The 144,179-nt window shown below is 43.3% G+C and overlaps 2 protein-coding genes across 3 annotated transcripts in view; one reads left to right on the top strand and one right to left on the bottom strand.

Annotated features, from left to right (window-relative positions):
• Positions 1–39,475, top strand: part of MAPDA (N6-Methyl-AMP deaminase) — an 80,612-nt gene extending 41,137 nt beyond the window's left edge. The window contains exons 10-11 of one of the 2 annotated variants that reach the window (XM_073618839.1): positions 6,058–6,218; positions 39,164–39,475. In XM_073618839.1, the coding sequence (XP_073474940.1) occupies positions 6,058–6,218; positions 39,164–39,257 (255 nt within the window). In that variant the 3' untranslated portion in view covers positions 39,258–39,475. Of the gene's footprint in view, positions 1–6,057; positions 11,723–39,163 lie in introns of those variants that run through there. The other variant, XM_073618840.1, reaches the window with a different exon arrangement.
• A 19,356-nt stretch (positions 39,476–58,831) lies between these two features.
• On the bottom strand, positions 58,832–143,944 carry LARP6 (La ribonucleoprotein 6, translational regulator). Its single transcript, XM_073618838.1, has 3 exons — positions 143,464–143,944; positions 69,087–69,297; positions 58,832–60,397 (listed from the first exon to the last, which is right to left on the bottom strand). Exons 1-3 carry the CDS (start codon positions 143,745–143,747, stop codon positions 59,348–59,350), a joined length of 1,545 nt encoding a protein of 514 aa, XP_073474939.1. The 5' UTR covers positions 143,748–143,944; the 3' UTR covers positions 58,832–59,347.
• Positions 143,945–144,179: the final 235 nt, after the last annotated feature.

The raw sequence follows: 144,179 nt of genomic DNA, 5'->3' as shown, positions 1-144,179 counted from the left end.
TAAAAATATGCATACACCATTATTAGAAGTACAGCTCACCACAGTGCACATTATTGTGTTATTGAGCGTTGTGGTGCACTACGATGCAGGTGTTTTGAGAAATTGCCTCAGAATGCCATTTAGAATAAATGTAATTGTAGCAGGCCAAGATAATAGTGTCAATCCTGCATTAGTTACATAGTTGGTAAGTGATACACATAAAACAAAATCAACAGAAAAAGGCAGCGCTATACAAAAACCAACTGTGATATTAACAGTGTTCTAACTTAAAGTGCATACATATAAACATTTATTTAATCCAATGATATTCCAAATTCAGTGAGCTAAGGCTGCTGTCACCAACACCTCCACACGTGCAGAAAAGTGTGTGGGTGTGTGTGTGTGTGGGGGGGTTGAATACAGACAACAGTCTATGCAGTTCAACCTGTGTACGTGTATGTGTGTAGAACAATCATTTCCACTATTCCTGTATATTGTTTTCACTAAGATGCACGTCCAAGAGTTTTTAAAACTATCCATACTTCCTGCTGACACCACCGATTGTGGAAGAGACGTCCACATCCTTACCGCCCTGACAGTGAAAAACCCCCTACGCAACTTAAAGTGGATGTAAACCCTCTCCTATACCCAGTGAAGTGAACAGCCTCAGATGATACACAGGGATGAAACAAATCACCCTACATAAGTTTTACAGGTATATCTACTGTCTTCAGCTTTATATATTCTTTAGAAAGTTCAGATTGTGTTAGAGATTTTTTCTTCCTGTTCAGCACTGGAAGTGAAGTCTGGGCATATAGCCAAGATAGCTGATTGGAGGAAAGGCACACACCCACTCCACATAGGCAGATAATCCTAAGAGCTGTTCTGTGAATAGTATAGCTCTCTGCTAATCTATTTATAGCAACCTCCCTGGACACAAAATTCAGCCTTGTTTTATCACCTTTGACGGAGAACTTGTCAGACGTTATCAGGCTGATAACAGAACGGAGCAGGAGAAAGCCATGGGACTTAGTGCTTTGAAGAGAGATAAGAAAACACTGCAGATATATGTGCCCAGCTCAAATTTCATGAATCGGGTTTACATTCACTTTAAGGTTAAACGGCTTCTCTTCCAGTCTCATTGTGTGGCCCCGTGTCTTCCTACACTCCCTGGGACTGAAAAGTTTCATACTTAGGCTGGGATCACCGTTGAAATATTTGTAAATTACTATCATATCTTCTTGCAAGCGTCTCTTCTCCAAGGTAAATTAATTTAGCACTTGTAGGCGTTCCTCATAATTGAGGTCCTCCAGTCCCTATATTAATGTAGTTGCCCTTCTCTGGACTCCCTCCAGCTCCAGTACACTCCTCTTTCTGAGGATTGGTGACCAGAACTGGATGGAATACTCCAGATGTGGCCGAAACAGAGTTCTATAAAGTGACAGAATAATCGTTTTATCTCTGGAGTAAATTCCCTTTTTAATGCATGCTTTGGTAGCCGCAGCTTAACACAGCATGCTATTGCTCAGTCTGTCTTCTACTAGATCCTTCTCCGTCCTGGAAGCCCCTAGAGGTTCTCCCCCTATTGATTAACTCGTGTTTATATTTTTACCCCCAAATGCATTACCTTACATTTTCCAATGTTAAACTTTATTTGCCATTTGTTTGCCATGCAATAGCCCACATGGACATTGTGTTTCCGAGTTCTATGTACTGTGGGAGACCAGATATAGTGAATTCAGGGTCCTGGGTTTAGTAACACTTTAAGGGGATAAATCACAGATCTTTGCACACCAGTGGTAAATGGTGCTATTATAAAGGTGCCACTTGGCAAATGGCACAATAAGATTAATACCAGTTGAAGTGGTGGTGGTCTTATCCACATTTTACTATGGAACCCTTTTACTTATAGTTATACCCCCCAAGGTAAACCCATCAAAGGGGCACAAAGTTACAGTGGGCATATACAGTATATGTAGATCCAGGTTTGCAGGACAGAGGAAGACCTTCCTCTACTTTGCTTTGGGGGAAACCGATGCTTGTAATGAATACAGCGGCTGTGGGATGGAATTGGCTCCACCGGTGCTGGTAATGTCACAAGATGTGATGTGAGTGGTGCTGGTGATACCATTGAGGAAACAGCTGAAAACTGAAATATAAAAAGAAGAGGGTGGCAAATGTATCCACTTTAGCTATTCCTAATCTTCATGTGCAGCATACTGACAGGATTGGTACCAGCTGAATGGCGAAAGGCCCACATGGTACCAATATTCAAAAAAGGGCAGAGATCTATTCCTGGGAACTATAGGCCTGTCAGTCTAACGTCAGTAGTTTGTAAACTATTTGAAGGGATGATATCCAAGAATTTGCTGATGAAAATATTATCATTAGCAGAAATCAGCATGGGTTTACAAAAGGTCGCTCTTGCCAAACCAACCTACTAACCTTCTACGAGGAAGTGAGCTGCCATCTGGACAAAGGTAGTCCGGTGGATGTGTTATATGTGGATTTTGCAAAAGCATTTGATACAGTACTCCACGAACGCTTAATTTACAAGCTGAGGTCTGTAGGCATGGACCATAAGGTTTGTTCTTGGATAGAAAACTGGCTACGGGGTCATGTCTGAAGGGTTGTGATAAATAACATATACTCAGAATGGTCTAGAGTGGTTAGTGGGGTACCCCTAGGCTTTGTCCTGAGACCAATTCTGTATAATTAATTTATGAATGACATAGAGGGTGGGATAAATAGCTCGATCTCAGTGTTTGCTGACAACACAAAAATATGCAGAGCAATAACACATCAGGATATCGAATCTTTACAAGAGAATCTGAATAAATTAATGGAGTGGGCTACTGCATGGCAAATTAAGTTTTACATTGAAAAATGTAAGGTAATGCATTTGTGGGGTAAAAATATAAATGCAAGTTACTCACTAGAGGCTTCCAGGATGGAGAAGGATCTAGTGGTCCTAGTTGAAGACAGATGGAGAAATAGCATGCAGTGTCAAGCTGCAGCTACCAAAGCCAGCAGATTATTAGCACACATTAAAAAGGGAATTTATTCTAGAGATAAAACTATAATCCTGCCACTGTATAAGATTGTGGTTTGGCCACATCTGGAATATTGCATCCAGTTCTGGTCCCCAATCCTCAGAAGAGATGTGCTGGAGCTGGAGAGAGTCCAGAGAAGGGCAACGAAAGTAATATGGGGACTGGAGGACCTTAAAGCAGAACTCCGACCAAAAATGTTTTTCCATGTCCTTGTTGCTGATCTCCTACCTTCACCAACTTTGCCATCCATGTTCTTCTGAGCTCTGTAGTTCCTCTGTACTAGGCTGCTGAACTTGCTGAAAAACCATTATTACCTGCTGACATCCTGTTTGTAAGACCGCTGGCTGCTATACCTCTCCTAAGCTCAGCCAGCGATTTGGCACGGCCCGTTGTAGTCCTCTGAAAATGAGCATGGAAGAAGCAGACATTTTGTGGGCGGAAAGAGTCTCACAGCCCCCGATCTGTATCGCCCATGGAGGAGGTGTCCTCCTTCCTCCTCCTCTGCTCCTGACAGTCACCGCCCCTCCACTCCGTCCCTCCGCTGCCCACCTTCTATCTCTGTGCAGAGCTGGGATTATCATCAGTAATCACTTGTATGACACAGCAGGAATCTCCCACTGTGTCAGGTATTGTTATATGAGAACACCGATCGCTGATCTCTCGCCCCCTGCCATTATAGACATGGCGGTCCCTGATATTTGGCACTGGTGGTCCCTGACATGGTGGTCCCTGACATTTGGCACTGGTGGTCCCTGACATTCGGCACTGGTGGTCCCTGACAAGCGGCACTGGTGGTCCATGACTGGTGGTCCCTGAATGGTGATTGCTGACAAGTGGCACTGGTTGTCCCTGACATGGTGGTCCCTGGCAAGTGGCACTGGTGGTCCCTAACATGGTGGTCCCTGACATTTGGCACCGGTTGTCCCTGACAAGCGGCACTGGTGGTCCCTGACTAGTGGTCACTGACAAGCGGCACTGGTGGTCCCTGACAAGCGGCACTGGTGGTCCCTGACATACTGCACTGGTGGCCTTGACATTCGGCACTTGTGGTCCCTGACAGGTGCTCCCTGACATGGTGGTACCTGACATTCGGCACTGGTGGACACTGATAAGCTGCACTGGTTTTCATTTATATGAAATGCATTAAATTTATTAATATAATTTAAATGTATTTATTAAATGCATTACATTTATATTATATTAATATGCATTTATATTAAAATGCTTTGCATTTATAAGGCTGTAACCTATCATACTGTGTGTTATGTATGGCTTGCTGGCTGCAGAATGAGGGGTGTGATTTATGTTGAAGTGGGCGAGTTCACATTTACATGTACAAGCCTCGTGTACCTCCCACATTCACTCCCATCCCAAGGATTCATGGGAAATGTAGGCTGATTACAGTTAGAGAGAGAGAAGAGGATATGATGCAATCCCTGTTCTAACACCTCCTACCTGCCAGGAAAGATGATGCATTTTTTGAATCACAAAGCTGATTTCCTGAAAATAAATTTCACAAATGTAATAACTGTTTAGTGTTTTGTGTGTGGGGGGTGTACTAATGGGGGATTTTTTGAAAATCCCGGAGTTCTGCTTTAATTATGAGAAACGACTACAAGCGCTAAATTTGTTCTCCCTGGAGAAGAGACGATTCAGAGGAGATATGATAGCAATATACAGATATCTCAACGGTGATCCCAGCGTAAGTATGAATCTTTTCAGTCCCAGGGAGTGTAAGAGGACACGGGGCCACACGATGAGACTGGTAGAGAAGCGGTTTAACCTTAAGCTGTGTAGGGGGTTTTTCACTGTGAGGGCAGTACGGATGTGGAACTCCCTTCCACAATTGGTGGTGTCGGGGGAGGGGGGCGGGGGAATATGGATAGTTTTAAAAGACTTTTGGATGAGCATTTTAGCAAAAACAATATACGGGGATATGGGAAATGAAAAAACACACACACCTACACAGGTTGAACTGGATGGACTGTTATCTTTATTCAACCTTGCCAACTATGTAACTATGTAGCTGCAGGCATACTATACAAATTTCTGCAATCAGTAGGTGTTATGGCAAGTTCGCTAGAATATAGCAATGACTACCAAATTAACCTCTACAGTTTGTGTCCGCTACTGCTACTAATAATGATCACACCTACAATATGCCGCTTCATACAGTATATAGAGTCAGCAACAACACTTTACACAGTTACAAATGGCAGTATTCCTTCCACTAGCACCAAGGATGGAGCACTATTTCTCCCATTGACACCAATGATAGGGCACTATACCTTCCATTGACACCAACATTGGGGCATTATTCCTCCAACTGACACCAAAGATGGTGCCCTATTCCTCCTACTAACACCAATGATGGGGCACTATACCTCCCACCTACACCAGTGAGGGGGGCACTATTCCTCCCACTGACACCAGTGATGGGGCAATATTCCTTCCACTCACATCAACATAGGGGCACTATTCTCCCCACTGACACAATGTGGCTACTATTTCTCCTCCTTCTCACCACAGGAGTTCTGTATAATTTTTTTACTCCCACTGACCATCAAGCTTGAGGCATTATCTATTCCCACTGGCCACACTCCGGCCCTACTAAAGTCTGGAGGACAGTCAGTAAAATGGCCCTTTGTTTAGAAAGTTTGGAGACTCCTGTACTAAGGCAATGCATTGCAATGAACCATAGTGCATTGTTGCACAAGATTTGTAACATTTCTGATATTTGATGCATTGGAAGCCTATTGTTTTTAATGGGCTACCTTAACTGAACAACAATAATGCATGGCATATTGCGTGGTATAATGTGCATAATGCACATGCATTATCGCACACAAATGCAAATAAGCCATAAGAAAATGTTGTAACTACAAAAGTTGTGTATTAATACTATTTAAGAAGCCTGAGAAAGCAAAAAATAAAGGAATTAATAAGAAGAATTCATTGTGGATTGGTGAGTTTTGGAACCGATTTACAACTGTAACAGAAACTGTTTTTTTTTTTTATTTAACAGACAGACGACAAAGGTGTCTTTTCCACGGATCTTTCTTTGGAGTATGAGATTGCTGCTAATACATTTAATCTGAGCCCTCATCAAGTATGGGATCTTTCAACTCAAGCGATTGATTACATTTTTGCACCCGACGATATCAAATCGCAATTAAAGGAGAAATGGTCAGTGCTAAGGCCAAGTAAAGTAATATGAAGTAATGGCACCAGCTGACATATATACTCAGGGGTACAGGAGCAATATTGTATGAATTTCAAAGATACTCAGGTTCACACCATCTACTGAATTTTATAAAACTTTAAAGACGTCCATTGAACTAATTTGGTGTGAGGTGAGGATTGTCCCATCATACCGCTGGTCTACCAGTTTAGAGTAGAGAACTTTACATTTCTAGGTCCTGCCTTACTAGAACTACTGTAGTTAAAGCCTGGATTGGGGGCAGGTCTGATAGGTTTAGGCCTAGATTGACATGACTAATGTAGGTGTTTTGTGTATAGCTTTATCACTAAGCTAGTCGTATGTGAGCTCATAACAGGACTTGTTCTTCATTCAAGCGTGGAGCTTTCAGTAATAAGCATTAGTCTGCAGTAATAAGGAATGTTATAATGGTGGAGTAATAAAAATGATGTTTTGTGGGGGAAGGACCCAGTAATCTAGTTCTGGTTTTGTCACTGGAGATCCTCAATCCCCTAGCCATCTAGGGAATATATACGCACAAATAAAGCTGCAGTTTGATGGGACTTGGAAACATTCATCGCCCTCTAAGCTATGTATGGTGCAGTGCCCAAAATATATATCGGTCCCTCAGGGACCTTTGCTTATTAGCCATTTCCAGTCCAAGCCAATTCTGGCACCCCTCTCCTACATGTAAAAAATCATAATTTTAAATTACTCAGAACCCCCAAACATTATATAAGTTTTTTAGCAAAGATCCTAGGGGAAAAAAAAAATATCGGTCATTCATTGCAATTTTCTATGTCACGTGGTATTTGCGCAGCAATTTTTCAAACCTGATTTAAAAAAAAAACACTTTCACGAGATGGCAGGGGGCCATCTGGTCCTTAGTCAGCTCTATAGTAAATGGCATATTATTATGATGAATTCTCCGGCTCCCCAATCGCACAGGCAAACCGGGAGAAGCAGGGTGGCGGGAGGGGGGATGTCCCCTCCCGCTGCCTGTAAAAGCAATTAAGTGGCTAAAAAGCCTCTATGATTGTTTTTCCATTGCACCGTCAGAAAAAAACGATATGTGAATGATGCCGGCAGGACGTCCATCGACTTAAGGTTAAGTGTTAAAGGATAAGTTCACCTTTTTAAAAAAAAATAAATACACATACAAAAATAATTTATTTTTTTTCTCACAGGAGCCTGCAGAGCATTGCACCCACAGTCAGTGGATCACGGGTGATCACGGGTGCAGTGTCAGGCAGACACTACCTGCAGCTATGTTGCCCATACAGTGAGGGCAAAAAAGTATTTGATCCCCTGCTGAATTTGTTTGTTTGCCCACTGACAAAGAATTGATCAGTCTATAATTTTAATGGTAGATTTGTTTTAACAATGAGAGACAGAATAACAACAAAAAAATCCAGAAAAAGTTATAAATTGATTTGTTGCTTATGACCCCGAGAACACCATCCCGACCGTCAAACATGTAGGTGGAAACATTATGCTTTATTTTTATTTATTTATTTATTTCAGGTACTTATATAGCGCCGTCAATTTACGCAGCGCTTTACATACACATTGTACATTCACATCAGTCCCTACCCTCAAGGGGCTTACAATCTAAGGTCCCTAACTCACATTCATATACTAGGGACAATTTAGACAGGATCCAATTAACCTACCAGCATGTCTTTGGAGTGTGGGAGGAAACCGGAGTACCCGGAGGAAACCCACGCAGGCACAGGGAGAACATACAAACTCCAAGCAGGTAGTGTCGTGGTTGGGATTCAAACCAGTGACCCTTCTTACTGCTAGGCGAGAGTGCTACCACTACACCACTGTGCTTTGGGGGTATTTTTCTGCTAAAGGAACAAGACAACTTCACTGCATCAGAGGTACGATGGACGGGGCCATGTACCTTCAAATCTTGGGTAAGACCCTTCTTCCCTCAGCAAGGACATTGAAAATGGGTCTTCTAGCATGACAATGACCCAAAACAAAGCCAAGGTAACAAAGGAGTGGCTCAAGAAGAAGCACATTAAGGTCCTAGAGTAGCCTAACCAGTGTTCAACCCTTAATTCCATAGAAAATATGTGGCTGGAGTTAAAGGTTTGAGTTACCAAATGTCAGGCTCGAAACCTTAATGACTTGGAGAGGATCTGCAAAGAGGAGTGGGAGAAAATCCTTCCTGAGATGTGTGCAAACCTGGTGGCCAACTACAAGAAACGTCTGACCTCTGTGATTGCCAACAAGTTTTTTGCCACCAATTACTAAGTCATGTTTTGCGAAGGAGTCAAATACTTATTTCACTCCTTAACATGCAAATCAATTTATAACTTTTTTGAAACGCGTTTTTTCTGGATTTTTTTTGTTGTTATTCTGTCTCTCGCTGTTAAAATAAACCTACCATTAACCACTAGCTGACCAGCGCACGACGATGTATGTCGGCATAATGGCACGGCTGGGCAAATGGGCGTACAGGTATGTCCCTTTTAAGACGCGCCATTGTGGGCGCGCGTGCACCCCCAGCGTGCTTCGTGACCATGCCCACAGGTCCCATGGACTCGATGTCCACCGGGGGCCCGCTATTGTGTCACGGAGTGGAAGAGTGGGGAGATGCCTTTGTAAACAAAGCATTTCTCCGTTCTGCCTAGTGAAATGACTGGGATCTACTGCTCCCTCTCATCAGGAGCAGTGATCGCTGTCATGTCAGTGGAAGCCCATCAGTTAGAACACCTCCCAGGACACACTTAACCCCTTGATCGCCCCCCTAGTGTTTAACCCCCTTCCCTGCCAGTGTCATTTACACAGTAATCAGTGCATTTTTGATAGCACTGATCGCTGTATAAATGACAATGGTCCCAAAATAAAATAAAAATTGGAGATCGCCGCCATTACTAATAAAAAAACAAAATAATAATAAAAATGACATCTGTCCACTATTTTGTAGACGCTATATTTTGCGCAAACCAATCAATATACGCTTATTTCGATTTTTTTACCAAAAATATGTAGAAGAATACATATCGGCCTAAACTGAGAAAGAAATTATTTTTTTTCATATATTTTTGGGCCATATTTATTATAGCAAAAAGTAAAAAATATTGCTTTTTTTTCAAAATTGACGCTCTTTTTTTGTTTATAGTGCAAAAAATAAAAACCACAGAGGTGATCAAATACCACCAAAAGTAAGTTCTATTTGTGGGAAAAAAAGGACGTCAGTTTTGTTTGGGTGCAATGTGGCACGACCGCGCAATTGTCAGTTAAAGCGACGCAGTGCCGTATCGCAAAAAAGTGCTCTGGTCAGGAAGGGGGTAAATCCTTCTGGGGTTGAAGTGGTTAATATTATAGACTGATCATTTCTTTGTCAGTGGGCAAACGTACAAAATCAGCAGGGGCTCAAATCCTTTTTTTTTTCCCTCACTGTACCCCTCTATGAGCTTCCTGTTATAGCATCACAGGTGGTATGAATGCACTATGAGTGTGCCAATCACCACTCTCACTCCATTGAGAACTACAAGCCATTTTCTGCAGTGGAAGACAGGACTTGTAGTTCTCTCATTTACAGATTCCTGTGAATGAATGACACGGCCATGTGTCAAACTTTGACAGTGGGTGTGGGGAGAGGAACCCAAAGGTGAACTTAGCCTTTAAGAGCATATTGCATAGTGACAGTGCACATCTGGTGCAATGTCACTGTGCATGGAGTGATAGAAGGAGCTATATCCGCTCACGGTATCTCTTTTTTTTCATGATTAGGAAATGGTCATTGAAGAGAGAAGTGCAGGCATGTGAGGAGCACAGATCTGCCCAATACCTCCTCCCTCTGGTGACTGTCTGCCCCGATACTCCTCAGAGGAACCTGATGGCTTCCTCCTCCTTCCTCTGCTCAGCTAGGCATAGAGAAGAGACAGCTTCTCCCGGCTCGGTCTTCCTCTGGTAAACACCTGTACAGTCGCTTATCAGAGGGATCATAGGCATGCGCACAGGGTGTGCAGGATGTGCCTGGGCACACCGTAATCCCCTTGTGTGTATTAGCATTGATCTGTGTGCAGGCAGAGAGATGGGAAAGATCTCCCTCCTACCTGCACACTTCTCTTACACTGTGTCATCAGGGAGATCAATGTGCTGCGGTCATATATCTGTAGACACACACATGCGTGTGTGTTTGAGCTTTGGGGTGCACACCCTAATGCATTAGGCTACGCACACCTATGAGAAGGATTCAGCCCGAAGCGCAGATCTGCAGCTGATACCTTCGTTACATTGTAGTGCAGATATTGGTTTATAGTGTGCAGAAAACTGACATCACATTTTGTCAATTTTTTTGGCACACATCGCAAATCCTTTTCATCATAGGCGCAGTGTTTTGTTTATTTGGCACGTCACCAAAAATGGACAGAAATGCAAACACTGGGAGAGCAGGGACATGGAGGGGTTTGATACATGCACACAAATCGCACCCACATTTCATGGACTTCTCTTTTAAGTGCACAAACGCCATTTTAATCTGGGGAATAATCATGCATAGTAATGTATTGTAAATGTGGTGGTGTTCTCTGTACCAGTTTAATGTCTAACTGCTCTGGAAAATCAGATCAACCTTATTGGTTGCAGAGGTCAGCACCACTGTTATTTAAGTGCACTACTTTCCCGCTAAGTACCCCATAATAGCCGAAGAGCTGTAGATTTTAAAATATTAACTCTGTTAATTTTTTTTCTATAAAAAGGGTGTTTTGTTATTATAAGGAGAAGTATTGTCAAAGGTTTTTTGGCTGTACTTCTGTCGATCACAGGAATTCTGTTCGTTCTGCATCTGCTGTCGGGTGATGTCATAGAGCCGGTCCAGGCTCTGAAAAGATCCCAACCATATGGTCGGTATCCACCCAGATGCCTGGTCCAGCAGCTGGCTAAGTCTCTCAGCAAGCCTCTGAGAGCCTGAGCCAGTTCCTCCAGCCCCCTCCACAGCCCAGCACTCCAGTAAGTGCTGAAGGGGAGAGCAGAGAGCCGGTGACTGATAGTCACCCATTCTCTGAAGATCGAGAGCTGAGCGATCAGCGGTGTTTGATCGCTCAGTTCTCAGTCACATGCAGCATCCACCTAGGTGATTATAATTTTATTTCACAAATCCTATAGTTCCCTTATAAAGAATATACATTTTTTTATTTTCATTGTAGAGCAGGGAAGGGCTACAACTCCTGTCGGCAAAAAAAAAAAAACCTACCCATGTCTCAGGGAAATTTCCTTTTCCTTCCTGTCCTGTAAACTTAAAGTGTTACTAAACCCACAACAGTAAAATCAGTTGGTATATGCAGTCAAACATGCTTGTTATACTCACTGTAGGACCGAAGGGGTTAATCCTCTGCATTGTGTAAAAAGGTTTCCCCACTGTCCCTAATCCATCTGCTGATAGAACAGAGCCATGGGGGCACTCTGCACATGCTCAGTTTGGTGTGTATTGCTAGAGATTTTTTTTTTTTTTTTTTTTGGGGGGGGGGGGGGGGGGTGCATGTGATCAGCACAGGGCCAATCAGCACTGAGGGTCAGTGGTCATGCGGCCTCATAGGACAGTCGGAGAATAATAAAAACTCCTCCTACAAGCTTTAACCTAATAGAAGTCACAAGACTGCTATATACTGCTGATGAAAAAAGATATTTAGCAGTTTAAAATAATTGCATTTTCATGTTCTGTGTACTGTGGGAGAACAGATATAGTGAATGCAGGGTCCTGGCTTTAGTAACGCTGTAACAGGAAGTGAGAGGATATCTTTCCTATTTGAGGGAAATCACCTCTTTGAGATTTGTCACGGGAACATGTGTCCCCCACGGAAGATCTCCCCTCTATTCCTGTTATGGTGGAAACTCTAAATTTTAGATTACCTCTCACTTTGAGTCCTGGTTATGTTGGTGATCAGGACAATAAAAACCTGACAGTGCTTCTAGCCCCACTATCCAAATCTAAAAGAAGTTTTTTTTTTCCTTAAATATAGTTTAATCTTAAGAAAATAGTGTTTTGTAAAGTTATGATGTCACTATCACATTTCATTTCAACTGATTGTGTTTTTATTGTCTCTGTCAAAACACCCCTAAATAAAAGTCCCTTCTTTCCTGCCTGGTTGGTCTGTATATTAGTACAGTAACTGCTTTCTTCTGCTTGCATCATTCTGCTCCAGATGGAAATGTGTTTCATGATAGATTGCTTGGTAAAGGCATGGCAGTGTAAAGTGGAACACAGATGTACTTCTATAGGGTAGCGGCCTCATCTATACAGTCACATGTCACAAGGAAGGCAAAGTGACGAGTGGCTGAATACACAATCCAGTGCTGGATCTCAGTGGTGTTATTTGTCATCTTGACAGGCAGCGAAGAGGCATTGTATCTCCTCCTCAACGCCTGATTTAACCCCTCGATCACCGCACAACCACAGGGGGTATGATTGCCTGTCAAACTTGTTCATTGACGTCAATAGGAGCATGCTGCAGAAAATCCCCCCCCCCATTGGAAAAGAAGCCAGTAGTATTACCTCTTGAATGCCTGGAAGCTGATGTCCTTCACTGCGGATTACTTTTCAGAGGGGCGGTAAAGACTACCACAGTACCAAACGAGGTCTAAAGCAGGACTCCAATGACACTTGCACCATCCCCTGCTGGATTGTCCAGGGAATACACCTCAGATACTATAAACCAAAAGATGTAGCTTATAGCAATGCTCCTCTGTGTATAGCTGGGAGGGGAAATTCAGAACAATCTCATTAGGGACACACGACAACAAAAGCCTTACAAAGGAATTAACCCCATTTTATCCAAAAGTTACAGAAAACCTTTACTAAAAGAAACAGATTACTGACCTGAAAATGCCAGTTGACTGGCTATTATGCTGCTCCTTTGGCATACCTAATTTCTGAGTAGGGCCTCATTTACACTTGTGGTTGGGCGGCAGTAAAAACGTGAGTTTAAGGTGCGTTTTAAAAAAAAAATACGTTATACTTACCTATGTAGATGCAGGATTGATTTGATGCTTCATCTGTCCTCAGCTGCCTCTACATCGGGAACTGAGAGATCAGAGGCCACCGATTGCTCAGTTCTTGGTCTTCAGAGAGACGGGTCACCAGCTCTCTGCTCTGCCCCTCGAGCACTCACCGGAGTGCCAGGCTGTGGATGGGGGCAGGAGCGGCTGGCTCAGGCTCTCAGGTGCACTGAGAGCAGGAGAGGCCCGTCCATTAAGATATACAAAAACATATTTGGGGGGCACACCCTAAGATGCCTTTAAATTCAAGATGGTGCTGCTATAAGACCAACAAACAGTACAAAACAGATTACAGCGCTCACATTCAAGAATGACATTTATCCTGCAAGGCTAGTTAAAACATCTGAACATATTCAAAAAAATACGGGGGTTTGGTCACACTATCTTTCATTCTATTACTAGGGTAGGACCCACTAATTCGGGGTACTTTGTCGCAGTAAGTGGGCTTAGCACTATATGACTATATAGTGTGACCAAACCCCCAGAGGCTCTAATAGGCTTCAAAATAGGGTGGGCTCAGGGCGCAGCTAATGTGAATGGAGCCCAACCAGGTGTGTTACAATAGTGAACAAACATTCGCTATTGAAACACATCCTCCTCCCGACCAATCAGGAAGCGGGTCGTGAGACCAATCACTGGATTGGCTGAAAGGACAGGCGATCCTATTGGACACGTAGGAGGAGACGCATGGCTGAGATTGAGGAGATGCCCGCTGCTGATGCCTGATCCCGCTGCCGATGCCGGAGGGGGAGGGGTGGTTGTTTGCTGCCCCCCCCCCAAAAAAAAAAAAAAAAAACACCAGCCGCCACTGACTGAGAGGCTAAGCAGCTGCTGGTCAGCCATCTGGCGGATCTCAACAATATTGTTGGGATCCCTACAGAACCTGGGCTAACTCTGTGACGTCAGACAACAGCGGACTTTAGCCTGCTGTCAGCTGAATCTGGATCACAGGAGTGCAGAACAAAAATTGCCTACTGTGACCCACGGGATAAGTATAATCAAAAGAGCTTTGGCTCGACTTCTCCTTAAGCTGCAAAGGCAGCAGATGGGAGTGCAGACATGCCGTGGCAGTACCGCCTGCTGAATGCAACCCATTCACCTGAATAGGGCCACGCCGCAGGGCAGTTGTATGGGGTTTTGTGGGTTAAAACAGGTGTTGAGGAGACAACATAACACCTCCTTACCACCTGTCAAATGCCCTTTGAAGAGCGATCTGCTGCGGATCGCTCTTCAGAGAACACAACAAATATGAACGAGCCCTCTGACCTGGAACAAGTATGCAGCTCTGCATTAGTAATTCAAAGTAGTGGAACTGTTGGCATTTTCTTGCAAGGATATAATGGTATAGTGCAGACATTGATTAAAGCTATCTTTATTCATGAGGTATTTTTTACTTTTTCTATTGCCTTTTCTAAGGAGACTCTGCATCTAAAGCAGAAAGCTGACAATTCAGTAAATGACTAAGGCCCAAATAATTGCACCCTAGAATTCTGGTAGGTGTAATGCACATGATATCCAGCAGGGGTCATTCAATCATAAGTCTCTATGCAAAGGCTTGACATGTAGTAATCCTGGCGTTCACTCAATCAACTGCATTTTCTCCTATTATACTATAAAGGCAGCATTATATGATTTTAATGAAGATAATTACTATGTACACTAGTAATCACTGACAAATGATGTCATCATTTTGATCAAGGGGATAAAATCTGTAGGTTTTGTGGATTTCATATATATTTAGAATAATACACAAAATTCTTATAAAATAATTTGAATATTATCTCTTTAGAATAAATTTGAATTCTAAGACTGTTATAGTTGTATGCCGTCGCATGCTATATACTGTGAGTACACATGGACAGAGGCTTTACCTAAACCTATAACCAAAGAAATAAATAAATAAAATGTTTTGACTGGAGTTCCACTCTAATGAAAATCTGTACTAAGACTACATTTAGACGTGCGGCTAAATTGCCATGCCTTTGCAAAGCGATCCACATTCAGGTCACTTATCAGAGATGTTTGGCAGGTGGTGAGAAGATGATATGATGCATTCTCACCGCCTGATTTAACCTCATAAATGCTGGACCAACATACCACGATTGCTGTGAACTGGAGTCATGCAATGCGGACTTGCTGCAATTGTGCAACAAATTGTGAAGCCTGGCAAGTCTAGCAAGAGCTTAGCAAGTCATTTTCAAACTTGCAGCTCAATTGCTTGCTATCTGGGTTCCATCTTCATAGGTCTTCCTTCCGGGTTCGTGGGCTCCGGTTATATGAGTGGCCAGGACCGCGATGGCGTCACTCCGCGCATTTGCTTGGCTCCAGCACAATATGCCGGACCTTCAAAGTGCATAGTGCGGTGATGTCTCCAGCTGCATCTAGTGCAGGGGTCTCAAACTGGCGGCCCTCCAGCTGTTGTGAAACTACAAGTCCCATCATGCATCTGCCTGTGGGAGGCATGCTTGTAACTGTCAGCCTTGCAATGCCTCATGGGACTTGTAGTTTCGCAACAGCTGGAGGGCCACCAGTTTGAGACCCCTGATCTAGTGTGAATATCTCCTAAACATCGCAAGTTTAGGAGATTTTCAGTGTACCTACAGGTAAGCCTTTATATAGGCTTACCTGTAGGTACAAGTTAAAAAAAATTGGTTTACTGTCGCTTTAAGGGGCAGATTGTTGGAGGGCCTTAAAAATGCAGCCCAACCACCTTTAGCTAGAGAGGTAGTGGGTGGGGATGTACACATGCCACGACCGCAATGCTTTGCTTCACAGCAGGAGTTATACCCCATGTTGCTTTGTCTCACATTAGTGCAGTGATCAAGGGGGTCTCTGTCTGAAATGTGAGACAACAGTTGTCTGTATAGACCCCTGCTATTTAATCGAAGCCCCCCAAAAGGGCAGTTAAAAAAATTGTAAAAAAAGAATAAATAAAAATTACAATAAAAAAAAAAAAAATTGAAAAAACAATTAAAAAAATAAAAATAAAGACTTGTTCAAATGTGCTTTGCTTTCTGAAGAGCAGTCAGCATTTGGATCACTCTTCAGAGAACATTTGGCAGGTGGTGAGGAGGCTAATTACCTCCTCATTGCCTGCTTTAACCGTGCACTAGTGCACCGCAACTGCGTGCTTTGCACCCCACCCACACCATCCTCCTGCCATTGTGACAGGAGAGGGGTATCTGCTGCTCCCCACCTGTCCGTCCTGCTGTCCCCCTCATGTCATACTGCTCCCCACCTGTCCTGCTGCCCCCCTCCTGTCATACTGCTCCCCAAATGTCCTGCTGTTCCCACCTGTCCCACTACCTCCCTCCTGTCCCGCTACCCCAAACTTATCCCATTGCCCCCCTCCTGTCCTGCTTCCCCCCACCTCTCCTGCTACCTCCTCCTGTCCCGCTGCCCCCCACTTGTCCCATTGTCCCCCTCCTGTCCCGCTGCCCCCACCTGTCCCACTGCAACAAAGAGCAGGGAGGGGGAGGCTCCTCCACCCTTACCTCATCCTCTTCTTTTTTCTCCTTCATGGGGACCTCCGCTGGCACCTCCTGGCCTCACCCACCCCGCACAGCTGGGCGTACACCACCATTTCTGACAGCACAGGAGCCTGCCTGACAGCAGGCCCCCACCGCTCCCTGGACACACCTGGGATCCGCCCACCACTCTGCCCTCCTCTGCATCCTGGCAGATCTGCTCTGACAGCAGGATATGCAGACCGCCCCGTCTGCCTACTGCTCTCTGCTCGCTCTGACAGGAGAGCCCGGGCAAGCCGCGGAAAGCGGTGGGAGGAGGGACGCCCCCTCCTGCTGCTTGTAATAGCAATCGAGCGGCTGGTTAGCTGCTCCCATTGCTATTACAAAAGAACTAACCATCGGCTCTAAAAAACTGCACCGTCAAATGACATACCAGGTACATGATTTGGCAGCAAGTGGCTAGGGTACCCTTATATGTGTTTATACTTACTAAATCCCTCCCTCCTGCAGGCTTTCTCCTTTCCTTTCCTGCAGGCTTCCTCCTGCAGCCAGTCCCCCAAAGCTTCTCTTTGTCACCCATTGTCCACAAGCATGATCGTGTCATCATGTACAATGCAGGACCAGTAGCCCTGAATTGTAAGTGGGAGCGCAGAGTTCCAGCTCACAAGCCACAAGGTTGGAGGGTAGAAGGGATCACGGGTTGTCGGGGGAGTGAGGTAAGTAAAACTGCTTTTTAATGGTATGCTAGCAGTGGAGGGGGCCTCACTGCTGGTATGTTTACATTTTTTCCCTAGATTTCAGCTTTTTTTTTTTTTTTTAAAGGGTAAATTTTATTGATGTTTCACAAAACAATGATGACAGCATCCACAAGGTACAAAGCACAAAACAGGATACAGGTAGAAGGATATTCGGTTACATATTCATGCAATGTCAAGTTATACATCAGTTTGTACATTATCACATTTTTATAAATTAATAAAAGTAAGCCTGAATATTCCAATGACGTGTCCATCTGGTTAATGTTGGGGCATACAAAACTTAAAATAAAAGAACGAACAACAACAACAGAACTAATAGATATAGCAATTGCTTCCACACCAAGAACATATAGATATAAACTGTACCAACCTCTTATATAATTATCTGTACTCCATCCATCTCCACTTTAAGATATACCACACCCATACATGTCTTAATCAGTAATATCACCAGAGACCAAAGTGATTTTTGGGCATCCCCGAGGCATAAGTTAATTTAAACAACGGTAATGCTTTGTTAACCAATTCCACCCAAAATTGGATGGATGGGGGTAGGGTCTTTCCATTTGAGTGCTAGGGCTTTTTTAGCATAAAAAATACTATTCTCAGTAGGGTCTTTTTAGAACTGGTAAGATCTACCTCTCCAAAGTCCCATAAGAGACATCTAGCTGGGGAGCAGATATTTGGAAGGGCCAACTTATCCTCCAGAAACCCAAGGATTGCAATCCAGAATCTCCCAACACCGGGGCACAGCCAAATCATATGAAAATAGTCACCTACTGCAGCCTGACAGTGGTGGCATTCAGATGACCATCGAAATGTGCTGGAGCAAAATAGATTCTGTGCAAGTAGTTGAATTGTATTAGTTTGTCTCTTGCTGATATCACAGAGGGCAGCGTAGATTCAACTACCTCCGCCCATAATTCTTCAGTTAGAGATGGAATGTCAGATCTCCATTGCCTAGCTATCTTTTCCATCCTAGGAGAGGAGGAGGTCAAAAGAAGTAAATAATATCTAGAAATACGTTTCGAATGATCGTCCTCAAATAAAAGGTTTCTCTATTGTAGCAGGGGAAAGTAAAACCCCTGTCAATCCAAATTGTGCAGCCACTGCATGATGTAGTTGCAGATAGCGAAAAAAAAATTGGCTGGGAATCTTATATTCTAACTGTAGAGCTCTAAATGTTTTAAAGGTGTGGTCAGAGAATAATTGGTGAGCATATTTGAGACCAAAATTAGCCCAGCACGTCCCTTCTGCAATCTTGTGTATTTCGGTCAGGTGGGAATTACGCCAAAGAGGAATATCGGGGGAGTTGCTTAAAGGGGCACCTCCTATTCTGTTATTACAGACATGAAAAATTTTGCGGGAAAGTTTAAGAATATCCACTCCAACTGAGGGGTACGGGCCATTTCTATATAAAACATTAATCAATGCCTCATATGAGTGAACCATGGCAGCTTGAGTAGCTACAGAGGCTCAGGCAACCTCTAGATTTGGAAAGAACCACCAATGTATATTATATGTGTTAGTTGGGATGCTAAATAATAACATTGGAGATTCTGTAAAGCCAAGCCACCAGCTTGAATGGGCAAATGTAACATCTCGAGGGAGATCCTAGGCGGTCTAGAACTCCAAAGAAACGATGAGAGTAGCATATTTATTTCCGTGAACAGTTTTCTGGGGATATAAATCAGGGCATGCCAGAATATATATAAAAAATCTGGGAAGGTATATCATTTTAAATATGTTCATTGGGCCTAGGAGATTGAGAGGCAAGTCTGGAGATTATTTCTCAGTCGTGTTATTAAAGGGGAAAGATTATTGCTAGATTTCAGCTTTAAATGGTAACTCCACTTTCGTGGAGAAAAAAAAATAGAAAACAAAAAACAATACAGTATATACTATGGCTACACAAGTCATATTGTAATTGAATGTTATTAAAAATTACCTTTCCGTCAATGAAATATGGCAGTCTAGAGGCATTCTGTACACAGATGGAGTACAGAAAGCCCCCCAGCTTGTGTGATTGTCTAATTTTTGGTTAGATACTCCCAAAGGGAAATCACGTCTAAGGAGATGCAGACCTTGCCACTTTCATCATTAAATCCCTGCAAGTGCAGCAACTGTTTGAAGATTATAAAATCACTCCTGTAATGCCGTGTGCACACGAGCAGACTTTCGACAGACTGAATCACGTCTGACTTTGACGGAGTTTCGCCGAAATGGACTTGCCTACACACGATCACACCAAAGTCTGACCGTCTAGTACGCGGTGACGTACACCAGGTCCGACGAGACTATAAAAAGGAAGTGTAATAGCTCGTGCGCCACCCTTTGGGCCCCTTCTGCTAATTTCGTGTGTAGCGCTGGTAGATTTTCAATCTACTGTTGATAGGTACATTTAGTGGGTTATCTGTTCATACATAGTCAGATTTGCCTCTGTTCCAGCTTGGCTGAGTCGCATGTAGTTTCACATTTGCCTGTGGGTGTCGCTGTTGCCATGGGTCGGTGTTGGAAAGGCAACGCGCTGAAGCATATGAGTGCTCCTCTGTCCCGGAGATAACTCAGTGGAGGTGGTCCTCCGAGTTGCATTCTGGGAGAGGGTATTTATGGGACAGACGCCATGTTTGGGGGTTCGTTTTCGTTCAACCTGCTGGCCCTCCTGGCCGACAGGTATGTGCTAGGAGTACTACCTCGTGGTCCTCCGTCCGGGAAGCCCACGTAGCTGCAGCGCGTGGGTGGCCCAGAAGCTTGTCTGGGGCCTACCACAGCAGCAGAGGAATGGTCCTGGGCTGTCTGTCCTAGAGGGAAGAAGCTGGACAACTGAGAAGATCCCAGGGGAGGACCCGTCATGGAAGGATCATGCAGAGTGCTGGTCTGGAGAGGGGCCTGGTGACTCAGTTGGAGGACGTATCCTAAAGTAACCCTACCGCATAGTACTGCCGGGACGGCTTAAAGGTTCTAGTGCTGTGTTTGCTATTCATCCTAAACCATTACATCCTGTGGCAGAGGACTGTACAGGTTTCAATCCAATCAAGTCTGTGGCAGAGACTTGTTCGTGTCGCGTACTGGCTGCTAGGTTAGTGAGAGAAACCTATCCAGGCGGGCAAAGATTCAACTCTACAGAGAGAGTATATCCATCTACAAGCTTACAATTTCTAATACTACACTAAGACAAGGTATTTGAACTTCCCTGCAACTTTCCTTCTACCTCTTACCTGCTACTTCCTTTAATTCATGTTTAGTAAAGCATTGGAAAAGATACTCAAGTGTCCGGTGCCTACATTGACTGGTGTTAAACTCAACGGGACCCTAGATCCGGTTCTGGTGAAATAAAGGTAACGAAGGTGACGGTAACAGCCTGCTTAAACCAGCAGCTCCACCGAGAGTTATTGCTACATGTGTTTACCTCGTGTTAGTAGAAGTTTGGTGAGAGACGATTCGCGCTTTTCAGACTAGTGTTTTTCAGATCGTTTAACTGTTGTTCAGTTTGTGCTTGTGAGGTTCGTATCTGCTTTTCAGTGTGTGTAGTGAGTTCACATTGGTTTATTCAGTGCGTTCTTGTCCGCTTGTTGCTGATTTTCAGCTCGCTCTTCACAGGCCTTTCTGTTCTTCAGTGCTTTCTGTTAAGTTCGTTCTGACCAGCTGACCGTTTTGAAGCCATGTTGCGTGTACATACTCGTCGTAGAGTTCGTGCTTTGCTTGGGCTTGGTGTTGGGGTTCATTCTTCAACCCAAGACCAGTCCATGAACAGGGTGGGGAGGAATTCATGGACGAAGAATTGGTTGCTCCAGCGTGACCAGTTCTCTCACATGCCTTTGCTTCGTGAGATCCGTGAGAATAATCCTGATGATTTGAGGAACTTTCTCAGGATAATGGACCCTGTTTTTCACCGTTTGTTGGCTTTGCTGACCCCTTATATCAGCAGGGAGGATACCTGCATGAGGCAAGCCATCACTCCGGAGCAGAGGCTAGTCACTAGGTTGCGGTACTTGGCGACTGGGAGAAGCCTGCAGGACCTCAAGTTCTCGACAGACATCTTCCCCCCAGGCTCTGGTGATCATTATCCCAGAGACCTGTTCTGCTATAATTCAGGTCCTGCAGAAGGACTATATTAAGGTAAGATTTATCCTTTAACATCACATTTTATTGTATTTAATGTTTGCTAATTTCTTTCCTCAATCCCTAATTACCATGATTGCAATATGCTGTGAATGCCCCCTTTGTCCTCATGCATGCTGGAAGCTTTTATTGCTCCTTTTTGTCCTTCATGCATATTTGCCTTCACTAACCTCCCCAGCATGCTATGCTGAGCCCATATCCACCTAGTCTAGTCACTTAACAATGTATTTTGTGAGCTCCATTGTAGTGCTTTAGCCTAAACACCCCCTTAAAATGTGTCCAAATGGTCTGTGTGTCATTAAATTAATTTATAAGCCCCCATCTCCCCCTAAAATGTGTCCAAATGGTCTGTGTGTCGTTAAATTAATTTATAAGCCCCCCCTCCCCCTAAAATGTGTCCAAATGGTCTGTGTGTCGTTAAATTAATTTATAAGCCCCCCCCCCCCCTTAAATTTTATCAATGAGCCATCAGAGGGGGTGAGGAATCTATTAAGTGGGCCTTATATTTTAGTATTTAAATAATACTTAAAATAAATGTTATACTGATGTTGGGCAAGAATGTTTTTTGTGTAATGTGCTTGCAATGTTATGTGCAAAAGTACTTTTTTTTTCTTGTTTGACTCCCCAGTTTCCTTCAATGCCACAGAAATGGCAGACTGTGGCATCCCATTTTGCCACCTGTTGGGACTTTCCCAACTGTGGAGGAGCTTTAGATGGGAAGTACGTCCACATCATGCCACCACCCCATTCGGGGTCATGCTATCTTAACTATAAAGGGTTTCATAGTATTGTGTTAATGGTGGTGGTGTCGGCACAATATGAATTTCTGTATGTGGACGTGGGGAAGAATGGCCGGATGTCGGATGGAGGAGTCTTCGCCCAGACGGAGTTCTACCAGCGCCTCCAGAGTGGTGGCCTGGGATTGCCACCTGATGCGGATAACGTGGAAGGACTCTCCTTTGTCTTCATTGCAGATGAAGCCTTTGGTCTGGGCGAGCACCTGATGAGGCCATTCCCCCAAAGAACCCTCACCCCGGAGAGGAGGGTTTTTAACTACCGGCTGGCCAGAGCGAGAAGAGTTGTGGAGAATGCCTTTGGGATAATGGCCAGCCGGTTCCGCCTGTTTCAGAATGCAATCCACATGGCGGACTACAAACTTAATCACATTGTCATAGCATGCTGCATCCTGCACAATTTTTTACGCAAAAATTCAAGAAATTATCTTGCATCACTTGGGCCTGAGGCCAGACTTACAGAGAATCTTCTGACGGGCCTGGATACGGGCCGTACTGGCTTGACCCCCCAAACCGCCCGTGAAATTCGGGATAAATATGTTAATTTTTTTACGGGTAGGGGGGCCATTGCAATGCCAGACAATGACTATTTTTTATGAATAAAAAATAATGATCAGATAAAATCTAGAAAGGGGGCGGGGAATATGCATGAAAAGGAACGTCAGGGGCGGGCGACGCAGGCGGGGTTTCACGCATGCGCACTGTATATAAAGATGACACGCAATTGCCATACGTACATACATTCTGTGCGTAGAGAAGGGGCGATGAATATTCGTGAAAAAGAACGTCAGGGGCGGTGACGCAGGCGGAGTTTCACGCATGCGCACTGTATATAAAGCTGACACGCAATTGCCATATGTACGTATGTTCTTTGCGTAGAGAAGGGGCGGGGAATATAGTCGTGTAAAAGAACATCAGGGGCGGGCGACGCGGGTGGAGTTTCATGCATGCCTACTGTATATAAAGCTGACGCGCAAGTGCCGTATGTGCGCGGAGGAAATAGAAGGTGATTTTTATACAAATTTTCGAACATCAGTGGCCTATACTGCTTATACATTGAGGCCTATATTGGGACAAGATTATGAGAGTTTAGATTAACATTAGTGTTTTTGTCTTGTGTATTGTCTTTCAGAAAAAATGAATAATAAGTTTAAGGACCCTGAATTCATGTCACAATTTATTGACAAGTACAGGGAGATGAGTAAGGAAGGCAACGCTGGAGAGACTTCTGGCATTTGTACAGACTTTGATCCCAGAAGCAACCTTGGAGATTTTGGAACGTAAAATTGGGATCTTGAGGAATATGTACAGGAGGGAGCATAACAAGATCCAGGCTTCCCTGAGATCAGGAGCATCAGCAGATGATTTGTATGTACCCAAGCTGTGGTACTTTGAAAAACTGCGTTTTCTTGACGACCAGACTGAAGCCAGGGAATCGCTTTCAACCCTTCCCTAAACCCTTTCCTCCACCCCAGTAGAGGCTGATGAGGAACAACCTGGGCCTTCCATCCTGGAAAAACCGGATGGGCCCAGATGGAGCCAGGTATATTATTTTTAGACATATTTAGTGTCCTAATAATAATGTTAACTAGATGTTATAATTTATTAACTATTAAGGATTTTATCCAAAAAATGATGTATACATATCAACTGACAGTAGTGGCCAAAAATGTTTGTCAAGGCTTGAAAAAATGCTGGGGTCAGAATGACACTCTTTTATATGTATTAACATTGAATTTGCAAGTCATGAACTGAAAATTGTGTGTGATTGATGAACCAAAAACTAAAACTATGTCCCTTTTCTATACACAGGATGAGCTCAGCCAGGAGGAAGTTCTGGAAAGTGGCAGGCAGGAGGAGGCCGGGCCCAGTGACAGCCAGGAGGTGGGCGGGCCCAGTGTCAGCCAGGAGGTGGCCGAGCCCAGTAGGGGCCTCACCCAATCGCAGGTGCCTCCCCTCCACATGCAAACAAAAAGGCCCAGGAAGGGGATGCTGACACAGGAGACATCACTGCACCTCATTAGAGAAGCTATAGAGGTCCTGAGGAGCCCACTCGACGCAGAAGAGGCCTATGGATGCTATATAGCGACCAGGTTGTTCGAATGTGAGAGGGGCCAACGCCTCCTCTGTGAACAAATTATTAGTGATGCCCTTCACAAGGCGCTGAAGGGCGAGTTAACTGCCAACAGCAAAATATATGATCTCACCCATCCTCCTCCTCCTTCTCCTCCTCCTCCTCCTCCTCCTCCTGCCACAAGTCCACCACCAGAGCCACAGCCTCCAAGGAAGGCTGCAAGGAAGGGTGCAGGGAAGGCTGCAGGGAAGGGTGCAGGGAAGGCTGCAGGGCAGCGTGGAGGGAAGGCTGCAACGAAGAGAAGAACTTGATGACCTGGGTTTAGTCTGGTCTGACAGAAGATGAAGGCTGGTGTAGTACCACAGCCTGGGGACATATATGTCATCTGCTGCTGGTCTTGATCTCTGGGATTCCTGGACCAGATTGTGCTCCCTATTATATGGACTCCTCAAGATCCCAATTTTCTTTTCCAAAGACTTGATGTGTGCCCTGGAGCCAAAAGGCTTCACAAATTCCAAAAGTTTCTCCAGTGTTGTCTTCTTCTTTATTTTGTTAACCAGAATAAATGGATATTTTATTTTCTGAAAATACTTGCCTATATGTTTTTATTCAAATACATTTCTAAAAGGCAATGCCAAATTAACAAGGGACAACAACCTCCTTGATGTTCCAAAAAAAACAAAAATATAATGTTATTGTGTTAACTTGACACACAAAAAATAAAACATTAATAATGTTATTGTGTTGACTTGACACACAAAAAAATAAAACATTATTAATGTTATTGTGTTAACTTGACACACAAAAAAATAAAACATTAATAATGTTATTGTGTTAACTTGACACACAAAAAATAAAACATTAATAATGTTATTGTGTTAACTTGACACACAAAAAATTAAAACATTAATAATGTTATTATGTTAACTTGACACACAAAAAAATAAAACATTATTCATGTTATTGTGGTAACTTGACACAAAAAAAAAATAAATAAATATGGAGATCACTAGAAAATAAGTTATAAATAATCATAAAAAAAGATCTTGATGAAATAAAAAATAATAAAAGATGACTCAAAAAATAAATTTGTAAACATTATTATGGAGATCAGGCTTTTAAAAAATACAATATCAGTCATGAGATCAGGAGAAATAATCCAGAAATCTGTTTGTGAGAACTCTGTGTGAATATGAGCAGCAAAACAACTTCATTCTTCTAGCATTATAAAGAAGACAATAATGCGCTGCATTAAGCGATCACAGAATTTACAGCGTGAGGAATGTGCTAGCTCCAATACGAACACTAGTTTTACCAGACCGAGCGCTTCCGTCTCGTATTTGCTTCAGAGCATGCATCGTTTTTTGTCCGTTGGACTAGCATACAGACGAGCGGATTTCTCGATAGGAACTGGGTCCGGCGGAGTTCCGGCGGAAAGATTTGAAACATGTTCCAAATCTAAAGTCCGTCTGATTTTCAACCAAAAAAGTCCTTTGCAGGTCCGATGAAGCCCACACACTTCGGATTGTCCGACGGATTTGTCCCGTCGGACCAGTCCGATCGAAAAATCTGCCCATGTGTACACGGCATTAGATTCACTTACCACATGGATACAGACAAACAAACAGCGAATTCTTCAGAATAACAAAAGGTAAAAGTTTGTTAAAATTCCTGCAATGTACATTATTTACCCAGAGAGGAGTGTTTTTTTTTCTCAACAAAAGTGGGAGTGTCACTCTTTAAATACCTCTTTTTTGCCCAGTTCAGTTTCCATGCCCCTATTTATAAATGCACACAGTACATATGTGCATCTGTGTATTAATACTTTATAGTGGTAACTACAGACTCTCTTTGACCTATAATGCCAATAATGGCTGCTTAGGATATTAGAGAACGTCCACAGGATCTCAGGAAAACTGTTGGCTCGGTAGTTCTGGGAATTGGTAGCTTTGTTCTAACCTCAATTAATCGCCAGCAGCTGGGGCTCTTCCCACAGTTTTATTGACTTTTGAATGAAATTAAAAGCTAGAACATAGTGAGAAATCAGCAGCTGCGACGGCGGCATGGCCAAACTTTCTTCTGAAGAAACACTGGATTAGCGGAGCTGAAGGAAAACACGGTTTAGGTAGCATACATGTTTGCCTATTTTTCTATGAGATATAAATTATAGCATTATCTAATCTTTTATGACCTTATGACTCTGTTAACATGCCAGCTGGAACTTAACCTATTGTTTTACTAACTCTAAATACCTGACGTGAATGTACAACATATTTGTAAAGCACTGCGTAAATTGACGGCACTATATAAATACTTATAATAAATATATACATTTACAGTATCTCACAAAAGTGAGTACACCCCTCACATTTTTGTAAATATTTTATTCTATCTTTTCATGTGACAACACTGAAAAAAATGACACTTTGCTACAATGTAAAGTAGTGAGTGTACAGCTTGTATAACAGTGTAAATTTGCTGTCCCTCAAAATAACTCAACACACAGCCATTAATGTCTAAACCGCTGGCAAAAAAAGTGAGTACAAAGTGAAAATGTCCAAATTGGGCCCAAAGTGTAAATATTTTGTGTGGCCACCATTATTTTCCAGCACTGCCTTAACCCTCTTGGGCGTGGAGTTCACCAGAGCTTCACAGGTTGTCACTGGAGTCCTCTTCCATTCCTCCTCGATGACGTCACGGAGCTGGTGGATGTTGGAGACCTTGCGCTCCTCCACCATCCATTTGAGGATGCCCCACAGATGCTTAATAGGGTTTAGGTCTGGAGACATGCTTGGCCAGTCCATCACCTTTACCCCCAGCTTCTTTAGCAAGTCGTCTTGGGGGTGTGTTTGGGGTCGTTATCGTGTTGGAATACTGTCCTGCGGCCCAGTCTCCGAAGGGAGGGGATCATGCTCTGCACAGTACATGTTGGCATTCATGGTTCCCTCAATAAACTATAGCTCCCCAGTGGCGGCAGCACTCATGTAGCCCCAGACCATGACACTCCCACCACCATGCTTCACTGTAGGCAAGACACACTTGTCTTTGTACTCCTCACCTGGTTGCCACCACACACGCTTAACACCATCTGAACCAAATAAGTTTATCTTGGTCTTATCTGACCACAGGACAGTAATTCATGTCCTTAGTCTGTTTATCTTCAGCAAACTGTTTGTGGGCTTTCTTGTGCATCATCTTTAGAAGAGGCTTCCTTCTGGGATGACAGCCATGCAGACAAATTTGATGCAGTGTGTGGCCTATGGTCTGAGCACTGACAGGCTGACCCCCCCCCCCCCTTCAACCTCTACAGCGATGCTGGCAGCACTCATACGTCTATTTGCCAAAGACAACCCCCTGCCCTGCCCGGACGGGCGGGGCCACCTACACATCGGTGCCATGCGACCATGCCTACCAAGCAACATCTGCTGATGCAGCGTCAGCTTGCTATTGCGTGGAATGTCAGCATGTGTGACTTGGGGGCGTCTGTGCAGGAGCGTCCCCATTTGGCGGCAAGCGTCATTCACGTTCGCGTGCCTTGTCACGCACACATGGCATTGGAGGCGGAGCTCACTGGGCTAAATTGAGGGCTAGTTATGGCTGGGATCTGTTTGTCACTTCCTGTTTCCTGTTTCACTCACACGCAGCAGTTTCACTTCATTCAAGGTGAGTCCACACTCCTTGATGGATGCTAATTATCCATTCATTCCCTTCCCATTTGAACACTTAACTTTAGCATGGTGTCTGCCATATTTATTGTCTCACACATTATTATTTTCACTCTCATGGTTCATTCATGCACACACCATTAAACATTCATCTCATTTATTTCACTGTCTCCGAGTTTCAAAGTCCATCTAGCTTTGAACAACTTTGGTTCATATGTGTGTGTGTATATATATATATATATATATATATATATATATATATATATATATATTTTTTTTTTTTTTTTTTTTTTCATTACATTGTATACTTCATGGTTACTCTGTTAGTATAGTACCAACTGATATACATATAATGTTATTGTTTTTGTCATATTTTTTTATTTACATATTTTATTTATTTTTTCTATTGTCCCCTAGATTCTAAGCCCATGCCATTATTGAACCACATTGGTTCATGCATATACATACTTATGTCATATACTACTTTACTTCTATGCTGTTATGACAGCATCTATTGATACTAATGCATTTATGTCTCAGTTGACATTATTAATGGATACTGGGAGATCTTTGGTGACACATTCCCCCATCCCGGCCATGTCTGCCCCCCATTTGTGCTCGGTTGGGTTGGTTTTTCCTCTGCCTCCTCTGCTCCTGAGCCGGACGCTCATTACTGCTGCCTCTGGGTCTTCAGAATTTGGTAGTCTGATCCAGCCTTTGGTGAGTATAGGGCCATGTGTTTCGGACCCTCTTGACTAAATGTCATGATACCATCTCTGTGTTGATACGTATTTGGTTAATTATACCCCCTACAGATGTACTACACATGCATCTACCCCTGATGAAGCGAGCATGGTCTTGCGAAACGCGTTGAAATACTTTTCATGCCTGTGTACTTTGCAATTTACATTTTATACCATGATACGTGTAATGATATTTTTTTACTGTATGTATCATTCCAGTGGCTTGACTATGATTCATGTTGTTTATGTTTGCATGACAATTTTAATACATTTTGAGACTGCATTTACTCTGTCAATTGTTGGCTAACCGCATTGACCTCATTTAAAGTCCCGGGGCGATTTCCTGTTTTTTGAGGCGCCATGTTGAACTTCCAGTGACCAGTATGAGAGAGTGAGAGCGATAACATCAAATTTAACACACCTGCTTCCCATTCACACCTGAGACCTTGTAACACCGAGGCACATGACACCGGGGAGGGAAAATGGCTAATTGGGCCTAATTTGGACATTTTCCCTTAGGGGTGTACTCACTTTTGTTGCCAGCGGGTTAGACATTAATGGCTGTGTGTTGAGTTATTTTGAGGGGACAGCAAATTTACACTGTTATACAAGCTGTACACTCACTACTTTACATTGTAGCAAAGTGTCATTTCTTCAGTGTTGTCACATGAAAAGATATGATAAAATTAGGGTTGTCCCAATACCACTTTTTTAGGACCGAGTACAAGTACCGATACTTTTTTTCAAGTACTCGCCGATACCGATTACCGATACTTTTTTTTTAATGTCACGTGACAGTTTTTTCTTTTTGCTATTTTTTTTGGGGGGGGGGGGGTGAACGTTGTATGTGTTTTTTTTTGTTTTTTTTACAATTTTTATTTTTTACAATAATATTTTTTTATTATTTATTGTTTTTTTTTTTTTGTTGTTTTTTTTAATCAGCCCTTTTGGGGGGCTTTGGTGAGATATCAGGGGTCTTAACAGACCTCTGATATCTCCCCCTTGAGACAGAGAAAGAGACAGAGGATAGAGATTCCCCAGTCCCTTTCTCTGCAGCCTCAGCTGCACTGAGAATGAATGGAGAGAAGACAGCGGCTCCTCTCCATTCATAAACTGACACATCGTAATCACAGGAGATTACAATGTTTCAGTTATGTGAATGGACAGAGTCAGCTGACTCTATCCATACACAAAGGAAGGAGGAGGGGGACGGAGGAATGGAGGGGGAGAACGGAGGGGACAGATAAGGAAAGAGGAACGGAGGGGGAGAACGGAGGGGACAGATAAGGAGAGAGGAACTGAGGGGGAGAACGGAGGGGGACAGATAAGGAGAGAGGAACGGAGGGGACAGATAAGGAAAGAGGAACCGAGGGGGAGAACGGAGGGGGACAGATAAGGAGAGAGGAATGCAGGGAACAGCGGAGAGGCACAGAGGAACGGAGGGGGACAGATAAGGAGAGCAGAACGGAGGGGGACAGCGGAGAGGCACAGAGGAACGGAGGGGGCATGGAGGAGGATGCAGTGACAGTCAGCTGTGAGCGATCACCGCTGTATGTCACCAAAGCTGGTGAAAGCCGCTGGGGGAGAATCTTGTAACTCCCTCACGCGCCGATCACAGCTGTCCTCTAGGTATCGGGGGAAGCATTGGGAGCATTTGCCCGAGTACAAGTACTTTGGCAAATGCTCGGTATCGGTGCCGATACCGATACTAGTATCAGTATCGGGACAACCCTAGATAAAATATTTACAAAAATGTGAGGGGTGTACTCACTTTTCTGAGATACTGTAAGCACAAGGAAATTTGGGAAAATTAGCACATAAAGTGAGCCTATCCCATTAGTGCACCTTAAAATATGTCAGTTCAAACAGAGCATGAGAAGGTCCACTTGCCATAACATTAAAGAGTAACTCCACCTTTGTTGAGAAAAAACCATTCCCCTCTGGGTGATCTATGTACATTGCAAGGATTGTAACAAACTTTGTTGCAGATTCCTACCTTTTATAATTCTAGAGAAATAGCTGTTTGTTTGTCTGTGTCCATGTGCGAAGTGAGTCTGTATGGGAGTGGTTTTGTAATTATCAATCAGCTGCTGCAGGGCTCTAATGAGGAAACTGGCAGGGTTTGCATCACTTTAGATGTGATTTCCTTTGGAAATATCTCACCAAAAATCAAATTTTTGTGATTTTTGCACAAAATCGAATTTGTACCATACTGCAGACTTCTGGGAAAATCAGCAAGCCAATCACACAAGCAGGAAATGACATTCCAGGGTGGCGTTCTGTACACTATCTGTGTATAGAATGCCTCCAGTTAGCCATATTGCATTGAATTTTACAGAGAATTACAGAGCTGTAGTTTGAAAATGTAAGCACATTTTTTAATAATATTCAATTACAATATTATTATTATTATTATACAGGATTTATATAGCGCCAACAGTTTGCGCAGCGCTTTACAACATGGGGGCAGACAGTACAGTTACAATATAAATCAATACAGGAGGGATCAGAGGGCCCTGCTCGTTAAAGCTTACAGTCTAGAAGGGATATGACTTGTGCCGCAATTGTATATGCTATATTATTTATTTATTTTTATGTGCAATTTTTTTTTCCCACGAAAGTGTTTTATATTTATATGCAAACTCAAGTAAGGAGTACAGGTACATATTCACAATACTTGGCCAAGAAATGTCATGAGATTGACTTCCTTGCTGGGATTCCTAGTGATATAAGATTGGAAAGAAACCAATACTATCACTGCACACACAAAACAAAACAAGTGAATCATATTTCCATGATCTAATTGGGATCAGGTAGTAATGTTTTACTGTGCTCTTATCTAATACTTTGCTACCAAGCTATGCCAGTAATGGTTCCAGCTCAGGAAGCTGGAAGGCTTTCTTCTTTACTGGAATTTAGCAGTCACTCTGCTAGGCTCTTGGCTCTGGTCTAGTGGGAAGAAGCTTGCCTTGTGCCCTTTTACACATGATCTCCTGCTCAGTAAACAGGACCAAGGCCTTCAGTAGTCCAGTTCATACTACAGCTTTTCCCCATTCCTTTTGTTGTGGCACATTTATGTGTCCAGTCATCCCCATTAAAGTGGTTGTAAAGTCACTACTGAGAAATCCTGAAAACCCCTTTCTTACAGGAAGATATATTGTGCAGTATCTGTGTTTTTGCAAAACTATTCAGCAAAATACCTTAAATTACAGCACCATTGCACGCTCACGTGACGGGCCGGCGCTCTCCCCTGATTTGAGCACTACAGCGGAAGGGGCTTAAATTCCCTGCTGACGTGAGCTGGGAGGAGAGAAGGAGGGTGATAGGAGGTCACGTGAGTGCCCAGCGGTGTTATAAAATAAGGTATTTTGCTGAATATTTTTTAAAAAACACAGATACTGCACATTATATCTTCCTGTAAGAAAGGGGACTACAGGATTTCTCAGTAGTAATTTTACAGCTATAGCGGCGGGAGGGGAGGGGTGGGGAGGCAATGGATAACACACAGATTCTTGAGCTGACAAGCAGGGAGGGAGGGGGAGAGAGGAGAGACTGCTGTATGATGGAGGCACATAAACTGACCACGGTAATCAGGGATCAGCAGCCATGATTACCGTGGTCAGCACACTAAAGGGGACACAGAAACAGGCAAGATCAACTAGGTTTTTCAGAACAGAGAGAGGGACAAATGACAAAGCACAAGCACTATGCTGTGTATCCTGCTTTAAAGGATCAGGATCATTGTTTTTGTTTTCTAATGCCCCATACACACAGTCGGATTTTCCGCCAGAAAATGTTCGATGGGAGCCTTTTGTCTGAAATTCCGACCGTGTGTAGGCTCCATCGAACAGTTTCCATCGGAATTTCCGCCGCACAAATTTTGAGATCTGGTTCTCAAATTTTCCAACAACAAAATAAATTCTGATCGTGTGTACACAATTCCGAAGCACAAAGTGCCACGCATGCTCGGAATCAAGCAGAAGAGCCGCACTGGCTTTTGAACTTCATTTTTCTCGACTCGTACGTCACAGCGTTGTTGACATTCAGGATTTTCGACCAACTTTGTGTGACCGTGTGTATGCAAGACAAGTTTGAGCCAACATCCGTCGGAAAAAAACATGGATTTTGTTGTCGGAATGTCCGATTGTGTGTACGAGGCATTAGGGTTACAACCACTTTAAAGGGGGAAGAATTATGTTTTGATGATATTTTGGATTGTGATTGCACGAATCCTAATAATGGAGCACTTTATTTGATATCTAAACCCAAAAGCAAAAAGTTATTATATTGCAACTTGCCAATCCTTAAATGCGGTGACTGCAAGTTTTACTAACAGAAGTTTTTTAACCTTAATGCATAGGATGCATTAAGGTCAAAAATGCATCCTTTATTGTAAAGAATGTGACTTTAATAGATGACATAGGATTTCTGGTGCATTATGGGTTAGCTAAAGAGGTAGCACAGTAGTTGGTACTTGCCTTTTTTCTAGCTATGTCTGACTCAAATGTTCAACTGAGTCCACTGATAAGGGATGAGTAGCTTAAGAGAATCATGTGTGTAAATTATAGCTTGAGATCCCGATGATTTTTTTTAATGCTCTATTTCATATTTAATTGACTGATAAAAAAAGATATGTCAAAATGCACTATCCATTCTTCTAGGGAAAAGCTGTGTGAATTTTCAGTTTAACTAGCCCACACAAGACAGCTGTGACCAACGGTATGACCATGCCCTGAAATAGAAATTTGCTTGTAAGGTTTGGCAGGAGTTGTGGGACTTTCTGGCACCCATAGACTGGCTGACCACAGTTCAAGAGGAAGCTGAAGGCTTTATTATCAGCTGCTGAGGAAGTTGTGTAACTAGTTGTGGTTATAGCTGCATGAGCTTAAACTTCTGAGGAAGTCAGAGTACAGACACGCCTGACCCCATGCGTGTGGGTTTTTTTTTTTTTTTTTCGGAATGACCTTCAGGTCTTTGGCTGGCAGTACATACTGAAACTTGTTCTTCCTTCATAACCCAAAGATTGGGGGTTGTAGAAATGTGGCTGATTTTCTCCATACTTGTAGGTCAAAGATTCGGTATAGAAGCAACAGACAGCCAGATCACTAGTGTGTTAGATGAAACAACAATGGCATTGTACAGATTTCTAGGTAGAGGAGGTATAAAAGCATTCTCTACACCTATGGTAACAGATACGCTGATTAAGAGTTCATTGACACCTGTCAGATCCATTGCGGTGCATTTATCACACACGTGTTAGATTGCATGTTGACGTGAGTTGCGAAAGCAGCCTATCAATTTGATTTGGCTGCCTAAAGCACAACAATAGAAAAAAAAAGAAAACTACTGCATTTTTGCTATTGTGGCACACTGCAGCACAGAGACATTACCATGCTATGGTGCACTGCAATGCAGGTTCGTTGGTTGGGGTAATATTCATGAATGGCACACCATCCCATGTAACTTGTGGTACTGCAGTGCAGTAGTGTGAATAGGCCTTTAAAGTGGTAGTTAACCGCAAAAAACTAAAAAAATGTTTGGCCTGCAAATTATAGCGGAGTTCCAGGCAAAATGAGAACTCAAACAATTAAACCTCCCCTCTTTTTTGGATTTTTTTTTTCTTTTTAATACCTTTTGGCATGTTTTCTTCAGTCCCATATTGCTGCGATGAGGTACGTCACTTCCTCAGTTTTATCGGCCCTCCTCCTTCCCCTAATTGCCTTCTGGGACCTGTGTGTGTCCCAGAATACAATGGGACTAAACAGAAACTGCTGCGTGACTCGCACATGCGCAGTAGGAAACTACTATGAAGCCTGAAGGCTGCCGCTTTCCCTTACTTCCAATGCCGGTGCCTGCACCCGAAGCCGATGGAGGGATCAGCGACATTGGGGTGCCGACATCGTGGGTTCCCTGGACAGGTGAGTGTCCTTATATTAAAAGTCAGCAGCTACAGTAAGAGTATAATGTGCTAGTATGCGTTGCATACTAACACATTATGAAAGACTTACCCTAAAACAATGCCCTCCAGTGGTATGCCACCACTGCTGACAGGGCTTCCATCTTTATCCGGTCTTTTTTCTGAGTTTGCGGGCTTCGGCCATTTAATTGGCCAAGCTGTGATGACGACACTCCCACACATGCGTGTAGGAGTCACGGCCACGGCACAGCTCTCTCAATGGAAGGCATGACGCCCATTGAGAGCACAGTGCGCGAATGCGTCGGTGACATCACCTGCTGCTGCTAAAGTAAATATCACCTAAGCGGCACATGTTTAGGAGATCTTTACTGTACCTACAGGTAAGCCTTATTATAGGAAAAGTGGAATGTAGGGGGCTCTGGGTGAAATAGACCATCAAGGGGAAGGGAATTCACAGTATTTGTCCAAATTGGAGACAGGACAAGCGGACAGACATCTTGATGAACACCTCAGCAGTACTTCATAAGAGGGAAGCAAAATTCTGGTAAAGGCAGAACACAAAAGAAGGAGCTTCTAAGTGCAGTAATAACAAGACTTTTATTGCCCAAAGGATAATTAAAACACTTACTACAAACTTACTAAACACTTACTAAAATAAAATGTACACAGGCTCATCGAATCACATAGGATGTCCAGTGGGGAATTACACAAAAGATATGGCAACAATGGTGACAAATCCCATCTGACCAGCGGTGGGGAGCTGCATGTCAATTTTCCAGGAAGGACGGCAGCGCTGCCGGGACCAGCGTGGAACGCCCCTTTGACGTCACATCCGTGTACCTGCCTTTAACGCTCGTCCCGGCAGCGCAGGGCACTTAGAAGCACCTTCTGTTTGTGTTAAGCCTTATTATAGGCTTACCTGTAGGTATATAAATAAACAAGTAGAGTTTACTACCCCTTTAACTACTTGCTTACTGGGCACTTAACCCCCCCTCCTGCCCAGACAAATTTTCAGCTTTCAGCGCTGTCACTCTTTGAATGACATTTGCGCGGTCATGTAACACTGTACCCAAATGAAATTTTTATCATTTTTTCCCCACAAATAGAGCTTTCTTTTGGTGATATTTGATCACTTCTGAGTTTGTAATTTTTTGTTAAAAAGATGAAAATAGACCGAAAATGTTGACAATAAAAACAAATATATTATATTTTGTTATAAAATTTTGCAAACAGGTAATTTTTCTCCTTCATTGATGAGGCTGCACTGATGGGCACTGATAAGGCGGCACTGAGAGGCGGCACTGGTAAGCACTGAGAGGTGGCACTGATGGGCACTGAGAGGTGGCACAGATGGGTGGCACTAATGGGTGGCACTGAAGGGCATTGATAGGTGGCACTGAAGGGCACTGATGGGTGGCACTGAGAGCAGGCACTGATGGGTGGCAGTAATGGGCACTGGTAGGTGACACTGATAAGCAGCACTGCTAGATGGCACTGATGAGGCACTGATTGGCATCACTGGTGGGCATTTATAGGTGGCACTCTTGGGCATTGATAGGTGGCACTGATTGGTGGCACTGATATTCACTGGTGGGCACCGATTGATGGCAATGTGGGCACTGGCAGGCGGTACTGGTTGGCACAGATGAGGCGGCTATGCCTCTTCCACTTCGGGACCGATGTCCCTTCAACGCTGTCAGCGTGAGGAGAAAAAAAAATGAATGGTCATTGGCTGACAGCTGATCACGTGGTAAGGGGCCGGGATCGGCCCCTTACTCCGATCTGTGATCACTCGATGTCTATTGACGGCCTCCCGGCAATGTAGGTCCGCGCTGTAGCCGTCATTCGGCTATAGCACGGACAGGAAAAGGTTAAGCTGAAACTTTAAGAATACAACAGTCCCATGCAGGAGAGCTTTAGTCTGGGTTCACATCTAAGCAGGATGCAGGGGACCGGTGCGTCCCTGTTCTCAGTTTCAGGGACGAATCAGGGACGAATTTTTCCTGAATTCGGCCCTAAAACTGAGCCAAAGACGCACAGGACTCCTGTGCAAGCCACTCCGGAGATGTGTAAACTGGCTCCATAGAGAGCTGGTCACAAACTCTTGTCATGCGAATTGGATCCGGAAAAATCCATATCCAATTCGCACTAGTGTGAACCCAGCCTTATACACGACAAGGACGATACCAATTGTAGGTTGCACTTCTGAATTTCCATTTCTCAAACTGATTTCTGAATGGTAGGGTCAGCCTTCTTTATTGATACTGGGTGCAATCTCAGTTTTATATGAATGAAGCTTCAGCATCTCTTTGGATGAGGGTGAACCTGGAGAGTATGTCACCAAAATGAAGAGAAATTCTATACACATTCTGCACACAGTAAAAAAAAAAAAAAATAGGTGTACATTTGAATTTTTTTTACAGCCCATAATGCAGAGTGCAGGGGTGCCGCTCCCCAATCTATGTGTATAGACCCCTAACCACAGGCTCTAATAGGCTTCAAAAAAGGGTGGGCTCAGGCGCAGAGAACTGCGCCCCAAACCCACCAAGTTGTGTGACAATAGCGAATGAAGATTCGCTATTGTCACACTGATTCTCCTCCTGGCCAATTAGGAAGCAGGTCATGAGACCTGTTTCCCGATTGGCCAAAAAGATAAGCGATCCTATTGGCCTAGGAGGAGGAGGGGGAGACGCACGGCCGCCGTGATGCCGAGGAGGAGACACAGGGGAAGCCGCCACCTGTCGCCTGAAGGGAAGCACTGCCCGCGCCATAGATGGGGTAAGTGCGGGCTGGTAGCCAACCGACCGGGGGTGCTTTGGGGTGCAACTCACTGGGGGGGGTCGGGTGCAGGTGACCCGACCCCAACCGGGGGGGGGGGTGTTTTTGGGTGCATTGTTTGCCACCCCCCCAAAAAAAATATACCACCAGCCGCCACTGTATCTGATTAAAGCCAATGTTTGGTGGTGTGCCCCTGCAGTAATCTGGCTTCAGACTATATTGACATCCACAGCTCAGTTTTGGATGAAATCATACCAACTAAGGCTCAGTTCACACTGGTGCGACATACGCTCCGACTTCGAGAGCACATGAAAGCATCACATGTATAGATCAATGATTCCCTATGAGAGCCTTCTTAACTAGTTCGACTTGTGTCAGTCCGACTTTGGAAAAGGTTCCTACACTACTTTGGTCTGAATTCAGCCCATTGAATATCATTGAAGTCGTATCCAAGTCAGATCAGCATCTTAACTATCCGACTTGTGACATCCAACATAAGATTACAGCAGCAGAAAAAGGAATTTATGTCACACTGGGATTGTTTTGATTGGTCAGAGGACAAGTCGGACTATCTCATAGTTGGATCAAAATTTTATTCCGTTCAATAAAGTCGGATCAATGTCGGACCAAAGTTGCAGGGCAAAGTCGGATCGACAGTGGCACGACTGTCGTGTTGCACCAGTGTGAACCGGGCCTCAAACAGAGACTTCAAACATGAGAGCTTTTCCTGCCAGTAATTACGTACCTGTTGCTGCTGTAGGCTAATACAAACCATTGAACCACAGACACTGATAATTGAATTGAAACCATTGAACTGCACGATTTGGAAACCGCATTTCAGTCCGAATCGGAAGCAATTTCAGAGACATCTGTGTGGTTTCCTGCACAGATGTCTATTGAAATCACCCCCGAAGTTGCCAAAAGTAGTCAGGAACTACTTTTGGGAATCGGTGCGGCAAAGTCGGCGTTGCACCGATTCGGTGCCATCAATTTTACATGCGATTAAAGGATGTTGATGGTAGCAATGATCTGTCATGAATTAATAAAAATGTCCAGCTAATCTACAGCCCTTAGGCATGGATCTGGCTACAAAAGCTCCTGAACACTGGCAGTAAGACTCCCAAAATCAATGAAATGCAATTTTCTCAATAAGAAAACTATTAAATGAGTTAGCACAAACAGATCAACAGTAAGGATGAGGTTCAGGTTCATTGCTAATATGAGCTTGCAACAAATCATGCACGTTCTAGGTTGGAGTTCCCCATAGTAACCATAATGTAACTCCAAGACTTTGAACTTAAGTCTCGTACACACGATTGGATTTTCCGCAGACAAAACCTTGGACTTTGTCTGAAGGCGTGTGCCTGGATTTTGTCTTGCATACAAACAGCAAGGAATTGTCGGCCAACAAACACGAACATACTCACGTACTACGTGGTTTTTCAGCTTTTTATTGCCACCCTTTGGGCTCTTTCTGCTAATTTCCTGTTAGTAGAAGTTTGGTGAGTGTTGATTTGCGCTTTTCATTTCGCACTTTTCATTTAGCGCTTTTCATTTCACGCTTTTCAGTTCACGCTTTTCATTTCGTGCTTTTCAGTTCGTTTCTGAACGGCCGTTCGTCAACCAGACATGTTGTGGAATCGGAGGAGATAACGTGTTATTTATTATTGGCCTTGGAGTTATTGCTTTGACCCAAGTTCAATCCAGGAACAGGAGGAGGATTTCTTGGACCAAAAATTGGTTGCTATATTAATCGTGACCAATTATGTCATATGCTTTGCTGCGGGAGCTCCAGGAGAATAATCCAGATGATTTTCGGAATTATCTCCGGATGACGGACCCCTGCTTTAACCAACTCTTGGCATTGCTAACCCCTTATATTAAGAAGCAGGACACATGCATAAGGCTTTTATTTTATTTTTTGGTTGAATAATGATTTGATTTGTTATATTTTCTATATTTTTGGATGCATAGAATGCACTTTTTGGTTAAGTTCTATTGGCAGATAGCATGTCTAATTTTATTTGTTTTCTTTGTTTAAAGCACAATAAAAAAAATTGTGGAGAATAATACTTGGCAATGTGTTTTACTTCAAATAACAGTTTGGGAGTAGGCAGTTACATTTAAAAAAAAAAATACAATGTAAAATTAACAAGGGACATCAACATAGTTGTATCTTTGATCTTAAAAACTACGGGATAATGGTGTTGTGGTAACTTGCACCAAAAAAAAAAAAAAACAAGCATAATAATATTATTCTTGATATCACTAGGGAAAAAAAAGCCTATGAAAATTAGTTTGCAATAACTCCATCAGTATCACCAGCAAAGCAGCTTCATTATTATCCCATTAAAGAAGAAGAGAATTGTGCGCTGCATTTTGAGATTTCATAATTTGCCACGTCATGAATGTTAATTCTCCATTACAAACGCTAGTTTACAAGAACGACCGCTTCTGGCTCGTCCTTGTTTCCGAGCATGCGTGTCTGTACTTTGGACCTTTGTCCGACGGACTTGTCTACACACGCTCGGAAAATCCGACAACAGACCATTGTCCGCTGAAATTTTTTTTTTTTATATAATCTTTATTTATCAAAACAATTTTACAATTGGTTATTAAACATGTTCCATCCAAGACATTAAATGATCCATATTTCCTTATCAAAACATTATCCAAATTTCTTTTAACTCATTACCACATTAATTCAAGGATGTGAACCCCATACTATTAAACCTTCGCCCTTACCCCCCTACCTCCACCCCATTCACTCAAGAACATTCACAATCACGAACAAAAAGAAAAAAAAAAAAACCAAAAGGGGGAGAAAGTCCCCTCCCATTATGCTCCATTAGGTTTCTAAATCATCCTCAGTAGCCACGAGGAGGCCCTAAATTCTTCCCATCTAGCCCATGTTCTTAATATTTGTTCTTTTAGGCCCATTTCCATCACCATTCTTTCCTCCAGGGCACGCATTTCCGCCATCTCACATTCCCACTCTTCCACCAGGGGCATACTTGTGCTTTTCCATTTTCTTGCTATAATAGTTCGTGCTGCTGTCAAGAAATATTTCAATAGTCCCTTTTTTATGTTTTTCACCGATCCCGGGATCATAGATAGTACTGCGACTTGTATTTCTGGATACAATTCAATCCCGGTCATGGCTCTATAAATCTCAAATATTTTTTGCCAAAAAGGTTGGACTTCTGAGCAGTAATACCAGATATGTGACATTGTACCCTGAGCTTCCTGACACCTCCAACAGACATCCTCATTATCGGGATTTATTTTGTGTAAATCCATGGGACACCTATACCACCTAGCTAAGATTTTATAATTTCTTTCCTGATGTTTGGCAGATATTGAAAGTTTATGGGTTACTATCATTGCCTTTTCCCATGTTTCCCTGGGGATTTCCATGCCTAGCTCTATCTCCCATTTCTTGATATAAGGTACCTCCTGTCCTTTATTTTCTGAAATCAAATATTTATAAACCTTCGATAATGTGTGGATGGGTCTATGTTCCTGTAAGAGAATTTTTTCCAGAGCTGTTAGGGGTCTATCTATTACAGCCCCCTTTATTAGAGATGAAATATATCATTGGAGTAGCCCATATTGCATCAATTTCTTTTTATGTTCCACACCCATAGCCTCTAATGGGAGAAGTCTATTCTCTTCCAATGTTTCCACTATCCTGGTATCTTCACATCTCTTCCATTTAAGAAATGTTTTGGCTTCAAATGCCAGTGGAAATTCTGGGTTACTAAATAGTGGGGTCATGAGACCTCTAAAAGTGGATCCAATCTCCCGCTGAAAATTTTAAAGCCTGCCATCCAACATTTGTCTGCGGAAAATCCGACAACAATTGTCCGATGGAGCGTACAAACGGTCAGATTTTCCGCCAACAGCCTGTTATCACACATTTCCCGTCAGAAAATCTGATCGTGTGTACGAGGCCTCATGCACACTGGACGTTATAATAACATTATTGCATTTTTTAGTGTTTTTTAGCGTCAGCGCTTTTTTTTTCAATGGGATAAAAAACTTTAACAGACGCTGGTGAGCGGCATTTTTCAAAGTTTTTAGGTGTTTTTTTACGTTAGAGCGTTTTTACAGCTGAAAAACTCCTCTCAGAACCCACTAGTTTTGGGTGTTTTTTACAGTTAAAAAACGCCCCAGCCAAAAACAGTTGACAATAGCCTATGTGTGCATGGATACATAGGATAACATGGTGGGGAGTTTATTGACTGTAGAAAAAAAAAGTCTGAAGCCAAAAACAGCTGCTGTAAAAATGTCCAAGAACGTCCAGTGTGCATGAGGCCTAAATGTTATGAGAATTTGTCCCCTTTAGGATGCACACCAGGCGACAATATGGAAAGAACTCCTGGCATGCAGATATCCTTCTGGGACCAAACTGGGCCTCAGGAGTTGTGGGTCACATCCTGTGGGGAATACAAGTCATTGAATGAAGCTGTGCAGAGAGAGGACTCTGTAGAGAAGCAGCAAGGAATGTGCTGCAGGACAGCCTAAGAGGAGGCCGGAATATTATAAATACTGAGACTGCAATCAGTGTGCTGGACTCAATACCACTAAAGTAAGAGGCGGCATCAAATACACCCTTCTGGTGTAGATCTGTCTGCAGCTGTCTTGTGGTGAGAATACAGCTGAAGGCCATCATTCTTCTTTTAGTTGTCAGCCAGTTTTAGAGACTTGGATTTCATGATACAGTTTCAATGATTGTTGTATGGCATAGGGCTTCAATGAAGTTCCTGAAGCTTAGCCTACACCAGTCATTCCAAACTAGGGTTCCTTCAGTAGTTGCTAGGGGTTCCTTGGGCAGTGGCCTACACAGCCTGCACAGCCAAAAACAGACATAGCATGACATGATACCAACACATTTTTTTAGCTGACTATAAGGGCTCATTCTTCCCACTGATCACCACTGAAGCAAACATTATTCCCATTGACCCCCAATAAAAATGATGCATTCTTTCGATAGATGTAAGAGGACACCTCTGTCACTGACCATAATATAAGGGGTCGCTTCTCTACTTGGCACCAATGTAAGAAGACACCTTTCCCACTGACAACAATTTAAGGGGACCCTTCAGCAAACATCAATACAAGGAGGCATTTCTCCAATGACCACCAATATAACGAAGTCTGTCTGCATTTGTTTTTGAACCATTGTTATTATTATGAATTGTCCATTTAGTAGTCATCACTGCACAAAATTGTTATCATGTAGATCAAGGAGGGTTAAAAATGATGGGGGAGGGAAGGATTTTTAGGAAGGAGAGGAAAATATTTAGAATCTATTTATTTGTTTTTTCTCTTTCCCTTGTTTTTTTTTTTGGAGGGAGGGGGGTAAAATCACAGTAATAATAACAGTTGTGATTTAGATGATTTGAATTGTCACATTTAATGAAGTAGGTGGAGGCTGAGGGATGAGGAAGGGGGACCTGGGTAAGGGAGAGATAGACGGGATTGGGATTAGGAAGGATAGCCTGGTGGGTTTGATCGCTCTTTTGAGGGGCGTAGGTGGACCATATGTTTCTTTGACTTCCCTTTTGCTCCTAAATTATCTGTTACCTATTATCCTAATCCTGTTATTTTTCATTTTGAAAATGAAACTGGGGTTTGGGAATACACCCTTTTTGTATATGTTTTTCATTCCCTTCCTTTTTGTGTTGTGTTTGAGTTTTCTTTGTAATTGAATGCTTTTTGTAATTTTCTTTTTGAAAATGTTTTTGTACTGTATTTCAAATGAATAAAAAGTATTAACATTAAAAAAAAAATCAACCTTGGAAGTCAAATACTCTAAGTACACCTTATTCTATATTCCATTTTACTATAATATCTACGACACCCTTGGACGAAGTCGCAATGACGAAACATGTCAAAGCGGGACCATACGGCGGCCAGAAGTGACGTCAGCGTGCCACTGACAGTGACAGACATCTGATACGGTGAGAGTATCAGCGTGGTGGGTGAGATGACATACACTAATCGGCAGATAAGCGAATGATGTTGATGTGAACAATGCTTGTATATGACTTATGTAAGTGCAATTTTAAAAGGGATGTTTTACTAAAGTCTGCTTGAACGGGATTACACAATGTGAAGCTTTTTTCTTATAAAAGATTAGTGACTTCTGCATTGATCCCAGTGTGAGTGGCAGTGGCAGTGGCAGCCTGTCCATAAGGGGCGCAGGGGCGCCGCCCCCCTAATCCATGCGCCCAGCCTCTAATCTTCATGCAGAGCGCCAGACTCATGGATTTCAATGGGGTTTTTTTTTTTTTTTGGAAGCACATGATTAGAGCCCGAGGCTCTAATTGGCTTAAAAAAGGGTGGGCAGACACTGCACCCTGAGACCACCTAGTTGTGTGACAATAGCAAATATATAATCACTATTGTCGTCCTGATTCTCTTCCTGGTCAGGAAGCGGGTCTTAAGACTCGATTGGCCGAGAGGAAAAGCGATCGTATTGGCTGCCAAGGAGGAAGCCACAGAGGAGGAGACGCAGGGGAAGCCATTGTGAAGCCACCGAGGAGGAGGAGACACAGGAAGGAGCCGAAGCTGCCCATGACCTAGATGGGGTAAGTGCGGACTGGTAGGTGGACCGACCGACCGATAGAGTGGCGGGGTGGGGGAATCGACTGACTGTGGGGGGTGACAGGTCTTTTGTTTGTTGCCCCCCCAAAAAATGGAGCATCATCCCTTTGAGATTGGACATCACTATAAACAAATTTACCGTATATTTCTGGTGAGTTTAAACTTTTATGGGAGTGGGACTCATGTGGTGAGTGACAATCCAGTGATTGTTGAATGAAACAATGTAAAGCAACACAAGAATACAAGGAGATTGTTTTCTAGAGACTTTTTTGCACACACTCACAGGGTGTCTATATTAACTTGTGCGGTTAACACATTAATACCAGTCAATTGCAGAGACTATTGACGGAGCGCCGCTATTAGTTTTTTATTGTTTATAATGCTATTTTATTTGAATATCTACAACTTACTGATCTTACTAATGTACCATGAGCTACACATATAATAATTTTAGCAGGGATTCCCCGAGACCTGATATTATAAACAGACACCACACTAGCTTGTACAGAATGTTTAATCCAAATAAACAAAAAATGGATCAGAAATACAAATAAAATTATATAAAGTCCCACAATTGTGAAAGAAAGCACTCGTGATCAAATTCCAAATGGACAGCTTGATGCTCCACTGCTTAGTGATCAGACCAGGTACCCCACATGGATGTAAACTAACCCTAGATGTTGACCACCTATCTCTAGAGTGGTCATTTGCTCTTATTGGGGAAAGAAACCCCTAGATGGTGTCTTTAATGGCCGGCCACACTGCTGATGCTCCTACAATGATAGGGAGAAAAATGACAGAGGGGAAGCCCATAGAGTAAAACCGTTTTTTTTTATTAAAATGCAATAAATGACCATGGATACACTCACATGTTCTGGTGCCTATAGCCTAGCACCCCATACCTGCCAGAACCACAGGGACACGCACACACTCTACAGGACTTCAGCTCTATATACGAGTGACCTGTCTTGGAAATTTTGTGTCCCTGGGTGTTTCGCGTTTCTGCAAATCATATTTTTTAGTCCTTAAATGCCCCCTATGATCACCTGCAGTCCCTGGCTTGTTGTGGCTGTTGTCGAATCCTTGAATATTCATTGATTGTAGTTTACACATTTGTTCTAGATCCTGGGAAGGTTTGGCTCGGTTCCCTGGATTGATTCCTCGGGCGGATGATGATGACACAATCAAGCCTCAACGTGTTTCAGCCAATAGGAAAGGCCGTCCTCAGGAAGCTTCCTGCTTATGTTTCTATGAAGACAGGGTTGGGACAGAGCTGGGTCATTTGACAGCTGCATATCGATTAGGGAAAAGGTACTTAAAATTTTTTTTTTGTTTTATTACAATAATTACAGTGCCATCATCTACATACAGAAATAGAAGGGACAATGTAAATTAAACAGTGAGTGTTTAGTTTTACTTTTAAGGTAACAAAAACAACCCCCAACCTGTCCCCCCCCCCCTCCCCCCAAAACACTTACCTGAGTCCTTAACCCGCAGTGGCTGGGCTTACTGGTGCTGTGAGTGTCTATGTGCCACCCTTGCTGAGAGGGCACCAGGAGGAGAGAAGAAGCAGACAGCACCGGCATGGGACTCCAGAAGAGGAAGTAAGGGACCGCTCTATGCGATATCATTGCACAGAACACATAAGTATAACATCTTTTAAAAAAAAGACTTTAAAATCACTTTATGTCTTGTGTAGGTGCGATAAGTGCGGCATGTATTTAGGTACATTTAGTTTTCATTTGAGATCTGTCCATTTGAAATACAGCTTGGAGAGTTCCTAATAAGCTTCTTTTTCATTGATACATAACTCTTGTTTGTATTTCCCATTTCTACCTAATCACTCTTGAACTGTAATCTGCGTAAAGACCTTATCAAGGCCCACTTACATAAACCAATCCAAGATATCCAACGAAATATGGCAAAAATCATTGGTTTTATATATTTAGTGCACCAGGCAAACTATAGCCCAGTCATGGAAGTCCCTTGTGCTAAGCTTCCATAAGGTTATAACATGACTAAATATTTAACGCCTTAATAATGAAAAATGAATGGCTAAAAATGTAGTCCCCTTTGTTAGCTTATTCGCAACCTAATCAGAGAGCCCTGCATAGGTGACCACGATTAGGAGGCTGGACACATGGGATTTATGGCCATTTCACTGCATAATTGGAGGTTGTCTACAATCATTTACAGATCCATCTCTAAATAAAGTGGACCTTAAAATATGATGCAAGGTCTGCTTATAATGTCTTCACCTCCTCCCCCTGTAAAAACCACTAGCCGGTGTCCAAGGGTGGGTCCATTGCTCCTCCACCCAGAATGGAGACACCCAAAGACAGGAAGTGTGTTACTGGCCGAATCACCAGGTGAAAATAAAGGAAATAAAACAAATGAAGCCGCCACATTTGATTGGTAAACTGCAATATATTACATTTTTGCATTTTAACCTGTTGCCAACCAGTCGTCGCAGTTATACGGTGGCAGGTTGGCACGTCTGCGCAAACCACCATAGGTCTGCGTTGGCCGCTTTAAGGGCTGTGGGAGGCGTGCGCTCGCGACGCCGAAACCTATGCACATGACCGGCGGCCGCGATGTCCGCCGGCCACCCACAATCGCGCCACAGAGAGCCAGAACAGGGATCTGTCAATGTAAACAGAAAGATCCCCATTCTGACAGGGGAGGAGAGAGAGATCTGCTGTTCCTAGTGATCAGGAAAAGCGATCTCTCTCTTCCTCCAGTCAGTCCCATCCCCCCCAGTTAGAAACACCTCCCAGGGAACACATTTAATCCCTTGAGTGCCCCTTAGTGTTAACCCCTTCCACGCCAGTGACATTTACACAGTAATCAGTGCATTTTTATAGCACTGATCACTGTATACAGTTGTGCTCATAAGTTTACATACCCTGGCAGAATTTATGATTTCTTAGCCATTTTTTAGAGAATATAAATGATAACACAAAAACATTTCTTTCACTCATGGTTAGTGTTTGGCTGAAGCCATTTATTATCAATCAACTGTGTTTACTCTTTTTAAATCAGAATGACAGCAGAAACTACCCAAATGACCCTGATCAAAAGTTTACATACCCTGGTGATTTTGGCCTGATAACATACACACAAGTTGACACAAAGGGGTTTGAATTGCTATTAAAGGTAACCATCCTCGCCTGTGATCTGTTTGCTTGTAATTAGTGTGTGTGTGTGTGTATAAAAGGTCAATGAGTTTCTGGACTCCTGACAGACCCTTGCATCTTTCATCCAGTGCTGCACTGACATTTCTGGATTCTGAGTCATGGGGAAACCAAAAGAATTGTCAAAGGATCTGCTGGAAAAGGTCGTTGAACTGTATAAAACAGGAAAGGGATATAAAAAGATATCCAAGGAATTGAGAATGCCAATCAGCAGTGTTCAAACTTTAATCAAGAAGTGGAAAATTAGGGGTTCTGTTAAAACCAAACCACGGTCAGGTAGACTAACTAAAATTTCAGCCACAACTGCCAGGAAAATTGTTCAGGATGCAAAGAAAAACCCACAAATAACTTCAGGTGAAATACAGGACTCTCTGAAAACATGTGGTGTGGCTGTTTCAAGATGCACAATAAGGAGGCACTTGAAGAAAGATGGGCTGCATGGTCGAGTAGCCAGAAGAAAGCCATTATTACGCAAATGCCACAAAGTATCCCACTAATAATAAGCCAAACAGCACAGAGACATGCCTCAAACCTTCTGGCACAAAGTCATTTGGAGTGATGAGACCAAAATTTAGCTTTTTGGCCACAACCATACATGCTTCATTTGGAGAGGAGTCAACAAGTCTTATGATGAAGGGTAGACCATTCCTACTGTGAAACACGGAGGTGGATCTCTGATGTTTTGGGGATGTGTGAGCTACAAAGGCACAGGAAATTTGGTCAAAATTGATGGCAAGATGAATGCAGTATGTTATCAAAAAACACTGGAGGAACATTTGCATTCATCAGCCAGGAAGCTGAGCATGGGACATTCCAACATGACAATGATCCAAAACACAAGGCCAAGTCGACCTGTTATTGGCTACAGCAGAATAAAGTGAAGGTTCTGGAGTGGCCATCTCAGTCTCCTGACCTCAATATCATTGAGCCACTCTGGGGAGATCTCAAATGTGCAGTTCATGCAGGACGGCCCAAGAATTTACAGGAACTGGAGGCTTTTTGCAAAGAAGAATGGGCAGCTTTACCGTCTGAGAAGATAAAGTGCCTCATCCACAAATACAACAAAAGACTTCAAGCCGTCATTGATGTTAAAGGGGGCAATACATGGTATTAAGAACTGGGGTATGTAAACTTTTGATCAGGGTCATTTGGGTAATTTCTGTTGTGATTATGATTTAAAAAGAGTAAACACAGTTGATTGATAATAAATGGCTTCAGCCAAACACTAACCATGAGTGAAAGTTTTTGTTTTATCATTCAAATTCTCTGAAAAATGGCCAATAAATCATAAATTCTGCCAGGGTATGTAAACTTATGAGCATAACTGTAAATGTCAATGGTCCAAAAAAAGTGTCAAAAGTGTTCGATCTGTCTGCTGCAAAGTCGCAGTCCCGCTAAAAATTGCTGATCACTGCCGTTACTATAAAAAAAAATGCCATAAATACCGTATATCCCCTACTTTGTAGACGCTGTAACTTTTGCGCAAACCAATCAATATACGCTTCTTGCAATTTTTTTACCAAAAGTATGTAGAAGAATACAATTGGCCTAAACCGATGAATACATTTTTTTTGGATATTTATTATAGCAAAAAGTAAAAAATACTAGTTTTTTTTTCAAAATTGTCGGTGTTTTTTTGTTTATAGAGCAAAAAATAAAAACCGCAGAGGTGATCAAATACCACCAAAAGGAAGCTCTATTTGTGGGAAAAAAGGACATAAATTTTGTTTGTGTACAACGTTGCTTGACTGCGCAATTGCCAGTTAAAGCGACACAGTGCCGTATCGCAAAAATGGCCTGTCAGGAAGTGGGTAAATCCTTCCGGGGCTGAAGTGGTTAATAGCTCTTTAACTGTGATAGAAAAGTCAGATAAGCAGATTGATTGTGTTGTGTGGCAGAGCTAGGTAAATCTCAGGACTGGGTCAACACAATTAAAAACCATTTCAGCTTCCATATATGTGTTTTAGTTATGTATGTTGCAACTTTAAATGATAAGTTCACCTTCACAAAAAAAAATTATAAATGCATATTTTTTGCAGGTAAAGAAATATGCATTTATTTTTTTTATAAGGCATTGCATGCAAGATCTGCAGATCCTGGGTGTGATGCCACAAACCTGCAGGCTGTCTGTGTAGTTCTCTGCCTATATCTCTGATACTGACAGGCAGTTACACTCTGACAGGAAGACTGAATGAACTACAAGAGCGCTCAACCAAAAAGGATGATGGTACTTGTAGTATTCACATAACACTGTAAATAAATGATGCGGCTGGGCAGGCGGAGCCCCGCACGGCCATGTTTGTTCAGATAGTGACAGCGAGTGGGGGGAGAAGATCCCCCGCTCACTGTCAAAATGGGGGATTATGGGAGTGCGGGAACTGGTGCATCTGTAACATGTTACACCCCGAATATGGGTTTAAGATATAACATGTTACCAAAGGTGAACGTATCCCTAAACTCAAAAAGAATCATATAGAGAGGAAGGCAGAAGAGTGAAATAGGCTTTTTTAATCTAAGGTTTGAAAACGTGGGAAATGTGAAAAGAAGCCTAAAGCTCCAAAATGATCATTATGAAAATGCAATATTTATTATATGCAAGATTTAATAATTACCTAAATAGAAAAAAAATATATGTCTTATTCCTGACTATAATTAAAGTGTATACACGCTCGTGGGGAAGGGAATACCACAACCAAAGATGATTGGCCGTACTGGTGACACATGACACATTATTTTTTCTATCTGTTTCTCATTAGGGACATTTCCCTTCACTTTCTGTCCTGGGCATTCAATAGGATGTTAGAGGAAATTTCTCCAAAATGAGCATAATTCTCCACTTAGTTGTTTTCATGGGAAGAGTTCCACTAACCCTATGTTCTGGGGACAGCTGTAAAATTCTGGGTTCGCCCTCATTTCCTATCTCACCAATAGTGGTCAATGGGTAAAGCTTGCCAACAGAGACACAGGCAGCAGCAAAAACCTGACTGAGGTTCTAACTGTCCAAAACTAGAAAATAAAATACTGTACATACAGTAAGAAAATAGGTACAAAACTATTATACAGTGCCTTGAAAAAGTATTCACACCCCTTGAAATTTTCCACGTTTTGTCATCTCACAACCAAAAAACGTAAATGTATTTTATTGGGATTTTATGTGATAGACCAACACAAAGTGACACATAATTGTGAAGTGGAAGGAAAATGATAAATGGTTTTCAAAATATTTTACCAATAAATATCTAAAAAGTGTGGTGTGCATTTGGCTCCTTTACTCTGATACCCCTAACTAAAATCTAGTGGAACCAATTGCTGTCAGAAGTCACCTATTTGGTAAATAGAGTCCACCTGTGTGTAATTTAATCTCAGTATAAATACAGCTGTTCTGTGAAGCCCTCAGAGGTTTGTTAGGAAATCTTAGTGAACAAACAGCATCATGAAGGCCAAGGAACATACCAGACAGGTCAGGGATAAGGTTGTGGAGAAGTTTAAAGCAGGGTTAGGTATAAAAAAAATTCCCAAGCTTTGAACATCTCACGGAGCACTGTTCAATCCATTATCTGAAAATGGAAACAGTATGGCATAACTGCAAACCTACCAAGATATGGCTGTCCATATGAACTGACAGGTCAGGCAAGGAGAGCATTAATCAGAAAAGGAGTCAAGAGGCCCATGGTAACTCTGGAGGAGCTGCAGAGATCCACAGCTCAGGTGGGAGAATCTGTCCACAGGACAACTATTAGTCGTGCACTCCACAAATCTGGCCTTTATGGAAGAGTGGCAAGAAGAAAGCCATTGTTGAAAGAAAGCCATAAGAAGTCCTGTTTGCAGTTTGCAAGAAGCCATGTGGGGGACACAGCAAACATGTGGAAGAAGGTGTTCTGGTCAGATGAGACCAAAATTTTACTTTTTGGCCTAAAAGCAAAATGCTATGTGTGGCAGAAAACTCACACTGCACATCATCCTGAACACACCATCCCTACCATCATGTTGTGGGGATGGTTTTCTTCAGCAGGGATAGGGAAGCTGGTCAGAGTAGATGGGAAGATGGGTGGGGCCAAATACAGGGCAATCTTAGAAGAAAACCTGTTAGAGTCTGCAAAAGACTTGAGACTGGGGCAAAGGTTCACCTTCCAGCAGGATAACGACCCCAAACATACAGCCAGAGCTACAATAAAAAGGTTTAGATCAAAGCATATTCATGTGTTAGAATGGCCCAGTCAAAGTCCAGACCTAAAACCAATTGAGAATCTGTGGCAAGATTTGAAAATTGCTGTTCACAGATGCTCTCCATCCAATCTGACAGAGCTTGAGAATGGGCAAACATTTCACTCTCTAGATGTGCAAGGCTGGTGGAGACTTGCAGCTGTAATTGCAGTGAAAGGTGGTTCTACAAAGTATTGACTCAGGGGGGCTGAATACAAATGCACGCCACACTTTTCACATATTTATTTGTAAAAAAACGTTGAAAACCATTTACCATTTTCTTTCCACTTCACAATTATGTGCCACTTTGTGTTGGTCTATCACATAAAATCCCAATAAAATACATTTATGTTTTTGGTTGTAACATGACAAAATGTGGAAAATTTCAAGGGGTATGAAAACTTTTTCAAGGCACTGTACATTCCTTTTAATATACACCATGTACTACATTGTGAAATTATTGGTCAGGATGGAGCATTTCTGCCATATGATGTTGATTGCATTAAAAATACTTTTCATTCCCGGCACAGTTGTCTGCAGACTACATTCCAGCTCTGTAGTGATAGTCTATGCGGAGTGTGGATGAAGAATCTTCCCGGTTCTATGGAGGATTCACAGAATAACATACTATTGCTGCCAAGCAGCAGTCCTCAGACATCTGTATGTACTCCATATTATCTGCCAGTTCACAGCATCTGGACGATGTACAGATAACATGAATTGGTTATGTGATCTCCTATGTATGGCCTCTTATTTCTGACATGAAAAGGCCTGCAAGTGAAGGAATTTCTCTCAAAGTATACAATGTACCACCCACTTACAGAACACTCGGAACTGTTTTATCTCATGTACACAAGCTGTTCTGAAGCTGTAAACATACATAAGGAAAGGGGAGAATCAGTTAATGCAGAACTAAATCCATAACCAAAAAATTTATATTTTGCAGTTTACCAATCAGATGTGGTGGCCGAATGAGAAGCGTGCTGATTGGCCACCAAGGAGGGAGGAGATGGAAGCCGCCGTGATGCCCGTGGAGGAGAGCACGGGAAGAGGAAGCGGCCCATGATGCAGGCCATAGATTGGTTAAGTTCTCTGGACCCAACTGACCAGACCGGGGGGTGGGGTGGGGCGGTGCACTTTTTGCCCCCGCCCCCCCAAAAAAAAAATTCTCACTTACATGTGAGAAATGTCAGAATTGGCTTGGTTTAAAGTGGTTAAATGTTGAATATGAAAGCCAGAGGGTGATTGATTGCCATGCTGCTCCAGATTCTGTTCACTTCAGTCTTAGTAAATTCTCATGAAAGTATTTAGTGCTATTGAACAAGTAGTGCTAACTATCCTCCTATTACAGAATCACCCCTGAAGGCCACAGCTAAAAACCTATGACTCAGGGTGAGATCAAACATTGTGTGTAAAGGATCTATTTTCTCTTAGGGCCCATTCCCATCAGGCCTGACGCATGTTATGGGGTGTGATAAAGGCCAAGCTCACCTTTAGGGAAAAATAATAAATGCACATATTTTTGCAGTAAAAAAAAATGTGCATTTTTTTATTTCCTTCCCCTAGGAAGTCCTACAGCTTTCATGCACAGATCTCTGTACAGGCTGTCTCTGGTACAAAGCTGGAGAAAGTGTCAATCAATTATAAGGGTGCTCATCAGCTAGGGGCGGTGAGAGGAACACCCTAAATATGGGTGTAACATATTCCAAACATTTTATCCTTTAACTGTTGTGTTAGGGCAACCCATTCATTTGACTGGTTACAATACACAACAGTCCTATAATCAGACCTTCATATCTTTTAGGACACTGCACTATAGCACGTAGCCCATTACCCATTACAGCGTGTTGGTTTATTGCAACAAAAACATAACAGTACACTAAAGCTGGCCTTATATTGTTTAAATTATGACCGGTTCCTGATGAACTGCTCATGAAGAATACTCAGTACTGTCAGTTGCCTGACATCGCTTAAATTGAAAACCCACAGCCCATGCATCTAAACTGGGGCTGCACTATCAACGCGTGCAATGCAGACAGGTGCAGCATCGTGGTGAGGGTTTTAGGCCCCATTCACACTTTGCATAGCGAGAATGCGTTTTTTTGCTCAAGATTCCTGTACAGAGAAGCATATGGATGCTTCCATTGCAGACTTTCTTAAAGCCCAACTGAACTTTCACTTTAAAATCAGCAAAATACATTCCCGGTACATCAAAACAAAAAGGTGTGCAAAGTCCTACAGTTCGCTCTAAAGTAGCCACAGCCTGATGAGAAAAATCTGTCGGTGTCATGTTCTCTCTGTGGAAGTAGTTGTTCTTTTGGCCAGTGCAGCCATCAAAAATGTGGGGCCTCTTACACAGCTTTAGGCCTGTCCCTCCCACCCAGGCCTGACAACCAACATTCCCCAGGGTCTGCCCACTGGTCATCCCACCAAATCCACCCACTGGCCATCCCATCGTGTCCTTTGGTGCACCCACTTTTATATCAACACAACTTACAACTTAATATATGAAAATGAAAAGTGTATTCCAATTCATCAGTGCTTTTAAGATTTAACAGTAAGAAATTCTATTTTGGCTAAAAAATGTGAAGCCTGCAATAACAAGGTAGACTCTTAAGCAGGACTCTACACGAACACGGACTGCACTACCTTTTCAGAGAGACATCCCAATCCAGCAAAGAGACAGCCCCCATATATTCAGCAAAAAAACCCAATCCAGCAAAGAGACATCCCCATCCAGCAGACACAGTAACAGCACACCTCCAAGCCCTGCTCAGAACAGCTGTTCCCACTTCAGCAATGCCTGCCCCTCTGCCTGCCATCACTTCTCTGAGGCCCACCGATCTCCTGCACTAAGTCAGTGCTCTGAGGATCCCCCTCACCAGAGTCCCAGTTCCATTCTCAGCAGCAGGACGGAAGGCAGAAGTCGGGGAGGGGGAGCACTAGTATGCGGTGGAGCAGGCAGGAGGAAGTTACAGCCTCCTCCTCTACCAGGGCCTATGAATGCATGTGCTTGGTTGCTAGGATGCCAGGCGGTCCTAGCAGCCAATAATTGACAGCGGCGGCCAGCAGGAGGCTGGGACGCCAGAGCCAGTTTGTCAGTGTAAAACAAAGGGGAGATGCCAACTTGGGGCCAGGACCCCTTATATGTGTATGAGCTGTGCCCCCCCCCCTCGATGGCAGCCCTGCCTTTGGCCCCTAGAGATCTGCTTAGGAACACTGCTGCCAATTCCTTCCAATCACAAAGTGACGTTTACATTCTGCTAGCCACAGCACTGTGATGTACTTGAGGGTATCATCCTGAACTGGAAAAAAAATATATATATTGCATGGTGTACTTTTTTTTTGTCCATTGCACACCACTCCAACACATTGGTGAGAACTTGAATGATAGGGTACAAGCCTTTTTGCCTCTGTGTTGGGACTGCGCTGTGCAAGGCTGTTCATCACAATCTTAACACAACTTGTGTTAGTAGACCTTTACAGTCCCCTAATCAAAGCATGAGCTTTTCTGATTGCAGCATTCTCCATTTGACTCAGTAGTTGTGCAGGACCTCTGCAATGAGACCACTGTATCCACGCACAGAGCAAGGGCCCTTCTCTACAGCATTCTGGCAAGGGAGAATCTTTTCTACTTAGGTTGTGCTGGCTTTCTAAAGAAAAAGGGCTAATTTAAACAGCCGTTCATAGCCATACACCACCCAGATAAGCGTATGTGGAGAGTACTGCCAGGTGTTTAAAGTTAGCTGTGACCGCTCAGCCGGTACAAATCAATGACAGCCTGAGAGGCTCTGCAGCTGTCTGCATGTAATAGCACATCGATTGATTACCTGTGGTTAGGAACAGATGAACAGCCCTGGATGCAGTCTGCATACAGAGCCACTCATCTTTCCCAAGCTGCATGTTACATAGTAGGGGAGGTTGAAAAAACTCCATCAAGTCCAACCTATGTGTGTGAGATATGTCAGTTTTACATTGTATATCCCTGTATGTTGCGGTCGTTCAGGTGCTTAATAGTTTTTGAAAACTATCGATGCTCCCTGCTGAGACCACCGCCTATGGAATGGAATTCCACATCCTTGCTGCTCTTACAGTAAAGAACCCTCTACGTAGCTTAAGGTTAAACCTCTTTTCTAAATTTTTATGAGTGGCCACGCATCTTGTTAAACTCCCTTCCGCAAAAACGTTTTATCCCTATTGTGGGGTCACCAGTACGGTATTTATAAATTGGAATCATATCCCCTCTCAAGTGCCTCTTCTCCAGAGAGAATAAGTTCAGTGCTCGCAACCTTTCCTAATAACTAATATCCTCCAGACCCTTTATTAGCTTTGTTGTCCTTTGTACTCGCTCCATTTCCAGTACATCCTTCCTGAGGACTGGTGCCCAGAACTGGACAGCATACTCTAGGTGCGGCCGGACCAGAGTCTTGTAGAGTGGGAGAATTATTGTTTTATCTCTGGAGTTGATCCCCTTTTTAATGCATGCCAATATTCTGTTTGCTTTGTTAGCAAGAGCTTGGCATTGCATGCCATTGCTGAGCCTATCATCTACTAGGTCCCCCAGGACCTTTTCCACCCTAGATTCTCCCAGAGATTCTCCCCCCAGTGTATAGATTGCATTCATATTTTTGCCACCCAAATGCATTATTTTACATTTTTCTACATTGAACCTCATTTGCCATGTAGTTGCCCACCCCATTCATTTGTTCAGATCCTTTTGCAAGGTTTCCACATCCTGCTGAGAAGTTATTGCCCTGCTTAGCTTAGCATCATCCGCAAATACAGAGATTGAACATTTTATCCCATCCTCCAGGTCAGGTAAATAGGATTGGTCCCAGCATGGAACCCTAGGGGACCCTACTACCCACCTCTGACTATTCCGAGTACTCCCCATTTATCACCACCCTCTGAATTCTGTAGCCAGTTTTCAATCCATGTACTCATCCTACGGTCCATGCCAATGGACCTTATTTTGTACAGTAAATGTTTATGGGGTACTGTATCAAATGCTTTTGCAACATCCAGATACACGTCTACGGGCCTTCCTTTATCTAGATGGCAACTCACCTCCTCATAGAAGGTTAATAAATTGGTTTGGCAAGAATGATTCTTCATGAATCCATGCTGATTACTGCTAATGATACCGTTCTCATTACTAAAATCTTGTATATAGTCCCTTATCCCCTCCAAGAGCTTGAATACTATTGATGTTAGGCTAACTGGTCTGTAATTCCCAGGGATGTATTTTGGGCCCTTTTTTAAATATCGGTGCTACATTGGCTTTTCTCCAATCAGCTGGTACCATTCCAGTCAGTAGACTGTCAGTAAAAATTAGGAACAATAGTCTGGCAATTACTGGACTGAGTTCCCCAAGTACCCTCAGATGCAAGCCATCTGGTCCTGGTGATTTATTAATGTTAAGTTTCCCAAGTCTAATTTTAATTCTGTCCTCTGTTAACCATTGAGGTGCTTCCTGTATTGTGTCATGAGGATAAACACTGCAGTTTTGGTTACTAAAGCCCCTGATTCCCTTGTGAAGACTGAGAAGAATAAATTCAATACCTTCGCCATCTCCCCATGCTTTGTAACCAGATGTAATCACTCCTCCATGGAAAATGTCGGCCTATCATTGATTTGTTTCCTGTCTGCGGCTGAAGGTAAAATACCTGGCCGTATCAGCCATAGAAATCTGCTGTTCTGGGTGGTGTACAGCCATGTGACTGAGCCCTAAGACGCTGCACAAATTTTGCTTTGATGTACCTGCAATGTATTTAGCTGATTTAAACAGTTTATTTGGCCTTTAAACACAAGTCTCTGGCCCCAATACATTGAATCATTGACCTGAAAATGCATGAATCTAGTGAAGACAACAAGAAAACTAGAAGTCCTGATTTGCATATTAATTCTATTAAGTGACTTGAAGCGGAAGTGTAGCCTACACCTACAATGATTTTTCTATGTTTGCACAGCAAGTGTTACCTCCAAACAAGTACTGAAATATTAACTTGCTTACAGTATATTCAGACCAAACCTCCCTTGTAGTTCTGGCTGCAAAACAGGAGGTTGCTCGCTCGGGACCTCATCCATTTATAAAAAGCTCTGCATTCTTTTCACTGAATGCAAGACGTTTTGTGAATAGAGGTTCAGATGAAACTTCCTCCAATCACAGAACATTTTGCATTCAGTGAACAGAGTCCAAGGTTTTTTATGAATGGAGACGGTACCACGCAAGCGACCTTCTGTGATATTTGTACTGCAGCAGGACCTACAAGGTTCATTGCTGACAGGGAAGCGCAGACTAAATAAAGTAAAAGTAATAAATGCTGTAGCAGCCATCAGAAGTAATTTTTACAGTGCAAAGGGCCAAAAATATTTTTTGGCTATATTTTGGATCAGCATAACAGCCAGACAGCTAGCTGGAGGCATCACTGATCATAAATGCTAATATTGCAGCTCAAAGCTACATAAAGTAGGGCAGATGCATGGCAATGAAACCATCTATTGCCACACAGTGGGTAACATCTGCTTTGCCTTATAGCACCTTACAGTGGTTGTAAACCTCAGATATGAAATATAAACTAAGCATATCCCACTACAGTGTGGACTTAAGAGCACTCAAAAATTATGTCTGCTGTCTTGTTCCTCTGCTATCAGCATGAATAACTTCTGACAAGTTTTCCTGACACCAGGAGACAAAAGGTGACAGGGGTGGGATCTTTAGCCGATTGACAGCCCCAGCTCTTTTACTGTGTGCAGGGAGGGGAGGAGTTATGTCTCTTCCCTCCAATCAGCTATTAGACCACTCAATGAGCTCCGCAGTGTGTTCTTCCAGCTCTCCACCCCGTTTTCTGACAGCTCAGAAAAGCTTTAAAAATTTTGGGCGTTGGACTGCAGATAAACAAATCCTCCAACAAAACTTGTACTTAATCTCTGTTTATCACCAGAGGCCAGTCACTTCACTGAGTATATGTAATGGTTTACAACCACCACTTGCTGACCAGGCATGTACCTGATACATCACCGGTCTTCAAGTGGTTGTACTGGGAACTGCAGGCATTGTCCCGGTATTTTTTTTTTTTTTTTTTAAAGCTGGCGGTTGGCCATCTCCTAATAGATTGCTCGATTGCTTTAACATGCAGCGGGAGGAGACCCCCCCCCCCCCAGCTTGCTCAGGCTCTTCCCACCAGAAGACCCAAACAACCAGCCGGGTTCAAATCTGGCACATCAATTCATACTAAATCAGTAAGCGAGACCTGTTCAATGCTTATGGAAGTTCATTTAATTCACATCACAGAAAATGTACATTCTTTATACACATCTGTCTTTGGAAGTGTAAGATGAACATTGCAGAAGGTTTTAGAACATCCTATTGGATATACTTAGTCCTAGTGACCAATAGGCTTTTGAGAGAATGCAACCTGTTGCTTTCATGACCTTATATAGACACGCATAGTATGCACAGCAATTGCTTCAGTTACCCAGTGAGAAGAAAATAGAAATTAAAAGTGCTTAACAAAAACTAAAAAATACAAATAAAAATAGAAAGCAGAGTAACTGCTGCCACTGTACAAAGTAGGTTTACAAATGAAAATCCGATAAAAAATAAATACAGACTTGGTATCAGTCTTTCTGCAAACCTATCTCTTTCCAGGTAGAAGCAATGTCCAGCCTTTGGCGCTACTAGAGGCTCCCCATTGTCTGCAGGGAAATGTAATAACAGGATGGCAGGTGCTCAATGGTGGCACTGCCAGTCTAATAAGGTTACATGGCATTCATGATTCCTGCAAAAGCTTATTCCTTTCAATCCCATTATGGAACCCTTTTGTACCATCAGGACCTCTTGGAAGTCTCAGGACTCCAGGGGGGAGTCCATCTGCATTCTGTATCTTCCTTCCCAACATTGGACTACATGCTGGGCTTTTTTCCTGTGTGACCGTTTGAGCTTGTCTTCTCCGCTGGACCCAAGGACTGCTGGATGGAGTGATGCTGCTGTCTGAAGAATACTCCGTAGATCTTCGGGAAGTCTCTGGGCTCATGCTGTCAGCCAGGGGCGAATGCTTCACCCCTTTACGTTGCCCACAAGGGCTACTCCAGGGGCTATTTCTTGGTGAGGCATTTGGACTCAGGTGGTTATTTGGATAAGCAGAGGGGCTCAGCTTATTGGTAGACTGAATCTTTCGACCTACCATTGGGGAGTTTGGATTACTATCAGGCTCAGATGAACTATAGGCATTGGACTCATCCCCGATATACTGAAGCTCCTCAACTCTTTTATTGAGAGACTTATTTTTGCGCAGATTCTTCGCGTCGTCATCCTTGCTTCGGTCTTTCTGAATCTTTTTCTTTGGTGGCTTCATGCCTATTAGAACCACCTTTATGATTTCTTCTGTTTCACTTTCAGAATTTAAGGTTTCATGTGCCTTAATTGCAGCTTCAACCTCTTCAAATTCTACAATTGCACAATCCATGGTTCCAACCTGAGCATATCGGCTGCTGAATCGTTTGACATCTGATGGAAGATCTCTGCCCGGTTTCAGGATACGTATAGAGGAGATGCTACCGAAAGCTCCAAAGCTCTTCAAGAGCTGTTCCATTATCTTTTCTTGCATACCCCCATTCTCTTGCTCCTTATCCAAACAATGCAGTTCTGGGATACAGTGGAGGTCATAAACCAAAAGCATCTTGCTGGGGAGGTTTTCACTGGGAAAAACAGGGACAGGAGTTTTTCTCCTGACTTTCCGGTTATCTTCGTTTAGTTCAAGTACGTCTGAATATCTTAGAGCGTATGCAGTTGTTCGCCAATCCCGAGTGAGATGTTTAACCTGTGAATGGAAAGAAAAATGACAAGTATTGCATTTTCAATAGAAAACTAATATTTTATAAAAAAAAAGCAAAAACAAAACAAATGCATTGTAAATTACAAGTACATACATTGAGTAGCCATTCTCATTGCTGTGCGCTACTGGCCAACAATCAGAATTCATAAGTGGTTTTAAACCAAAAAATGTCAAATATTGCAGCTCACCATATCTTACATGTAGTGGCCCCTCGGTGATCTAGCCAGTAGCACACCTCTTGTATTAGAATGCCTCTAGATGAATGAGCACGGGGGGCAAATTTGGAGAGCAGCATGGTCAGTTTGAGGGAAGAAGAGTGTTAGATGCACTAGTTTAAATATACGAACTGAAGCCACACTCCAGTTAATACTTTATAAGCAGTTACAGCAGTTTTTCTGGTTTTGGGATAAAGGTTTTACAGAAAATTAAAGTGGACCATTGAAAACACCCCTGCCAGTGTTAAATTATTTTTCCCATCCCTGTAACGGCAAGAGAATTTGTTCTTTTGAAAAAAAAAATTAAAAAATAAACAGACTTACTGGCTGGATCACCAAATGAAAATAAAGGAAAGAAAGCCCCCAAAAATAAATAAAACAAATGCAGCGATCAAATCTAATTGGTAAGCTGCAATATTAAAATGTTTGCTTTTGGGGTTAATACTGCTTAACCACTTCAGTACCCGGCTATAGTAAAAGGACGTCCTCTACTTTGTGGGGGGATATCTGAATGATGCCTGCAGCTAGATGCATCATTCAGACATTCGTTACAGCCGGCGATTCTGTGCACAATAGCGGCAGTTCCGCCGCTTGATCGTTCTTATAGGCGACGGGAGGGGACGTCCCCCCCCCTCCCACCGCCATCCGGTGCTTCTCCAGGCTCTCCCGTGCCATCGGGGACCTGGAGAAAAATCGGCCGGCGCCGGATGAGAACGATAGAGATGACCAGATGGTCACCAGTCATCTCTATGACCGTCTGAGGCACGGGCGTGACGTTATGACGTCAAGCCCGGGTACCCGGAAATAAACTAAGCCGTGATAGCAGCTGTCGGCATGAGATCGGTGAATTTTTTTTTCCCCAATCTCATGCTTTCCAGCCTGGAGGAGAGATGTGGGGTCTTATTGACCCCACATCTCTCCATAAAGAGGACCTGTCACATAGATTCCTATTACAAGGGATGTTTACAAAAAAAAAGAAGTGTAAAAATAAAAAAAAAAGTAAAATAAAAAAAAAAAAAAAATTTTAAATTTAAAACGCCCCTGTTCCAGGTAGCTCGCGCTCAGAAGCGAACGCACACTTAAGTCCCACCCACATATGTAAACGCCGCTCAAACCACACATGTGAGGTATCGCCACGCACGTTAGGGCGTGTGCAGCAATTCTAGCACTAGACCTCCTCTGTAACTCTGAACTGGAAACCTGTAAAAAATTTTAAAGCGTCGCCTATGGAGATTTTTAAGTAATGAAGTTTGGCGCCATTCCATGATTGTGCGCAATTTTAAAGCATGACATGTTCGGTATTTATTTACTCGGCGTAACATCTTTCACATTATACAAAAAAATTGGGCTAACTTTACTGTTTTGTTATTTTTTAATTCATGAAACCTTTTTCCAAAAAAAAAGGCGTTTGAAAAATTATTGCGCAAATACCGTGTGAGATAAAAAGTTGCAATGACCGCCATTTTATTCCCTATGGTGTCTGCTAAAAAAAAAAAAAACATATAATGTTTGGGGGTTCTGAGTAATTTTCTAGCAAAAAAATTATGATTTTTACATGAAGGAGAGAGATGAAAGTACCAGAATAGGACCGGTATTGAAGTGGTTAAATCCTTAAAGTGGTTCTAAAGTTTTTTAATCTTAATGCATTCTATACATTAGGACAAAAACCACCCCCCTCAGCCCCATCTTGAGCTAGCGATGTTGCATGAGAGCCTCGGCTGTCCAGGACTCTCCCTCCTGATTGGCTGAGACACAGCAGCGAGCTCCATTGGCTCCTGCTAATGTCAAAGTCAGTAAGCCAATGAGGAGAGAGGGGGGGGGGCAGGGCCGAGACATGGCTCCATGTCTGAAAGGACACACAGAGCTAAGGATCGGGTGCCCCCATAGCAAGCTGCTTGCTGTGGGGGCACTCGGCAGGAGAGAAGGGCTAGGCGTTCCAGCGGGGGGACCCGAGAAGATAGGGATCTGGGCTGCTCTGTGGAAAACTACAGCACAGAGCAGGTAAGTATAACAGGTTATTTTTAAACAAAAAACAAGACTTTAATATCACTTTAAGAGGCAACTAGGACCAAATGTATTACTGCCAGATTTGAGTTCTTGATCTTTCATGAAGGGAAATAATTTGGGGTACATTTTTTTTTAGTTTTGCTTTTTAAGGCCCAATTGTACATTTGAAATACGCTAAAGACATTCTAGGGTCATTAAAACAAAATGTGTGCAAACCCCCTCAATTTTGCCAAAGGGTAATGGGGACCATCGTCCACAAGAAGCTCACTTCTGTTCGAAGACACTGATGTCAAATATCTGAAAATTTGGGACCCCTGGATATGCTATAACACGGTCCTGAACATAGACCGAACCCTGCTCTCAGTAGTCTGAAGGCATTGACAGAAGTTTTTTTAGCCCTTAGTCCACTGGACTGGTTTTTCTCAACTGAAGTAAAGGCGCCCCAACAGGTCATGTTTTCAGGCTCTCCATTATTTTGCACAGGTGATTTGATCAGTTTCGCTGCCTTAGTAATTACCAAAGCTGTTTCATCTGAGGGAAATCCTGAAAATATGACCTGTTGGGGCGCCTTGAGGACTGGAGTTGAGAAACACTGCTGGACTATGCGAGACCACTTCCACTCACTCCCCTCCCTCCTTTCCACCCCAAGTATCCCCCTCCCGTCTTCTCAGGCTTCCTCTGATTTTTTTTTCAGCCACTTTTGCTTTTCTCTGCTCTTTCTTCCCTGGTATTATCAGGGCTGCTGTTAGAAACCACAGGGCCCCATACAGACAACCTGACACGGGGCCCCATAAAGCCAATGCTTCAGTTATCAGTGATTGGTACTTAACCCGTCCCCCACTCTCAATCTTAAAGGATCCTATTGTGTGCTTGCAGCTGCCGGTGCAACTGCAGCACTGTGGGGGTAAGGGCAGGAGGCATACAGGGGAGCCTGGGCAGCAGGGGAAAATAAATGGTGCACAGGGAGGATGATCGGTGTGGCAGGGAGCCAATAACTGGAACCGATCCCCTGTATGGCTCTCTGCAGCAGCTGAAAGCCAATTAGAGGGAGAGGAGAAAGCAGCTTTGAGCTGCTGCAGAGAGCCATACAGGTGATTGGTTCCAGTAAATGCCCCCTGCCGCACCGATTACCCTCCCTGCCCACATCCGATTCACTATGCTGCCTGGTCCCCCCTGCATACCTGGGCCCCGTACAGGAGGGCTGGTGGTACCCTTTTATCTATGCCCCTGGGTACTATATTCCTCAATTAGCAATTTGCATGTATTCCAGAAAAACAATCCATTGCCAAGTCCGTTATTAGTCTTAATAATGTGTTGCACAAATTCTACAATTTGAACTGTTAACATAAGGTTTTGGATCAGGAGAAATCCAGGTTTACTTAAGTGTTAAGGCTACAGCATGGTACAGTTCCTAAAATAAGCATCAATTTTCTCTAACACAAAGGTTCAATAGAGCCAACGGAGCAAACCCTTCCAGTGTGTGCCAGCCCTCCAAGAACTGCACACCAGCTTCACCAAGCATTGGGTTCCCATCAGTGTTAATTTTTCATTTAGTTTGGGTCAGTCTTTTGACTAAAATGCCGTTTTAGCACTTTAGTCTTCTGAATGGTTTTAGTTGTATTTTAAAATTGACAAAAATCTCCAGTTCATTTTAGTCGACTAAAATCTAAAGGGTTTTGTTAAATTGTAAAGCATTATTTAAGCGTTTTAGAATTTCCAAACTCATACTCCTGGAGTAAAAAAAAATAAAATAAATAAATCGAACTCTTTTTTATGGTATTAAGCTTTGAACAAACTACAGACACAGTCATTATATAAAGCGGAAGTTCATGTGGGTAAATGTCACTTCCTCACATTTGTTATGTTTTCATTCATTGACGAAAATTGAAACATTTGGAGCAATTTTTGGTTGGTTTCCATCACTGGAAAAACATGCCGCTGACAAAAATATTTTTGTCAACGAAATGAACACTGGTCCCCATCAGCAGGATTTAGATTGAAAGTCAAGGGACACTGGCAAGATTACAGCTAAGGGCTATTCAGTCAATGGTCTCTACTAGGCTGCTCTGCATTTTGGGTGGTTTCCAACCCATTACTCCACCTTTCAAGACTCCCCCCTACACTGCACTACAAAACCTCTTGTTGGCATAACTCCTGGGCCTACCCAAAATGTTACCAATGCCAAAACACACAGGCACATTTAATTCAGTCTATGGCTTCTGCTTTTCCTCTTTTGTTGGTGCCAAAAACAGCTGCTGGAGCCAAGCTCTAGTGATGAAAATTGAATGCCAAACACTCAAGGCAACAAGCAGGTGAAAAGGACACGAGAAAATTGTAAGCTTTCCCCCAATAGACTTATAGACCAATGGAAACAAATGAAAACAGTCATTTTATAATATAATCTACAGTGTAATGAAACACTGATTTGGTTGCTCTGTGCAAATGCTTTGGATTTCTTGGCTCCAGTTTTCATAAATCATCCTCTTACATATGTTATATCCTACCAACCACACTGAGATTTCCTCCCACTCACCTATTCTCAGTCAGAAACGGCACAATTATTTATATTCCGTTCCCCAGGCTAGCTTATCCCATGGGTGGGATATTACCAATTTATTAACGAGCAGGCATTCAGACAATTACCCTCAAGTCTAAACCTCCACAATGCACAAGAGAAGATGCAAAGAATAGAAATGTTTTTATACCATTTCTAGCCCACTTCTATGAAGCATAATGCTTCTTATTATGAACTCACAGGATCGGCTGTCTATTTTTCTCTAGTTGCATTTTTATTGGAGTAAAGAGACCTTGATAAGGTTTTAAATGTAAGGTAACCTTCTTTCAAGCATGCGGCAATTCTGTAGGGACAGAAAAAGCAGATACACTGGAAACTAGAAAGCACTATACCTGCTACCTAATGGCCACCATACCGGTATACCCAGTCTAGACCAGTGGTCTCCCAAGCAGCGGCCCTTTGCTTGTCTTTATCTGGCCCTTGGGGCACCATTCCTCCCACTGGCACAAATGGGGCACTATTCCTCCCACTGACACCAACGCTCGCGCATAGTTACCAGCGCCAGGGCATTTTCTACTGTTACTTGTAACAGTCCAGCCCATCTAAAGTCTGAAGGACAACTGGCTCTGTTCAGAAAGTTTAGCGACCCTCTGGTCCAGACACTACCGAAAAAGCAGCGCATTTACTAAAACTGGAGTGCGCAATATCTGGTGCAGCTGTGCTTGTCAATCCTCTTCTAACTTCAGCTTGTTCAATTAAGTTTGAGAACTCAGATAAATATTCCAGCAAACATAATAATGTAAAGGCTGTGGCCTTGAAACATCTCACCACCACTGAGACTTAAAGTGGTTATAAAGGCAGAAGTTTTTTTAAATCTTAATGCATTCTACGCATGAAGATAAAAAACCTGTGCGCAGCAGGTCCCCTCAGCCCCCCGAATTCTTACCTGAGCCCCATCTTGATCCAGCGATGCTGCACGAGTGCCTCGGCTGTCCGGGACTCTCCCTCCTCATTGGCTAAGACAGCAGCAGGGCCATTAGTCAAAGTCAGTGAGCCAATGAGGAGAGGGAGGAGGCGGGGCCAAACCACGGCTCCGTCTGAATGGACATAGAGCAGTGGCTCGGCTGCCCCCCATAGCAAGCTGCTTGCGGTAGGGGCACTCGACAGGAAGAAGGGGCCAGGGACCCAAGAAGAGGAGAATCTGGGTGCTCTGTGCAAAACCACTGAACAGAGCAGGTAAGTATAGCATTTATTTTTAAACCAAAAGAGAAAAACGAGACTTTAATATCACTAAGTAGCATTAAGACGCACGGAACAACCTCAGAAGTTACCTCACAAGTGACCATTCAATAGCCAGGGAGAAATGAAGAGAACTGGAAGAAGAGATGGAGAGGATTGCTGCTCTGGCAGAGATAACCAGGAGGTCATATAGCAAGAAGAATTTGCTGTAAAGTGCCAGTTATGATTTGCATGCTTGCAAATTATGGCGAGAGCCCTATCTTGGGGGGGACACCGTTTTTATTTAAAGTAGAATGCCAGGCAAATTGATAGCAGCCTCCTGTAATCTTCTACACAGCACAGACTTGAAGGGTCAGCACACTCACAAGTCAGGGCTAGCCATACACTGAATGGATTTTGCCTAGTTCCTGATAAACTGGCTAAACCTTGCCTCCCGACCGCCATCACTTGAGAAATTGAAGGAGCCGTGCAGAAAATGGTTTGCCAAGCAGCAGCTGCATCCAATCAGATGCAACTGCTGTTCAGGTATTTTGACAGCTGGTGAGTCTGGCTGTCAAAATACAATAGCTCCAGTGGGAGATTCATCCATCTGCATTATATAGCATAGATGGAGGATTTTCTTTGTTCTGCCTGTAAGACCAGCTTAATCTCTATAAAAGAAGAAAAGAGCAGGGATGACCTCAATGTACTTCTATGCCATAAGTCCAATTAGCAAGCTGGGGGAGGAAATTTCCCTCAAATAGAATCCTTTATGGTTTTCATGTTCAGTACTAAAAATAAAATGTTAAGAGCCGCAGAAGAATCTTTTGCCCCTTCCCTTTCTTCTCTTCTCTGCTCCTTTCTTCTCTTCTTTTATGGATTTCTATCCTCCCATCTCTTCTTATTATTATTATATTGAAGTTCCAGATCCCTCAAACTAAGACTTTCTTCCTCAGCTTATTTATCCTATTTTCAGCTGACTTGAATAACTTTTAGTATTAGCCTAGATTCTTATACAACTTTTACCAACGTTCATATTACATTTTTGGTCACATATTATATGTTTAGAAAGTCTATTAACTTAATAGTGACGAGCTTCATTTCTGTTTGTCAATCATTATGTTTTCTGAAAATATCTGTAATGTCCCTAATGACCAAATAAAAACCATTTGACAAGGAAGAATCTTTTGTATCTAAAACTGTTTGCTGCTGTACACAGTGGTTCCCATTGCTAGCTCCAGGGCTTTTTTTTTTTTTAGGGGGAACTTGGTGGAACTCAGTTTCACCACCTCTGGCTCAGGCCCTTTGGTGCCTGCTCACCACAATCACTTGTAAAACACAGAAGTCCGGTTTCTGTGTTTACAAGTGACAGCTCTGCAGTCTGTGTGTAACCCCCCTGAACTCTGCACTCTGTATGTAATGCAATCCTGATATTTAATGCCCCTTTAAGCCCCTCCTACTGTTTGTGAAATATGACCACACCCACTATTTGATGTGATTTGGAGGGTGTGTGTGTGTGTGGGGGGAGGGGTTTTTTTTTTGGGGGGGGGGGGGGGGGGTCGTGGTTGAGTTCCAGCACCTATTGTTTGAGAAAAAAAGCCCTGGCTAGCTCCCATGGTACTATTGTGTCCTATAACGATACAGGGGCTAGAGAATGGAACCATTGAGCACATGATCAGAAATCCAACAATTCAGATGTAAAAGATTCCTCAAAAAGCTTCACTTTTACACTGTAGATCAGCAAGGCTGGCCATGCACGTTCCTCTATCCATGCTAAACAGCATAGATGGATGAAATATGCAGTGTCAGGCATTGATATTCTGATAACTGGCACCCGCAGCTGTTAGAATACCTCAAACTTGGCCTGCATCTGGTTGGATGCAGGTGCTGTTCAGCCGAGATTTTTCTGCCTAGCATCTTTGACCAAAGTTGACAAGGAGGGAACAATCAGCCCGCTGTTGGCTGACGTCATTGAGCTGGTCTAGGCTCTGGATCGATCCCAACTTTAAAGTGGGGATCCACCCAGATTCCTGAGAGGCAGCTGGCTCAGCCTTTCAGTGAGCCACTGAGAGCCTGAGCCAGCCACTCCCGCCCCCTCCATAGCCCAGTGTTCCAGTGAGCGCTGGAGGGAGAGCAGAGAGCCAGCGTCACCAGTGTTCTGCTCATGGAAGACCGAGAATTGAGCAGCCTTTGTTTGCTCAGTTCTCGATCTTCTACCTAGATGATATATATATATATTTTTATCCCCAAATGTATCTTAAGTACAGGTAATTCTTTAAAAATTTGTGACAAAGTCACTTTAAATCTATTAAGAAATCAAGTGACATAAAACATTAGACATATTAAATTATTTAAAAGGTTTAGACTAGATATTTTCCCAGAAAAGATGTATAATACCCCTTTCACAGGGGCTTTCCGATCAGGTCCGCATGTCAGTTTTTCAGGTGTTTTCCATCCGTTTGGCGGATCAGATGAAAATGGATAGGTATGTTTTCATCCGATCTCCCCATAGAGGAGAGCAGCGCTCGACAGGTCAGTCTCTGCACAGTGAATGGAGACGGACCTGTCATCCGCATGCTCAGTGGTGATCAACGGATCGATCCCCCGATGAGCAAAACTGAACACCCGTGTGAAAGGACCCTTATATTGTCCACTTGCCTGTCTAATTTTGTCACTGTCTTTCCAGAGAAGTAAAACCTTTATAGGGAAAATTACAAACCTTTTTGAACGAGGTAAGCAATTTAACACTGACGAATCCCATTTTGTTTCTTCTGACATGTTTCAGCAGAAAAGCGTCTTTCTCCAAGTTCTCGTCAGAGAGGTAGTACTCAATCTGTACAACAAGCTTCTGGATGAGCTCTGAGTCTGGAGGCTTCCAGTCTTGGTCAAGTTCATCGCCATCATTCTCTCCTCCACTTGTGGCAGCTCCACTAAAAAACAGAAAATGGAGCGTTAATGATGCTGAAAAGATACCCACTGTGTACAAGCCATACCTAGCAGCCAGATCCCTAAAAATTAAGGTTTAAAATAGAAGTTCGGCTTTTTTTCAAAAATCATACCTAGGTGGATGCAGCATAGGTCCAATGCTGCATCTGTCTCCCCGCCGGCTTTAAGACCCCATATACACACTTCGTTTTTCTGCAGATTTTTGTCTTCAGATTTACAAAGACCACATAATATGAAGTCAAACCTTAAGAGTTTCAATTTGTATGCAATCAGGCAGGCCCTTGTACTACATGGTTTTGGTAAATCAGAAGACAAAAATCTGCAGAAAATCTAATAGTGTGTATGGGGTCCTAAGACTGATCACTCGGTTCTCAGAGCTCTGTGAGCAGAGAGCTGGTGACTGTTAGCCACCGACTCTTTGCTCTGCCTTCCCATGCTCACTGGAGAGCTGAGCTGTGGAGGGGGTGGGAGCGGCTGGCTCTCAGAGAGGCTGAGCTAGGTGCTGGTCCAGGGTTGTGGGCAGATTCCAACTTTGTCGCAGTCTTTCCACAGCCTGGACAGCCCACTGTCTGCTGAAAACGGTTCACAGGATTGCAGAACGTACTGCACAAATGAGCTTTGGCTGTACTTCTTTAATCTCAACATTAATACATGGGGCTACAAAAATATTTAAAAGCTAGCCTAAAGAAAACTCGCTGTAAAAACAGAACCGCAGAAAAAAAAAAACCATGTGGTCCACTGAGTCTGCCCAACTTTTTAAATTTTTTTTTATATATGGTTATGTATAGATCTGGGTTTGTCCTAAGCACATTTGAACCCACTTACTGTTGACTGTTACAACCTCTGTGAGAAGTCTATTCCAAGCATCAACTACACTCTTGGTAAAAATACTTTCCAATTAGTTTGGAACTTTCCCTGTCTAGTTCCACATGATGTTCCTGTGTTCTTGATCTTTGCCCAATCCTGAAAATACTGCCCTCTTGAACCTTATTCACACCCTTCATGTACTTTAAGGTTTCACTCATCTCTCCCCTTTTCTCTTCTTTCCTCCAGATTGTACATATTAAAGTGGAACTTCAGTCTTTTTTTCATCTTTCCATTAAATCATCTTCCCTTGTTGTTTTAACTTAGGATAGTAACACATTTTTTTTCTGCCAGTAAATATCTTATACAGCCCACTTCCTGTTTCTTGTCTGGTAAAAAGCCTAGGCTTATGACATCATGTAGCGCTCTCTCACTCTTGTGAGAGTTTGCCAGGAAGGGAGGGGGGATGGAGTCATAAGAGGGCCAATGAGAGCTGCAGAGCTGGAGGGGTGTGTGTAAACCCAGGAAGTGAACAGGCAGCAGCTTCAGCTGCCCACAGTTAAAATGGATGCAGCCAGACTCAGTGGATGGAGATTTCTGCAGCATATTTGGCAAGTACAGAATCACAGTATATATAAAATATGCAAAGTGGTTAGAGAGAAGCTTCAGAATGGCAAATGTTTTTTATTACAAATTATGTGAGCAGATTGCAGTTCCTCTTAAGTTCCTGAAGTCTCTCCTGATATGTTTTATCCCTCGGACCTGTCACCATTTTTGTTGCCCGTCTCTGAACTCGATCTTATCAATATCTTTTCGCAAGTGAGGTCTCCAGAACTCTAATGCCCCGTACACACGGTCCGATTTTCCGACACACAAAGTTGGAGAGCAGGAGATAAAATTTTCCGACAACAAAATCCGTTGTTGGAAATTCCGATCGTGTGTACACAAATCCGACGGACAAAGTGCCACGCATGCTCAGAATAAATAAAGAGATGAAAGCTATTGGCCACTGCCCCGTTTATAGTCCCGACGTACGTGTTTTACGTCACCGTGTTTAGAACGATCGGATTTTCCGACAACTTTGTGTGACTGTGTGTATGCAAGACAAGTTTGAGCCAACATCCGTCGGAAAAAATCCTAGGATTTTGTTGTCGGAATGTCCGAACAAAGTCCGACCGTGTGTACGGGGCATAAGGCTGGGTTCACACCTATGTGAATTGGATGTGGGTTTCTCCACATCCAATTCGCATGACAGGAGATTGTGACCAGCTCGCTATGCAGCCGGTTTGCATATCTCCGTTACGGCTGTGGAGCGGAATGCACAGGAGAGCTGTGCGTCTTTGGCTCTGTTTCAGGGTCGAAATCAGGCAAAAATTCGGCCCTGATTCGGTGAACAGGGATACACCGGACCCCTGCTGCGAGCCACATCCATTGGCAATGTGAACCCATCCCCAATGAGGTCCAACTTGTGTCTCAACTATAGCAAGTTCAGTTCCCAAAGACATACCACACATTAAAAAGGGTAAAGGAAAAGTTCACCTTTGGGAACATGTTCCACCAGTTTTTGGGGTGGAATATGTAACATGTTCCCATTGCAGCAGCCACTATCCGCCTCTTGTTTGTGTCGCAGCAGTACGGGGAGAAGTTCCCTGTACTAGCTGTCACTTTTTAACCACTTAAGGACCGAGCCTCTTACTGAGATTTGTTGTTTACAAGTTAAAAACAGTTTTGCTAGAAAATTACTTTGAATCCCCAAACATTATACATTTTCTTTTTTCGAACACCCTAGAGAATAAAATGCTGGTCGTTGCAATACTTTCGTCACTCTGTATTTGCCCAGCGGTCTTACAAGCGCACTTTTGGAAAAAACTTTTTTGAATTAAAAAATAAAACAGTAAAGTTAGCCCAATTTTTTTTTATATTGTGAAAGATAATGTTACGTCGAGTAAATTGATACCCAACATGTCACGCTTCAAAATTGCGCCCGCTCGTGGAATGGCGACAAACTTTTACCCTTAAAAATCTCCATAGGCGATGTTTAAATAAATTCTACAGGTTGCATGTTTTGAGTTACAGGGGAGGTCTAGGGACAGAATTATTGCTCTCGCTCTTACGATCGCGACGATACCTCACGTGTGGTTTAAATACCGTTTTCATATGCGGGCACTACTCACATATGCCTTTGCTTCTGCACGCAAGCTCGTCGGGACGGGACACGTTCTTATTTATTTTACCTTTTATTTTTACACTGTTCTTAAAAAAAAAAAATGTGTCACTTTTATTCCTACTACAAGGAATGTAAACACCTCTTGTAAAAAAAAAAGCATGACAGGACCTCTTAAATATGAGATCTGGGATCAAAAAGACCTCAGATCTCACATTTACACTAAAATACAAGAAAAAAAAATTGTCATTTAAAAAAAAAAAAAAAAAAAAAAATGGCTCTTTAAGAGCTATGGGCGGAAGTGACGTTTTGACATCGCTTCCGCCCGGCATTGAAACGGAGACAGGTGGGGCCATCTACCCCTCACTTGTCTCCATGTATCACAAGAGAGAAGATCCGATCGCCTCCACCGATGCCGGCAGCTCCGGTATGTGGTGGAGGGCCGAATCCGCTGCAGAGACCACTTTTATCTTGGAGGACCGCTCTGCTGAAGAAGAGGATCCCGGGGTTATGGCAGCTAGCTGCTGCCATAACAACGATATCCCTCTTCAAAGTACCAATGTATAACGACGGTGGGTGATCTGGAAGTGGTTAAAAACACCACGACCGAGCAGTGACCCTCCCCCACATGGCCACATTATTTATACACAGAGCTCTTTTATGGCCGTGGCTTGTAGTTTTCAATAAAATAACACAGTGCTGTGGTAGTTCATTGATTCTTCCTGTCAGAATGTATTGCCTTCCTTGTACGAGGTACGCAGTAGACCTGCATGGCAATCAATCTGCTGATCGCTGGTGCAATGCTTTACTGGCTCCTGCAACAAAAAATAATAAATGCCCTTTTTTTTTACATACAAATGAAAAATGTATTTATTCTTTAAAGCAGTGATTTCCGCCATTTTTCAGGGCACTCTGATTAGCGGACTCAAGAGCTGCTCGTCTCTCTGTGGTGAGTCTACACCGCATGAAGGCACAAGGCTCGTAGGCCGAACCAGCCCCTTTCATGTGGCCCTCACACCTATCCTACAGCTGTGGCACCCCCCTCGTCTCCGCAGTATGTAGCAGAGAGGACAACAGAACTCCTTTGCCAGATCCGGCGTTTCTCCGTGCAGACATGGAGAGGCTGGTCTCAACAATCGGCAGGCAGCAGAGATTAGGACAGAGTTACTCCAACAGAGCCCCTCTGTGCAGCCTCAGCACTAGGATTGCCACCTCATCCCTTTAAAATCAAACACATATTAATTACACAGGTTCTGTGGCTGATTAAGGTGGTAATTAAACTCACTTAGTGCCTTATCTGCATTTAATTAGCCTCAGAACATGTGTAATTCATATGTGTTCAGGTTTAAAGAGATGAGGTGACAACCCTACTCCGCGCCCCCTCATCTCTGGCAACCCTACTCCGCACCCCCTCATCTCTGGCAACCCTACTCCGCGCCCCCTCATCTCTGGCAACCCTACTCCGCACCCCCTCATCTCTGGCAACCCTACTCCGCACCCCCTCATCTCTGGCAACCCTACTCCGCACCCCCTCATCTCTGGCAACCCTACTCCGCACCCCCTCATCTCTGCTTCCCCTGGTCTCAGCATTCAGCAGATTATGGGATCGGAGTCCAGCCCTCTTCCAAAAGGAAGGTTATAACCCATAAGATTTACCCCCCCCCCCCCCAATCTGTCTCATATCAGAGATTTCCCTTCACTTCCTGTCCCATAGCCAAACAGGAAGTGAGAGAAAATGACCCCCAGGTCACCAGAACTAGTGTCCCCATTAGATTTCCCTCTATTACTTTTCTGTGGACAACCCAAAATGTAGGATTTGCCTTACTTTCAATGATAGTGGTAAACAGGACAAATAGGGGGGTGAATCTAACGGGGGCACAAACAGCAATAAAAACCCAACAGGGATTCTAATCTCTCTTGGCTCTGTCCAAAACTTAAAAAAAAAAATTCCTTTAGTTAAACTTTAAGAGTAGTTTTATACAGAGCACACTTGGTTTTCAGAAAAGTATGTAGGGTACCTCTACCAACGAGGAGAGAATATACTAGCTGCCTGGTGGTCTCTGATGCCTGTTGCTGACCTGGAACAAGCTGCTTGATATACTTCTGCTTGATATACTCCAGGTTAGCAAGTCATAATGTACTGAAAATTAGGAGGAGATCAGCTAAGGACAGCCAAGAAACAGATTTTTAGAAAGAAATGACTACAAATTTCCTTGAATATGTTTTGTCAGCATTTACTCAATTTCCATACTGCTTCTGGTAACGTTTGGTAATTGTGTCCTTCGGTAAACTGCTAGGAAAGCATTGTCCTAGAGAGACTCTCAATCGCTTCTTGCAGCACAATGCCACCCATCATAATGTACTAAATTATACAGGATTGGCTTGGCATTTTAAAATGCACATCAAAAATAACTTGTGGCTGTCAATACAACAAAGTAATTATTCCAGGAGGCTTAACTGTAAGCGGAATGATGCTGAAACCCAGAGACACTTCCAGAATAATGTAGAAAACCCGATCCTTTTCCTGGAAATCAGACTAATAAGCCTAGTGTACTAATGTGTAAGATGAGGGCCTTATGACAGAGGCAACCAGCCATTGTAAGTGGAATGTAGGGTGCTCTGGGGTCATCTACAGTGCCTTGAAAAAGTATTCATACCCCTTGAAATTTTCCACATTTTGTCATGTAACAACCAAAAACTTAAATGTATTTTACTGGGATTTTATGTGATAGACCAACAAAGTGGCACATAACTGAAGTGGAATGCTTTTAAAAATTTTTTACAAATTAATATATGTAAAAAGGGTGGCGTGCATTTGTATTCAGCCCTCTTTATTCTAATACCCCTAACTAAAATCTAGTGGAACCAATTGCCTCCAGGAGTCACCTAATTAGTGAATAGAGTCCACCTGTGTGTAATTTCATCTCAGTATAAAGACAGCTGTTCTGTGAAGCCCTCCGGGGTTTGTTAGAGAACCTTACTGAACAAACAGCATAATGAAGGCCAAGGACACAGACAGGTCAGGGATAACTGCACTATGCCAACTGCTGGTAGTGTCAATAGAAAGTTAATGACACCCACAAATCAGTTCGCATATCGCAGTCCGAACGATCAAGTTGGACAGGAATCGGATTGCATGGGTGTGAACAACTATGCGATCAGATTCTGGCGCGTACCAAAAAAAGGTCCTGTGCGAGTTTGGTCCGAATGCAATGCGAATTCAGCCATATAATCTGTATGGCTGAGTTCACATCACACAGACATCACGTGATTTGCACTGTAGTACGGTGCAAATTACATCCGATGTCTGACATCGCTGCAGTGTGAACCGAGCCTTAGGGTCCTTTAACACAGGCGGTCTGCCCGGCGGACTCCGCTCAGCGGGGGAACGCTCCATTGATCCCCGCTAAGCAGGCGGATGACAGGTTCGTCTCCACTCTGTGCTGAGCCCTGCTCTCCTCTATGGGAGATCGGACAAAAATGGACCCACCTGTCAGTTTTCATCCGATCCATCAGACAGTTGGAAAATAGGGTCACCATACATCTGGATTTGATGGACAGGATCAGATAGCAGCGGGTATCAGCGAACATGTCACCTCTGACATCCGCAGCTCCATAGGAGTGAACAGAGCATCCAATCAGGTCCGCCTGAAAAACTGACACAGGGACCTGATCGGAAAGCCAGTGTAAAAGGGGCCTTAGTGTATAAAAAAATATCCCAAGCTTTGACCATCTCACAGAGCACTGTTCAATCCATCATTCGAAAATGGAAAGAGTATGGCACAACTGCAAACCTACCAAGAGATGGCCGTCCACCTAAACTGACAGGCCGGGCAAGGAGAGCATTAATCAGAGAAGCAGCCAAGAGGCCCATGGTAACTCTGGAGGAGCTGCAGAGATCTGTCCACAGGACAACTATAAGTCGTGCACTGAAGAGTGCCAAAAAGAAAGCCATAAGAAGTCCCGTTTGCATTTTATGAGAAGCCATGTGGGAGACACAGCAAACATGTGGAAGAAGGTGTTCTGGTCAGATGAAACCAAAATTGAACGTTTTGGCCTAAAAGCAAAACGCTATGTGTGGCAGGAAACTAACACTGCACATCACCCCAAACCACCGTGAAACATGGTGGTGGCAGTATCATGTTGTGGGGATGCTTTTCATCAGCAGGGACAGGATGGGAAGAGCCAAATAGAGCAATCTTAGAAGAAAACCTGTTAGATTCTGCAAAAGACTTGACTGGGGCAGAGGTTCACCTTCCAGCTAGACAACGACCCTAAACATACAGCCAGAGCTACAATGGAATGATTTAGATCAAAGCATATTCATGTGTTAGAATGGCCCAAAGTCCAAACCTAAATTCAATTGGGAATCTGTGGCAGGACTTGGAAAATTGCTGTTCAGACGCTCCCCATCAAATCTGACAGCCATTTTACAAAGAATGGGCACAAATTTCACTCTAGATGTGCAAAGCTGGTAGAGACATCCCCAAAAACCTGCAGCGGTCTACTGGAAATTCAGTAAACCTTTCAGTGGGTGTGCACTGGTGGCAACAAGGCCGTGGTTATTGGTTCAATCAAGAGGCAATAAAAGAGCAGCTGGGATGTGCATAGTTTGGTCAATTAAATGGCTTACAATACCTGAAATCTGATTAGCTGTTAAGAACTGCTGCACTTAGAACATTGCTGCTTATTTCAGTGCCTTAAAAAATAAGTCCATGAAATTAGTATCTAAATCAAAGATAAAGTTAGGATATTTGTGATATGCACAAACTATGAACAGAAATCAAAGTATTTACATTTTTTTTTTATGAAAAGAAAAAAAAAAAAAAAAGAAAAAAAAAAAAGGAGAACATACAATTATATTAGGGCTAAAACTAAATCAATGTAAATATATTGATTCTAAAAATAGTTTTCAGCTATTTTCAGAATTGACATGCATACAGAATGCATTATTTCGTCACATACAGCTCAGTACACCGTCCCTACATGTCATGTAAGGAGCGGTGCCTCATGGGACATGTAGTCCTGGACAGGAGATGGAAGCGATTTATAAAGTGATTCTAAAGGCAGATGTTTTTTACCTTAATGCATTAAGGTAAAAAAACATGCGACTAGCTCCAACCCCCCGTATACTTGCCTGATCCCACGCTCCAACCCCCCCCCCCCCCCCATATACTTGCCTGATCAAGCACTGTACCTGAGGGCAGCAGCACTGCTCTCCCTCCTCACAGGACTCAGATGCAGCAGAGGGAGCCATCAGCACCTGCTGCCAATCACAGCCTGTGAGGAGAGAGCAGGGGTGGAGCCGCGACGCACTGTGTGTGTCAACATAAGCATACAGTGCGGCTAAGGATCGAACCCACACAAATACCCCCATAGCAAGCGTCTAGTTATAGGGGCACGCTGAAGGCAGAAGGAGCCAAAAGCGCTGGTGGGGGTCCCCAGAATATGAGAATTGGGGCTGCTCTGTGCAAAACCATTATACAGAGCAGGCAAGTATGACAAGTTTGTTAAAAAGCTGGAGGTTAATATAAGGCATTACAATTACATTTAAAGTAAAAGTTTACCGCTAGTGGGCACTATATTTTAAACTATTATATCCATGCAAAAAAAGTCTCAGCCTTTAGTACTATAATATAAAAGATATATATACCCCCCTCCATATGTGATTCCTAGTTAAAATATCCTGTAAATCTTACTTCTCTCTAGAATAGAATAGATAGAGATATTTTTTTTTTCTGGTATTCTCAGAGTGCATTTTGTTCCCCAACCAAACGTTTTTATTAAACGTTATTTTTGAGGTTTTTATCCGATTCACCAAACAATCTACCAACTAATATATTATGAAAATCATCATTAGTTGTATCCCTATTTTAAAATTAAAAAAAAAAAAAAAAAAACCACCTGCATATAATCTCACAGTCACACTTTATAGATTATTTAGCATATGATTCATTTTTTTTCTCCAACGTATTTCTTGGAACAAGTTTACTTTTTCAAGGCTGCATATGCAGTGTAAACAGATAATCTTATGGAACAGCATAATAAACATGTTATTTAATAGCATGTTCCTAAACCTTGGCAAAATGTGCAAAAGATCACACCCCTCCCCCTAGACAGGACGCATTAGGGCTGAGGACCTCTCCCCCACATAAGAGAAACTTAAGCAGGCCATACACCGTCGAATTTTGAACAAATTTTCTTTTCAAAATCAGAATGTTCGTTTTTTTGTGATCCGATGATGCCACCATTGATTTTCGAAATTCAGCCAACCAAGCCTTCAATTTCACCGCATGTTGCTACAGAATAGAATTTTCGTGGCCGGGAATCTTCTTTTCTCTCCGTAAAATTTATTTTCTTATTACATTTCTCGCACGATTCTCCCATCATTGATTAGAAAATCGTTCGTTTTTCAAAAAATTTCCAACATGTCCGATTCCTCAAATTTGATTGCCGCACGAAAATCGGCCATTGCTGCAGCCCACTAGTGGTGTGAAATTCATACGAAAATTCTTTCATACAATTTTCGAAAGAAAATTCTTACGAAATTCGAACCGTGTATGGCCGGCCTTAGGGTCCAACAAGATACTTAGATAGTATATATATTAGGAGAAATATATTGAAGTGTGCCCCCAGGAACGGAATGGCCAGGACGGCCCTTCCTATATATTGTAAAGTAGAATGTGACTCTCAGAATAAGAATAGCCATCATTTAATTAAGGCCTAAAGAAGCAGAAATGTCTGCTCTGAAATATGTTCCATGGTTTGTAAGGCTCCATCCAGTTCAACCTGAGAATGTGTGTGACTGTTATCCACATCCCTGTACATTGTGTTCGCTAACACATTCCGGTTTTTGAATTTATCTACACTCCACTGACACCAACTGTGGAAGGGAATTCCACATCCTCAGCACTCTTAAACCTTGTACACACGAACGATCGGATTTTCCGCAGACAAAGCGTCAGACTTTTGTCCAAAGGGCGTTGGCCAGGAACTTGTCTTGCACACAATTGTTGGCCAACAAACATGAACGTCGTGAAGTACTACATGTTTTTTCATCTCTTTGGCGCCGCCCTTTGGGTACCTTCCGCTAATGTTGTGTTTGGTAAGCATTGATTCCGAGCATGCGTGTTTGTAATTTGGACTTTTGTCCGACAGACTTGTGTACACACGCTCGGAAAATCCGACAACACACCGTTGTCCGTGGACAAATTTATAAACCTGCCATACAACATATGTCCATGGAAAGTTGGCCAACAATTGTCTGAGGGAGCGTACAAACGGACGGATTTTCCGCCAACAGCCTGTCATCACACAATTCTTGTCAGAAAATCCGATCGCGTGTACGAGGCTTTAGACCCCGTACACACTATACAACTTTTGTTGTCTGGTTTCCTTTAGATTTACTAAAATCATGTAGAGCACGGGCCTGCTTGATTGCATACAAATTGAAACTCTTAAGGTTTGACCTCATATGATAAGGTTTTGATAAATCTGAAGGAAAAAAAATCTACAGAAAATTGTATAGTGTGTATCCAGCTTAACAATCCATTTAGCAGTTTAAGTTTGAACCCTCTCATCCAACTTCATTGTGTGGCTGTGTGTCCCAAGATTAAAAGGTTTCCTCCCAATGCTAGAGCCGCCATTCAAGGATTTGTAGATCAATATCATATCCCCTCTTAATCACCTCTTCTCCAGGGAAAAGAGGATTGACTGACTTAAACACTCACCTTTCCTAGGATCCAGTGATATGGTCACCCAGACCGGCGCTTCTCTCCCATTGCCAGCATTTTAACTGTGACAGCTTGCGGCTTTACAGCCGGGTGAGCACTGCACATGCGTGAGTTGCACTTCATCTACTGAATGGTCTGGCATTCTAGAAGATTGCAGGAAGGGAGGGGGAGAGGAGGCGCTCCTAGCGGAAGTGGGAGCGTGTATCTGTCAAAACCAGGTACCCGCTTAAAGCGGAACTTCCCCTTTTGGGTGGCGCTCCGCTTCAATGTCTGTAGTAATTCCTTATAACCAAGGTCCTCCAGCCACCTTATTGGTGTAGTTGTCCTTCTCTGGACCCTCCCCAGTTCAAGCACATCATTCCTGAGGATTGGTGACCAGAACTGGAAGACATGCTTAAAGGGGTTGTAAACCCTCATTTTTTTTCACTTTAATGCATGGTGAAAAAACAGCTGACAGTGACCCCCAGACCCCCCCCACGTTTTATTTACCTGAGCCCTGGAATTTCCAATGGCGAGGACGTGCTGTCCCTCTGCCCGGGATTCTCGGTACTTGATTGGCTAGATTGATAGCAGCGCAGCCATTGGCTCCCGCTGCTGTCAATCAATTCCAATGACACGGGCGCTGGGGCCGAGTCATACGTTCAGCAGCTAAGAACGCCGAATGCTGGACTCAGGAGCGTGCCCGCTAGGTAACCTCCCGGGAGAGCACTTCTCCTAGGGGGCTATCTGATGCTGGGAGGAGCTGCCGAGGGACCCCAGAAGTCAGTGTTTGGGGCCACTCTGTGCAAAACGAACTGCACAGTGGAGGTAACTATGACATGTTTGTTATTTTTTAAGTATAACTAAAGGCAAAACCTTTTTTTTTTTTATTAGTTTTGGATAAAGAGAAGAGGGATTGGAACACCTGTCAGTTTTTATTGCTGTCTGAATTGCCGTTAATGAGATTCACCCTCTCCATTTGTTCTGTTTACCATTATCACTGAAAGGGAAAGTAAAAAAAAAAATTCTAAATTTTGAGTTGTCCCCACAAAAGTGGGAAATCTTCCAATGAGGACCTGGGAGTCCCCAAGGAATTCCCTTAATTTGTAGGGATTTCCTCTCACTTCCTGTTTGGCTATGGGACAGGAAGTGAAATCTCTGCAATGGGACACAGATGGTGAAAAAAATTCTGACAGTTATAACCCTCCCCTGCTCTATCCAAAATGAAAAAAAAAAAAAAAAAGTTTGCCCATAGTTATACTTCAAGTTGTGTCCTAAAACAGTTTTTTTTAAATTGGTAGAATCATTTACTCTCTTGGGTAAAAATCTTTTTTAACCACTTAAGGACCGAGCCTCTTTCTGAGATTTGTTGTTTACAAGTTAAAAACAGTTTTTTTGTTAGAAAATTACTTAGAAACCATCAAAACATTATATTTTTTTTTCTAACACCCTAGAGAATAAAATGACGGTTGTTGAAATACTTTGTCACACCGTATTTGCGCAGCGGTCTTACAAGCGCACGTTTTTTGGAAAAAATACACTTTTTTGAATTAAAAAATAAGACAACAGTAAAGTTAGCCCAATTTTTTTTATATTGTGAAAGATAATATTACGCCGAGTAAATTGATACCCAACATGTCACGCTTCAAAATTGTGCCTGCTCGTGGAATGGCGACAGATTTTTACCCTTAAAAATCTCCATAGGCGAAATTTAAAAAAATTCTACAGGTTGCAGGTTTTAAGTTACAGTCTAGGGCTAGAATTATTGCTCTCGCTCTGCCGATTGCGGTGATACCTCACATGTGTGGTTTGAACACCGTTTTCATATGCGGGCGCAACTCACGTATGCATCCCTTGTAATAGAAAAAAAGCATGACAGGACCTCTTAAATATGAGATATGGAGTCAAAAACACCTCAGATCTCATATTTACACTAAAATGCAATAAAAAGAAAAAAAAAGTATTTGGTTATTAAAAAAAAAAAAAAAAGGGTCCTTTAAAAGCTATGGGCGGAAGTGATGTTTTGATGTCGCTTCCGCCCTGCAATGATATGGAGACGGATGGGGGCCATTTTCCCCTCACTTGTCTCCATGTCAGGCTAGGGAGAGGATCCGATCGCCTTCGGCGCTGCTGACGGATCCGGTAAGTGGCGGAGGGCACTGGAGCGTGGTGGGAGGGGGGCCATCTCCCACCACTGATAAGTGATCTTGCGGAGATTCGCCGCAGAGACCACTTATCTTGAAGCGGACCACCCGCTGAAGGAGACCGGGGTTGTGGCAACTAGCTGCTGCCATAACAACGATTCCTCTCTTCAAAGTACTAACATATAAGGACAGTGGGCGGTCTGGTAGTGGTGAATGCATGAGAATCTAGACTGCCATGTTTTAAAAGGTTTTTATGTTGTATATGGTATTTTCCATAGTTGATGGGTATGCCACATGGAGTTTGTGTGTACCTCCAAGCTTTTTACGTACTCTGGTCTATGACATGTCAAACAAGGCCCATGGGCCGAATGTGGCCCGCCAGGCTATTTTATGTGGTTCTTGCACTTCTACAGCAGTTGCGGCACTCTCTCGTCTCTGCCCTCACCTTGTCTCAGCGGTTGGTGGCAGGGAGGACAAAACTACCCCTACAGATCCTGCGCCTCTGTGCAGCCACAGCACCTCCTCCCTAGTCTCAGAATTCAACAGCTTCAACAGGACTTAAGCCCTCCTCTGGTCCTCCTCCAGACCCTTCACTTTCTGCTTCCCAGCAATGTCCCCAGCTTCTTCCAGACATCACCACAAGGTAAGAGGGGTGGCACTGTGATGTAAGGGATGTAGGGGGGGGGGGCTCTCGACATCTGATGTGGGTGGGGGGTGGACTGCTCTGGACATCTAGTCTTATAGATAGAACTTGGCTCTTTGAAAGCAACCATAATGCTGTTGAGACCTGAGATGAAATGGAGTTGGACGCTCCTGGTCTATGACAAATTGTATGGTATGCCAATAACATTTTTGATCATTTTATTCTTGGTTCTTCAATGCTACCCTTTAGAGTCTTTGTACTCTTTTCTGCTGGCCCAACAATGGAATGGGTGAGATCAGGATATATTCTTTAGAATACAGTATCTCACTCCTCTCGTTCTATATAGTATGTATGGGAAGACACATCATTAGCACAATCCTTGTTATGACTTGTCAGTTGCAAGGATTATGTACAGTACTGTGCACACTTAGCACATTCCATGAAAACACTGAGTACTTCCATTTCTCAGAAGCCTTTTGGAAACACTGCTAAAGCTTGGCCAGCATCAAACGTCGCAAATTCTGTACTTAATCTAGAATGCTGTTCATCTGCTGAAATGAGAAATTAGGACCATATTTTTCTTCGACAAGTCAATGGTATAAACTGGTCCAATGCATTAAAAATACCTGTCAAGGGAAATATATAAGAGCGGCCTTTGCCAACTTGTTTTGGAAGTTAGAAGCTCCAGGGTTGTCATCATCCTTGCTTCTTTGTTCGGTGGGTCACTGACTTTGTACATGTATACTGTATATAAGATCTCTGAACTTCACCCAAAAGGAGATGTTTTTTACATCCCCCTTAAATTGGTGGGGGGGGGTACCTGGTTTTGACAGGTACCTGCATCCACTTCCGCTCAGATGACGGCAGCAATCCAAACGAAGGTTCCCCTGCAGCCTTCTTGGACACATCACAGCTCCCGGAAGACTGCAGGAACCATTCACAAGAGCAGCATGGCTTGCACATGCGCAGTGGGAAACCGACTGTGAAGTCGCAAGGCTTCACTGCCAGTTTCCCTTAGGATGCTGATGCATGTACCCAAAGCCGATTGAAAAATCGGCTCAAGTGAGGACAATGCTGGATCCCTGAACAGGCAAGTGTCCTTATATTAAAAGTCAGCAGCTCCAGTATTTGTAGCCGCTTACTTAATTTTTTTGAGGAAGATGGAGCTTCTCCTTAAAGCGGTTGTATGAAGAAAAGAAAAAAAAAAAAAAACACACTGTAAGGCAAAGGCATAATGCACAAGTATGCACATACTAGCTCATTATGAAATAATTACCTTAGAGCGAAGCCCCCTGCAGGGCCGCCCGGTCACCGCTGAGGGAGCTGACATGTTCACTCTGCGTCTTCCGGGTTGGCCAAAGCCGCAATGACGTCATGATATGCCGGACCTTCACTGCGCATGCGCCGATGTCAGCGGCTGCATGCAGGGTGAATATCTCCTAAACCGTACAGGTTTAGGAGATATTCATTTTACCTACAGGTAAGCCTTATTATAGGCTTTATTATAGGCTTACCTGTAGGTAAAATTGACCAAGCGGACAATACAATGTCTTTAATAGCTGAACTGCACTGAAATAAAAAGGCCACATTTACAATGCACTATTAGCTGCTGATAGTTAGCGGTGTTCAGGAGGCTAAATACTGCCTCTGGGTGTGGCAACGATCTGTTCTATGGCTGTCTACAATTTGGCTGATTGGCTGTGGCCAGAGCTCTACAAGAACGCCAACCCTGCACACACACTGGCTTCATCCAGGGTCGGAGCCTCTATTCTGATGAGCGCTTATATGCAAACAGCATCAGCGCCTGCCATTCATTTGTACAGAGCACACCAGCTGATCACACACAGCGTGTGCAAGCAGCATTTACAACCGCTGGCAAGAATCTACAGATAGTCTTTATGTTACTACACTACACATAATGACTAAAGCAAATAACATTCTGAGATCCTGACTAGTAAAATACAAAAAGATAGCGGATTTCTGCAGGATCAGCAGATGATCATTGTGTCTATGGCCACTAATAGACCTCCACACACATTCTGATTGATCTTTGGGCCAGTTCACACTATAGAAAATTGTTCCAGATGCTTTTCTGCATGTGCAATTTGACGCCTTTTTGATGCAGTCCAGTACATTCCCCCCCCCCTCTTTTTTTAACCTTAAATAAAGATGTGTATTCCAGTGTGTTTTTGGTGCGATCCCGTGTGTTTTTGATACGTTTTACAGCGTTCCAGTATAGTCCAGGAAAAATGCAGCATGTTTTACTTTTTTTCTGCAAGCACTGGTGTGAACTATGCCATTGAAAACCATATAACCTACTTTCCATGCGTTTTTGATGCAGAAAAAAAAACAAAAAAAACCACTCGACTGCATTTGGTGTGCACTGGCCCTGGCAGTGTTAGTGAAATGATTCCGCTTCCCTGCCCCAGGACTAGCATGCCACATATCAAGGAGTCATAGCATAAAATCCAGGAGAGGTGCTCAGTTCTTGTACCCCAATCAGACCGCAGGGCTCTAGAGCCCAACTTCAACTTATGACATCAGTAATAGATAATCCAATAATCCACATCACAGAAGCTTCCAACATGAAAGAAAAAGTCCAATTTTATTGATTACATAAGGCTAAAAATATATGTAATCAATAAAATGTACGACTTATATTGGAACCTTCAGTGTTGTGGACTGTATTTCTAATAACACAAGGATTACCTGCTTCCATTAGTGCCTGGTCACACAGCTGTTCTGCACCGTAGTTAGATTGCTACTCATTCTTAGCCCCCGTTCACATTAAATGCGCCTTTGAAATTGTGATTACAAAGCTGCATGTCTGTGCAACTTGGAAGACATCTGTACGGCTTCGTGCACAGTTGTCTATCCAAGTCGCATCAGAAATCACCATAAGCAGTGCAAGAACTACTTTTTTTTTAATTGATGCACCGATTTGAACAGTGCAATTGCCGACAATAGGGTGCGACTTGTCATGCGATTTGACCTGTTAAATCATATGACCAGTCGCTTCAATGTGAATGGGGGTTTAGGCTACATGCATACAGGATTTTTTTTCTCCTCCCCTGGACACCTTTGCGCAGAGGAAAACGCATGTTCACATCACATGTTCACATCACAGGTGGTCAGTGCATTTTTTTTTCTGCAACAAAAATGCATGGACAGTAGGTTATATGAGTTTCAACGGCAAAGTTCACACCAGTGCAGTGCATTCCAGTACAGTCAACAAATGTAGAACATGCTGCATTTTTTGTGCAAGGAACTGCACTGGAACATGGCAAAATGCATAAAAAAATGAATTGGAACGCATGAAAAATGCACCCGAACAGAAAACAAAAAACCTCCAGGAAACTTTGGAAAACAAAAAAAAAAAAAACAAAGGATAAGATTACCCTTTGGAACATGTTCCACCCATATTTAGGGTGGAACATGTTCCAGCAGCTACAGCCTTCTCCCCCCCCCCCCCCCCCCCCCATGACAGCGGGTGGGCACCTTCTCTGGACGCCCGCTGTCACTATTTAAAAATACTGTGGTTGTGCAGGGCACATCATTCATTCACAATGCTCTATGAATGGGAAACTACAAGTACCAACAGCCTTTGCGGCTTTCAGCTTGTATTTTCAAAGAACTACCATGGCGCTGTTGAGGGCTTTGGTAGCTCATTGTCTCTTCCTGCCCGTATGAGGTACGGACAGATACACAGACAAGTCTGCAGGAGACCTACGATCTTCTGATCAGGGGTGCAATTCTTTACAGGATCCAAGTAAAAAAGTAATAAACGCATTTTTTTTACCTGCAAAAATATGCATTTTTTTAAAACTTATCCTTTAATGTGTGGTTGACATTTTTTCTGCCCAAACACTCCTCTTCTGAACAAGTTTTTTTTTTCTGCTTCTAAACGCCTGTAAACAGCTATGTGTGCATAGGCTAGTTTAGCAAGAGTTTAGCGGCAGAAGAAAAAAAAAAAAAAAAAAAAAAAAAAGTAAAAAAAGTAAAACGCCCGTAAAAACAGCATTTTTGATAGCCTTTGTGTTTGAGGACTTAAAGCTCACCACACACACCTTACAATCTCCTTTAGATCTACCAACTAGTATGTAGCGGAAGGGTTTGCCTGAATGAATAGTTTCGGTAGGTGCTCAGAATAGATAGTTTTGGTCTAAAATGGGTTATACTAGGATTGTATGAACAGATAGTAATGTATACGGTGAGCCTTTTAATCAGCTACAGCACCTATGTAAATAAAGTGTCAACAATTAAATAGAGCAGGCAAATTACAGTGCTGGAATACATTACTAGAATATGCATGCTAAACTCAGAGCTTTAGGTACTGGCATGTCAATGTAACAAACGTCTTCTTGGCCAATTACAGAATCCTACATTGTTATTAGCAGGACGGACCAAGAGCCACCATTAAGCCTTTCATAGCTGGCCCCACCTCCTCCATTATTGGTTATAAAGTGACATTTAAAGCACAGCAGGAACTGCCTTTCACATATACAGTAGGAAAGTAAGGTTATACCTTTCACAGCGTGTTCCAATTCTAGCATAAAAAACAATGGTACAAAAAAGGACAGCCGGTGCTGCTGCAAAACAAAGTGCATTAAAGAAAATGTGAAATACCTAGCCTTGTCAATCCTGAAGTCCTCATCACTGCTGCTTCCACCTTCTATGTGTCTGTTTTGATGGTAAACCTCATCAGATGGCCCAGTAGTGATTATAACCTGACCTAAATGATCTCCAATTCCATAGCATTCAATCCCTGGAAAAGAGGCAAAGCCTAGATCAACCTCAAGGGGGCTTCCTGCTCCCCTTGCAGGGCCTAAATTGTGCCATTCCACAGGCCCACATATTTCACCGCAGGGTTCCATTGGAAACCACATGTCTGATTCTGTGGATGAACTAAAGTCCACCATAGTGGAGGCCATTGAATCATCCAGATAACCATAAAAACTGGTCAGTTCCTCATCAGTCTGGCATTCACCTGCTACTAAGGAGGGTTCAAAAACAGTAAAGTCTTCTTCATATCCCCAACCTATATCTATTTCTGAACACAATTCAGGTCCCAACAGGACATCCGGGTCAGCTTCCAATTCCGTGGGACAATTTATTCCCACAACAAACTCTTGCTCTTTGCATAAGGCCTCCAAAGAACTATCAAATCTAGCTTCCTTTAATTCAATGGTAGTCTTCAGTTCCTCTCTACCTTCTGAAATCTCTTCTATGGAGTCTAGTCTAGGATCAGAGGGTGTAAATCCCACCTCAGGCCTGGAAGAGTTCTCTGGCTGCTGTACGGCATTCATTTGGTCAAAACACTTTGGAAAACCTGAAATTTTTTGGCACATCTGCAGCAAATATGGAGAGCAGAGGTGCCCAGCTGCCCAAAGCCAAACCCTGAATCCCCAGGGAACAGACAATGGCCCAGCCTGAGGCCTACACTTAGCTTCTGATCCACCTGCAATGTTATTGACTTGCCCAGCACTGCACAGAGAACTTTTCTTCTTTGCACACAGACATCCAAACCATTTTCCCTCACTCCTAAACACAGAACATAACTCCTGAAAAGGAGAAGGGAGGAGAAGTAGGAAGCAGTGGATGAATGTGTTCATTGAGTGAAACATCTTTAGTAAGGCCCTGTTATAAACCCACATCTAGGCCTAACCATGCCAAAGGGCTCAGCCCTTTCCTCTTACTGCCTTATATCAGTTACCTTGTTTAACCCCTTACTGCAGTGCTCTTTTGCTCTGGAGGTCTAGTGCAATGTTTCTCAACTCCAGTCCTCAAGTACCCCCAACAGGTCATGTTTTCAGGCTTCCCATTATTTTGCACAGGTGATTTGATCAGTTTCACTGCCTTAGTAATTACCACAGCCGTTTCATCTGAGGGAAATCCTGAAAACATGACCTGCTGAGAGTACTTGAGGACTGGAGTTGAGAAACATTGGTCTAGTCTAGTCAGTGAACGTGAGGTCTTGTTTAGTCACAGATGACTATCCCTGAGTCCCTGATTAGCTCAGTTGCATTGTGTCCTGGTAATTACAAGAGTTGAGAATATTTGCATGGTACACAAACAGGTTCTAGGTCTGCAAAACTTCCGTAAAGGTAATTCCTTGAATGATTGTACATGTGCCATTACATATAGATTGGAAATTATATTAGAGCTTCTTTATAAAAGTCTTAGAAAACATTTACATAAAGTCATTACGGTATTGTGTGTTTACTACAACGCATGAATCGCAGTGTGATGCTATACATTTTGAATGGCACCCCAGAGTGCTAATAAAGCAGCAGCCAATGTACCTGCATTGCAGCGCACAACAGTAAACGTGTCATGTGTTGTGGCGTACTGCGTTAAAAAAAAAAAGGGTCACGTCCGTTTTTGTGTAAAGATATATAGCCAGCCTATTCAGCATTAATGTTTTGCCTTAAAGTGTTTGTAAACCCTTTACAACCACATTAAACTACAGGCAAGCCTATAATTAGGCTTACCTGTAGCTGCACTGGATACCTCCTAAACCTGCACGGTTTAGAAGATATCCCTGTATTTGCATGTGCCGACGTCATCGTACGTGCCGTTGCTTCAGTTCCACTGTGCCGTTCCCGGCGACTCCGGCCAATTACAGCTCTGGAGCCGCGATACCCGGAAGTAACCTCCGGGAGAGATGTCGCTGGCGGGAGGGGAGACGAGGATGGCTGCGGGCGCTTCGTTCTCAGGTAAGTAATTCATAATGAGCTAGTATGCATACTAGCTCATTATGCCTTTGTCTTGCAGGGGTTTTTTTTTTCGGTTACCCGGGTTTACAACCACTTTAATGCCAGGTTCACACTAGCTGCAGCCACGGCTCGTAGCAGGGGGTCCGGTGCCTCCCTGTTCTCCATTTCCGGTGCAAATCAGGTCCGAATTTTTGCCTGAATTTGGACCTAAAACTGAGCCAAACACGCACATGTGACCGTTGCCACCCCAGAGGTGTGTGAACCGGCTTCACTGAGAACCGGTCACAGTCTCCTGTCAAGCGAAATGGATGCGAGGAAACCAAAAAGTGTGAGCCCAGCCTAAAGGATAAGTTCACTTTCTGGAACATGGTACATGTTCCACTCGTATTTAGGGTGGAACATGTAACATGTTCCAGCAGCTGCAGCCTCTCCCCCCCAGTGACAGCAGACAGGCATCTTCTCTGGGCACCCGCTGTCACTGTTTGAAAATATCCTCTGTGAATGGGAAACTACAAGCCCTGACAGACTTTGCAGCTTCTCAATGAACGACCAGGGCGCTGTTGAACACTCTGGTAGTCCATTGTCTCTTCCTGTCAGTATGTATCTGCCTGTCCATACAAGGTACGAACTGACAAGTCTGCAGGAGTGCTGCATGGCACCCGCAATCTGCTTTCCAGGCTCCAAGTAAAAAAAAAAAAAAAAAAAAATGCACATGCAAAATGTGCATTTATTATTTTTTTTTTAAAAAGGTGAACTTATTCTTTAATGCAGCGTGCTTAAAACACATGCGCCAATGCAACACATTGGGGTTGATTTACTAAAACTGGAGAACTCAGAATCTGGTGCAGCTGTGCATGGTAGCCAATCAGCTTCTAACTTCAGCTTGTTCAATTAAAGTAAAATTATAGGTAAAATGTTTTTTTATTATTATTTTGGATAGAGCAGGAGAGGGTTATAACCCATCACTGTCTGTGTCTCATTGTGGAGATTAAATCTTCCCTTCACTTTCTGTCCCATAGTCAAACAGGAAGTGAGAGGAAATATATACTTAGCTCCTACAGCGCTGCAAAGATGCTGCTTGCAGGACTTTTTTTTACCGTCCTGCAAGCGCACCGCTTCAGTGTAAAAAGCCCTTTTACGCCGGAGTTAGAGGCTCTTTACAGGCACTATTTTTAGAGCTATTGCGCCTGTAAAGCACCTCGGTGTGAAAGCAGCTTTACACAGGCAGCCAGAGGGTGGTAAAAACAGACAGTTGAGCCATGGTTTGACGGATGGAGCTGTAAACATGCCATGGCTGCGATTTTGACTCGCTTTGCATTTTGACAGATGGCATCGGCTGCCAAATGCATCCATTATGGTCAATGGGAGCGCACTGCAACCGTGAGCCAAATTCCTCCTAAGGCCTGGTTCATACCTATGCATTTTTTAGTGCACTTTCAGTTTTTCAGAAACACACTACAGTCCATTTAACATGGTTTCCTATGGATGTAATTCACATTTTATGGAAAGGGCCAGGGACGATTTTCTGGTTTTCGGTTACATAGACTTCAATGGATCAAAAACATGTACTGAAAAACTCAAAATGCATCTGGAATATGCAAACTACAACCTGCATAGGTGTGAATCAGGTCTTGGCAGCCACTGCTCTACTGCCCTCTGAAATCCAGCGATCCAGAGCAGATCACTTTTCAGAGGGTAATACACATTGCCGTCTGTGTGAAAGAGCCCTAAAGGCTGTCATACATATCTCAAATTTCAGCCAGCGCCAGTTAGCACCACCTAATTCGGCAAAAAGCTATTGAACAATTGACTTTTGTCGATGCAGCTGGGTGGGAAATAATCACTCGAGCAGCAACTACATCCAATCAGATGCAAGCAATGTTCAGGTATTCTTAGGTTACTTTCACACTGAGGCACTTTACAGGCGCTACAGCGCTAAAAATAGTGCCTGTATAGTGCCTGTAAAGAGCCTCTCCTGTGTCTCCAGTGTAAAAGCCCGAGTGTTTTCACATTGGAGCGGTGCGCTTGCAGGACGGTCAAAAAAGTCCAGCAAGCAGCATCTTTGCAGCGCTGTAGGAGCGGTGTATACACCACTCCTAAAGAGCCCCTGCCCATTCAAAACAATGGGGCAGCGCCGCCAACCCCCCCCCAAAAAAATGGCGGTAAAGCACCGCTAAAAATATCGGCGATTTACTGTCGACGACACGGATGCCCCAGTGTGAAAGGGGCCTTAGAGGAATGTATACAAATACAAGGCCCATTGTATTTTACAACTGTCAGGAATATCAGAAGTGGGTTTTTACTTCATGGAATATAATACTTGAAAAAATACAGTTCTGTTGCAAATATTGCTTGAAAAGAGAATCAAAATCCTTCATAATGGCCGCAAATCTCACAGGAGTGTGGAATGTATGGCAGCCGTCACAAGTGGAGGGAGTTTTTAGATCTTGTATCACAGCTGATCCGCACGGCCATTTTCAGGCTGTTCACACCAAATGCATGTGTCTTTGTATGTATTATTATGTACAATGTTGTGGATACATTTTGAATCATGTTATCTGACTGGAATGGGAGGTTGCAGGTATATGCACTAAAAATGAAGTGGCAGATCTTTTGATCCTGTGAATGTCAAACAGATCGATGTGAATGTGCTTCACTGAAAACAGATTTTCTCATTTATTCTGACTGTGCTGGAAGGCCTGTTCAACGAGCTTCAGCTTGTATAAGACCAGGACTTGACAAATTACTTTGAATCTAGGAGCCAGCTAAAAAAAAAGTTAGGAGCCAGTTTTTTAAATCAGCTGCCCGGCGCCCGGAACTGTATGTCCGGGGCATCGGGCAATAGGAATTGCTCACGCCTGGTGCCAAACGAAAAAGGACCGAAAATTTAAAAAAAAAAAACACCTTTTTTTTTTTGTTTGTTAAAAACTTAGCAAATAAGTAATTTTTCTCCTTCACTGATGTGCGCTGATGAGGCTGCACTAATGGGCACTGATGGGCCCTGATAGGCGGCACTGATGAGCCTTGATGAGGTGGTACTGATAGGTTGCAATGATGAGAACTGATGAGGCTCCTATGATGGACACTGATGAGGCTGAACTAATGAGGTGGCACTGATTAGGCAGCACTGATAGGCGGCACTAATATGCACCGATGAGGTGGCACTAAAGAGGTGGCACTAATAGGCACTGATAGGCTGCACAAATAAGATGGCACTTATGGGCACTGATGGGCAATGATGAGGTGGCACTAATCGGCTGCAATGATGGGCACTGATAGGCTGCACTGATAGGCTGCACTGATGAGGTGGCACTGATGAGGTGGCACTGATAGGCGGCACTGATGGGGTGACACTGATAGGCGGCACTCCCCGTCCACTCACCAGCAGTAAGGAAAGGGTGACAGATCAAGCCCGGAACCGCAACCCTAGCACCTAGCTGTCAAATTGGGAAGGAGATGTCGGAGGTGGGTCGGGCAGTGAGAGCATGTAAGGGAAGCCCTCAGCCATGCTCATCACAGCCCTGCCCACCAGAGGAGGACGCCGTTTCACACAAAGGAGCGGGCATCCCACTCCAGCAGGCCGCAAAGCCCTCAATTACCGGCCAGCCCGATCTTAGTCCATGCACCCACAGGCGGGCCACATGGGGGGAATTCAGACCGCTGCTGCAGTGTAGCCCAGGCGCCAGGACGCAATTTCCCATTGCCATGGTTTTGTGGAGCCATGTATAAGAGCAGTGTGAACAGCAAGCTTTGATAAGCTTTTAAAGTACCATTCAGATCAAGTTTAAAAATTGAATACAGATCGTAATGGGAGCGCTGATTGAGTGGCTGCAGGAATTGCTGCGATTCCCGCACCCTCAACTGCCCGCAGTGAAAACTCGCTGTTGTGAGAAAATGTGCAGGGGCTGCCATTCAGTCTGAATGGCACTCCCACACATGTAAAAATGCAGCGTGCTTGCGGGTGCGATTTCCCTGCGGGCTGCCGCGTTTTGAAAAAGATGCATGCAATTTTTTGTGCAGGAGATCCAGGCACGGCAGCCCATTCAAATGGGCTGTGTAAAACAGGCAATGTTAAAGGCACACCTCATGGGATTGATGGAGCGATATTCTGTCCTGCAAGGTTGCAGGACAGAAAATCGCTCAATTCCCCCATCAACAAAGTCAGTGTTGATGGGGGAATCCCTCTCATGATTATTGCTAGTGGCTACAGCCCGCCATATGGTCAGAATCCATCCAGATGCCTGAAAGCCTGAGCCAGATCCATCCCGCCCCCTCCACAGCCTAGTGCTCCAGTGAGCGCTGGAGGAGCAGAGAAGAGAGCCGGTGACTGACAGACCTGGCCCTCTGCTCAGAGTGGAAGGGAGAAGTGAGCGAGACCTGCCTCAACACATCAGGCTCTCCACCAGGTACGTGACACTGAGCAACCTGGGGTAACTGATTTGATAATGTTGTCTGGGACAAAAGATTCCACATCTTTCCTGACACAATTCATGGCCACCTTACATAAACCCTTGATGTGTTTAAACAGATAACCAGCCAATTGATTAAGGGAGTTAGAACCTAAGTAAGCGATATTACCACTGTCCTGGATGGCCACAAAAACAAAATAACATTGCTGACACAACTGGAGGGTGAGGCCTATTCTTTGGCTGCCTGGTCTTCCTGAATCTATTGAGGACCTCTAATCAATGGTCACACTTCTGTTACAGGAATTAGCACCAGAGAGTTGCCTCCAATTACATAGAATTTTCCATGCATTATCCAGGAGATATCCTGACAAACCTCCTAAAGACATTATAGTATGCCTGTACTGCAACCCAAATGGGATTGGCGATCTTTAGAATTCCAAGGCCACCCTTACCAAACTCACCTGGACTTATCAGGGTAAAACTTTAGAGATATATAGTATGCCTTTACTGCACTAAGGAGTGACTCTTGCAATCCGAATGGGATTGGCGCTCTTTGCTCTTTAGAATTTGAAGGCCACCCTTACCAAACTCACCTGGACTTCCCATCGTAAAACAGTGAGTTAACGCAAATGGAACCTGTACTGCCGATTTTGCAATCCCGACAAATTATTTGCTCCCTCCCTGTGTACAAATCTACCTGTATTTCTTTATACCAGTGCAAATTTGGATGTGCAGCAATGAATATCAGCTAAGCAGTATCCTAGTAGCACCTGTAACAATGAGCTACTTATGTTCCATCAACCCGAACCTCTAAATCTCCTAAGAACTGTGCTGGAGCTCTCTGCACAATCTTGGTCAGGATTTCCAACACGCATTCATATTCCTTCCCACCACCTGTCTCTCATTTATCCCCTCGCCCCCCATCCCTGCCAACTCTCTGCCCCCTCTGTGCCCCATGAAATGCCTGTTGTACCTAAAAAGATTATTTTCTTTGCCAAATGGCCCTGGAGCTTACAGCATATCCATTCAGCTAGCTGAACGCTATGATAAATTCAGAAACAAATGAAATATGAAAATGTTATTTGCCAAAAAAATAGCTACAATCTTCTTGTGAGACTAAAGTACATCAAAGGCAGATAACTGATTCTAAATTGGCATGTCCCCTTTGCTTGCTATGAGGTTAAACCAGTTTATATACTGTGGTATGCCGCACACTTTTGCGTGCCGGCCTGGAGAAGGACATGCATGGTCATAATCTGTGCCTCCAGCACATCTGTATATATGAAGACAGAAATGTGATCCGTTCCAGCTTGCTATGAGTTTATCTGAGGTTGTGGAGTAATGCGATAGGAAATTGGCTTGTTTAAACCAGTGGTTTCTGCCTCAAACCTATTAATCTGATCCCTGAGAGCGCCAATAGGATGGAGCTGTTCGATCCGCGGTATGGAATGCCAAATTTTATATTCCACGATTCATCACACCTGAGTGTCTAATACGGCAAATATTTTAGCGCACTTTTAAAGAAAAGACAAAAAAAAAAAAAGGAAAAAAAAAAACCAATGAAAGGAAAACCCAACTCCATCTAGGAAGTGAGGAGCAGGAGGGGACATCTGCATATAAATCTAACTATAATCCATAGTCTAGCCATAACCTTCTTAGCCAGTAGTAGGCTGAGAAAACACAAAGGCCGTGACAACATTGTGTAAAAAGCATTTGTTTGAGAAAAAGGATTTTCCAAAATACAGCCTACTACAAGACTTTACCGCGCCCGCAGAAACCTATCCTGTATTTACGTTTTTTGACAGTGTGGTTGGGCTGACTGCCAGCACCATAACAACCAATGACGCTGAGCGGCCAGGACACAGTGGGGTTGATTTACTAAAACTGGAGGGTGCAAAATCTGGTGCAGCTGTGCATACCAGCCAATCAGCTTTAAAGCTTGTCAAAAATTAACCATTTGCCGACCAGCCGCCGTCGTCATACGGCAGGTTGGCACGGCTGCGCAAACCGCCGTAGGTGTTCGTCGGCTGCTTTAAGAGCTGTGGGAGGCGCGCACGCCCGCGATGTCCGCCGGCGACCTGTGATCGCTCCACAGAGAGCCTGAACGGTATCTGTCAATGTAAACAGGCAGATCCCCGTTCTGACAGGGGAGTAGAGAGACATCTGCTGTTCCTAGTGATCAAGAACAGCGACCTCTCTACTCCTCCAGTCAGTCACATCCCAGGGAACACATTTAACCCCCTAGTGTTAATCCCTTCCCTGCTAGTGACATTTTTATAGCACTGATCACTGTATACATGTCAATGGTACCAAAAAAGTGTCAAAAGTGTCCGAACTGTCCACCGCAATGGCGCAGTCCCGCTAAAAATTGCTGATCACCGCCATAACTAGTAAAAATGAGGTGAAAGGAACTTTGATGTGTAACAGGACCTCTGATGTGAAGGGGGCTCCAATTTTAGGGGAGTACTCTGATGTTATAGGGAGCTTCTGAGGTGAAAGTGGGACTCTAATGTGAAGGGGGTTCTGAAGTGAAGGGAGACTCTGATGTAGAAGGGGGGTTCTGATGTGAAGACGGCTCTGATATGAAAGGGGGACTTTGAGTTGATGGGAATACTTTGATGTGAAGAGAGTACTCTGATGAAAAGGGGGTTCTGATGGGAAGGGGAACTTTGATTTGATGGGAGTATTCTGATGTAAAAGGGGGGTTCTGATGGGAAGGGGGACTTTGTTTAGATGGGCGTATTCTGATGTGAAAGGGGGGTTCTGATGGGAAGGGGGACTCTAATGTGTTAGGGGACTTCTGATGTGACATTATGGGGGAATTCTGAAGTGAAGGGAGACTCCAATGTAAAAGGGGGGGTTCTAATGTGAAGACGGCTCTGATATGAAAGGGGGGCTTTGATGTAAAGGGGGACTTTGATTTGATGGGGTTACTCTGATGTGAAAGGGGGTTCTAAAGGGAATGAGGACTTTAGATGGGAGTGTTCTGATGAAAAGGGGGTTCTGATGGGAAGGGGGACTTTGATTTGATGGGAGTGTTCTGATTAAAAGGGGGTTCTGATGGGAAGGGGGACTTTGATTTGATGGGAGTGTTCTGATTAAAAGGGGGTTCTGATGGGAAGGGGGACTTTGATTTGATGGGAGTGTTCTGATTAAAAGGGGGTTCTGATGGGAAGGGGGACTTTGATTTGATGGGAGTATTCTGATTAAAAGGGGGTTCTGATGGGAAGGGGGACTTTGATTTGATGGCAGTATTCTGATGAAAAGGGGGTTCTGATGGGAAGGGGGACTTTGATTTGATGGGAGTGTTCTGATTAAAAGGGGGTTCTGATGGGAAGGGGGACTTTGATTTGATGGGAGTGTTCTGATGTGAAGAGGAGCTCTGAAATTATGGTGTGGGGGGGGGGGGGGGGCTTCTGAAGTAAAGGGAAACTCTGATGTGAAACGGAGGGCTGACGTGATGAAGGGTTTCGAAAAAAGTAGTTACAGTGTGTTTATTCATTCATTTAAATTTTATTAATGCATTTATAAAACTGATTTTTTTTCAGCCTGTGAATATTTGTTAAATATACAACAAGGCCTTTGTACTGAAAAGTTTGGAGACCCCTAGTTTAGAAGAAAATCAAAAAGTTTTAAATAATATAGGAAGTGTAACAATAAAGGTGGGGATCGGTACATAAAATTTCAGGTACCAAAAGGTGCAAATTCCATTTTCACTTTTAGGCCGTCTGCGTAGACCCCCCCTCCCCCCCCCCAATATCATCTTCCAGTACACTTTGTAATATTAAAACATCAGTGCCGGTGAATGGCATGGTTCACTTCATTTAATTAGCCAGCCTATTATGTCAATATGACTTTGCAATTCTGTAACAGGCTTTTCTGCCAGAGATTATGATCAGCATGCAGGAGAGACACTAATCTGATTATCAGTTCCCTAGCAACAGATTCCCCTTCATCTGCAGCGTTGGTTCTAGTCCCCCATCGCCATGCCTCCAGATATTTCCTTTGCTGAATCACAGGTGTCTATTTATCACAGAACGTCAGCCGGAGAACTGGGCACAACAAAGCTCCCGGGAGATGTGTCACAGTGGGGGGAGAATTGGATTCCACTTCTACTATACCAGACGTGGTTCAATGGCTTAGTAAATGAGGGTCTATTGTCTGCATCTATATTTCCCCAATGTAGAAATAGAACTCCTCAGCATCAGAAAAGAAGACGCAATTTACAGCATTTAGAAACAGAGTATTGTGTTACTTACTGTTCCTCATATAAACTGAAATGTGCATATTTGAATACAGAAAACCTCATCTTCTTTGCATAGCTGCATCAATTAACAGTGGCCTTTGGCAGAATATTTCATATTGCTGTATAGTGATGAGCAAATCAGGCAAAATTTGGTTCGCTGGACATTTGACAAACCTGGCAGGGAATTCGCAAACAATAACACAGCGCTGAGCACCATGGGAGCCTACGGGCGCGGAATCTTGTTATTGTTTTCTGCCCTTTTTCAAAGCTAATTTGCAAGCTTTAGTTACAAAAATGCCCTGGCCAGCTGGACACTGCCATGGGGGACACGTACCAAAGAAAAAAAATAATTACCGTATTTATCGGCATATAACACACAAAGGCATATAACACGCACATTCATTTTAAGAGGGAAGTTTCAGGAAAAAAAAACTTACATTTTAAATAAGGAACTTTAAAGCAAAATAAGGGTCAGTGCCCATCTGCAGCCTCACCATTGCCATCAGTGCAGCCTCACCACTGCCTTCAATGCAGCAGCCTCACCATTGCCATCAATACAGCAGCCTCACCATTGCCTTCAATGCAGCAGCCTCACCATTGCCTTCAATGCAGCAGCCTCACCATTGCCTTCAATGCAGCAGCCTCACCATTGCCTTCAATGCAGCAGCCTCACCATTGCCATCAATGCAGCAGCCTCACCATTGCCATCAATGCAGCAGCCTCTCCATTGCCATCAATGCAGCAGCCTCTCCATTGCCATCAATGCAGCAGCCTCTCCATTGCCATCAATGCAGCAGCCTCTCCATTGCCATCAATGCAGCAGCCTCTCCATTGCCATCAATGCAGCAGCCTCTCCATTGCCATCAATGCAGCAGCCTCTCCATTGCCATCAATGCAGCAGCCTCTCCATTGCCATCAATGCAGCAGCCTCTCCATTGCCATCAATGCAGCAGCCTCTCCATTGCCATCAATGCAGCAGCCTCTCCATTGCCATCAATGCAGCAGCCTCTCCATTGCCATCAATGCAGCAGCCTCACCATTGCCATCAATGCAGCAGCCTCACCATTGCCATCAATGCAGCAGCCTCACCATTGCCTTTAATGCAGCAGCCTCACCATTGCCTTTAATGCAGCAGCCTCACCATTACCATCAATGCAGCAGCCTGATCGATGCCCATCTGCAGCCTAAAGGGGACAAGGATGGGGGCGGGACGAGCGCCAACAGATTACATACAGTGAGAATCTCCTATGATAGACAGAACAGTGGTCCAATGGCGGCCCAGGAGACGGGGCTTCCTATTACAGAGGCCGCCAAGTAAACAGGAGATTCTCACTGTATGTAATCTGACGGCGATCGTCCCGCCCCCTCCTTGTCCCCTCCGAGGTAGCTAAAATTGAAGTATTGGCGTATAACACGCACACGCTATTTGCACCCGATTTTCATGGTGAAAAAGTGAATGTTATATGCCAATAAATAAAAAATAATAAATAAAAATAAAATAAACACATCTTTTGACCAGTTCACCTCTAGAGCAATTTTTTATTTTATTTTTGCACACATGTAGAAATTTTCATTTTTGGCTATAAAATTACTTAAAACCCCCAGAACATTATAAACCTGTATTTTCTGAAAGCAAAGGTCTTGTGGAATAAAAAGATAGTAGCTGCAATGTTTTAATGATATGTGCAACTGTTTATCAAACGAATATTTTCAAGAAAATATATAATAAAAAAGGGAGAAAGGGGGCGCCCAGTATGTGCAGCAATTAAATCATCCAGTTTATTAAAATGCAATTGGCAACTCACTAGGACTAGGTTAACATATAAAAGGCATAACTCCACGGAAACACCGCTGTCAGCCCCACTGATGTCTCTTTCTGCTTGTGCAGCTACCAGACTCTGTGTGGAAGGCTCAGGACCAGTGGCGGCCCACCCATACGGGGCGCAGCCCCCCTAATCCTATGCATGAAGGTAAAAAACCTGTGTGCAGCAGTCCCCCGAATACTTACCTGAGCCCCCTTGCAATCCAGCGATGTGCAGCGGCTCTCCTGGGTCTCTTTCTCCTCATTGGCTGAGGTAGCAAGCTGCTGGTTATGGGGGCACTCGCAGAGGGAGGCAGCACTGATGGGCAGCACTGGGCACTGATTGGTGTCATTGATGGGCATAGACTAGCATCACTTGCTGGGCACTGTTGGGGCTGCACTGTAATCAGGGCACTGATGATCAGTGCCCTGATTACCTGTACTGTCTCCCCTGCGAGGAGATGGCGCTGATTGGCTCTCCTGGCCTCACACTCTGTCAGTGTGAGGCCAGGAGGGCCAATAAATGGCACTTCCGCATTTACATGTGATCAACTCTGATGGAACTCAGCCGATCACTTAGGTAAAGAGCCACGTCATCTGCATTTTTAGCAAGTGTGAACTTCACCCGAGTTAGCTGAACAATTTAACACACTTGCTAAATGGCTTGTATAAGATTTATGTAGTAGGATGCATTTCAAAAGGTGTTTAACCCACTTGCCGACCATATAACTTACATATATGGCAGCAAGGTGGCTCTCTTGTGCCAGATTACGCACTAGATACGTGATCCGGCACTTCTGGGTAGGGGGAGTGCTCGCCGTCGCCAGCCCAGCTGTGCTGTGATTCTACATAGCAAATGCCGATCAGCAGGTGCCAGCCAATGCATTATCACCGGCACCCATTGATCATCGGGAAGATACAAAAGACAGGGCTCTGCCTATGTAAACGAGGCAGAACTCTGTCCTGTCAGTGGAGAAGTAATGGATCCCCCCCCCCCCCCCCCCCGCAAAGCAGGAAATAAAACACAGTAGACCAAAACACTGGCTAGGCACACATTTAACCCTCTGGTCACCCTAGATGTTAACCCCTTCCCAGCCAGTGTCATTAGTACAGTGACAGTGCATATTTTTAGCACTGATCTCTGTATAAGTGTCACTGGTTCCCACAAAGTGTCAAAAGTGTCAGCTAGTGTCTGATTGTCTGCCGCAATATCACAGTGCTGCTATAAGTTGCTGATTGCCACCATTACTAGTTAAAAAAAATAAAAAATCAGTATTTATATCATAGTTTGTAGACACTAAAACTTTTGCGCAAACCAGATAATATATGCTTATTGGGATTTTTTTTACCAAAAATATGTAGCAGAATACATATTGTCCTAAATTTATGAAGGCATTTGATTTTTTTCTATTTTTTTTATTGAATATGTTTTATAGCAGAAAGTAAAACATATTGTTTTTTTTTTTTGGTTTACAGCGCATAAAATAAAAACCGCAGTGGTGATCAAATACCATCAAAAGAAAGCTCTATTTGTCGGACAAAATTACATAAATTTTATTTGAGAATAAAATGGGTTTTGGAGAAAGACTGTGCTTCCTCCAAGAAAATTGTATTTTTATGGAGACATCAATGTCTCTTACTAAGGTAAACACGCAATTAATAAGAAAGTTTTTAATTTATTATCGCCTGATAGCATAAAAAATACACATAATCAAAGTTACACATAAACCATAGGTGATAATGGATACATGAAATAGCAAGATGCTTGAGTATGCAGAAGGGCCGACATGTTTCGCAGATTCCTGCTTCTTCAAAGGCACCGCATGCATTTACAATTTCATCTGGATTACATTAAACATGTTATTAATAATTTCATCATGTGGAATCATAAATGATAACTTTATTGCTTAAATACACGTACACCCAGTTTGAGACCAGATATGCTTACACGGACGATTGCGGCATGATGCCGTGGTCAGGACTCGGCCAAGGAGGGCCATTCAGCTGTAACATCTGATACCCCCACTGTCCAACCCTGATGGATCTGGCTTCCACTGGGTAGCTGTTACAGCTGGTTGGCCCTCCTTGGCCGAGTCCTGACCACGGCATCATGCCGCAATCGTCCGTGTAAGCATATCTGGTCTCAAACTGGGTGTACGTGTATTTAAGCAATAAAGTTATCATTTATGATTCCACATGAGGAAATTATTAATAACATGTTTAATGTAATCCAGATGAAATTGTAAATGCATGCGGTGCCTTTGAAGAAGCAGGAATCTGCGAAACATGTCGGCCCTTCTGCATACTCAAGCATCTTGCTATTTCATGTATCATGTGATTATGTGTATTTTTTATGCTATCAGGCGATAATAAATGTAATACTTTCTTAAAATAAACTCTCATTAATTGCGTGTTTACCTTATTAACAGACATTGATGTCTCCTTAAAAATCCCATTTTCTTGGAGGAAGCACCGTCTTTCTCCAAAACAATTTTATTCTCAATTATTCCAGGGATTTGGAGACATCTATCTGTTCCTGGAAACAGTCCAAAAAAAAAAAGCTTCCTCCATATATAAATTTTATTTGAGTACAGCATTGCATGACCGCGCAACTGTTAGTTAAAGTAACGCAGTGCCGTATCGCAAAAAATGGCCTGGTCAGGAAGGAGGGTTAAATCTTTCGGAGGTCAAGTGGTTAAAAAACAAAATATTACCATAATGGAAAGCATGGAATCGAAAAAGACAGCAAGGCAACTAAGCATTTTTAGGGGAAGACAAGCAATGGCAACCCATGTACCATATATACTCGAGTATAAGCCGACCCGAATATAAGCCGAGGCACCTAATTTTACCACAAAAAACTGGGAAAACGTATTGACTCGAGTATAAGCCGAGGGTGAGAAATGCGCAGCTAATGTAAGTGGAAAAGTGGGTCAACAATGCCCATTTGCAGCCTCACTGTGCCCATTTGCATGCCTCACTGTGCCCATTTGCATGCCTCACTGTGCCCATTTGCATGCCTCACTGTGCCCATTTGCAGCCTCACTGTGCCCATTTGCATGCCTCACTGTGCCCTTTTGCAGCCATAGGTCCCCCAAACTTCAAACTTGGTAGTTAAGGGTTCCTAGCTGCAGCTAAAATTTGGGGTCTCTGGACCCAAAGGGTCCCGAAATGACATTACTACAGATGGACACAGTTGACCGAATTTGGGGCCCCGTATCTCGGGGCCACTTGGTGCTAGGAACCCCAAATTTGGTGTGCAAACCCAGTGGAACTAGCACTACAACATCCAAAGTTGGGGTCCCTAGCACTAAGTGGCCCCGAGATACAGGGCCCCAAATTCGGTTCGGAAAATGTCAAGCACTTTTCTGCAGTAGAGAATGACATTTTCTGAACTGACTTTGGGGCCCCGTATCTTGGGGCCACTTGGTGCTAGGAACCCCAGCTGGTTGGCTATGTTGTAGTGCTAGTTCCACTGGGTTTGCACACCAAATTTGGGGTTCCTAGCACCAAGTGGCCCTGAGATACGGGGCCCCAAAGTCGGTTCGGAAAATGTCATTCTTTGCACCAGAAAAGTTCTTGACTCGCGTATAAGCCGAGGGGGGCACTTTCAGCACAAAAAAATGTGCTGAAAAACTCGACTTATACTCGAGTATATACGGTATATCTCTTAGCAAGAATTTCCCTTTAATAAAGGAGAAACAAAGTCGCTTTAAACATCCGGTGTTTCCTGTAACTCTGTTGAAAGCACATTTGTGCACACACCTCGGGACGTGCTTCGGGGAGCCTGTATGATGAGGTAACTCACATCTGGACGCTGAATAAATAAAGAAGAAAAATGCCACAAGAAAACCGCAGGCTGAAGTTTCGCAATAACGGTGAATTTCTGTGCTGTAACAGGATCTGGCCACACACACTCAGATCAAAGTTCAATCACATCTGGGATTTCTTTTACATTGAAATCATTTTGATTGGGTCATACTGACCAACTGATACATATTGAGCTCAGTGTGGAATACAAAGTGATTGTAAAGTCTCATTCTGTGCGGTGGATTTGCTCCTGTCGAGTGCCAACCACCGCAAGCAGCTTGCTATGGGGACACGCAAGCGGAGTCACAGCTCCCTGTGTCCATACAAACACGGCCCCGCCCCTCTCTCTCCTGATTGGCTGACTGACTTTGATTGACAGCAGCGGGAGCCAATGGCGCAATCAGGGGAGAGTCTCAGGCAATCAGGAGAGAGTCTTAGGCGGCCGAGGGACTTGTGGACATCTCTGGACAGAGATGGGGCTCAGGTAAGTATTAGGGTTGTTGAGGGGCGGTTGCTGCACACAGAAGGCTTTTTATCTTAATGCATAGAATGCATTAAGATAAAAAAAAAAAAACTTTCTGACTTTACAGCCCCTTTAAACTTTGCAAAAATCTTCATAGTACATTATGTTCCTATAGAAATATCAGTACTGTATAGGTATTATCAATCCTCTGATATACAGAGCTTTCCTTACTTATTTTCTTTTTGTTTTAGTTGCTGTTGTATATAATGTAAACATAGTTAAAGTAGAATTATAGGCAAAACTTTTTTTTTTCATTTTGGATATAGTAAGGGAGGGTTATAACCCCTGTAAGGTTTATTCTTGCCTTCATTGCCCCATTGGGAAGCTTTCCCTTTACTTCCTGCCCCATAGCCAAAACAGGAGGTGAGAGGAAATCTCTGCAAATAAAAGGAATTTCTTGGGGACCCCAATGTCACCAGAATAAGGCTCGAATCACACCGGTGCACTGTACAATATCGCATGTGATTCACAGTGCAAATCGCATGCGCTGCGAACCCAGCCATACAGACTGTATGGCTGAATTCGCATTGCATTCGGACCAAACTCGCACAGGACCCTTTTTTTGGTCTGCACCAGAATCGGATCGCATAGATGTTCACACCCATGCAATCTGATTCATGTCCAAACTGACAGTTCGCACTGCGATATGCGAACCGATCTGGGGGTGTCTTTAACTTTGTATTGACACTCCTAGCGGTTCGCATAAGGCAGTGTGAACTGCCTTGCGAGTCATGTGGGAGCCCGCAGTGGATTCGCAGGGTTCCCGCATCGCACCAGTGTGAACCGAGCCTTAGTGTCTCCATTAGTGGCCAGGACAGGGTTAAATGTGCCTGAAAATGCTGCAGCAGTGCCTATTCATTTCAGTGGGCAGGGGCTGTGGAGCATCTCTGTATACACTGCTCCAAAGATGCTGCTTGCAGGACTTTTTCTAATGTCCTGCAAGCGCACCGCTCCAGTGTGAAAGAACTCCGGCTTTCACACTGGGGCTGCAGGGGAGGCGTTTTTCAGGTGCTTTACAGGTGCTATTTTTAGCCCTTTAGCACCTGAAAACGCCTTCAGTGTGAAAGGGGTCTAAGTGAAAATGAAAAAATAGAGAAAAACCAAGCAAAACTAGAAACATGAATCTTCTGCATTCACCCAGTGCGCAAAACTGTTTCCATATTCACCAGTGGAAAGTGCAGGAGAAATCAGCAGCTTACCAGATATTATAGACCATCACTTTCACAGCAAACGGTCACAGCACTTTCAGGGTTGATCAGCCAATAGACCGCCCGTGCTCCGGGCTCAGCCCATCCCCCTGACGGCGTCATCAGTGACGAAATGCGTCGGATAGGGTTTATGGAAGTGACGTCATTACGCACCGCAAGGTGATTGGATGAGCGGACCGACTTGGAGCAGCCCACAGGAACCGCTGGAAAATGTTCATGTGCTGTTTAGCTGGTTCAGCTTCAAGACATGGTGAGTGTACACCTTTATACATTTTCTCATATAGTTTTACACTATGAGATGGTTCCTGGTCTTTTACCTTTGAGAGATATTGTTCAGCCCGGAGCACAGAGGTGGTCTATTGGCTGAGGGTGACCAGATTAACATTAAAAGCGCTTTCTGGCCCTTTGCTATGAAAGTGATGGTCTATAACAGTGGTCATCAACCCTGTCCTCAGGACCCACTAACAGGCCAGGTTTTACGTATTACCTTGGGGAGATGCAGACTAGAATACTGCAATCACTGAGCAGCAAATGATATCACCTGTCATGTATTTCAGTTATCTTGCAAACCTGGCCTGTTAGTGGGCCCTGAGGACAGGAGTTGATGACCACTGGTCTATAATATCTGGTAAGCTGCTGAATTCTCCTGCACTTTCCACCGGTGAATATGGAAACAGTTTACACACTGGGTGAATGCAAGAAGATATTCCAGCACTACATGATTTCTGGAGGATTCATGTTTCTGGTTTTGCTGGAATTTTCTCTATTTATTTCATTTTCACTAAGAGCCCTTGCGCGGTTTGCAGGCGCTATTGCGCTAATAATAGCGCCTGCAAACCGCCCCGAAAGTGCCGCTGCTGTCATCCCAGTGTGCAAGCCCCAAGGGCTTACACACTGGAGCGATGCGCTGGCAGGACGGTAAAAAAAGTCCTGTCAGCAGCATCTTTGGAGCGGTGAAGGAGCGGTGTGTATACCGCTCCTTTACCGCTCCTGCCCATTGAAATCAATGGGACGGCGCGGCTATACCGCCGGCAATGCGCCTCTGCAGAGGCGCTTTGCGGTGGTATTTAACCCTTTCTCAGCCGCTAGCGGTGGTAAAACCGCCCCGCTAGCGGCCGCATACCGACGGTAAAACGCCGCTAATAATAGCTGCGTTTTACCGCCGACGCCGCCCCCCGCCCCAGTGTGCAAGGGCTCTTAGAAACAAACACTTCAGTACTAGTTCAATGTGATATGTCCTATTACTCGCTACACATTGAATACTATTATTTTTTTTATTTCTTTGATATATGAATATCTGTACTGTATACTTTGGGGGATAGCTCTGCACTATTTTATATTATTAAGACAGTGTACAACTGGATTTTAAACAATATAGGCGCTTATTTTTAATGTTTTATCTATTCCTGAAAATGGAGCCAGCCTGAAGTCATCTAGCAGGACTTCATTTTCTGAGTAAAGTTCCACTTTAAAGCAGACCTTCACCCAAAAATGAAAGTCATTCTCTTCTTCCCCTCCAGCCTGTAAATAAATTACAGTTTTTGTTTTTTCTTTGAGGACCGTGTTTAACCACTTCCCATCCAGGACCAAATCTGACATTTCTCTCCAACATGTAAAATTCATAATTTTTTTGCTAGAAAATGACATAGAATCCCCAAACATTATATATGTTTTTTTTAGCAAAGACCCTAGAGAATACAATGGCGGTCGTTGCAACCTTTTATCTCACACGGTATTTGCGCAGCAATTTTCTGTACAGGTTTTTTTCTTTAAAAAAAAAAAAAAATTAAAGTTAGCCCAATTTTTTTGCATAATCTGAAAGATGAAGTTACGCCGAGTAAATAGGTACCTAACATGTCACGCTTCAAAATTGCACACACTCGTGGAATGGCGCCAAACTTCGGTACGTAAAACTCCCCATAGGCGACGTTTTAAAATATTTTACTGGTTACATGTTTTGAGTTACAGAGGAGGTCTGGGTCTAGAGTTATTGCTCTCGCTCTAACGTTCGCGGCGATACCTCACATGTGTGGTTTGAACACCGTTTTCATATGTGGGCGGGACTTACATATGCGTTCGCTTCTGCGTGCGAGCACACGGGGACAGGGGCACTTTAATTTTTTTTTTTTTTTATTGTTAATTTTACGTTTCAATTTTTTTGATCACTTTTATTCCTATTACAAGGAATGTAAACATCCCTTGTAATTGGAATATGGCATGATCGGCCCTCTTTACAGTGAGATATGGGGTCAATAAGACCCCACATCTCACCTCTAGACTGGGAAGCCTGAAATAAAAAAAAAAAAATAAACGATCACGGCTTCCCAGCCGAGGCGGTGCCATTCGTTTGAATGCAGAGGCCGGGCATGACATCATAACATCGTGCCCGGCCTCCGAACGATCATAGAGACTCTCGCGACCATCTGGCCCACCGGAAATCTCTATGGTCACCATCCGGGGCGGTGGATTCTGTCTCCGACTCGCCGATGGAAGCAGTGAGTCGGTAGAAGCACCGGAGGGCGGCGGGAGCGGAACAGCCGCTATGATCGTTTTTATGGTGTAGGGAATCGCCGGCACTAAAAGATGATATCTGAATGATGTCTGTAGCTGCAGATTCAGATATACCTCCCACAAAGTCAAGGACGTCATATAACGTACCTTGGGCGGGAAGTGGTTAAAGAAGAAAGCTCTCCTACCGTAAAACGCATACGTTCATTCTGCTATATTGCATAAAAGTCACAATAATGACCTTTGGGCGTTTGACAGGCTGTAAAGAGACAAAACGGCCTATTCACTGCTTATTTTAACCCTCAAAATGCAGAAGTACCATGGCGCATTGCAGGATGTTTGCAGCACAGCTGATTGGGTCGGGTTCATCAGTGGTACTACCAGTCAAATGCAACTTGCCATTTCATTTTTTGTCACAGCTGCAAAACAAAGCATCCCAACAGCTGCATGTGTACAGCCCTGAGTGGCTGCATGTCCGTTGTTAGGTGGGCCTTTTGCGCGGGGGGGGGGCCCGAAGAGGCCCCTAGAGGGTGGCGGGAAGGGGGGGACGTCCCCTCCTATTGCCTGTAAAAGCAATCCAGCGACTAATGAGCTGCTAGGATGGCTTTTAAATTGTAGGGAATCGCTGGCTGAAAAAAGAGATATCTGAATGATGCCTGTAGCTGCAGGCATCATCCTGATATTTCCACTGAAAGTCCACAACGTCATATGACGTCATGTGGGCAGGAAGTGGGTCAACTGGCTATAAAATTAATGATATTGATTTTATACAGTATATCACCATGGAAAGGTCACAGGCTTTGACATTTACGTGTTTTACTCCTGTAACACCTGCAGCAATTATGTCATTGTCCTTCATAAGATGAAAATAACACTGGGTAGATTATGTGATGTCATAGTGTAGACTGGAAAATTACCCACCTGAGTGCCCAGGCCCTTACCTCCCTAAACCTGCTTGATTTCTGGAGGGACTTTTTTGTTTTTGGTGATGTCTCCATTTCGGACACTAAATCTTTCAGCGTTTGCGGTCTACCCTAATGTATTATATATTTTATTACCTGGGGCAGTTAGGGATTAATTTGGTAGCAGATTTGGATACATATATATTTTGTTTTCTTGGCTTTTATTGGGAATATATCGTAAACATTAGAAAACAATGCATTTTCCTACAATAGTTCCCAAAGCAGCAGTTATACAATTTGTGTACCCTCATAGATTTACCAAAAGATAGAATCCTCCAAATTCACTGACTATTAAAATAATATCACAGTAGTGTGACTTTTATGTAATGTAGCTGAATGGTAAAGCATAAAGTAAACGTATGCATTTTTTTAGGGGCGCTTTCTTCCCCTTCCAAAGCAATGGAGGAGGACACAAAAATCAGTTTGCATAAATTGTCAGGACCCTTTCATCTGTGCGGATTGTTCATTTCATCAGTTCAAAGAAAAAATAGAGGAAGTTTATATCAGTTTTCATACATTTTTCATCGGTTTTTACATCTGTCCCAGAACCATTTTTTCATGCATAAAAGGATCGTTTTTTGTCCAATCCGTTTTCTTAATGGAAGAAAAATAGGGCTTTAATCTGTTCCAAAAAAATGGATGTTGATAAAAGTGGATGTAAATGGATGATCATCTTGTTTACATCAGTTTTTTCCATAGAGATGCATTAATGACCATTTTTCATCCGTCAACGGATGGATGAAAAACTGACAAACAGTCCGCATGTGTGAAAGGGGCCTTAGACCCCATACACACTATTAGATTTTCTGCAGATTTTTGTCTTCAAATTTACCAAAACCATGTAGTGCAAGAGCCTGCCTGATTGCATACTAATTGAAACGCTTAAGGGCTCTTTCTCACGGGGCGGATCAGTGATGATCCGCCCCGTGAATATCCGCTTGCTCAGCGGGGATCACTCCGCCGATCCCCTCTGAGCAGGAAGATGACAGGTGCATCGCTGCACACTGTGCAGCGACAGACCTGTCAGAGCGCCGCTCTCCCCTATGGGGAATCGGATGATGACGGACCATAGTGTCCGTCGTCACCCGATCCGATAACAGATGGAAAAGTAGGTTTTTCCTCCGTTACACTTTTCGGATCGGAGCGGGTCGGATGTCAGCGGACATGTCACCGCTGACATCCGACGCTCCATAGAGATTCATGTATGTCCGTTTTTCATCCGAAAACGGAAGGATGAAAAACGGACATACGGATCGTTAGTGTGAAAGAGGCCTAAGGTTTAACCTCATATTAGATGGTTTTGGTAAATTTGAAGACAAAAATCTGCAGAAAATCTTTTTCCCTGTACACACGATAGGATTTTCCGACATCAAAATCCATGTTTTTTTTTTCTGACAGATGTTGACTCAAACTTGTCTTGCATTAACACGGTCACACAAATCTTGTCGGAAATTCCGATCGCCAAGAACGCGGTGACGTACAACGCGTATGACGAGTTCATGATGAAGTTCAATAGCCAGTGCGGCTCTTCTGCTTGATTCCGAACATGCGTGGAATTTTGTGCGTTGGAATTGTGTACACACGAGCGGAATTTCCGACAACGGATTTTGTTGTCGGAAAATTTGAGATCCAGAAGTGTTGTGTAAATTGACAGCGCTATATACTGTAAGTACCTGTAATAAATAAATCTTCATAGGATCATACAGAGAAAGATAAAGGATCAAGAGACATAAGGATGGACAAGGTCACTCATAAGTCAGTGGAGTGGCACTGCCAGTGCATCCAGGAGCAAAAGAGTTTTAGCAGAAAAAAACTCTTGATGCTACTAAACACGTCTAAATGCACGTCAATACTAGGTGCGTTTAGTGCTTGAGTGTTAATTTACTTCAATAAATCATTTATTCTGGCCAGTCAAATGATTAAATGCCCAAGCGCTTGGCGCTGTAAACGTGCCTAAAAGCATTACACACTTTTACATGTGACAGGCGTTTTTTTTTCTGCCAAAACGCTGCTGCCAGGAGGAAAGGCTTCTGGGAGAGGTTGCAAAATGTCCTGTTTAATCTGCTCGTTGTGTGATCCAATTAAAACAATCAAATCTGCAACAAATCGAATTGCCAAAACTTCCTTTCCGATTGATTTAGAATTAATTTAAATTAGATTTGATCAAACTAAGTTAATCAGCAAGGTCGGAAAAATATCAGTTGTTTTGCATCAATCAGCAGCTCTGAGATACTTTGTTCATAAATACGATCGTATTTTGATCTATCAGACTATGAGATTACTGTCGGAAACAAAGATGCAGTCAATAATTAAAATTGTAATTTTCAATCAAATCTTAGCCATTGATCGAAATCCATTTCCCCGTGTGTGGCATATCAATCAAATGGGTTGCCAACTAAAGATCAATCATTCCTATTGGAAGAGATCAATTGGAAAATAAATTTAGAATTTATTGAAGTGTGTATGGCCACCATTAGTCAATAGCTGTGACTCCTATCCACTCCATATTGTAAATTAAAAAAAGGAATTTAAAACAAGAATCAATGTGTGTCAAACACCACCTTGTGCAAAGGAAATGGATCCTGATGCATGAAAATGCATCTGTTTAATACTACAAAAAAAAAAAAAAACCCTCTACGCATAGCTCCAAATGGGCGCTCAATGTTTTTTTTTTTTTTTTTTAAGACTGTGAGGGTGATTTACTTAAGGCAAATAGACTGTGCACTTTGCAAAGTGCAGTTGCTCCAGGGCAAAAACTCTTCTGTCTTCCATCATCCAATCATGTGCAAGCAAAAATTCTGTTTTTGTTTTTTTTCCCCTTACATGTGATTGGGTACTCTTTGTAAAGTAAAGTTTTCCCTTATTTACTAAGCTCTGGAGCAACTGCACTTGCAGAGAGCACAGTGTATTTGCCTTTAGTAAATCCACCCCTTTGTTTCTTTGTATACCAATCATTCTATATGTAACTACGAACAACCATATTTACTCATTACATACATACAGTAGGTTGTGCTTCTCAATTTGAATTGCAGCATAGTGGTTGTGTTTGAATGCTCCCCCCCACAATACAAGTATACAGGGTTGATTTACTGGTGTTGATTTCTGGGTGTTGGAGAGTCAGTCTTCTGCTTCTGTGAGAGCAGCGATCTGGCTCTCCAAAGTGATGCCAATACAGAATTACAGGGGGTCCCCTACTTACAAACATTCGACTTACAAACGACTCCTACTTACAAACGGAGGGAGACAACAGGAAGTGAGAGGAAATCTACCCCTAGGGAGGGAAATTCACTCCTGTAAGAGTTAATATTGGAAAAAGGTGTCTCCACTGATGCTTTATCACCTATCCTTATTTCCCTATTAACCCCAAATTTTCAAAATCCAATTGTCATTGGGACAGAAAGTGAGGTGAAATCTTCTGAACAGGGGCACAGACAGCAAAACAAATGTTACAGGGGTGATAACCCTTCCCTATGCTATCTACAAAACTTAAAAATAGTTTTTTTGGCTGGAGCTACACTTAAAAAATGTACCTGTTCCGACTTACAAACAGATTCAACTTAAGAACAAACCTACAGTCCCTATCTTGTTTGTAACCCGGGGACCACCTGTATTTGAATCGTTGCTGCAGTACTTAGAAACCAAAAAATTAAAGCAAAAGCACATTTATTACTTTATATAAGGGCTGAACCGATTAATCGATATTATCGATAATAATCCATAATGAAAATCGCTGTCAACGATTTTCATTATCGATTAATTGGTCCGCACCTTCCTCCCTGTCAGTCTGTTAGACTGTGTACAAGGCGGCGGCGGCGGCACTGTATTTTTCATGTGACCAGGCACGTCCGTGCCTCTCCTTCTCGCTGACGTCAGCTCCCCCCCTGATATTCTTAGCCCCGCCCACTGCTGCCTCCAGGGAATAGACAAAGAGAGGCGAGAAGCAGCCATGAGAGCTGAGCTGCACCTGTGTGAAGTGATAAGGTAGCCGCTAATGGCTATACAGAATACTCAGTCAGTACAGTACATTCATTTCTGTGATGACAAGTGCCCCATGATCCTAAGTATTTCTGGGGGGGAATAGTGCCCCATCATTGGTGTTCCCAGGAGGACTCCTGCCCCATCATTGGTGTTCCCGGGAGGAATAGTACCCCATCATTGGTGTTCCCAGGAGGAATAGTGCCCCATCATTGGTGTTCCCAGGAGGAATAGTGCCCCATCATTGGTGTTCCAGGGAGGAATAGTACCCCATCATTGGTGTTCCCAGGAGGAATAGTGCCCCATCATTGGTGTTCCAGGGAGGAATAGTACCCCATCATTGGTGTTCCCAGGAGGAATAGTGCCCCATCATTGGTGTTCCCGGGAGGAATAGTACCCCATCATTGGTGTTCCCAGGAGGAATAGTGCCCCATCATTGGTGTTCCAGGGAGGAATAGTACCCCATCATTGGTGTTCCCAGGAGGAATAGTGCCCCATCATTGGTGTTCCAGGGAGGAATAGTGCCCCATCATTGGTGTTCCCGGGAGGAATAGTGCCCCATCATTGGTGTTCCCAGGAGGAATAGTACCCCATCATTTGTGTTCCCAGGAGGAATAGTGCCCCATCATTGGTGTTCCCAGGAGGAATAGTGCCCCATCATTGGTGTTCCAGGGAGGAATAGTACCCCATCATTGGTGTTCCCAGGAGGAATAGTGCCCCATCATTGGTGTTCCAGGGAGGAATAGTGCCCCATCATTGGTGTTCCCGGGAGGAATAGTGCCCCATCATTGGTGTTCCAAAAATTGCATATTACGTTTTATTGTTATGATTTTATCTGATTAATCGAAACATAAATCGGCCAACTAATCGACTATGAATATAATCATTAGTTGCAGCCCTACTTTATATTCAGCCTGAGTGCGTAACAGTAATAAATATAGGGGGGGGGCCTTTTGTACAATACAAAAATACAAAAAAGCAAAAATGTAAGAATGTGAAAGTCACATTAAAAATGACTTGGAGGTAATCACTTCAATAATAAACCCAAAATATTCACTAAAGTACAAACTGAGCTTTCCACTTAAGCAGTGGGCCGGTCCTCTGAAATAATGATGTTCAGCAGTATGGAAGAGGCCAGCAGTTCTTCATGGTGTATATAAAGACTGAGTCCCAGCATACAGCATGTGTACAGCATTACTCACTGCTCACTTCCAGTGCTGGATTTACATCAGGCACAATGCTGCCAAGACTGACATAGACCACGCCATGACATTTCATTAGTGAATCATAAACTCCCGCAACATGCACAACCTCATGGCTTATTCTGAAGGGAATAACAGATACTAAATAAAGGCATGCTTTGCATTTGATCCTTATTAGTATCTGAATAATATCTACTTGCTATGGTCTGTCACAGGTTATTCCTTGGTGACAGAATGTAATAGCATTAGAACATTCATTTATACATGGCCTGAGAATTAAAGCGAACCCATCATGACAGCTCCTACATGTCACAGCCTAGTCTTCTGTACGGTGACATGTTGCCTGACTGTACTAAGAAATAACAAATCTACGGCAGAGCCAATCAGGGCATCACCAAGCATATGTTTATGGATGTACTCACAAGGGTAGTTTTAACCATAGGTGTGCGCACAGGATGTGCCGGATATGTTTCAGGATGGTGAGCAGAGAAAAGCCCCATAAATATGACATTTTCCAGCCCCTTCCTTTTCTGAATGGACACCGAAATGCGGTTGATTTACTAAAACTGGAGCATTCAAAATCTGGCAGCCAATCAGCTTCTAACTTCAGCTTGTTCAGTTAAGCTTTGGCAATAAAACCTGGAAGCTGATTGGTTTCTATGAAGAAGCAAGCCTGATTTTTCACCCTCCAGCTTTAGTAAATAAACCCCAATGAGTGATCGGTACCAATTATTCACTGTGTCCATTCATAACTGAAGCATAGTAAACTGTATTTACTATGCTCCAATTTGTGAATGAACAGGAAACCGCTCAGCACAGAGCACTTCTCATCCATTCACTGTCCAGCTGAGGCTGCAGATAAAGGGAATGAGAAATTAATGTCCTCTGTCCTTTTCTCTGTCTCAAAAGTGGGACATCAGGGGTCTGTTTAGACCCCTAATAATTCACCAAAGCCCCCAATTGGCTTCTTAAGAGCCCTTGCACACTGGGGCGGTTTGCAGGCGCTATTAGGCTAATAATAGCGCCTGCAAACCGACCTGAAAGTGCCGCTGCTTGTATTCCAGTGTGAAAGCCCCGAGGGCTTTCACACTGGAGCGGTGCGCTGGCAGGACGGTAAAAAAAGTCCTGCCAGCAGCATCTTCGGAGCGGTGAAGGAGCGGAGTGTATACCGCTCCTTTACCGCTCTGCCCATTGAAATCAATGGGACGGCGCGGCTATACCGCCGGCAAAGCGCCTCTGCAGAGGCGCTTTGCGGTGGTATTTAACCCTTTCTCGGCCGCTAGCGGGGGGTAAAACCGCCCCACTAGCAGCCGAATACCGACGGTATAACACCGCTAATAATAGCGGCGTTTTACCGCCGACACCGCCCCCGCCCCAGTGTGCAAGGGCTCTAAAAGAAAATTTAAAAAGATAATAAAAAATAATTTTGGACAGAATAATAAAAAAAAAAATAAAAATCTACTGACACCATCCACTGCCCTACTAACACTAATCTCTGCCTTACTGACACTACTGACATGTCCACTGCTCTACTGACATTATCCACTGCTATACGGGCACCGTCCACTGCTCTACTGACACCGTCTACTGCACTACAAACCTCATCCACTCCTCTACTGACACCATCCATATATATACACCTGCATCTGTGTTTAACTCCTTCAGATCCGCGCTATAGCCGAATGTTGGCTACAGCGTGGACCTACTTTGCCGAAAGCCCGTCAATAGACGTCCTCCCCTTTGCATGCTCTTCGTGCGCCCCCTGCAGGGCACACGCTGTGATCACCGAGACTTGGGTGATCACAGATCAGAGTAAGGGGTCGATCCCGGCCAATGACAGCTGATCACGTGATGTAAACAGAAGATTGGTAATCGTTTTTTTTTTTTTTTACGCTGACAGCGTAAGGAGAAAAAAAAGGCGATCACCGGCTTCTGTGCAAGGGACATCGGTCCCGAAGAGGAGGAGGCGAAAGCGCCTCATCTGTGCCAACCAGTACTGCTTGCCAGTGCCACCTGCCAGTGCCATGAATCAGTGCCCACCAGTGCATAACAGTGCCAGTAATCAGTGCCACCTATCAATGCCCACCAGTGGTGCCAATCAGTGCCACCTAGCTGTGCCCGTCACTGCCACCTATCAGTGCCCATCAATGCCACCTATCAGTGGCCTTTAGTGCCACCTATCAATGCCCTTCAGTGCCGCCCATCAGTGCCACCTATCATTGCCCACCAAAGCCGCCTATTAGTGCCCATCAGTGCCGCCTTATCAGTGCCCATAAATGCAGCCTATCCCGTGCCCATCAGTGCAGCCTATCAGTGCCCATCAGTGCAGCCTCATCAGCATACATCAATGAAGGAGAAAAATGACCCGTTTGCAAAATTTATTTATAAAATGGTTTTGTTTTTTTTTTTTTTTTTTTTTAATTTCGGGCTTTTTTAATTTTTGTAACAAAAAATAAAAAACCCAGAGGTGATCTAATACCACCAAAAGAAAGCTCTATTTGTGGGGAAAAAAACGATACAAATTTCATTTGGGTACAGTGTTGTATGACCGCGCAATTGTCGTTCAAAATGTGACAGCGCTAAAAGCTGAAAATTGGTCTGGGCAGGAGGGGGTAGTGCCCAGTAGAGCTGCACAATTAATCGTTAAAAAATCGTGATCTCGATTTCCTGCTGAGTTTGCCGATTCTTTCATATAAACAAGTGGAGAGATTATCTGTTCACTCAGCTGTCAAAAGAAAACATCCAGGCAGTCTGCCAAGTTTAGAACTTGAAACATTGTATCTAACTTCCTTCTTAGATCAAAGGGATAAACAAATAACCTGGGCAGTCTGCCAAGCTTTAAACAATGTATAAATGCAGGAAGTTTAACCACTTAAAGTCTAAATCTTTTTCTGACACTTCTTTCTTCAGTTAAAATCAATATTTTTTGCTAAAAAAAATTACTTGGAACCCCCAAACATTAGAGATTATATTTTTTTTTTTTAGCAGAGACCCTAGGGAATAAAATGGCAATTGCTGCAATATTTTATGTCACACTGTATTTGCCCAGCGGTCTTTCAAATGCAATTTTTTGGGAGAAAATACACTTCAATAAATATAAAAAAACAAAACAGTAAAGTTAGCACAATTTTTTTGTTTTAATGTGAAAGATGATGTTATGCCGCGAGAATCGTGATCTATCCTCTAAGCAAAAAAAATCGTGATTCTCATTTTAGCCAGAATCGTGCAGCTCTAGTGCCCAGTAAGCAAGTGGTTAAGCTGTTGGGTGCACACCCTAATGCCACTGGTTCACTGTTCACCCTCTAGGTCTGGTTCCTTTGTGAAGCGTGAATGCTCTGTACCATGGCTGAAAAAACAGCTAATAGTACCATGCCTAGCCCAGGACTGCTTGGAAAAGGTGACCCCGAGCACAGTACACGTGTGACTATACGGTAGGCTTCAGCATGAAAGTAAACCATGCATGAGCACAGAACTCTGCATACATCTGCATAGCACAGAAGCTGTGCTGAGGGATTGCTGTGGTCTGGTTGGCAGAGGTTGGCAGAAGTAATGATGTATGCATACCCAGGAATGCTTCCCTTTAAGCACACTGTGAGCACAGAACACCAGAAGAATACGGAGAGGAGAAAATCAAACTCATGCATGGTTCAGTTCAACTGTACCCAGAGTAAGTACACCCTTATGCCCTGTACACACGATCTGACTTTCCGACGGAAAATGTGAGATCGGAGCTTGTTGTTGGAAATTCCGACCGTGTGTAGGCTCCATCAGGCTTTTTCCATCGGAATTTCGAACACACAAAAGATCTGGATCTAAAATTTTCCGACAACAAAATCCGTTCGTGTAAATTCCGATCGTGTGTAGACAATTCCAACGCACAAAGTGCCACTCATGCTCAGAATCAAGCCACACTGGCTATTGTACTTAATTTTTCTCGGCTCGTCGTACGTGTTGTACGTCACCGCGTTCTTGACGTTCGGAATTTCCGACCAACTTTGTGTGACCGTGTGTATGCAAGACAAGTTTGAGCCAACATCCATCGGAAAAAATCCGACGGATGTTGTTGTCAGAATGTCCGATCGTGTGTACAGGGCATAAGACTTGTGTAAACTGGAATCCACCTCTGTAAAACTGGCCTTCTATAATTGGAAGTTGGACTACTTCTTCAAAGGCATTTTTTTAAAGCCTTTGACAATTAGTGGAAATTGCAAAGCATCTTTATTCTTCAAGTCCATATTGTTTGAAAGCCACACATTTTTAAACATATTGAAGTGAACTCATTTTTTGTCTCTTTAATAAACCTATAAATTGACAATGTTTGTGGAATGGTCATGAAATTGTCCGAGTTTCTGGCATGAACCAGATAGCCGAGGCTAATGAAGCCAATCATTGACAGAACACATTTTAAGATGTTTGCTCCTCTCTTGTTTCCAGGAGACACAACAATCATGTTAAATTTAGCTTGCCTGCACTATTTGTCTGTATGGCAGGTCTACAGCAAATAAAGGGGACCAACACGTGAGCAGGATCATCATACAATAGTTTCAGAGCCTTTTATAGCAACTGTTCATTGTACATAGGGGGCAATATATAGCAAAGGGGCACCAAATATGCGGAAGAAAACATTTTATAAATTGGAATGGCATGAAAATAACATAATAGCAGCTACTCTACCAATCAAACTCTTTGTTCCTACAAAACCTTACAAATTGGTTGACTGAATAAGACAAACAGCAATAGTGATGCACCAAGGGGAGAAACCCATAGCGGCTGAACACGTTCCACCTTTCTAGTTTTATGTGAACCTGTAAGCTTAACTGACCTTGTAAGGTAGTCCTCGTAGTCCATAACAGATGCCTTAACACCAGCTCAGAGTGTCTACGTATCCCCCAGGCTCTAGCACTCTTCTAGGTAGTTACTGACTATACAGCTTCCTGGTTGATAATTAGCTTCCCTGCCCCCTCTCTTGCACCTTACTGGCCAATGCAAAGCAAGGGCGGAAGGGGGCAAGGGAGGAGGTGGGCTAATTATCGATTACAAAGGTGTTGTCCAATAAAGCACCAGGGCTTCGAGGGTCCCAGTCCCTGAAAATGAAATAAGCCTGCAGTCAAGGTGGCTTCAAGTCTATAAGGCAGGTACGCCTTATGGACTTGAAGCCACCTTACAAAATGATGTGAGCCTTCAGGTTTCTGCAATCAAGCTTTTGCAATCATGAATGGTGACCTTTCATTGCTACAATTTACAAAACTTTGCATACTTCTTAATAAACAAACCAACAAAATCAACATGGAATGTTACCTAACCTATAGAAACCCAAAATCATATTTTCTCCTTCTGTTACTCAATGGCTTAGGGTAATGGTCTACAAACTGCAGCCCGGGGGCCATATGAGGCCCTTTGCTTGCCTTTATCTGGCCCTTGGGGCACTATTCCTCCCACTGGCACCAACAATGGGTCACTATTCCTCCCACTGACACCAACAATGGGTCACTATTCCTCCCACTGACACCAACAATGGGTCACTATTCCTCCCACTGACACCAATGATTGGTCAGTCTTCCTCCCACTAACACCAATGATGGAACACTATTCCTCCCACTGGCACCAACAATGGTCACTATTCCTCCCACTGACACCAACAAAGGGGCACTATTCCTCCCACTGACATCATTGATGGGGCACTATTCCTCTCACTGACACCAATGATGGAACACTATTCCTCCCACTGGCACATACAATGGTCACTATTCCTCCCACTGACACCAACAAAGGGGCACTATTCCTCCCACTGACATCATTGATGGGGCACTATTCCTCTCACTGACACCAATGATACGGCACTATTCATCCCACTGACCTCAATAATGAGGCACTATTCCTCCCACTAACATCAATGATAGAGCACTATTCCTCTCACCCTCCCACTGATACCAATGATAGGTCACCATTCCACCTATCAATACCAATGATGGGTCACTATTCCTCCTATAAATACTAATAATGGGACACTATTCCTCCTCCTGCTGACCACAGGCACCGTGTTCATTTCTTAATCCCACTGATAACCAAGCGCTAGTAGCTCCTCCCCGCATTGGGAAACCACCTAGGAGAAGCGATCTCCTTGCGGGTCCCCATGCGGGCATGCTCCCGAGTCCAGCTTTTGCGTCCATAGACACAGAAAGCCGGACTCGGCCTCGCCCCCTGGCGCCTGCGTCATTGGATTTTATTGACAGCAGCTGGAGCCAATGGCTGCGCTGCTATCAATCTATCCAATCAAGAGCAGAGACAACGGGCAGAAAGGGTGTGCGCGTCTCTGGAGTGGGAACGAACTGCCTCAGGTGAGTAAAACGGGTGGGCTGGGGGGCGGCGCAACAGAAGTTTTTTCACCTTAATGCATAGGATGCATTAAGGTGAAAAAACACAAGGCTTTACAACCCCTTTAAATCAAATCCAACCTGAAGGCAACCAACAGAAAACACAAGCACAGGAAGAGCATTCTCCATGCAAGTAGTCCCCTGGGTGGGATTTGAATCTAGGACCGCGGTGCTCCAAGACAGCAGTGCTAACCACTAATGCCCCGTACACACGGTCGGATTTTCCGATGGAAAATGTCCGATCGGATCGTGTTGTCGGAAATTCCGACCGTGTGTGGGCTCCATCAGACATTTTCCATCGGATTTTCCGACACACAAAGTTGGAGAGAAGGAGATAAAATTTTCCGACAACAAAATCCGTTGTCAGAAATTCCGATCGTGTGTACACAAATCCGACGGACAAAGTGCCACGCATGTTCAGAATAAATAAAGAGATGAAAGCTATTGGCCACTGCCCCGTTTATAGTCCCGACGTACGTGTTTTACGTCACGCGTTCAGAACGATCGGATTTTCCGACAACTTTGTGTGACCGTGTGTATGCAAGACAAGTTTGAGCCAACATCCGTCGGAAAAAACCCTAGGATTTTATTGTCGGAATGTCCGAACAAAGTCCGACCGTGTGTACGCCCTATAAGGCTGCATTCACACCTGAGCTTAGCACCTTTGAGCGTTTTTCACGCGTTTTTTTCAAAAGTTCTTTGCGTGTTTTTGCACGACTTGCGCTCTTGTAAGTAACATAAAACAACGGGTTCCCCTAAGTGGACTTTCCCGGCACTTGCACAGAAGTAGAAAATATAGAATTATAAACTAGTGTGAAGTATAAAAGAATATTTTTATTTAATGAAAAAATACATTTGTTAAAAACAATGTGGATATCCTAGGTAGCATAGTGGTAATACATAATAAACATAATAAACGTTAAAGAGTAAGCAATGATGAAGTATATAGAGAGACTCTTTTCAAGCCCGACGCGTTTCGGGGTACTTAATATTTTTTCGGTCCTTCTTCAGGGATTTGATTGAAAAGAGGGGTTCATCTGGATTAATTGAAAAAAGTGGTGCATAAATCAGATGTTGTAAAAAACTACCACTGGATATCTGTTTGAAGGTTTAAATGATCAATTGATCACCTACCTGAGAGAGTTTCATTGGTTTCTCTGAAAAGGGGATTTTTTTTATTTTTTTTCTGTTATGCGCTCTTGTAAGCAGCGTTTTTGGGCTTTGTTATTTTTTTATTAGCCAACAGAGAAAACTATTATCTGTTGCATCAATGTTGCTAGGTATTTAGTTTTTTTAGCTTTCCATTAGTTTTTATTACTTCTTTTATTATTATTCATTTATTATAATGTTTTTCGTTAGGGTAAAGGGTTCAAGTTCAGTTTAGGTTAGGGTTAGGATTAGGAGTTGGGGTTATTTATTATTATGTTATTTCTTATTATATGAATAATAATGAACGGATAAATAAATGTAAAATAAATACACAAATAAATAAAAAAAAAATAAATTCAATAAATGAATACTAAGTAACAATAAATAAATAATTAACCCTTAACTTTAACCCTTACCCATTTAAAAAATAAAATAATAATAAATAACTAAATACCCTAACACAGAATAAAATATTATTATTAATATTATTAATGGATTTTGTTTTGTTTGAGTTTGGGTGTTTATTGTTATTTTATTATTATTGTTAATAATAATAATAATAATAATAATAATAATTTATTTAATTTTTTTTAAGGTTAGAAGTTGATTATTATTTATGAATGTATTATTACATATTATTATTTTATTTTACTTATTTATGATGGTTTTTAGTTATTTGTGTATTTATTTTACATTTATTTATTCATATATTATTACTATTTTATTTTTTACATTTGGGCTATGCTTTGCATTACCTTCTATTTAGTGACTGCTCATATGCTTGGTTTTTATGCAGAGAGCCAGCACAGCTTATTCTAAAATCACTCAAGAAAGTCAGCAATGTTGTCTTCCTCCCGGTAGTTATGAAGAAGGCAGACAGTGATAAATAAATCCTTACAGTGTTTATAATGGGAAGGCTCTGGTTATCTATGCAAATGATATGGTGGTGCGATTTGTATAGCGAGCAAGGCGAGCCTACAATGCTGATGCATACTGCCAGCGATCCCATGTTTTCCACTTGCTGCAGGAAGATGTCAAGGGCGGATTCTTTGCTATAGAAAGCAACGGAATTAGCACAGGAGATTGTTAACAAATTCTATAGCTGGAAAATGGAAAAGCACTCACTGTACAGAGTAAACCCAGGATTACATCAGCAACTGTGTAAAATGTATACATGCAGGTATGAACCAGCACTGAAATACGTAGAAAGCTGGGTCAAAAGACCAAGAAAATCTCTTGATTATAGTATTTACTGTAATAAACTAATAAATCTGCTGCTACAGTATTACTACTACCATAGAGTTGTATTTATTATGACATGTTAGCTATTAGGTTTCTTTGCTTATTGAGTTTCTTTAATTATTAGTAGAGCTCCATGATTCTGGATAAAATGAGAATCACAATGTTTTTGCTTAGAATAAAGATCACAATTTTCACGGTGTAACATCTTTCACATTATACAAAAAAATTCGTCTAACTTTACTGTTTCATTTTTTTCTTTAATTCATGAAAATGTATTTTTTCCAAAAAATATTGCGTTTGAAAGACAGCTGTGCAAATACAGTGTGACATAAAATATTGCAACAACCGCCATTTTATGCTCTATGATCTCTGCTAAAATCTCTCTCTCTATCTATCTATCTATCTATCTATCTATCTATCTATCTATATATATATATATATATATATATATATATATGTATGTGTGTGTGTATATGTATGTATATATATATATATATATATATATATATATATATATGTATACCGTATTTATCGGCGTATAACACGCACATTCATTTTAAGAGGGAAGTTTCAGGGAAAAAAAATTAATTTTAAATAAGGAACTTTGAAGCAAAATAAGGGTCAGTGCCCATCTGCAGCCTCACCATTGCCCATCAATGCAGCCTCATCAGTCCACATCAATGCAACCTCACCATTGCCATCAATGCAGCAGCCTCACCATTGCCGTCAATGCAGCAGCCTCACCATTGTCGTCAATGCAGCAGCCTCACCATTGTCGTCAATGCAGCAGCCTCACCATTGCCGTCAATGCAGCAGCCTCACGATTGCCATCAATGCAGCCTGATCGATGCCCATCTGCAGCCTAGATGAGACAGGGAGGGGGGCGGGAGAAGCCCCGACAGATTACATACAGTGAGAATCTCCTATGATAGACAGAACAGTGGTCCAATGGCATCCCAGGAGACAGGACTTCCCATTACAGAGGCCGCCAAGTAAACAGGAGATTCTCACTGTATGTAATCTGATGGCGCTCGTCCCGCCCCCTTCCCTGTCCCCTACAAGGCAGCTAAAATTGAAGTATTGGCGTATAACACGCACACACTATTTGCACCCAATTTTCATGGTGAAAAAGTGAGTGTTATACGCCAATAAATACAGTATATAGATATATATATGTATATATATATTTAATGTTTGGGGGTTCTAAGCCATTTTCTAGCAAAAAATACTGATTTTAACTTGTAAGCAACAGGTGTCAGAAAAAGGTTTAGTCTTTAAAGCGGAGTTCCAGTCATCATTTTTTTTTTACAGTATTCAGCAGCATTAAATACAAGGAACAACCTGTGGAAAAAATTTTTTTTTTTTACTCACCTTTTCAGGTCTGTTGCTAGGGCGTCCCTCGTAATCTGCCTCTTCCTCTCCAAGGCGGCTGACGTCACTTCCCATGGCGCCCATGCTCGCTAGTGCTCCTGGGAGATGCTTGTCATCATTTCCCAGGAGTCAGTGGGCAGCGCAGAGGGCTTCACTTCCGACACCGCCGCCCGTTTTGATGGCAACGTCAGAAGTGTACAGCGCTACGCTGTACATACGGCGCATGCGCAAGAACGGGCGGCGCATGCTGGTCGCTCAGCTGCACCAAAGCCCGGCAGATGGTGCTTGTGGGCTTCACATGCCCACAAGCACTATGGAAACTGCCCGGAAAGAAGAATATAAAATATATTGCTCTACGAAATCCTCAATCCAGGTCCGATTCTGCATAAAAACGTGAGTTCTTTAATAGCCTTCTTAACAAAAGACATGGTTACTAAAAAAAAAAAAAAAAAATTATCAGTGGGAACTCTGCTTTAAGTGGTTAAACTGACCTCATTTACAGACCAAAGTTCATCCCTTTGATCTAAAAGAACTAAATGTTACAATGTTTCTTTTTATCTTGCCTGAGATGTTGTGATAAACTTGGCAGGCTGCCTGTGTTTTTTTTTTTGTTTTTTGCTTTTTTTACAGCTGTCAACAGTGAGCAGAGAACTCTCTGCACTGAATCGAGGAAATGCTGTTTTAGGATCGCGAGGGTGGTAGAATCGAGATTTCAATACTTTAACGATTAATCGTGCAGCTCTAATTATGCAGCTTCTTTATTTATCCAAAGTGAAAATCGGTGTATATTCATGGGTTCAGTCCCTGACAACCTAAATTTTCTGATACTCCAAAAGGAAACATTCCCTTCAGGTTTCCCAGGTAGTTCACAGAATAGCTAAGAAAGCCAATAAGATTGTCTGAGATGTCCACTCAGTGCACAGGAAGTTACAAGTTCATTGTATTTTTTTTCTTGCAGAAAACTAAGGACTAGTAAAATGCAAGATATTCCTTTTTTTTCTTGGGTTAAGATATGACTTAAAGTGTTACTAAACCCACAACAGTAATATCAGTCTGTATATGCAGTAAAGAATGCTTGTTACACTCACTGTGGAACCTAAGGGGTTAATCCTCCACATTGTGTAAACAGGCTGTTTGATCCTGTCTTCTCTGATCCTCCCCTTCTTCCACAGTCCCCAAACCATCTCCTGATAGTACAGAGCCTTGAGGACAAGCGGCACACGCTCAGTTTAGTGTATATTGCTACAGAGTTAATTTTTCTTTTCTTAGGAGGGTGCATGTGATCAGCACAGGGCCAATCAGCACTGTCCAGGCAGAGGGTCAGGGGTCCTGCAGCCTCATAGGACAATCAGGGGAAAATGAAAACTCCTCCTACAAGCTTTAACCACACACTGATAGAAGTCACATGACTGCTATATACTGCTGATGAAAAAAGGTATTTAGCAGTTTATATTTACTAAAATAATTGTATTTCCATGTTCTGTGTACTGTGGGAGACCAGATATAGTGAATGCAGGTTCCAGGTTTAGTAACACTTTAAAATAGTATGAAACCCAAAACCAAAAATGTAATATATTGCAGCTTACCAATCATCAGATGTGGTGGCTTCATTATTTTTCTTTTTTAGGCTGTTTTCACTGGGTGATCTGGCCAGTAACACACCTCCTGTATTACAGTGTACCCACTCTGTAAGAAGGAGCACAGGGGGCACAGCAGACAGCAGTATTGTCAGTCTGGGGGGAGTGGAATGTTAGATGTGTTAGTAAATTTAGATACGTTATCAAATGTAAGCTGAACTTCAGCTAATATTTTATGTGGCCGAATAAAGGGTTAAATCTGCCTGTGTAGCGCCACTGCCGAAGCGCTTTGCAGGCGAGGCACTTCGGCAGCCATGCCCATTCATTTCAATGGGCAGGAGCGGTGTGTACAACACTCCAAAGATGCTGCTTGCAGAACTTTTTTTAACGTCCTGCCAGCACAGCGTCCCAGTGTGAAAGCACTCTGGCTTTCAGACTGGGACTGCGGGGGAGTGTGTGTGTTTTACAGGCGCTATTTTTAGCCCAAAAGTGCCTGAAAAATGCCCCAGTGTGAAAGGGGTCTTAGGATAAAGGTTTTACATAAATAAAAGGTGAATATTGTAAGCACCCCTGGTTCACACCTATGAAGGTTGCGGTAGGTGCGTTTTACCAGCACGCTTTGTGTTGTCTTTTTCACAAGCATTTTTATTGTTTTTGATGCGTTTTGCATTTTTGGGAGGCACCTGTTGTCATGGAGAAAAAAAAATGCAAAAACGCAGCAGGAACGCATCACAAATGCAAGCACTGCATTTTTGATGTATTTCCATTGAAGTCTATGGAACCAAAAAAACGCAACCTAGAAAAAAAAATCTGACCCTTTCCAAAAAACGCGCCAATGGAAAACACAGGGGTGTGAACATGACCCATCAGAAACCATGTTAAATGGACTGTAGTGCATTTCTGAAAAACTGAAAACGCACTGAAAAACTCATAAGCGTGAACCAGGACTTAATGGTTTGTCTCATTTCTGTAACTGCAAGCGAGATAGTTCTTTTGAAAAACAACAGACTGATACTTCTGCAGGACAACTTGTTCTGTTGAAAAATAACAAACTTAAAGTGATTGTAAAGTCCATTTTTTTTTCCCTATAAAAATAATAAACACGTTATACTTCCCTGCTCTGTTGCAGTGGATTTACACAGAGCAGCCTGGATCCTCCTCTTCTCAGGTCCCTCTTTGGCTCTCATAGCCCCTCCCTCCTGTACAGTGCCCCGACCACAAGCAGCTTGCTATGGGGGCACCCGAGCTGAGTCACAGCTCCCTGTGTCCATTCAGACATGGAGCCCCCTATCTCACCTGATTGGCTAGCTGACTTACACTGACAGCAGCAGCAGCCAATGGTGCCGCTACTGTGTCTCAGCCAATCAGGAGGGAGAATATCGGATGGCTGAGACACTCATGGACATTGCTAGACAGAGAAGGACCTCAGGTAAGTGTTAGGGGGGCTGAGGGGGGCATAGAATGCATTAAGATAAAAAAAACCTTCTGCCTTTACTTTAATGACCAGACCAACAGGTGAAAGTAAAGAAAGCCTAAAAAAAAGAAAACAAATGCAGCCATCACATCTAAGAATTGATAAGCTACAATATAATAAATGTTTGCTTTTGGGTTTAAATCTGCTTTGATTTTGCTTTGGGAGCTACATTTATGTCGTAGTCTGTGGTACAATAAAGGTGCTCATAAAGATCATTAGAACTGCCCAGTCTGTCCATTTTCAGCCAGATAAGGTTCCTATCTGTGGGCACCTACAGGTCATTACCCAACCTTGCGTAATCGCCTTTTCTTTCCTAATAAACCGAGCTGGTGCCAGATCAACGCCAGCTCTGCTGATTTCCATAGCAGAATCGCAAACATTTGACTTTAGCTTTTTGATCGGCCTGCATGCTGCATGAAAAACTCTAACAGATTCTTCCATCCTTGCTATCAGTGTAGATGGACAAATCCCCCCGTATGCTATTGTATTCTGACAACCTGCTTCCCAGGATCCCCAGAAAGTGGCTGCATCTGATTGGATGCAGGCACTGTTCGGCCAACAATTTTCTGCCAGGCTCCTTCGAAAAAAGCCGACTGACCAATAGAGTCACTTTTGTCATATGAAATAATGCAGACAGGGCCATACACTGCTTAAACTTTGCAGGAATGGAATAAAGATCAAGATTCTCGGCGTAACATCATCTTTCACATTATACAAAAAAATTGGGCTAACTTTACTGTTTTTTTAATTCAATGAAGTGTATTTTTTCCCCAAACATTGCTTTTAAAAGACCGCTCAGCTATGAGGAAAGATTAGAGGAACTGAATTTGTTCACTCTTGAGAAGAGGAGAATAAGGGGGGATATGATCAACATGTTTAAATATATAAGGGGTCCATATAGTGAACTTGGTGTTGAGTTATTCACTTTACGGTCAACACAGAGGACAAGGGAGCACTCTTTACGACTGGAGGAAAAGAGATTTCATCTCCAAATACGGAAAGGTTTCTTCACAGTAAGAGCTGTGAAAATGTGGAATAGACTCCCTCCAGAGGTGGTTCTGGCCAGCTCAGTAGATTGCTTTAAGAAAGGCCTGGATACTTTCCTAAATGTACATAATATAACTGGGTACTAACATTTATAGGTAAAGTTGATCCAGGGAAAATCTGATTGCCTCTCTGGGATCAGGAAGGAATTTTTTCCCTTGCTGTAGCAAATTGGAGCATGCTCTGCTGGGGTTTTTTGCCTTCCTCTGGATCAACTGTGGGTATAGTATTGGGTATATTGGATTGTACGTTTTTTTTTTTTTTTTTTTTTTTTTTATGGTTGGACTGGATGGACTTGTGTCTTTTTTCAACCTGACTAACTATGTAACTATGTAACTATGTAAATACAGTGTGACATAAAATATTGCAACAACCACTATTTTATTCTCTAGGGTCTCTGCTACAAAAAAATATATAATGTTTGGGGGTTCTAAGTAATTTTTTAGCAAAAAATACTGATTTTAACTTGTAAGCAACAAGTGTCAGAAAAAGGCCTGGTCTTTAAGTGGTTAAACTGACCTTATTTACAGGCCGAAGTTCATTCCTCTGATCTAAAACAGGGGTCTCCAAACTTTCTAAACAAAGGGTCAGTTTATTGTCCTTCAGACTTCAAGGGGCCGGAGTGTGGCCATTGGGAGTACATATAGTCTTGGCGGTAGTGGGAATAAACAATGCATCCCTGGTATCAATGAGAAGAATAAATCCCCATCATTGGTATCAGTGGGAGGAATAATACCCCGTCATTGGTATCAGTGGAAGTATAGTGCCCCATTATTGGTATCAGTGGAAGTATACTACCCCATCATTGGTATCAGTGGAAGTATAGTGCCCCATCATTGGTATCAGTGGAAGTATAGTGCCCCATCATTGGTATCAATGGGAGGAATAGTACCCCATCATTGGTATCAGTGGGAGGAATAATACCCCATCATTGGTATCAGTGGAAGTATAGTGCCCCATCATTGGTGTCAGTGGAAGTATACTGCCCCATCATTGGTATCAGTGGAAGTATAGTGCCCCATTATTGGTATCAGTGGAAGTATAGTGCCCCATTATTGGTATCAGTGGAAGAATACTGCCCCATCATTGGTATCAGTGGAAGTATAGTGCCCCATTATTGGTATCAGTGGAAGTATACTACCCCATCATTGGTATCAGTGGAAGTATAGTGCCCCATCATTGGTATCAGTGGAAGTATATTGCCCCATCATTGGTATCAGTGGAAGTATATTACCCCATCATTGGTATCAGTGGAAGTATAGTGCCCCATCATTGGTATCAGTGGAAGTATACTACCCCATCATTGGTATCAATGGGAGGAATAGTACCCCATCATTGGTATCAGTGGGAGGAATAATACCCCATCATTGGTATCAGTGGAAGTATAGTGCCCCATCATTGGTGTCAGTGGAAGTATACTGCCCCATCATTGGTATCAGTGGAAGTATAGTGCCCCATTATTGGTATCAGTGGAAGTATAGTGCCCCATTATTGGTATCAGTGGAAGAATACTGCCCCATCATTGGTATCAGTGGAAGTATAGTGCCCCATTATTGGTATCAGTGGAAGTATACTACCCCATCATTGGTATCAGTGGAAGTATAGTGCCCCATCATTGGTATCAGTGGAAGTATATTGCCCCATCATTGGTATCAGTGGAAGTATATTACCCCATCATTGGTATCAGTGGAAGTATAGTGCCCCATCATTGGTATCAGTGGAAGTATATTACCCCATCATTGGTATCAGTGGAAGTATAGTGCCCCATCATTGGTATCAGTGGAAGTATATTACCCCATCATTGGTATCAGTGGAAGTATAGTGCCCCATCATTGGTATCAGTGGAAGTATACTACCCCATCATTGGTATCAGTGGAAGTATAGTGCCCCATCATTGGTATCAGTGGAAGTATAGTGCCCCATCATTGGTATCAGTGGAAGTATAGTGCCCCATCATTGGTATCAATGGGAGGAATAGTACCCCATCATTGGTATCAGTGGGAGGAATAATACCCCATCATTGGTATCAGTGGAAGTATACTGCCCCATCATTGGTGTCAGTGGAAGTATACTGCCCCATCACTGGTGTCAGTGGAAGTATACTGCCCCATTATTGGAATCAGTGGAAGTATACTGCCCCATCATTGGTATCAGTGGAAGTATACTGCCCCATCATTGGTGTCAGTGGAAGTATAGTGCTCCATTATTGGTATCAGTGGCAGTATAGTGCCCCATCATTGGTATCAGTGGCAGTATAGTGCCCCATCATTGGTATCAATGGGAGGAATAGTACCCCATCATTGGTATCAGTGGGAGGAATAGTACCCCATCATTGGTATCAGTTGAAATATACTGCCCCATCATTGGTATCAGTGGAAGTATAGTGCCCCATTATTGGTATCAGTGGAAGTATATTGCCCCATTATTGGTATCAGTGGAAGTATACTGCCTCATCATTGGTGTTAGTGGAAGTATAGTGCTCCATTATTGGTATCAGTGGAAGTATAGTGCCCCATCATTGGTATCAGTGGGGATGAATAGTGCCCCATTGTTGATGCCAGTAGTAGGAATTTTGTCCACTAACAATTGGTGTCAGTGGGAGGAAAAGTGCTCCAAGGGCCAGATAAAGGCAAACAAATGGCCAAATTTGGCCCCTGGGCCACAGTTTGGAGACCATTGATCTAAAAGAACCAAATGATACGTTTCCTGTTATCTCTCAGCACTGAGCAATGTTGTGATAAACTTTGCCAGCTGCCTTTTTTTTTTTTTGATAGTAGAATGGCTGTCAAATCATGAATCGTGGAAATGCGGGATTAGGATCGCGGGGGGGGGGGGGGAGGGGGGGGGGGGTTGAATTGAGATGGCATTTTTTTTAAATGATTAATCGTGCCGCTCTAGGGTTTACTAACTGCTTGCTTACCAGCTGCCGCAAATATACTGCGGCAGGGCGGCTCTATTGTGCGAATCGCTGTACCGGTACGGCGCTTCATGTAATAGCTATAGCGGCACGTCGCCGATGCGCGTGGCTGTCTGCCGCAATGTCCGCCGGCCACCCGTGATCTCTCCACAGAGAGCCAGAACGGGGATCTGCCAGTGTAAACAAAGCAGATCCCTGTTCTGTCAGGGGAGTACAGTGTGATTGTCTGTTACTAGTGATCAAGAACAGCGATCTCTCTCTCTACTCCCTGTCAGTCCCCTCCCCCACAGTTAGAAACACCTCCCTAAGGAACACTTAACCCCTTGATCGCCCCCTAGTGTTAACCCCTTCCTTGCCAGTGTCATTTATACAGTGATCAGGGGATTTTTTTAGCTCTGATCGCTGTATAAATGTCACTGGCCCCAAAAAAAGTGTCAAAAGTGTCCAATCAGTCTGCCGCAATGTCACAGTCCCGCTAAAAATCGCTGATCACCGCCATTACTAGTAAAAAAATAAAAATAACAAAAATGCCATACATCTATCCCCTATTTTGTAGACGCTATAACTTTTGCACAAACCAATCAATATACGCTTATTGGGATTTTTTTTTAATCAAAAAATATGTAGCAGAATACATATTGGCCTAAATTGATAAATACGTTTTTTTTTCTAAAATATATATATATTTGGATATGTTTTATAGCAAAAAGTAAAAAATATTGTTTTTTTTTTTTTTTTCAAAATTGTTGGTCTTTTTATCAAATACCACCAAAAGAAAGCTCTAATTGTGGGGAAAAAAGGACATCAATTTTATTTGGGTGCAGCATCGCACGCCCGCGCAATTATCAGTTAAAGTAATGCAGTGCCATATCGCATACAATGGCCTGGTCATTAAGGGGGTAAATCCTTCTGGGACAATTCATCCAGTGAAAATTACATTTGTTCTGTGCAAACAGGGCAAAAAAAGTAAAGAAAAAAAAAAAAGAATGTTACTAGGCTATTTTCTGTGCTGGTTGAATATTGTTCTTTTATTTAACCACTTAGCCGCCACTGTAGGCAATGTGACGTACCCGTAGATCCCTGTTTACTTCCGACTTTCGGGCGCACGCATGCGTGCCCTCCACCCAGCACCCGCTGTGATTGCACACAGCAGTAGCCTGTCAGCAAGTCCCAGCCAATGATTCACGACCAGAACCCGCTGATCGACTATGTGCAATCACAGCCCAGAGCTCTGTGTTGGTAAACAACACAGAGCTCTGTACAAAGGGAGCGATCGGTCAGTTTCTCATCCCTGCAAAGCAAAATGAGAGATCTCTTAGTAAAAGCAGCACACTGTACACACATTACACATAGATAGGCACATCTTTAACCTCTTGATCGCCCTAGATGTTAACCCCTTCCCAGCCAGTGTCATAAGTACAGTGACAGTGTTTAATGTTAGCACTAATCACTGTATTATTGTCACTGGTGATGTCAGTTGGGGTTAGTCAGTTCCCCCCAGCGTCAATTAGTTTCAGATTGCCCGATGCACTACTGCAGTCCCATTATAAGTCATTGATCGCTGCCATTAGTAGTATATATATAAAAAAAAATATTTGAGTATATATTTTATTTTGTAGGTGCTAAAACTTTCACACAAACCAATCAATATACACTTGTTGGGATTTTTTTTCAACAAAATCATGTAGCAGAATACATTTTGGCTAAAATTTATGAAGAAATAACATTTTTAATTTATTATATCGCAAAAAATAAAACAAAATGATGATCAAATACCACCTAGCTCTATTTGTGTGCAAAAATTTTTTACAAATTTTGTTTGGGTACAACGTTGCATGACCGTGCAATCACCAGTTAAAATAGTGCAGTGCCAAATAGCAAAAAATGGCCTGATCATAAAGAGGGTAAAATCTTCCTGGTTCAATCATAAAATACCACAAATCAGCCACTAGATGGCGCTAAGTATTCTAGGAATCTACTATGATACTTCTTGTCATCTAGTGGCCAAATGTGGTATTTTCAGGTTAAATGCAATGTAAATCAAGCTCAGGAAATTGCCAAATATCATCCATTTTCTTGGCCCAACTGCACAGAATAAATGTATTTGCGCTTTCACTGGGAAAAATGCTGTACATTAAAAAAAAAAAAAAACAGACCCCCTAGTGTACATTTTTTCATTATTTGTAACAAACCAGGGCTTTGCTCAACATTCCTCAGTGCTGAGAGATACAGAAGAGAAGACATACAATGTATCTCTCGGTACTTTTAGATGAAAGGGATGAACCGGTTGGTTCAGTAGATGAGGGCAGTTTAACCACTTAAAGGGGTTGTAAACCCTTTTTTTTTTTTTTTTTTTGTTTTTTTGTTTTTTTCTTTAAATAAAAAACATATCATACTTACCTCCACTGTGCAGTTTGTTTTGCCCCGATCCTCGTTTTCTGGGGTCCCCCAATGGCGCTCGCGGCTCCTCCCCGCATGGGGAAATCCCCTAGGAGAAGTGCTCTCCTGGGGGGGTTACCGCGGGGGTGTGCTCCAGAGTCCAGAATTTGCGTCCATAGATACAGAATTCCGGATTCGGCCCCGCCCCCCGATGCCCGTGTCATTCAATTTGATTGACAGCAGCGGGAGCCAATGGCTTCACTGCTATCAATCTATCCAATCAAGAGCCAAGACCCGGCCAGAGAGGGTGCGCGCATCTCCGGCGTGGGAACGAACGGGCTCAGGTGAGTAAAACGGGGGGGCGGTCAGTGACAGAAGTTTTTTCAACTTAATGCATAGGATGTTTACAACCCTCGTGGTTAATACCCCCCTGACGGTATTCCTGAGTGTGGCTCGTGGTGAGTTTTCAGTACCAAAAGCGGTAACCCCGAGCCACACTGGGGATCGCAGGATCCAGGCAAAGTTACTTACCTTGTCCTCAGGATCCTGCGATGTATCCCCGCTGTGTGTGAGAGCCGTCCTCCGCCGGATCTATCACAGAGCCGAGCTCCGTTCCCTGCGAGCGTTGCGTCACACGGGGACGGAGCACGGTGCCAAATTCAAAAAGTGAAAAACACACACTATCCATACAGTACACTGTAATCTTATGGATTACATTACTTTATCACATTATTTCACCTCCCTTTTGTCCCTAGTGGTCTGTCCAGTGCTCTGCATGCAGTTTTATATTACACAGTGGGGACAGAAAGTATTCAGACCCCCTTAAATTTTTCACTCTTTGTTATATTGCAGCCATTTGCTAAAATCAATTAAGTTCATTTTTTTTCCTCATTAATGTACACACAGCACCCCATATTGACAGAAAAACACAGAATTGTTGACATTTTTGCAGATTTATTAAAAAAGAAAAACTGAAATATCACATGGTCCTAAGTATTCAGACCCTTTGCTGTGACACTCATATATTTAACTCAGGTGCTGTCCACAGTGGCCTCCTAAATCCTTAAATGGAAGATGTTTGGGAGGACCAGAACCCTTCCTAGAGCTGGCCGTCCGGCCAAACTGAGCTATCGGGGGGGAGAAGAGCCTTGGTGAGAGAGGTAAAGAAGAACCCAAAGATCACTGTGGCTGAGCTCCAGAGATGCAGTCAGGAGATGGGAGAAAGTTGTAGAAAGTCAACCATCACTGCAGCCCTCCACCAGTCGGGGCTTTATGGCAGAGTGGCCTGACGGAAGACTCTCCTCAGTGTAAGACACATGAAAGCCCACATGGAGTTTGCTAAAAAACACCTGAAGGACTCCAAGATGGTGAGAAATAAGATTCTCTGGTCTGATGAGACCAAGATAGAACTTTTCGGCCTTAATTCTAAGCGGTATGTGTGGAGAAAACCAGGCACTGCTCATCACCTGTCCAATACAGTCCCAACAGTGAAGCATGGTGGTGGCAGCATCATGCTGTGGGGGTGTTTTTCAGCTGCAGGGACAGGACGACTGGTTGCAATCGAGGAAAAGATGAATTCGGCCAAGTACAGGGATATCCTGGACGAAAACCTTCTCCAGAGTGCTCAGGACCTCAGACTGGCCCGAAGGTTTACCTTCCAACAAGACAATGACCCTAAGCACACAGCTAAAATAATGAAGGAGTGGCTTCACAACAACTCCGTGACTGTTCTTGAATGACCCAGCCAGAGCCCTGACTTAAACCCAATTGAGCATCTCTGGAGAGACCTAAAAATGGCTGTCCACCAACGTTTACCATCCAACCTGACAGAACTGGAAAGGATCTGCAAGGAGGAATGGCAGAGGATCCCCAAATCCAGGTGTGAAAAACTTGTTGCATCTTTCCCAAAATAACTCATGGCTGTATTAGATCAAAAGTGTGCTTCTACTAAATACTGAGCAAAGGGTCTGAATACTTAGGACCATGTGATATTTCAGTTTTTCTTTTTTTAATAAATCTGCAAGAATGTCAACAATTCTGTGTTTTTCTGTATATATGGGATGCTGTGTGTACATTAATGAGGAAAAAAATGAACTTAAGCCTCGGTTCACACCAGAGGCGGCACGACTTGCAGGTCGCCTCACCGAGGCGACCTGCACACGACTGCCTGGGCGACTTGCAAAACGACTTCTGTATAGAAGTCTATGCAAGTCGCCCCCAAAGTCGTACAGGAACCTTTTTCTAAGTCGGAGCGACTTGCGTCGCTCCCCTTAGAACGGTTCCATTGTACAGAACGGGAGGCGACTTGTCAGGCGACTAGGTCGCCTGACAAGTCGCCCCCGTGTGAACCGAGCCTAAATGATTTTAGCAAATGGCTGCCATATAACAGAGTGAAAAATGTAAGGGGGTCTGAATACTTTCAGTCCCCACTGTATATACTGTTCTTTCTGCCTGGAAATTGGAGATTGTCCATAGCAACCAAAACCGTCCCTTTACATCAAAAGTGGTTTTAGACCAGCTAGAAAACAGTGATAATAAATTACAATCACTTGCAGAATTGAGCGATAGTGATTTGTGGGGAAATTCGTCATCAAACACTGAAAGTAACGAAAGCGACAATTCTGCAACTGAGCAAATTTCAGTGTTTTTGATTTGATTACATTATTGAATAATTTTTATAATTATTATTTGTTATATTTATTTATAGTTATTTATTATATTATAATTTATAATTTAGTGTTTAAAACTTTATCATACCCGGGATGTCTACTAGATAGATAGATAGATAGATATAGATAGATAGAGATATATATATATATATATATATATATATATATATATATATATATATATATATATATATATATATTTTAGCAGAGAACCTAGAGAATAAAATGGCGGACGTTGCAATATTTTATGTTACACTGTATTTGCGTAGCGGTCTTTCAAACGCAATTAAAAAAAAAAAAATACACTTCAATTAATTTAAAAAAAAACTAAACAGTAAATTTAGCCCAATTTTTATGTATAATGTGAAAGATAATGTTACGTCGTGAGAATCATGATCTTTATTCTAAGCAAAAAATTGTGATTCTCATTTTATCCAGAATCATGCAGCTCTAGTTCAGGTGCGATTCAGGTCCAAATTTTTGCCCGAATTTGCACCTGAACCAGACCCAAACATGCACAGGACCCTTTTTGAAACTGCACCCCAGCCACCTGGACATGTGTGAATCGGCTCCATTGAGAGCCGGTCAGGTGAAAACCGCATCCAATTCACACATACTGTATGTGTACCTGGTCTAAAGCAGAACTAAACCCTCCTATGTTTTTCAGCCATGGAAGCTGCCATCCTGGCCTCTGTTTGATCTTCAACTGCCATGATGCTGCACATGTGATCAGTTATGACTCCAGACATTTGATAGTTTGACAACTTGGCTGAAACCAATGTGACAGTTCTATTCCTGGCACGTGACGGGAATGTAACTGTTTTCTGCAACTTTTAATTCGATGGTTTCAGTTCCGCTTTAAAGGGCCGCCAGGAAATGGAGATAAGGCTGCCTTCTCATTGGTCAGTTTTTGTTCAAATAAAAAAAACTGAAGAAAAATGCATCCCTTTAAATGGAACTCTTCCCACCTGAACAAAAGCACATCAAAAACAAATCAATAAGGCCATTTAAAGCGGAGCTCCAGCCCCCCCACCAAAAATGTTTAAGTCAGCAGCTACGAATACTGTTAATATCGGCTCTCAGGTGGTGCCACCGCCATTCCTTGCAAGGAAAACCGGCAATGAAGACTTGGCTCCCTACTGCGCATGCACAAAAGGCACTACACTTTGTGAATGGCCCAGTGGCAGGGGAAGGAGGAGGGTATCCACTCTCCCCCAAAAGGTGCCAAATGTGGCAGCGGAGGGGGGAGAAAGCAAACAAGTGAAGCGTCTCCTTTTGGGTGGAGCTTCACTTTAAAAACGCACCAAACATGCGCCAAAAATGCAGCAAGCAGGACTTTTAAAAAGGCAACTGAAACACAACTGACCGGTGTGAAGAGTTCCATAGGATTTAAAGGGATGTACTTTTCGTCTGCTTTTTTAACTGAAAAACTGATTAGTGTGAAAAGGCCCTTAGTCAATGGGGAGGCGACTTTCACACCGCTCCGTTTCAGAGTTCCATAGGATTTCATGGTCATGAGTTTTTCTTCTGCTTTTTTTAACGCAGACGCGGAACAAAAAACTGATCAGTGTGAAAGCAGCCTAAGGGGTTACGTTTTCTTTAATATGCTCTTTGAAATGCTGACTTCCTTTTATTTTTGGGGGAAAAAAAAATCTTTCCAGGAAATGTATTTAGTGGTTGTTTTAGACGTTATCATCCTACAAAATACAGATCTTAGGATAACTACCGACATTATATACAATACAGCAGACTTCCTCTTCTTATACTTCATTATTTAGGGGCCGGTCACAGCAGAAAGCGGCACTATTCTGTGCATGTATCCTGCACTGCACTGAAAGGCGCTTGTACTTGCTAGACGTGCGCGGGTGCTATTATTAATGGCAATAAATAATTTATTAATGGCACCCCAAGCGCATCTAGCAAACGTGGTGTGTATACTACTAATATGTGATCACGTCATTTCCAGAACGGTACAAATATACTACTAATATGTGATAGTATCACGCTATTTCAGTCAGTACCAGAAATAACTCCTTCCAGGTCCATGGCTTCTCTGGAAGCAGCAATGACACACACATGGAGGATCGCAGCCCGTTGATGCGGCTGTCCTGACAACAATACAGAGGTCTTCCAAGGGCATACAGCTATTCCAGTCACTACATCTTCATACAATATTTACCATGGCTGTCACAAGATGAATGACCCCTATGATCAGAGGCAGTGTCACCGCATGGATGAGTCCAGTATTATTCTAGGGGCAATGTCAGATGGTACCTGCGTCACTGCTGGAGGTGACAGATGACTGCACTCCTCAGACATTGTCACTGTGACTCAGAGGAGACACTGCAGATCATCACATCAATAACAGAATCCCATCGTCACCGCTCCATCCCGTATATCACATAGAGCATCCCACCATCACCGCTCCATCCCGTATATCACATAGAGCATCCCACCATCACCGCTCCATCCTGTATATCACATAGAGCATCCCACCATCACCGCTCCATCCCGTATATCACACAGAGCATCCCACCATCACCGCTCCATCCCGTATATCACATAGAGCATCCCACCATCACCGCTCCATCCTTCATATCACATAGAGCATCCCACCATCACCGCTCCATCCCGTATATCACATAGAGCATCCCACCATCACCGCTCCATCCCGTATATCACATAGAGCATCCCACCATCACCGCTCCATCCTTCATATCACATAGAGCATCCCACCATCACCGCTCCATCCCGTATATCACACAGAGCATCCCACCATCACCGCTCCATCCCGTATATCACATAGAGCATCCCACCATCACCGCTCCATCCCGTATATCACATAGAGCATCCCACCATCACCGCTCCATCCCGTATATCACATAGAGCATCCCACCATCACCGCTCCATCCCGTATATCACATAGAGCATCCCACCATCACCGCTCCATCCCGTATATCACATAGAGCATCCCACCATCACCGCTCCATCCTTCATATCACATAGAGCATCCCACCATCACCGCTCCATCCCGTATATCACATAGAGCATCCCACCATCACCGCTCCATCCCGTATATCACATAGAGCATCCCACCATCACCGCTCCATCCCGTATATCACATAGAGCATCCCACCATCACCGCTCCATCCCGTATATCACATAGAGCATCCCACCATCACCGCTCCATCCTTCATATCACATAGAGCATCCCACCATCACCGCTCCATCCCGTATATCACATAGAGCATCCCACCATCACCGCTCCATCCCGTATATCACACAGAGCAGATCCCAGACCCAGAGCTGTAGGACATGCCAGACTAGGGAGAGATTTCTCCTCCATACACACCAGACTAGAGAGAGATTTCTCCTCCATACACACCAGACTAGAGAGAGATTTCTCCTCCATACATACCAGACTAGAGAGAGATTTCTCCTCCATACACACCAGACCAGGGAGAGATTTCTCCTCCATACACACCAGACTAGAGACAGATTTCTCCTCCATACACACCAGACTAGAGACAGATTTCTCCTCCATACACACCAGACTAGAGAGAGATTTCTCCTCCATACACACCAGACTAGAGAGAGATTTCTCCTCCATACACACCAGACTAGAGAGAGATTTCTCCTCCATACACACCAGACCAGGGAGAGATTTCTCCTCCATACACACCAGACTAGAGAGAGATTTCTCCTCCATACACACCAGACCAGGGAGAGATTTCTCCTCCATACACACCAGACTAGAGAGAGACTTCTCCTCCACACACACCAGACCAGGGAGAGACTTCTCCTCCACACACACCAGACCAGGGAGAGATTTCTCCTCCATACACACCAGACTAGAGAGAGATTTCTCCTCCATACACACCAGACTAGAGAGAGATTTCTCCTCCATACACACCAGACCAGGGAGAGATTTCTCCTCCATACACACCAGACTAGAGAGAGATTTCTCCTCCATACACACCAGACCAGGGAGAGATTTCTCCTCCATACACACCAGACTAGAGAGAGACTTCTCCTCCATACACACCAGACTAGAGAGAGACTTCTCCTCCATACACACCAGACTAGAGAGAGACTTCTCCTCCATACACACCAGACTAGAGAGAGATTTCTCCTCCATACACACCAGACTAGAGAGAGATTTCTCCTCCATACACACCAGACTAGAGAGAGATTTCTCCTCCATACACACCAGACTAGGGAGAGATTTCTCCTCCATACACACCAGACTAGAGAGAGATTTCTCCTCCATACACACCAGACTAGAGAGAGATTTCTCCTCCATACACACCAGACTAGAGAGAGATTTCTCCTCCATACACACCAGACCAGGGAGAGATTTCTCCTCCATACACACCAGACTAGAGACAGATTTCTCCTCCATACACACCAGACTAGAGACAGATTTCTCCTCCATACACACCAGACTAGAGAGAGATTTCTCCTCCATACACACCAGACTAGAGAGAGATTTCTCCTCCATACACACCAGACCAGGGAGAGACTTCTCCTCCATACACACCAGACTAGAGAGAGACTTCTCCTCCACACACACCAGACCAGGGAGAGACTTCTCCTCCACACACACCAGACCAGGGAGAGATTTCTCCTCCATACACACCAGACTAGAGAGAGATTTCTCCTCCATACACACCAGACTAGAGAGAGATTTCTCCTCCATACACACCAGACTAGAGAGAGATTTCTCCTCCATACACACCAGACCAGGGAGAGATTTCTCCTCCATACACACCAGACTAGAGAGAGATTTCTCCTCCATACACACCAGACCAGGGAGAGATTTCTCCTCCATACACACCAGACTAGAGAGAGACTTCTCCTCCACACACACCAGACTAGAGAGAGATTTCTCCTCCATACACACCAGACTAGAGAGAGACTTCTCCTCCATACACACCAGACTAGAGAGAGACTTCTCCTCCATACACACCAGACTAGAGAGAGACTTCTCCTCCATACACACCAGACTAGAGAGAGATTTCTCCTCCATACACACCAGACTAGAGAGAGATTTCTCCTCCATACACACCAGACTAGAGAGAGACTTCTCCTCCATACACACCAGACTAGGGAGAGATTTCTCCTCCATACACACCAGACTAGAGAGAGATTTCTCCTCCATACACACCAGACTAGAGAGAGATTTCTCCTCCATACACACCAGACCAGGGAGAGATTTCTCCTCCATACACACCAGACTAGAGACAGATTTCTCCTCCATACACACCAGACTAGAGAGAGATTTCTCCTCCATACACACCAGACTAGAGAGAGATTTCTCCTCCATACACACCAGACTAGAGAGAGATTTCTCCTCCATACACACCAGACCAGGGAGAGACTTCTCCTCCATACACACCAGACTAGAGAGAGACTTCTCCTCCACACACACCAGACCAGGGAGAGACTTCTCCTCCACACACACCAGACCAGGGAGAGATTTCTCCTCCATACACACCAGACTAGAGAGAGATTTCTCCTCCACACACACCAGACCAGGGAGAGATTTCTCCTCCATACACACCAGACTAGAGAGAGATTTCTCCTCCATACACACTCTGCATGACATCTAGATCTGATGTAACAATCTGCCCATTGCTCCATTGTATATATTGCAGAGATGTGTGTCCTGTCCACATCGCTGGCCTGCTATCATCCCATTACACACAGAGGAGGATAGATATATACGATGATAGAGGAGGTGTGATGATGATGGAGAAATGATGATTGAGGTGTGATAATGATGATGATGATAGAGGAGATGTGATGATGATTGAGGTGTGATGAAGATGGAGAAGTGATGATTGAGATGTGATGATGACTGAGGAGATGTGATGATGATGTAGATGATGGAGGTGTAATAATGATGATGACTGAGATGTGATGATGATGATGATGGAGGTGTGATGATGATGATGATGGAGAAGGAGGTGTGATGATGATGATGGAAAAGATGTGATGATGATGGAGAAGGAGGTGTGATGATAATGATGGAGAAGTGATGATTAAGGTGCGATGATTAAGGTGTGATGATGATGATAATGGAGAATTGATGATGGAGGTGTGATGATGATGATGGTGTTAATGATGGAGAAGTGATGATCGAGATGTGATGATGGTTGAGGTGTGATGATGATGGAGCTGTGATGATAATTGAGGTGTGACGATGATAATGGAGAAGGTTTGATAATGATGGAGAAGTGATGACCAAATTGTGATGATGATGGAGAAGTGATGATGAAGATAGAGGAGGTAATGATGACTGAGGTGTGTGTGATGATGATGGATAAGTGATAATGGAGAAGGAGGTGTGATGATGATGATAATGATGGAGAAGTGATGACGGAGGTGTGATGGCGATGGAGAAGTGATGACCAAGTTGTGATGATGATGAAGAAGTGACGATGATGATAGAGGAGGTAATGATGACTGAGGTGTGTGTGATGATGGATAAGTGATAATGGAGAAGGAGGTGTGATGATGATGGAGAAGTAATGATTGAAATGTGATGATGATGGAGAAGGAGGTGTGATAATGATTGAGATGTGATGATAATGATTGAGGTGTGATGATAATGATTGAGGTGTGATGATGATGATGATGAAGAAGTGATGATTGAGGTAGAGGATAGAGATGGTGATGATGGAGATAATAGAGATGATGATGATGGAGATAATAAAGATGATGATGATGATGATGATGGAGATAATAGAGATGATGATGGAGAGAATAGAGATGATGATTGAGGTGTGATGATGATGGAGACATGATGATTGAGGTGTGATGATGATGATGATTATGATAGAGGAGGTGATGATGATGGAGACATGATGATTGAGGTGTGATGATGATGATGATTATGATAGAGGAGGTGATGATGATGGAGAAGGTGTGATCATGATTGAAGTGTGATGATAATGATGGAGATGATAATAGAGATGATGATGATTGAGGTGTGATGATGATAATAATGATGGAGATGTGATAGTGATGATGATTGAGGTGTGATGATAATAGAGATGATGATGATTGAGGTGTGATGATAATAGAGATGATGATGATGATGGAGCTCCTCTCCTCCTCCTCACCTGTACTTGTCTCCCCGGCCGTAGTCCTCCTCACTGCTCCCCTCCAGGCCTCCTCTGCCCTCCGCACTGTCCGGCTCCTCATCCTCGGCCTCCTCGATATCCACCCGGATCTGTACCGGGGTGCCCCGATCCCAGGCACTGCCAGCCGCCGCCACCCCCCCGGGCACATCCCCCGGCTCCTCACCCCCGGCTGGCTCCATGGTGAAGGAAGGGAGGGCGGGCGGCAGCGATGTCTCCCCGGATGTCTCCCCCGGTGTCTCTCCGGGTGTGTCGGGCTGTGACATGGATGGAGCTGCCCGGGTGTGTACTGAGAGCCTGCCAGACCCTCCCGATGAGCGGGCACTGGCACTGCCTCCCTCCACCGCAGCCTGCTCTGCCCTTCCTGCTGCTGAGACAAGCTCCGGTGTCCCCTCCTCCTTCCAGGCACAGGACGGGACCTCCCCCCTCCCCTCCTCTCTTCTTCCCGGGGACAAGGCGGTGCGGGGAGGCGCCACTCATCACCAACATTCCGCACATTGCACGACACTGACCGCTCCATGGCCTTCTACCGCCACCTGCTGGACCATTACCAGAATGTCTTCCCACACACACCATTCCCAAATACAGCTACTGACAGATCCAGCACTTACCGCTGCTGCCAGGAGGGGGATCTAGACTAGCACTGTCACCACTCACCAGGAGGGATCTAGCACTGTCACCACTCACCAGAAGAGATC

Source organism: Aquarana catesbeiana, linkage group LG03, assembly GCF_042186555.1.
Source record: "Aquarana catesbeiana isolate 2022-GZ linkage group LG03, ASM4218655v1, whole genome shotgun sequence".
Lineage (NCBI taxonomy): Eukaryota > Metazoa > Chordata > Amphibia > Anura > Ranidae > Aquarana > Aquarana catesbeiana.
This window is presented reverse-complemented; position numbering and strand designations above follow the sequence as displayed.

Excerpts from the sequence above, each read along its gene's own strand:
- LARP6 (XM_073618838.1), bottom strand. The coding sequence starts at position 143,747 with ATGTCACAGCCCGACACACCCGGAGAGACACCGGGGGAGACATCCGGG. Across the intron at positions 69,298-143,463 it reads GGCCGGGGAGACAAGTACAG|TGGAGCTGCCACAAGTGGAG; the intron begins GTGAGGAGGAGG and ends TCTGTTTTTTAG. Across the intron at positions 60,398-69,086 it reads TGCTTACCTCGTTCAAAAAG|GTTAAACATCTCACTCGGGA; the intron begins GTTTGTAATTTT and ends TTCCATTCACAG.